The sequence below is a fragment of the Acomys russatus genome, chromosome 23, assembly GCF_903995435.1.
Source record: "Acomys russatus chromosome 23, mAcoRus1.1, whole genome shotgun sequence".
Classification (NCBI taxonomy): Eukaryota; Metazoa; Chordata; class Mammalia; order Rodentia; family Muridae; genus Acomys; species Acomys russatus.
The window spans coordinates 47,140,775-47,268,781 of record NC_067159.1 but is presented as its reverse complement, the minus strand read 5'-3'; the positions used below and the strand labels follow the sequence as shown (position 1 = coordinate 47,268,781).

The window sequence follows — 128,007 nt, the reverse complement described above, 5'->3', positions numbered from 1 at the left end:
AAAGAAGGTATATCTCAAGTATGCTTCACAGCTGGAACCGTCAGTGGGTCTCTCAAGAGCTAGATGACACATATGGAGAGAACTACCATCTAGACAGCCTACAGCGTGTCCTTGAACCAGGCATCTCAGAGACAGTGGAGCTGGAAGCCACAGACTCACAGGAGCTAGGTCAGTACTCTACCTCTGAGCTATACCCAAATCCTGAACCAAACGTCTCCCAATACCTCATTTCTATTTATGACAAGTGCTTTAAGACTGGTGTGCTATAGAATTGTCAGAGGTATAGTCTCCTTGGATGGCAGGAGTCAAAAGCTTTTCTCGCCTTCTCATGGTCAATATGATAACACTGGGTGAATGAGAGCACAGCTCGATGCACTCATGCGTTACTCAGAGGTTGCCATAGTGGGCTTCTGTCCATTTGAAGAGACTCCAAATGCTTTCCAAGTTTAATCCACTTGATATTTTCTGTCTCAGGAACTCCAGTGTGCAGGAAAATGGCCAAAAACCTCTGCTCTGCTCTCGGAGTCTACCCTGTCCTTTGTATTTTCAAAAAAAAAAAAAAAAAAAAAAAAAATGTTTTTAACTAACTGCTACAGTTTGAACCTTAAGTGTTCTCCAAATGTTCATGTGTTAAAGGCATGGTCCCCAGAGTTGTAACCCTGGCAGGAGCTTCTAAGAAGTGGGGCCTACATGTCTTCACATTATTACAGCCATATTCAGAAGTGCCTGTGGTATCTTATCCTCTACCCCCACCTCTCTCTGACTCTTCTCTGCTTTCTCTGTCTTTATCCTCTCTTCAACCCCTCTCTGTCTGTCTGTCTGTCTATCTCTCTGTCTATGTATCTGTCTATCCATCTATCAATCAATCTATCTATCTATCTCTCCCCCTCTCTCGTGCCTCCTGGCCACAAGATGAATAATTTTGCTCTGCAATATGCCCATGGCCATAGGATCAAAATCAATGAGAGAGACCAATCACTTACCTGAGCTCTCAAAGCCATGAACCAGAATCAACCTGTTTTCTGGGGCATTTGTGGAGAGTTGACACAATGATTTGGGGTGAGCTTTTGAAAATACTTTTACTGGCCTGACAAGTGGATAAAAGGAGTAGCAGATCCAGAAGAGAGAATGATGCTGGCTTCCCATAGGAGGCCATGTCGTAATGGATTAAATCAAATACTACTAAACGTGTTAAGGGTAGAAGTAATATTCTTTCTCTACATCACAATCGAACACTGTGGCCACCAGATAGATACAGGGTGAAGAGACATGGTGATTTAGCAACAGTAGTACAGAAAATGACATAAAGGTTCTGGCAGAGAGCTCAACAGGACTAAACAAGATGAGAGGCTGGAGGAAAAAAACATAGAAGTAATCGCAAGAAAATATTCTACTCTCTCCTATGTTGGTCTAAGCATACATTTTATAAGAAATATAGAATACTCAGGGAAAGTGTGGAAAATTTACTAAGAATAACCAGCTCCTAGGATGATAGAAAGAGCAATGGGAGGAGATAAAAATGTTTGATCCAAATATCCTCCTATGGACAAGACATGGACCTTTTAGTGTATAAAAGGCTCATGGGATGGAGTGTCATTTGTTCAACATGTTGCCTAGAGCGAATGGAAAGCTGAAATAAGTCTACTTCAAACAAACTACAAATTGTGTTGTGCAAAGCTGTTGTGACAGTTATGAACTCTAGATGTATCTCTGGCTATTCCCCCAGTCACCCTTCCCACCTCTCTCCACCTAGCACAACCTGGCTTCTACCATTCTTCTTGCTGAATTTCAGACACAGCACATTTCACCACCTCCAAGCCATGCATGCACTTGCTTTTCCAGTTGTCTAAACATTTCCCTCCACATGTGCATTCCTGTGGTGTTGATGTTCTGTAGCCTCTCTCTTCTTTATCCTTATGTTTGCTTTATAAAGTTGAATGCTCTCGGTATCAGGCACATTTGCAGTTATTGTAACTTCTTTTTTTATTTTTATTATTTTTTCTTTTTTTTTTATTAATTTATTCTTGTTACATCTCAATGTTTATCCCATCCCTTGTATCCTCCCATTCCTCCCTCCCTCCCTCCAATTTTCCCATTATTCCCCTCCCCTATGACTGCTCCTGAGGGGGATTACCTCCCCCTATATATTCTCATAGGGTATCAAGTCTCTTCTTGGCTACCTGCTGTCCTTCCTCTGAGCGCCACCAGGTCTTCCCCTCCAGGGGATATGGTCAAATGTGAGGCACCATAGTACGTGAGAAAGTCATATCACACTCTCCACTCAACTGTGGAGAATATTCTGTCCATTGGCTAGATCTGGGAAGGGGTTTAAAGTTTACCTCCTGTATTGTCCTTGGCTGGTGCCTTAGTTTGAGCGGGACCCCTGGGCCCAAATCTGCCTATCATAATGTTCTACTTGTAGATTTCTAGGACCCTCTGGATCCTTTTATTTTGCTATTCTCTCATGTGTCTCTCATTTAGAGTCCCAATAGGATGCCTTCCCCTCTGTCCCAGTTTCCTGGTAAGTGAAGGCTTTCGTGGGACATGCCCCCAACTTCTTGGTGAATGTATCCCTTTGTCATTCTGTGGTGACCTTGTCTGTCTCGTTCTGCAGCTTTGATAACGTCTGTCTCATCGTGTCTGCTGCTGCGCATTTAGTTTCCCTTTTAATAGAGTACCATTTTTAATCCCTTCACGTTCAGTCTGTGTGTCTTCACCCATGAAACGCGATGGCAAACGCCATGGCAAAGGCCTTGGCTTAAGGAAGCATTTCTCTAAATGGCTGAGCCTTAAAGTTGATTTAAGCTAAACGGTCTCCCTCTCTGTCTGCAAACATTCATTCTGTTCTATTTTATTCCTCTTTAAAAGACTCCAAAAAGGCAATCCAGACATGAAAGGGAGATACCCTCTCCCCTAACCAAAACCAGTGGAAGAAGACAAGCTCATCATGTAAGACATTTAAATAAAAAACTCCAGATTTTATGTTCAAATTAAAAATAACCACATTTCTATTTTAAGAACCCAAGCTATGGCAATACGTGCCATAAAACTCAATGGCCAATGGCCAAGTATCTTCGAACCTTTGTGCATAAGCACACTCACCCAGGTGCTGCCTGATCACACTGGAGCAGAAAAGAGATCTGTATTGTAAACAGACATCCCCTGTGACCTACATCATGAGCCTTTATTAGAATTGTGCACTACACAGGCCACTGGCCACCCCTTGATGTAGACAGACTGAGCCTCTGTGAAAGTGATTTCCGATCCATCCTGCCAGCACTTGTGTGAAAACTGTTCTTCCTAATTAATCACTTTCAATGCAGATGTAGCCAGGCCTCTTAGTGAAGGCCTAGACCATCGGCCACTCTGGAGGCTGAGGCAGGAAAAGCATGAGCTCGAAGACTGACCGGGATGCAGGGTGGGTTCTAGGCCAGACTTGGGAGCTTACTGAGACTCTGTCTCAAAATAAAAAACAATAAAAAAGGCTGGATATTTAGCTCAGTGGTAAGAGTGCTCGCCTAACATGTATAAGGCCCTGAGTTCAACTCCCAGTACTGGGAAAATAAATACACACACACACACACACACACACACACACACACACACACACACACACGGGGTGGGGGGGAGTGCTCAGTTTGATATTTTCAGATCCTATTCTTTCCCCTTTTCCTACCACCCTCACTGACACTTTTCTTTAGAAAGTGTTTTCAGAAGCCACACACAGACAAACAATAAAATCTCCTCATCTCTCTGCAGCACTGACCCACGTCCTGTGCCTCGCCAAACGCCCTTCACAGCAGCAGCACAGCTCCCGCCTTAGGCTGTCACGGTAGAGAGCAAGATCGGCTACCTCGAACCCCACGCCCCCTTCCTTGTTAACTGGCTCTTGCTCTCATGCCTTTCCACGCAGCCCTTGGTCCGCTTGTTTCTAGTGCTACTTGATTTGTTGCTGCTGCGGCTTGCCCATGTGTTTTCCAAGCTCTTTGAATGAAAGGTTAAATATATTTGTGTTTCTTGACCCAATTAAAAGTGCAACCTATGAGGTCCCCAATGAATCTGGGAGAGATGCACTGCAACACCCATAATAGTTTTAGAATCACCCAAGCTTGTTTCCAAACTCCACTCCAATGACCTTGGGCAATTACTAGTTGTGCGACCTTGAACAAATTACTTAACCTCTCTATGCCAATTTCCAAATGGAAAAGCAAGCATGCTTGTAAAAGATATGAGGTGATTAAGTAAAACAGTTCAGGGCTTAACATTTTAATATCTTTCCTGTGTCTTCAATTTTTGGCTGCCAGGAAAACAATCAATATGAACTATACTAATTAATCATATTAATGCAGAGGTTTGGGATGCCAATTCTCTGTCTGAGCTGCATTTTACCTACTCAACTGCATGAGAAAATCTGTCTAACAGGTCACCTTACCTAGAATAAAGGCATTGCACATGCTACTTGAATTGTTCTCCCTTTCCATGCTGATGCTGTTTTTCTCAATAAAAAAGTGAAGAAAACTGGGTCAGCTCTACTTTCTCACACTGGGAGAATCAAGTGTAGAAGATTTCAGTTAGGCCATATGTCTTAAATCTTACAAATATCCATAAAAACTATTTTCAAATGCCTTCAGCACACACTCCCCACAGGGCATTGACAACCTGACTAAAGGACAAGGCTGCCAGTGTTTGCAGAGCAAACAGGCATGAGGTCAGGACAGCAAAGGGCGCCTTCGATTCCACACCTGCCACTACCCGGCCACACGCCATTTACTTAAATCCTCAAGTACCTATTTCTTATCTGCAAAATGAAGATAATTAATGGAAAATGATGCATGTAAAGTTTCAAGTGGGGAATCAAGGTGTATGAACTCCTTCCCTTCCGTGGGAAAAGCTAGCTGAATCAACCAGTGTGTTCTGACCGGGTTGCTAAGCTACACCACCTCAGGTTGAGTACAAAGAGGGACTTTGTATCTGGATGGTAGGCAGGCAGGCGATGGTCAACAAATACCTGATAGTTTGCTTTGGCTCTGACAGAAGTACATTGTGTACCCAGCACCAAGCCTAGCATCGTCTTCATAACCTCTGCAGGTAGGGAAGCTCCTGGTCTGCTGGGTCTCCCACATCCTAATCTAATCCCGAGCTCACATCTCACTCAGCATCTTTTTCCTTCACTTCCTGGGGTGCAGGGCTCTCGGCAGAAAGCAAACACTTTGATGCGGCTGGACTTTTGCTAAAGCTTTCATTCCGCCCAGCGCTGACTGTAGGATGATGAGGTGTTTGCAACAGAATTGAAAGAAGAGCAGCACAATGATTGTCTGAAATTGACATCAATGCCCTAACGTATTTATGTGCGATCTAAACATTGATCTGTGTCTCCTTTTTCTGTTTGGAGCAGGAGGTTGGAGTAATCTTTAGAGGCCACTGACTCATGAGGAAGGTGAGAGCTTTGGACTTTGGAGACAGGGCTGGTCTAAGGGGATGGGTCAGCCAAATGCCTGGAGTATGTGTTTGGGGCAGGGTTATAAGTTAGAGCAAATCAAAAAAACATAAAAACAAAAAGCCCATGTGTATTTTTTTTTTTTTTTTTTTTTTTTTTTTTTTTTTTTTTTGGTGTGTGTGTGTGTGTTTTCAAGACAAGGTTTCTCTGTGTAACAGCTCTGGCTTTCCTGGAACTCGCTCTGTAGACCAGGCTGGCCTCGAACTCACAGAGATCCGCCATGGTATTCTTTTTTTTCGCCTTGGTATTCTTTAAAGACTTATTTTTATTTGGGTGTGTGTGTGTGTGTTTGTGTGTGTTTGTGTGTGTGTGTGTGTGTGTGTGTGTGTGTGTGTGAGTGCGTGTATGCATGCATGCATGTATGTGAAGGTTCCCTCAGAGGTCAGAGGACCGCACTAGATCCCCTCGAGCTAGAGTTACAGCTAGGGTGAGTTGCCTAATGTGGGTGCTGGGAACTGATCTCAAGTCCTCTGGAAGAGTAGCATGTGCTTTGAACTTCTAAGCCGTCTTCCCAGTCACCTCAACACTGCTTCTAACACAGCATTAAAGTTATTTTTTAAACTTAGAGTCATTCGTTTCTTTAAAAAAAAAAAAAAAAAAATTTAAAAAGTCACCATAAAAGATCATTGCTCCATCTAAGCAACGGGGAAAATCCAAAGTAACCTGAGCAGGCAGATCAGCAGCTGTGAGAGGAAGTTAAGGGGAGATGAGACAGATGAAAAGCGACGTGAAGCAAGTTATAGAAGATATGTCAAAGTTTGGTTCTTTTTTTTTTTTTTTTTTTTTTTTTTTTTTTTGGTAGTGGTTACAAATACACATACACTTAGAAAATTCATTAAACTATATTCTCAAAATGACAATACTTGGCTGTATATAAATTATACCTCTAAACAGTTACTTTAAAAACTACTTCTCTGTCATCCAAACAAATTTGTGTTCATCCTATCGTGTGTTTTTCTGCACATCTTAGTGTGTTTATACAAAAGATAGAATCATTTTTTTAAATAAATGTAACTTTTCTTGTACTTATTTTTATTTTCTAGTCCCTTATCTGAACTTATATTTTACCACCTGAGCCGGCTGCCCCCACAAAGCTTACTTCATAAAACCCAAGTGGGAAAATTGGTCCAAGGAAGGAGAGAGAGACAGGAAGCTGCTTTGCTTTCACGGCCTCTGGGATCTCATTATTGGCTAGTTAACAACCATTATACACTTAGTGAGTAAGGCCTTGCTATACACAGATTATATTGCGGCATCTGCCATTGCAAATTTAATGGCAACTGATTGCAGAGAAGCCCACCGGAGGCTCCTGCCGGTGCCTGTAGATGCCTCCCACTTGTTTCTGAAAAGATGATTCAATCTATTTTGGTGCCTGGTACACAACTCTCTGCATCTGGACTTTCGACAGATACATTAGAAGAGAGGGCTCAGGTAAGAGTACCACCGCACTACAGCTTCCCAAGGCAAAGCCATCGATTCCCTGGCTTTATAAATCTGAATCCATGAGAACTCTGTCTAGTCTGTAGGAGACCTCAGAACGTATGGAAGGGCTCCATGTACAAAGTCAGGCCAACCTGGTGTTTCCATTGCTGCCAGCCTGGAGCCCTGACTATCCGACATGCATTACCACCTGGCCCTGCCTCTGCCCTCTCGGGTGCTTGAGGCCGTGTAAACAGATGGCTCTGCAGCCCAGGTGGGTAGTGGGGGAAGTAAACAAAACATTTTAACTATGATACAATATGTCTCCAGGATAGCTGGTTCCTGGAGACCAGGAAAGGAGCTCTGGGAACAGCCAATTTTGGTAGAGACGAAATAACTCTGCTCAAATGACAGAGAAACAACAGCACTAGCAAAACACTGAACTTGGTGACTCATTTAGAGGGCGCCCAGTAGCTCAGGACTATCTGTAGATAAGGGTTTTAATCAGCGCTTCCTGGTGACTCAGTTTTACACACGTCTTTGAGGAGGAGGTCTGGGAACCAGGGACCAGCTGATCCATGCTGTATGACTTGCCGGGTTTCCCCCACACCCAAGAAATCAGGCCTTTAGCTACGTCTCAGCCCCATCCTGATCCAGGTGTGCAGGAAGACCTGGTTCTTTTAGGTCAGATCTTGTGGGAGGGGGGGGGAAGGCCCACCTAGCCGGACTGGCTGTCCCTGTATCTTTGTAGCTTGTTGGTGGTTAGAATCACTCATGCCACAGGTACGCACAAAATGAATGTAATGCCGGAGAAACAGAAGTTGGGTCACACTGACAGAGGCAGGATGTGAAAGCAAAGGTCTAAGGCATTGCTTTCTGGTACCATTTAGCTTTGGCCTGCAGCCCTCTGCAGCCCAGACACCTCCGAGGGCACAGCTGGGTTGGACCACTGCACAATGATTGATGCCCAAAATGAGTCATTAAGAAAAGGTCAAATTGTGTTCGGAACATTTTGTTTAAGACAGGCAAAGCACTACATAAAGCATCTTAGAGAAATTACTTTGCAAAATAAAAATTTTAGATTGGCAAGTTTAGGTTGCCTTATGCTGTCGTTTAATATCATCTCGACTTAGAATATGAGATGTATTTCAGGTTACAATACTAAAAATCCCATCCAAAGAGAAATTTTCTCTCTTTATGTTTCTGATGTACAAGTATATACTCAATACATAAATTACACAACACACACACACACACACACACACACACACACACACACTTCTGTGTTGCTTTAAGGATTTGTTTCTTTTTTTAAAGATTTATTTATTATGGATACAATTCTCTATGTGCAGGCCAGAAGAGGGCACCAGAACTCATTACAGATGGTTGTGAGTCACCATGTGGCTGCTGAGAATTGAACTCAGGACCTCTGGAAGAGCAGACAGTGCTCTTAACCTCTGAGCCATCTCTCCCTCTCCCTCTCCCTCTCCCTCTCTCTCTCTCTCTCTCTCTGTGCATGTGTGCGATGTGCATGTGTGTGTGTGTGTGTGTGTGTGTGTGTGTGTGTGTGTGCTTGCACATGCACATCTGTACCTGCATGTATATCTGTGCAGCACATGCATGAGTTGGATCCCCTGAAACTGAAGTTACAGTTGGTTTTGAGCTGTCATGTGGGTGCTGAGAACTGGACCCAGGGCCTCTGTAAGAACATCAAGTACTCTCAACTGATGACTCATCTCTCCAGCCCCAAAGTGTGTGTGTGTGTGTTATGTGCAGCATGTGTGTTTGTCTGGTGTGTGGGGCTTGTATGTATATGGGAGTGTGTGTGGTATGTGTGTCTGTGTGCTTGTATCTGTGTATGTATGTGGTATATATGGTGTGTGTGTTTGTATCTGTGTATGTATGTATAGTGTGTGTATGTATGTATATATATGTGGTTTATGCGTGTGTGTGTGTGTGTGTGTGTGTGTGTGTGTTATGTATGTCTGTGTGTCTATATGTTTTCTGCATTTCAATCAAGTGTCATCACTGGTTATGTTTAATCCCATTTCTTCCAGTCTCTCCCAGGCCATGGTAGAATTATCTCTCCTTCTCTCCTTCAGGGGTCCCTCTGCAATATACCTGTTCTCACCATACAAACAAGCTGCAATCTTTCCCACACTGGAACTACAACCATGCCTAAGTTTCCCAGCACCTCAGAGTTCCCCAGCACTAGCCTATGCCTTGCTTTCCTCCACAGCCACACGCAGGAAGTGCCCTCAGTCTTGTGGCCCCCAACTCCAGGTGCCTTCTCTTGCTATGGGCCAGAGCTTGTGAAAGAGAGCCTTGGTTCTATCTTCTGCTCAGTGCACTGCCCCGCCCCCGCCCTGAGCGCCCCCCCCCTCTTCTCCCCCTCTCTCTCTGTGGTGCCTCTTTGATAGCCTCCTTCCATCCTCTCTATTAGCATCTCCTTTCACATTTTCTTTTCTTTCATCTGATCTTGAGTTGTGTGACTCAGGGTTCCACCCTGGATCTCATCTCACCTGAAAAGCTCTCCCTGAGCAACCCAACCCACCATTGATTGCTTTGGTGGCCACCGTATCTGTACTTCTGACGAAATTCTCACTCCTGTGAGGCTGTGCACAAGACTGCTACAAGGGCACACTGGATTGTGAGCAGCACAGTGAACAGCCCCACCAGGATGGTACTCAAAGTGTGCCACACTTACACCTCGTTCTGACAACCAACCCTGTCGTCCTTTGATTTTTGCTGACTGGGGGAAAATCCACTACATCCAATAGTGTGACTCTGGAGACTTGAAGAACTTCCCATTTTCTTCCTTCTGTTACTTGTACAATCACCACTACCCCTTAGTCCCACCTCCTCTGCACTGCTCTGCATGGCTTTTGGATCAGGAGCATTTCCCCTGCTATCCTCCGTTCCCAGCATCTTGCCTTTTGTATCTGTTCCTTGGTCCCCATTGGGCATTTGGATTCCATAGTCAGGTCCCCCAATCTTATTCCCTGTCACAGCCTGGGACCTCTAGATCTATACAGACTCACATCATATGATGCCCTCCTCATACGATGGCCAAAGGCCACTTTTTACCGCCTCTAATACACAAGGGAGAAATTACTTTCTCCTGGCTGAGGACGCTCAGCCCAGAGTAACTATGATTCCCCTTGACGTTGCTTGTTTCTTTGTTGGCCTCCACTCCGTGCTCTGAAGAGGCTTAAGGTGTCTGTCACTGGCTTTGCTGTCTAGATCATCCTGTGGGGACTGTGTGCTCTGCTCTTGCAGCTGATTCTTGGTCCCATTTGTACCACTTTGCCATATATCCATTAATTTTGTACAGTAGAACATATGGTGACATAAAAATGTCATAAAGAGACTGAACACTGCCTTCCACAAAAGAGGGCTCCCATCCTCTCTGCTAAGGGGCTGGTCATGCCACTTACACAAGACATGGGTATTTGGGGATGAGATTCTGGCTGTACTAAGAACTGCTCTGCTTCTGGTCTCTTCCTGCTCCTGGTCCATGGTCCTTCAGAGATTCTGTCTGTACCCATTGACGTCTCCACTTCTCCTATGCTAAAATGCTTCAAGACACCCAACACTGCCTCTCAGAAGTTCAAGGCCAACCTGGGCCCCCAGCACCCATAGCTTCAGTAACCTGGGGAACGTCTTAGGGAAAGACTGGAGACCAATCTGGATTAAGGTCTATAGAGGCCCTGGCTTCCAAAGCATTCTGAAGCTATGGGAGATTGGCATCAATCCATCTTTTAGGAGCTTTTGACGTACCTCTGTGGCCTCCTAGAATCCAGAGTCAGCAAATGTGGTATGAGGAAATCCTTCTCGTCCATCATAGCATCCCCTTTTAACAGCCAGGAAGTGAACTGGTTTCTCTTTGTCCTGTGAGATTCTTTCTCCAGGAATGCCTTCCAGCTACACTCAACTTGGCAAACTGCCTGATGAGACTGATGTCTGATGTATCAGCTCACCTTGGAGAGGATTCCCTCTTTCTAGGATTCTAGTTTACTTCTTTACTTCAGCAGAAACTCAATGCCCTTGAAACAATTTGTGTTATTTCCTTGGCCTATCTCATTCATCACACTAGAAATTCTATGGGCAACTGCATCTCACCTGGAAGTGGAAGTACTGTTTCCACTTTTAAAGATCCCTGTTAAGGAGCTACAGGGATGATTTCCCAGTTAAGAGAACTTGCTGCTCTTACGGAGGACCCAGGGTTGGGTCCCAGCTCACACATGAATGTTCACACCCGTCTGTACCTTCAGTTCTAGCAGATGCAATACCCTCTTCTGGCCACGGTAAGCACTGCACATACCACATATGGTACACATACATACATACACACAGGCGAACACTCACACACATAAAATAAATACATCTTTTAAAAAAAAAACTTTTTGGGAGCTGGAGAGATGGCTCAGTGGTTAAGAGCACTGCCTGCTCTTCCAAAGGACCTGGGTTCAATTCCCAGCACCCACATGGCAGCTCATAACTGTCTGTAACTCCAAGATCTGACACTTTCACACCAATGCACATAGGTTAAAACTAAATAAAATATTTTAAAACAACTTTTTGTGGTTATCTGAGTATCTTGTACATAGCATAAAATAAAACTGTAGAGAATAAAGAGATCTTTTCTGAATGAGGTGGTAATATTTGACATGAGTTTAAGTTGAAATGAACACAAACTATCTTCAATTAAAAAATATGTGCTATATTCATATGTATTTAATTCTTGCAATGCACCTCCATTGGAGTTCCAGTGACCAGGAAGGAAAAGGCAGCCAAGTGTATCCAAGTATTTACAGGGTGAAGTGTCTTGCTCTGCCCTGGGCACTAGGCATTTACAAAATCACTTCGTGACTATCACCAGCTGGCAGAGAGGCACCTTCCTCTCTTCTACAATGAAATAAAGACTGAGAAAGGGTGAGGGATTGCTCAAGCGCTCATAACTGGCCAGTAGGCAGCCAGGGTTCAGTTGCTGGGTCTCAGCTCTCACCCAGGCTACCTGCATGTCAGCTGTGGTCTGTTCTGATAACAGGTTCCCTGGAACAGCCATCTTTTCCTACGCATAAGTGCTCCTCAGGGATTTTTCCAAGGGTGATGTGGAAACACTCAGAAGCAAGCTGGGGAACTTGACAGACGGAGGCCGTGGCAGCTTCCTCAGATGTCTCCGATCTGAACAGCGATAATTTGTGAGATAAATGGCTACTTAGGATTAGCCAGGTATCTGTGGCAACAGTAAGAAGTAAATCAGAGCATCACACGGATTACATGTATTGCTTTGACTTCATTAGCACTTCATTAGTTGAAACTCTGAGTTAACTGACCAGAGACCTAAGAGCATTCTGCAGCGTTCACAGCCAAACCTGCCCCAGCTGAGCTCCTTAAATCCATTGTTGTTTTTAAATTAAACCACCTACTATTGAGGGTTACATTGTTTGCTGTCATTTAGAAACACACAAAGATTTACTAGGGAAAAAAAAGTCAGACATTTTAGAGCTTTAGTGCTGAACTAGATTTCATTTTCTCTTAAAGTGTTCATGTGATATTTTGACAGCAGGGTCGGAGGCGGGGATGGCCTACCAGGGTGTCCAGTCAGACATATTATTGGATGTGTATTAAAGGGTGGATGTGTATTAAAATTTTATTTGAGGCACAATCTCTATTTTTTTAATGAAAACATGCTTTTGAAATAAATGACATAAATTTCTCTTCATCAAATAAGAATTTTACGAGGCAAAGTTTTTAAAAATCCCTTTAACATTTCTGCCTCAGAGCTATTATTACTCTCAGTGAGAGTGGAACAATTATTCTAAAAGTATAATACTTTGGAAAAGAATTGTCTTCATCTTTGTACCCCCTGTATTATCGGTTTGTGTCTAGGTATATGTATGCACATGTGTTTGCTAAGTAGATATAAATATATCTACGTAGCTATGTGTGACTACACGGTGCATATATGCACTGTGCACGCATAGTCTAGAATGTCTAGCTATTAATGAGCCAAGCTAGATCTCTTGTATAAATTGTTATGTAAATATGTCCTGGCCTGATTTTCAAATCCATTGTGTCTCTTCCTCTTCTTAAGAATATGAAATGCAGAAAGACTCTACTTCCAGAACATTAATGTTTTCTTCAAAAATCAAAGGAGAGCCCAGGTTAGAGTAGGGCCTCTTTTCTCCCGTTTTCACCTAGCTACTCAGGGCCTCCAGACAAGCTCCTTCCAGCTGCTTCGGAGGACATCCTGTCGCCATTTCGGGCTCCTTGAATCGATTCACTCAAACAAAAGGTCATCGCAGACCACAGTCTAGCCTCGCTCATTTCTCTCACTGTACTGACCAGGTTAGAGAAAATGAGCAAATCGGAGTCTTTGTTTCTGTGCCAGGAGAGTGCTACCTGCATCCTGACCTGTGTTGCAACCCAGCCTCCAGACCAGATTTAACACCCTCCACCCCGACCAAAGTGGCGGCGGGGCAGAATGGCAGAAACAACAAAAAGACAGCGAAGGACCCCTTCCTGCGGAAACATGTCTCAATTATACTGACAAAAAAAAAAAAAAAAAAAAAAAAAAAGCTATTTTAAAAAACAGCAACCGTGAGGGAGCAAATGTATCGATTTTTTTTTCTTTCTTTCTTTCTTTTCCCTCGTTGCTAGGATGTAGTCATTATTAAAGACTTGTTGCCTAGGAGAAAAATCTTCCCAGAGTAAAGGAATAGTGCGCCCCCTGCTGACCAAGAAAGACAGGCTGTTGGATTTGATGGCGCTGTTGTTTCTTAGGTTTGTTTTGCCTTCCTCACAGCCTTGTTTAAAACAAAACAAATGAGGCAGTTAGGCACCTTTTATCAGACATCTTAGGTTTCACCTGCAAAATTATATTCCAAGGATATGAGAAATACACGTAAAGGAATCTGGAGAGGTCTTCCCAGGTTCCATAGGAGAAGACATGAAGTAAATCTGTCAGGACCCAGGTCTCCTGCTGCCTGCCGTTCTTTCTTTTCCTCTGGTTTTTAACTTGTGGTGAGCCTGCTGCTTAAGGTGGCTCTTGACTTGTTAACTTTAGTTATTTGGTCATCTGAACTTACAAAAAAAAAAAAAAAAAAAAAAAAAAAAAAAACACACACACACACACACAAAGCAAGAAAGCACATGCATTGCTAAAAAGAGTAACTTTTGCTGATCATTTGTTACTCGTTTTTTAAAAAAGGAAAGAATAAAAATGGTTTCTTTCACACTGAAAGCAACATTAAGGTCAAGATTTAATATTTAGTTCCTAACATTAAACCTAAGGAAGGGCAGAAGTGGTACAGATATACACATAAGCACATCTGGCCATAATCTGGCCATAAACTCTTATCTAACGGAGCGTGGCTCAGGGGCCAGGCTGAAGAATTCCTGATATGGGGGCCTGTATATCAGAGTTGAAATTATGAGCATGGGTTTAATCAGCCAAAGAGAGGATGTGCAAAGTGTAAAGGGCAGCGCAGGAGGGACATTTGGAGAATCCCACTAGCACTGTTTAACAGTGTGTTAATGGGGGGAGGGGTATGGAGTCAGAGTGCCCAAAGACTTAGGAAGACAGCTAGTAGAAATTACCAGAAGACAGGGGGTTTTACAAGAGCAGTGCCAAAGACAAAAGGATGGCAAAAGAGATGAGAACCAGTGACCCCCAAGAGAGCTTCAGTATAGCAGTGAGGCTGAAATCTAACTTTAGTGAGAAATTAAGATTTATTTATCTATTTTGTGCATATGGGTACTTTGCATGTACATCTGCACACCAGAAAACAGCATCTGACAATTGTAAGCTGCCATGTGGGTGCTGGGAATTGAACTTTCAGGACCTTCAAAAGAGCAGTGCGTACTCTTAACCGCTGAGCCATCCCTCCAGCCATTTAGTGGGAATTCATATGATAAACAAGAAAGAAAAGATGAGTGAAAAATAGCACTGCAAAAAAAAAAAATTACAGTGATGTGAAGAAAACAACTGGATCGCACACGGGGAGAGGGGACAGAAGTTAAGTTCCCTCAGATTAACACCCAGGAGACTGAAGAAGAATAAGGAAGAGCCAATGAACAGGGAGTCATGTCCAAGATCAAGAAAATGCGGAGAGAAAGAAGCATGGAGTGATGGAGCAGGCAGGCTGCCGTGTCTTGGAGAAGGGGAAGCATCCATTCCCTTCCAGGACCGCCAGAAACTAGGGAGGAAACACGAGACAGGGCACAGAGCCTTGCCACCGCGTCAAGTCCGAGCAGCGCTTTAAGAAGACAAGGGAAGCACTAGCCCAAAAGGCAAGTCCCACTAAAGTCTTCACTTACTAGGAGATTGGAATAGATGTAAGGACATCCTACTGGGACTCTAGGTAAGAGAAATATAGGAGATGGGGAAATAGAAGGACCCAGAGGGTCCTAGAAACCTACAAGAAGAACATCGTGGATCAGGGCCCAGGGGGGTCTCCTCAAACGATTGCACTAACAAAGGACAGTACAAGCAATAAACACCAAACCCCTACTTTGAGCTAACCAATGGATAGGATATTCTCCACAGTCATGTGAAGAGCAGGGACTACATCTGATATGAACTCTGGTGCCCCATATTTGACCACCTCCCCTTGGTAGCGAGTCCTGGTGGCACTCAAAGAAAGAATAAGCAGGCTACCAAGATGAGACTTGATAGCCTATGACCATATAGTGGGGGAAGAGGTCCCCCTCGGTCATAGACCTAGGGGAGGGGAATAGGGTGAAAGCGGGAGGGATGGAGGAACGGGAGGATACAAGTGATGGGATAGCAATTGAATTGTAATCTGAATAAATTAATTAAATAATAATAATAATAATAATAATAATAATAATAATAATGAAGACAAAGGAAGACAAATTGCCAAAACAATTATAAAAGTCTCTGCAAAGGGTCCTAGCCCATCGTCGTTAGAGGTCTGGACTCCATGAGCAAGGCCCTAGACTGGCAGCACCACAAGAGAAAAACGCAGCTTCTCTAGACCACGTGGAGGGACAGGTTATAAGACTGGAGAAAGGTGGCTAGCTTCTGAGCTTAGTTCAAATGACTGTGAGCATTGTGTTTGTGCTAAACAAACAAGCATGGCTAATTGTAGGGCAGAAGGGAACATTAAAGAACTTTGGGAACAGAAGAGAAGGGTAAATGACAGTTGGACTCAACCTCCTCCTACGCAATGAGAACAAAGTCATACTCAGATCCATGGTCAAAACTCAAAAGATGGCGCCAGGATTCAGTTTATGTTGCAGCGCCTGAGGCCAGGAGTAAAGTGTTTAGAGAAAAAGCAGGAAGTAAGGATATTTCACTAGACTCCCTCTTGGCTGTTTACTTTCTCATAGTAGCATGCTATGAACAAATTAAGCCATAAGATTATTGAAGACTTTCCTTCACACAGGTAATGGATAGACTTCCAGGAGGTGAAGGGTGGGGTCTCCCAAGCTCCCAGCAGTAAGATACTGTCAGCATACTCCTGGACTTTCAGTCTTGAGTAATAATATATTCTGGAAGGATTCTGTAAAGCTCCCTGCAAAGCTAAAAATACACCAAGCCCCTTACCAACAGTATGCATAGCAACAGTCTGCTCGCCAGCTTTTGGAGAAATACTGCTAAACTTTTCCAGGCATTGGTTACAAAAACACGATGCACTCAGTGTGATCACATGTGTTGTCTTCACTGTCATCCTAGAAAACCACCAACAGTGCAAAGTCATTTAAGACTTTTCTGGGAAGTAGGGCTGATGTGAAAGTTGGGTTTATTATGTATGAAAAAGAAAAAAGAAAATAAGGGTTTTCCTCATCCAAAGTTCTTCCTGGTTGAATGCTTGTTAACCTGGGTTAACACTCAAAAGTGGGCTATTCTCTCAGCAAATAAACAAGTGCTAAATATCTTTCTATAGACTTAAGATCTTTATGAAATATCATTTTCTTCTGGAGTAATTAATCACCAAGAAAATTTTTATTTATAAAATAAGATGGAATTTGAGAACAGAAAAGAAAATGTGATTCTAATTAATATTTTCTGTTTGTAAAAAAAAAAAAAAAGATACAGCTGTTTAATGTTGAAAATATTTCCTGCATTGCCCACCATGTTTATTGCATGATGAATCATTATTAATAGGAAAATTAATCATAACAAATATATGTGTGTGTATACACACACACACACACACACACACACACACATATATATATATATATATATATATATATATATATATATATATATCAGTAAAATAAAATGGAAGTAGATCAAGGACAACACCCAACATGACCCTCTGGCCTCCACATGTATACACACAAACACACCATATACATGGAAAAAATAAAAACAAAAACAAAACTCTTGCAAATACATACAGACTCTCTAAGGTGGTGCCTGGCCTTAGTCCCTGTGACTCTGAGGCAGCTACGCTGGTCTTCTTGTTGCTCCAGTAACCCTGGCACCTACTTCTTGCTCATTGTCACTGAACACTTACCACCTCAGGAAGGCCTTCCCTACCATGGTGACCAGCACCGTATAATCAGTTCCCACACTGAAGATTCCCAGGCCCCTTACACTGATTCCTTCCCGTCTCTCTCCTCTCTCCCCTCTCCCCTCCCTCTCCTCTCTTCTCCTCTCCCCTCTCTCTCGTTTCTCCTCTCTCTTCTCTCTCTCTCTCTCCCCCATCCTCACCCCATCTTTAGCATTTTTCACTGTCTGATATAACCTGAATTTTCCTTCCGTATCCATCTTGTATGTCCTTCCACACAAGAAAATAAGCTCCACAAGGATAGATATGCTTCTGTTTTGTGCTCTGAATTCCCTGTTTTTAACCCTAAAAGCATGCTTTGCAATCAGACCACCATGAATCCAAGGTCCTACCTAGACTACAGAGTGAAAACTCATCTCAAAACAAGAAGAACTCCTGATTGAGAAGCATGACAGAGCACACCTAAAATCCCAATACTGTACAGACAGAGGCAGGAAGATAAAGATATGGAAGCCAGGGTGTATAGCAAGATCTTCTCTCAAAAACATATAAACTCAGTATTGTGGTGTACAGTCAGGTCACACAGTGAGTTCAAGACCAGCCTTGGCTAGCTGCAAATGAACAGAGATATTTTTTGAATGAATTAAATGAAACCAATTAGCATTAACTTGATGAACCGAGAATGGGAAGAAGTTGGAAAAAAAATGTAACTTAAACTCATCAGTCTTCATTGCTTGTTGATAGCAGATGCAGTTTCTAGACTTGCTCCTGAGGTCTAATCCACATGCATCTTCATATGTGGCTCTAGGGAGAGGCAGCATTCTCAGAAGTAAACCTAAGCAGAAGTCCTCCCACACATCACAAGTCACCTGCTTTTCAACTATTCTCTTGTTTAAAAAGTAATCTTAAACTGCTAGATACAATATTTAAATGTAATTTCAGAGCTGGCAAGATGGCTTAGCTGATAAAAGTTCCCACTGTCAAGCCTCACACACTGAGTTCAATCCCCAGAACATGCTTAGTGGAAAGAGAATGGAACCCTGGATGTTGTCCTCTGGCCTGCACAGGTGCAGAGTGCTCTGTGCATGCCCACACATCCACAAATAAACACATGCGAAGAATGATTTAACTCTTTCCCTTTATTTTATGTGTTTTGCCTGCATTAATGTCTATGTGCCACCTGGGTACAGCGTCCACAGAGGACAGAAGAGGATGTCAGGTCCCATGGGAATGAAGTTTCAGATGGTTATGAGCTGCCATGTCCCCCAGGAGAGCAGCCAGTGATCCTAACTTCTGTGTTATCTCTCCAGCCCTAAAGTCTAATTTGTTAAATATGAAAGGGAAATATTTTCAAAGACATCACCATAGATATATGACAGTATTCTGCATACAAGGTGGAGAGTGATTTGGTTCAGCTCCATGTACAGCACAGAGGAGTGGGAGAGAAGAGAGCGAGGGTCAGCAGACAGAAAATCACTAAAAGGAAAAAAGAGGGATTCGGATAAATCCTGATTAAGCCAACCTGGCTGCCGGAAGCCAAGGTGACCAGACACCACTTAGGATGTGGAGGATGAGGAAACAGCAACAGTGGTTTAATGATACATGAGGGTTCTTGCAAAATGGCCCCGAGTAGTTTGTTAACCCGGAAGACACACGCAAGTACGAAGATGAGCCTGCACATGCTGACGTGCGACTAAAGTCTGGTCCAGCAGAATCTTTGTCACCCTGCTTGCCAAATCAGTGTTGGCATATGTCTGAATTTGATGAGTAGATTGACTGTAGGTTAATGGCTACCAGCGTCACCTGAACAGGTGCTGCTGTCAAAAGCAAGACTTTTGTTCTTCAGTAGAAAACTCAAGACGCTACAAAATTCCATTGAAACCAGATATAATTGACTGTATCACATGTGGACAAGAAATATGAACTGTGTGCTCTTGACAAAAACAAACATAAGAAAGCAAGGGCTTAGGGCTGGAGAGGTGGCTCAGAGGTTAAGAGCACTGGATGTTCTTCCAAAGGTCCTGAGTTCAATTCCCAGCAACCACATGGTGACTCACAACCATCTGTAATGTGATCTGAACTCTCTTCTGGCCTGCAGGTGTACATGCAGGCAGAACACTGTGTAAATAATACATAAATAAATCTTTAGAAAGAAAGAAAGAAAGCTTGGTGCCTTTTATTTTGACACAAATTTCTAAACTTCAGGGAAGGAAGCATTGAGCACCCTGGTAGCTATTATTGCAATCTACATGGAGCATTCCAGGCTTTGTTTTATATTGCGTCTCTCCGTGACACTGGTGGCCCATGACATGTGACTCATATGCTGGATACTTACTGGAAGACTGTCTACCTCTACATCCCTGCTTGTACCTTTTCACAGGTTGTGATCTTATGTCACTAGTGTGAGAAATGCTAGGACCCATGCTACTCATACGTAATGTTTCAATGTAGCAGCAGGGCTTAGGAGGAAAGGAGGGACTCAGAGGTGAATCACTCGGATGACAGTGATAATGTTCAGAGAAATCATTGAGTCAGAAAGAGCCCAGCTTCTAGGAAGAACACAGCGTATGCTCTGATGCACCACTAAGGCAGCTCACACCACTGTCCATCAGATTCCCCATATGGAGTGTGGACTAGCACCCCAAATTTTTGGTTGCTTAAATAAGCCTTCCCCCTGACTTCCTTCACTAACTGGACTATTGGCATGATTGGAAAAGTGAAGTCTACAGGAGAAACTATGACCACCCCCTTTTTTCTCTAAGGGCTCCGTGTCTGTGTTGATACCCAAATGCAACTAACACATTACTAAATACAACAGCCACCAACATTGCCCTAGAAGGAATAAACAGTATTCTACTGTGCTTGGAAAACTTGTGCTTCCCCTGCCTCTCACTGCCACCAAAACACGTGAGCAAGTCCATGGTTGACAGTAACAACATGCTAAGTTATATGACTGAAGTCATTCCTCTGCAATCCAAGTGGTTTGGCCAGATTAAATTAAACAATATTCATATTTACCCAGCACTTACTAGATAGATGGTGGTAGGGCTCATCCAAATACTTGGTCTTCTATTCTTCAAAAAGTGAGAATGGTGCCCTGCCCCCTAACCGCCCCCCCCCCCCGACTCAAACCAAGCCTGAGAGCTGAATGCTATGTCACAGTTCATGCCAAGAGACTTAACTGACAAACTGAGGCAGAGGAGTTTAACTTATTCCAGACATAACGCTGGTTAGATCTAGATCTTTACTTGCAATTGAGGCGTGTTTTCCCACTGGACCATGGTGTCCTTTCTAGTTGACTAGTTTTAGAAGTGATCTCCTTGGATGAATTCTAAGTGAGTTACAAGAGGGATTAAAAACAAAATCTTCAAGTCTAGCTGACCTGCAAAAGATTTATGTGTTGAACTTACATTCTTATAAAATGAAACCCCATAATTCTTCAGGTAGGACATGAAAGTATTAGGTGAGTAACATGCTGTTTATAGCTCAGTGTATTCTGGCTAAAAGCCTCTCACAGAACTTCTGGTCTTACTCCTGCAGACACAGCACAACTGCTCAGGTCGCTCTGAAGCTGAGGCTCCTGACAAGGACTGTTTTGCTGCCCTCCCTCCTGGGCAGAGCCTGCTGCCACATCTGCATTTGGTATCCTCTTTGATTTTACTCCCAGAGGAAAATGCACCTTAAGGTAAGTAGTTGGGGAAGGAGAGATAGGGAAGAGCGTGGCGGTGGTGACTGATGGCCAAGTCCTCCTACACAACCTCACAGCCTCATCGCTAACTCCCACCTTCTCATTGCTAGCCCAGAAGGGTGAAAAAAAGGGAAGAATAACAAATATGAAAATGCCAAATGGAGCCCAAGCAGAAATGTGCTCGGCACTGCTGTAAGCTATGGGTAGAAGGGTGCCACAGCCACCCTAGGGCCCGGATGTGCTACCAGTCGCCAGCTCAACTGTGGGGTTCAATGACTGCCTGCCTGGCACCCAGGAACTCCTAAAAGATGGGTTCTAATTGACACTGAGGGAAAAAACTAATCAATAAAATGGACTCATGGTCTTTATACATCAGAGTTCTTTTTACCTTATAACTAAAAAAGAAGATGAAAAGAATAGTGAAAAAATCATGCGCTTCCTTTAAGAATAACTTAGCTATTTCTGTACATGGAAAGATGCTGTCCTCTGACACTGGTTTCCCAGTGCATCTTTTCTAAAGGATGCACTTCACCACACTCACCAAGTATATACATATGCAAAATAACTGCTACTATAAGTACATTAGTCGCTTTTAAAAAAATCATGCTCTCATTCATTTGTCCAATTAGCCAATCATAGACAACTGTTCACTGGGCGATAAGTTACCTGCCTACCAGACGGGCCCCAGTGCTGCGAACACAGCAAAGAAGCAGATATAAAAACACCCTGAGCTCACAGAGCTACCTTCTATTTGAAATCTGCCTTTTTTCCAATGGTCAATTGAATATATGTTGAGTAAGTGGTAAATAATCACTGGTCTAACTCATGGGACTCCAATTATATTATAAGGATGGGCTGTCAGGCACGTAAAACATAAGGAAAATGTGCATATGTCACTAATTAAACATGTTGTCTCACCCTCATTTCCCTCCAAGCTCCTTTTTCATATTTGGCCAGCCAAGAAGTGGAGGTAATTCGTAGGAAGTATTTTTTCAAGACATACAGTATAAAGTCGCACGAGAAGTGGGTTTTACACACAAACATGAACCTGCTGCTGATCACCCTCCTTTGTGAACCTCTATACTGACAGCTCAGATTTAAATGGCGAGCACAAAAAGAATGTAAGGGCCTCAGAAGTAGCATCACACACACACACACACACACACAAATAAAAACCAACCAAACAGAAACCAGCAGTAAAATAACCAAGTGAAAACTTACTTCAAGGCGGTCTGGGGACGACCCCCTGCAGCCTGGCCTTGGGGCTTCCATGTTGGCTTACGTTCATCCGAAGCCAGTCCAGCACTGCTAAACTCCAGCCAGGCCTACTTTATCTTCGGAGTGCCCTGGGTGGTGTAGTCAAGAAGGGGTGGACCGGGAAAACCCAGGTGTTTCATAATACAGCCAGGTACAGAGCACGTACTTGCCTCTGGGAAATAAAGTTATGAGGGTGAAAGCCTGTGAGGGAAATCAACTACAGCACAAAGGAATGGTAGCAGAATTGGGAACATAAACATCAAAGCCTAGGTCATTATAAAAGTAGGTCTCTAAAAGAAAGAAAAGGCCGTCAATGGACCTGTGCGCCAATTAGATCAGGAAGGAAGGAAGGGAGGGAGAGAGAGAGGGAGGGAGGGAAGAAAGGAGGGAGAAAGGAAGGAGAGAGGAAAAGGAAGCAAGCAAGGGTGTGTCAGAAAATAAATAAAAGAAGAACACAGTATTTGCAGGAATAACTGTACCTTCCATGTCAGATAGAGTAGAAGTATTAAGAATTAACTAAGCTATCTTCACTTCATGATTAACAAATTAGCTTCTATATGGTTATCAGCTATATTCATATGCAAAGAAAAGACTGAAGCCTAAGAAAAATGTAGCAAATATCAGTGATGAGGTACAGGTTTTTTAAAAGATTGAACAAGAACACAAAGTGGTCTTAGGAAGAGCAGAGAGTGAGTTACCTCCATTCTGAGATTGGCACCAGGAGGCAAATTCACATTCAGATCCCACCAGTAAACATCATCTCAGGCAGCACCTGGAAGGCGGTCAATGTCACTCTGCAGCAATTAGAAGGAACTCCCGGTTTAGTTGGAAGAACCCAAGCAATAAGGAGCCATCACCCCGAGTCATGGCCAGTGAGAACATTAGTGATGCTTGTTACTTTGTAAGGTGAGTCTTCGTGTGCACAGCTGAAATTTTCTGTATCAAAAAGGCTTGGGGAAGGGAAGACAGATGGGAGTGGTTCAGGCATATGAAGACAGAAGGCAACTGACATTTTAGTCTCTTTTTTCTTGTTGACTAAATTTAAACCTTTGCTTTTGAATACTTCCAAAATATTTTAGAGGTGTTTGTCTCTCCCTCACACTCATTTTTCACTGTGGTCTCTGGATTCCTTCACCAGTTGTCCTCTCCGGTGTCTTTTCCTTTTTTTGTGGACTGTGAAGTTCCAAGTTTCTATAGCTGCTGGGGTAAAACACTGACCAAAAACAACTTGGGGAGGAAAGGATTATTTGATTACTGGTCCACATCACAGTCCACCATGGAGGGAAATGGCAGGAATGGAAGCAGAACCACAGAGGAAAGCTGCCTACTGACCTCCTCCCCAAGCCTTACTCAGCCAGCTTTCTTATATAGTCAAAGACCATCCATCTAGGGTGGAACCACCCCCAGTGGGCTGAGACCCCAGCCAATAGCAAGTCAACCATTATTTTTAAAAAATGTCCCCAGCGATATGCCCCACAGGCTAATCCAATGTAGGCTTGTGTCATGTTGACAAAAAAAATTAGTCAACATGCCATACTTCCTAGCCTGGTGCTGACTGGTATGGTGTGTCTCAGGGTGGAGACTCAGGAAAGAAATGTCAGCAAAAAGTCAAACTAAGCAGCATATGAAAGCTCTCTCACATTCGTCTTCTGCACCCCTATACCTCCCACCTTCTGGACTGGTGATAGTCTACAAAAGTAGACAAGAAAATTTGCATTCTAGAAATCGCAAGAAATGCATAGAAAAGATGACTGCTTGAGCCTGGCACAGTGGCTCAGGCTATACTCCTGTCATCCAGGAGGCTGAGCAAGAGAATCACAGCCATGAATTTATCACCAGCATGAACTCTAGTGAGACCTTTTCTTTGAAAAAAAGAAAAGCAAGAAAGAAAAGAGAAAAGTGAGGGAGGAAGGAGTCAAAGAAGGAAGGGAGGGAGGACAAGAAGGAGGGAGGATGAGAGGGAGGAAGGAGACATCACGAAGTGCCAATCCCTTTCAGAGACCCAAAACCCAAGAGCTCCATCAGACTACTAAGAGTCTCCACCCTAAACACTCAGGCAAGAAGTACAGCTTCTGACTAATTGCTCATGTTCAAACACAGTGTAATTATTGCTGGAATTTCTATGACTAAAAAGAACTACGTTACAGCTTATGATGTGACTCCGTTGCTGGGGTTCACCTAGTACAAGCACAGCTCCACACTCAGTCCTCAGCAGCACAGAGATGGACCGTGCTGGCACACGCCTGTAGTACCAGCATCCAGGCTGGGGAGACAAGAGGATAAGATGCTCACGATATCCTCGGCTACTTAGCAGAGGCGAAACCAGCCTGGACTGTGATGAGGCCCTGCCACTACCACAACAAAAATCTACTGTGTGCCAAGGAAAACAACTAACAATAACTATACACTCTCTGTTAATAAAGAACAAAATAAAAAAAACACACAAAACAATTGTAAAAGTAATACATGAGAGCATAGGCAATTTGTGTGTGTGTGTGTGTTTTGTTTTTTGAGTGTGTGTGTTTTGTTATTAAATGGCAGGACACTTTGAAGTGTTCATTTGTTCCTTTCCTTCTTCGTGCCCTTTCATTTTTAGCGTGTTTGCATCCTGTCTCCCAATTCAAGCACATAATTATACATTTATAGCCTATAAGTAGCCTCAAGGCAGGAGGAAGATGCAAAGCAACAGAGGCCCATGAGGTTTGGGATCCTTTTCCTTCCATGGTCATTAAAAAATGCATGGGCATTTTGTAGATAGGGTAAGTTTTGATGCCAAACAGAGGGGCATGTTTGTTGACTATAAAGTACACACACACACACACACACACACACACACACACACAAAAGACTTTCCTAAGTAGAGATTCCATCTGCTCCAACAAGAGACTGAGGAGAGAATAGGCTAACGAGATGTGTCAGTTCTGAGAGCAAAGCGAGCCAGGGTCCTGCCACAACCAGTATAGCTCCAAGTACTAGAGAAAAAAAGGACTGCCTGCTGGGCCTGCTGGGCCTGCTGGGCTCTGGGAAGCAAAGCATTAACTTCAGCAGGTGAAAGTAAGAAAATCAATTCTTCACTCAGGGTCTGAGCTTGGAAAAAAAAAAAAGGTTAGGAATGTACTGGTAGCTCTTGAGGAAGGTCAGGAGTGCAAAGCAACCTGCGAACACCTTCAGAACAGGGACGGCTGTGGCAATGGAGAACCTGCTTACAGGAAGCACAGAAGACGATCTTCCTCCTGCTTGTTGATTGCTGTTGTTCATTGGCTCTATTAAATCCCTATTCCCTCATTTTCTTCGAGTCCCCGCCCACTCTTCTACCTCATCTCCAATTCTCTTCCTTAACTGCACCCATATCCTCATAACATCAAGGGACTTACATTTCCCTGGATACCCTGACCTAATTTACAGTCACCATCTTCCCTCATAACATCTTCTCTTCCTGGAAAGCCCTTCCTTGTTCCTTGTCTACCTGGAGATCAAACTTTCCCAGTCCAAACACTTCCTCTTTGAAGATGACTCCCGAGTGACTCTTCAGCCCTTACATCCTTTCCCCTTCCCCTCCCATCTTATGCCTGGCAAGTCCTCCCTGGTTTGCAATTTACTTTTCTGTGTTGTAATTACTTACATCAATGTTTATCTCCTTACAGATCTTTGAGCTTTGAAGGAAGTTTTTGAATAATGATTGTTAAATAAGTCAATGAACTTTTCCAATAGAAACCAACATCTCACAGTGGACCACATTGCTCAGACTCACGTACACCTCTGCACCGCCCTCCAACACCAACATGGCTCCAGACAGCAGCCCACACCAAGGATATCTGCACAGCCTTTGGTGGTAACATGGGCCTGAACATCACCAAGGCTTCAGCTGGCAGCACAGGCCACTCAGATCAGGCTCTCCTCACCACCCTGGAGTCTCCAGTTCAGCCTCTTTTCAGAGTGTGCATACCATTCCCTTCTCTTTCTTTGTCATCTCTCCACAACACACCTGCTCACTGAAGTGGCAGCCACCAGCAGGCACCACTTGGCTGTCTACCTTCACCACATTGTCTTCTTTCATAAAAGCTGACTGGAGATGTTGTTTTTCAGTGTTCACAAAAGCAAGCGTCGGCCCTCAATGACTAGAGAGAAAGCCAAAGTCACAACCAAGTCTTTAGAATTCAGAGGTCAGTGACATGTTTTATCTTCCTTTCCAATCCCTTAGTTTAACTCAATTACAGGTTATATAGGCCTGAGCAAACTAAAATTGTTATGTGAAAGACAACTTGTAGGGGCTGGAGAGATGTCTGAGTGGTTAAAGAGCTTACAGCTGTATCAGGGTTTGAATCCCAGCACCACCCAATCAGGTGGCTCATAAACAACCTCAGCTCCAGGTGATTGGATGCTACACTTCTGACCTCTGTTTGCACCCATGTGCATGAGTATATGCACGCACAATCAAATCTTTAAAATTTTGCTTTAAAGTGATAAATTGTATTTTAAGTTGTTCGAGAAAAAACATAGGGAATATATGAAGGACAGGAAGACGTGTTTCCTTGGACATGACGGGTGAACGGAATGTGATGACTAAAGGCCTCCAAGATCACAACATGGAAACAAAACTCTGGGTTTGGTGAAACTAAAATCTCCCCACCTAGGCCTCATCCTGTTGTGCTATTCATTTACATCTTAGTTAGAAATGAAGACTTGTTTTTCACTTTCTTCTCTCTTTTCTCACCTCCAATATTTAGAATTTTTGAGTGATAACTGTCCTTGCCTATGTTTGCTGTTTTTAGAATTTCTACCTACACTCCAAAATTGAAAATAACAGATATCAAAGAGCATCAATCATCTACAGAGAACCAATGGATTACTAAGAATCATCAAAGGAAGATGTGTTCCTCCAAACATCCCTTTTCCATCCTTTCTCCCTTCCCCTGCCTTATTCATATCTTTATTATGCATTAATAATTTTACATTTATACACGGGATATATGAAGAGCTCCCTGGAAATGAGTAACATGGTTCTTCCATCCTCAAGCCAATGTGGGAAGCAAAACCAAATTATTCATAAAGACAAGAAATACCTGTAAGAAAGAAATGTAAATCTCTTCTTGCTGGTTTTGGCATGGGGATAGGTGGTAGATTCCCTAATGTGCTCACTGTACTTTCCTGAGAAGGAGAAAAACAAGAATTACAACAAAAGAAAAGTGACCACAATTAGGGTACCAAGGCATTTACAGTTCCCAGAAGAAAACACAGGAGGTCTAGCTTCAGCTGAATTGGTGGCCAAGAAGACATTTAGAGTAAGGGGACCACACAGGAAGTAAGAGGACCACACAGGAAGTAAGGGACCACACAGAAAGTAATGGGACAATACAGGAAATAAGGGGACCACACAGGAAGTAAGGGAACCACACAGGAAGTTGACAAGACAGGAAATAAGGGGACCAGACAGGAAGTAAGGGGACCACACAGGGAGTAAGAGGACCACACAAGAAATAAGGGGACCAGACAGGAAGTAAGGGGACCACACAGGGAGTAAGGGACCACACAGAAGTAAGGGAACCACACAGGAAGTAAGGGACCACACAGAAAATAAGGGGACAATACAGGAAATAAGGGGACCACACAGGAAGGGAACCACACAGGAAGTAGACAACACAGGAAGTAAGGGGACCACACAGGGAGTAAGAGAACCACACAAGAAATAAGGGGACCAGACAGGAAGTAAGGGGACCACTCAGGAAGTAAAGGGACCACACAGGAAGTAAGGGGACCACACAAGGAGTAAGGGAAGCAACATGAAGTAAGGAAATCATATACAAAGTCAGGGGACCACATAGGAAGTAAAGGAGCTACACACGAAGTAAGCAGATCATGTGTGAAGTAAGGAGACCACACATGAAATAAGGGGATCATGCATGAAGGAAGGGGACCACATATGAAGAAAGAGGACATAGTACAAATTGCTAAGGAAGATACCAGAAGAACTTTTTTTCACTTTGGAGAATTGTGCAAGCCTTTGTATGGATTTTTCAATTGCTTGTCTTGGTCAGGATTTCTCTTGGTATGATAAACACCATAACAGAATCAAGCTGGGGAGGAAAGGATTGATTTCACTTTACAGTCCTCAAGCCATTCTCTCAATTCACTGAAGGAAGTCGGAGCACCAACCTACAGACAGGAGGCAGGGACTGAGGCAGAAGCTGTGGAGAAAGACTGGTTACTGGCTGACTCCTCAAGGCTTGCTCAGCCTGCTTTCTTTCTTTCTTTCTTTCTTTCTTTCTTTCTTTCTTTTTCTTTTTTCTTAGAGAGGGTCTCTCTGTGTAGTCTTGGCTATCCTGGACTCGCTTTGTAGACCAGGCTGGCCTCGAACTCACAGCGATCCGCCTGCCTCTGCCTCCCGAGTGCTGGGATTAAAGGCGTGCACCACCACCGCCCAGCTCAGCCTTCTTTCTTAAACTCAGGACCACCTGCTCAGACTTGGCACCACCCACAGTAGACTCTGTGAGGTGTGTCTATGAGAACACTCTCACATCAAACATTAATCAAGAAAGACAACATATAAGCAATCCATATGAAGGCATTTCCTCAATTGATTGTCCCTCTTTGAAAATGACTCTAGCTCATGTCATGTTGACAAAAATTCCCAACCAGGAGGATAGTGACCCATAAGGAACATAGCCAGTCTATATCAGAAAGAAAATAGTGCATCTTCTAGGCTGTGTCTCAGTCTGGAATTGGAGGACAGGGAGGTGATTTGAATTGGGTGTGAGATTTAACTTCACTTGACTATAGTGCTTTGTTTCTTTGCAGTACCTGGGACCAACCCAGAGCCTTGGACATGCTAGGTAAGTGCTGTGCCTGGGAGTTATGTCTCTAGACCTGAGGCTGGACTTTTAATACCCAAAAGTTACCTTAAAGCTTTAACAAGAAGATGAGCTATGTGCAACTGAGCATTCCTTCAACTTTAGTGGGTGAACAAAGACAGACGTAATTGCACACATCTGTAATCCCAGCGCTCCAACAGCAAGATGGGAGATGGAGAAAGGAAAATTGTCCAGAAACACAGGCAAGCCAGCTTGGAGCAACAGCATGGCAGAAACAAGAGAGACACGCCTGCCTTAGCAAAGCAGAAGGAGAGAACTGACCACCAAGTAGTCCACGTGCACAATGTGACACGCTGTGTGTCTCTCCCTCTGCCTTTCTGTCTCTGTCTGTCTCTGTCTCTGTCTCTGTCTCTCTCTTTCTCTCTCTCACACACACACATACACAGTAGACAGGCCTACATTGCCTCTTGACTTCCATGAGGAATCTTCTGGTTATAATAATTGACTGCTGGTGAGAGATATTTGCTGAAATTTTGCTGAGTGTCACATGATGCCCATTTCACTTGTTAATTTCCCACCACCACAGTCTACACGCTGCTCAACTATAGAAGAAGGCAACAGGCCTCTTGAGAAGTAGGACTGCTCAATTTCACACAGCTGGAAAACACGAACAGGGACTAGAACCCACCCTGACTAACTCTGAAACCTGTGTTCTTAAATATAATAATGTGACTCGCGTTACCGTCTCGCCAGCAAGAACGACGCTGCACACACAGGATCCTTCTGCAGTAAAGCTTTAATGCGTCTTAAGAGGGAGAGCATAAGCTTACGACAAGTAAAATGGAGACCCCAAATAGCAGAAACCCATCCCTTATATAGGAAACTGTTCTCCGCTTAGGATGTGTCAGTCCCTGATTGGCTGTTACTCATCAGGCGATATGACGCCACGGGAGAGGCAAAGCACAACAAGTGGAAAGTTTCTTCGCACATGCACAGATTACTTGTTTACCAGTTTGGGACACAGGATGTCAGCGCCATCTTGTAATGGCGAATGTGAGTGCGGCCTCTCACATCTCCCCCTTCTCTTTTAATTAAAGGCCTAACTAAAAGAATAGGTGAAAACTGGCGCCACATCGGGTTCGCAGCTCGCTACAGTTTGTTGTATGGGCAATGAGCTTAGGAAAAGGAAATGGTCCGATCAAGGCTGGAGCATGACTCTGGACCAACCGATCGAGGACCATTTTAGAGGTACCACTCAGTGCCGTCCCGCGTGCAATGGGCAATTTTCCCCGTGGGGTGCAACGGCCACTGGGTGCACGTAGATATAGGGTGCCTTTCGACGTGCAATGGCAACTAGGCCCAGTCGAGTTCAAAGGCCACGCAGAGAGAAGAAAGAGAGAGAGAAAACTCATTGCCCTTATTTAGGACTTAAAGGCTGCCCGCCAAGCCGCCGTCTCCCTCTATTCCTTTATTTAGGAAGCAATAAGACACCCATTAAAGAGAGTGGAGACAGAGGTAAATAGCTTATATTGCCGCAGAGCCATTTTACTGCAATGCCTCACTATGCAACTCTCCAGGGCTGCTGAAACTTACTCACTCCACCTCGTGCAATGAGCTGAGACTCTGAGGGTGCAGGAGCTGAGCAGCCAGCGACTTATTGCTTAAGCATGGATAGCCATATATCAGGGGAGGTCCCACTTTCTACTGCTGCAAGTGCTTGGGCAATAACCACCTTGTCTCTTTTTGTTTGAGCCCTGAGTTTACTGACCAACCATAGGGTCAACACTAACCCACAGCAGATCGCAGCTCCAAATAATCCAACCCCAACCCATTCCTTAAAGAAGGAGAAAGCCGAAGATATCCATGACGAAAGTCCCTCTGTAAGCGACAGATCCAGGCGTGTGGAATTAACTTGAATGATGGCAGTTCTTAATTCTCTTAATGTTTGCTCAAATTCTGTTGTCCAATTCAGCATCGGGAGTGGGAATGTTGACATGCTCCCCCAGCGTTGTTCCCCCTTTGTTATTATCACTTGGGTCATCACCAGGCTGAGTATCAGCATCTTCTGGAACCGTCTGGATTTTTTCTGGTAAGTCTTTCTGGTACCCAAAACGGATTGTCTTCATCCTGTGGAAAAACGCACACAGCTCCCCTGGATCTTATAAGAATAGGATCCGGTCCTTTCCATTTGTTACTCAGAACACCCTTCCATTTGACCATTTCTTTTGGCCTGCTGGGCTCTAAATAGTGTCTTTCTGCCGCAGTATGGCCTTTATCATCTAGATTTAAAAAATTTAGGGTAAAGAGTGCCATGGAAATGGCCACTCTTGGTACTGAGGGAAGAATGCTCTCTATTCCCCTTTTTTGCTTTATTAAATAAGATTTGAGTGTGCGGTGTGCACGTTCTACAATCCCTTGTCCTTGAGGGTTGTAGGGAAGGCCAGTCAGATGAGTCACATTCATCTGATGACAGAACTGTTGAAATTTTTGTGAGGTGTATGCAGGTCCATTATCAGTTTTGAGAATTTTAGGCATTCCCCAAGCACTCCACGCTTCAAGGCAATGCTGTATCACATGTGAGGCCTTTTCACCCATAAGTGGCGTGGCAAATATAATGCCTGAGCATGTATCAATGGAAACATGTAGATACTGAAGTTTACCAAAGGAAGAGACATGCGTGACATCCATTTGCCAGATTTGTAAAGGTCTTACGCCCCGTGGGTTTATCCCTACATGGGGTGTAGGCAAAAATTCACAACAATTTTTACATTGAGTCACAATGTCTCTAGCTTCTTTTCTAGTTATAGCAAAGCAGCGGCGGAGAGTTTCAGCCGTCACATGAAAGTGCTGATGAAAATTTTTTGCTGCATCCGCCTGGGAGGACAGTGCAGTGGCTATAAGCCGAGTGGCCTTATCAGCCAAGTCATTGCCCCGGGACATTGGACCTGGTAGGCCCGAATGTGCCCTGACATGGGTAATATATATGGGTGTTTTTCTATTTTGTAAGGCCAATTGTATTTGCTGAAAAATAGAGGCGACTTTACTAGAGGACTTAATGATTCCCGCGGCCTCCAATAAATTAACAGCATTAACCACATAATAGGAATCTGATACAATATTTAAAGGCTCAGGAAAGATCCTTAAAACCTCTAAAACTACCAAACATTCTACTATTTGAGGTGAGGTTTCTTGGTAATCTTTAGTCATTATCTTATCATTAACCACATAGGCACCAATTCCAGTTTTTGAACCATCTGTATATACTATTATTCCATCTTTAAGTGGGGACTTAACGGTCATTTGTGGAAACACCACAGCTTGATTTAATGCAAATTGTAAGATAGGATGTTTTGGGTAATGATTGTCAGTTCGTCCTGAAAAGGAGGTAATCAAATCAGGAAAGTGAGCAAGCAGGAGGAGGTCTCTGGGGGGCCCTCAGCCCCCAAAGCTGAGAGTAGTCGAAGCACTGGCGGGGGGCTTATGGAAGAGATGAATGCCATGCTGGCCCGGAGAAGGAAAGCCACACAGGCTGGAGAGAAGCCCCCCAAAGACGAGTCTGCCAGTCAGGAGGAGTTAAGGTGCCAGTGACAATTCTATCCAACATTACCAGGGTAAAATTTGCATTAACCCTGTATTTGCGGACAGACTCAGCCAATTCTTTAATTAGGTTATATTCGACGGGGGCATGTACTCGTCCCCCGTTCTCTGTTTCAAAAACAGGAAAAAAATTGTGTAATTTTTTACGAATCTTTTCCGGCCAAAAGGAAAATCCAGACCGCAGTTCGTAGGGTGGAGGAGCAGTGGGTGTTACCCTACAAGAGGAGTTATGGGAGGGTTTTTTATTATTTCCTCGTTCGTCTGGGTAGTATCTCTCCTCCTCATATTTGGCTGCCTCCTCCTCTAACTCTGCTTCTTCCTCTGAATCAAGAGCCTCATTGTCAGAGGCATTGGGGCTAGAGCTTGCAGAACTATCAATATTTAATGCCTCAAGTTCCCTTAATGGGTAAAGTCCTTGTGATGTCCCTTCTGGGGAATCAGGGGACTGCACTCCTTTTACAGGAGGGTTCTTAGCTTCTTTCCTTTTACGGGCATCCCTTTTCTTGCGCGCACCCAACCTCTCACTACGTTCGGTTTCTGACATGCTATCCTGAACTTCCTCTAGGGCGACCTGTCCTTCCTCTACTGCCCTCTTGCAATTGTCATCCTCTAGGCAATTTTTTACAAGTAAAAAAATAAAAAATATCACTCCTAGAATCGGCCCAAGAAATTCAGAAATATGCATACCTCTCCGAACTTACCTATCCCTGCAGTTCTGAATCCTCCTTGAAGTCAAGGGGTCTCCGAAGGTGCTGATGATGGTGTGGTCAATTTCCCGGGTTTCGGCACCAGATGTGACTCGCGTTACCGTCTCGCCAGCAAGAACGACACTGCACACACAGGATTCTTCTGCAGTAAAGCTTTAATGCGTCTTAAGAGGGAGAGCATAAGCTTACGACAAGTGAAATGGAGACCCCAAATAGCAGAAACCCATCCCTTATATAGGAAACTGTTCTCCGCTTAGCATGTGTCAGTCCCTGATTGGCTGTTACTCATCAGGCGATATGACGCCACGGGAGAGGCAGAGCACAACAAGTGGAAAGTTCCTTCGCACATGCGCAGATTACTTGTTTACCAGTTTGGGACACAGGATGTCAGCACCATCTTGTAATGGCAAATGTGAATGCGGCCTCTCACATAATAATGTATTACTTTTTAAACCCCAGGAACTGGTCTTCCTATTACAATCTCTATTGAATGGTGGAGACTCCTCCTGGCTCCTACAGTGCTCTTCTTTTTTGATGCTACTTAATGTCTGGTTGAGATCTGAGCTGCCATGTTTTTGTGTTTGGGTTTTGAATTAGATTTTAAGTTCCTGGCAGAGAGAGACCTTATATTGTCTCATGATCCTGTCTTCCTCACAAGGTTCATGTCTGGTTCTAAATGCTCAGAAGTATTTTTAGGGTGAATGAATGAATACTGAGCTAATCTTTCTCTATAGTTTACATGGATGGAAAAAAATGCTACTCGCTAAGCAGAATTTTATATTTAGGGTGGTGGTAATAGCTGCAGGTCAACGCTGCGGTGCCCACCTAGCATGCTGTAGTGAGCCTGAGAAAACAGGCCACACTCCATCCCCTAAGCCAGAACAAGTCTTGTGACCTGTCTACAACAGATGTTAACTTCACAATGAAGAAAGAACTTTTCATTCACGTTAAATATTTGAAGTAAAGTATGAAATACATCTATTTCATGTACTTTAGCAAGATGTTAAAAATGCTAGGTTGCTTTGTTTTAGTGACGGCTAGAAGATAATTTTCACACAATTCAGATGGTAAACCTGTGCTTATTACTCAGTATTTTACATCCATCTCTGAGTGGCTTGCTTGTCGAATCAGATTCAAGTGTTTGAAAGTTATTTGATTTCCCCAAAAGAAGCTTAACCTGGAGGAAAATACGCAAGTCTCCTGGCTCCTAGCCAATAAATTTTAATATACTACTTCATCTCATGAGATGATAGAGAAAACTATATTCTACTTTGCTATAATTGAGAATATCTAAAATAAGTCTCCAAGGTTTAATTATAGAAATGAGAAATCATACAAAATACATATTTTCTTAATTTTATGAAAACTGTATCAAATTATACTATCTATGCAATAGAAGACATGGGTTGAAATAGCTTAATCAAAGCAGATATGGCCTTCCATTCCATGCTGCAGACTCCACAGCCCTGCCTCCTGGGAATATTAAGAACAGATTTGAGAGTCAAGAAAATAAGCCCCTTGCAAATGTGTGGGACTGTGTCCATCCAGTCATTTCCCATAAGCAAAATGGACCCAAGATTATGCTTATGGTAGTTAAAAGAGATTATGTTGTAAGGTCATGGTTTACAGTTTAATCTGGGCATATTTCCATATCTTCTGGATTTTTCCCACTGGAAAAATGAAAGCACTTTCTTCCTTAAACCTGCCTTATAAGAATTTTATAAGAGTTCAGATGAAACGGTGGAAGCACTTTGACAATTTCTAGCGTTAGATGTTAGCTCTTGGTTCCTTTAAATAGCTGTGTATGTCATTTGCATAGATAATGCTGAGACGATCAGAAGGAGAAGCAGCTCTTCCTAACACAGCCTTTGTTCAGACATTTCCAGCTACGGCAGCAGTTACAGCAAGATAATATTTGTGACTTTTGATTACCTAAAAAAAGAAGAAAAAAAAAGAAGTAAGATGAGTAACCGTGTTCTACTGAAATTTATGCTAGAAATGTGAACTTCACCACAAACTGTTCACCTTCCATCTTGTGTTTCTCATATTGGTGACTTGAATTTTTTATATTCCGGTTTCTATTGAGAACTCCTGCATCTTGACAAGTTTTGATGAAGTCTATTCATGCCCGACAATTTCTGCACACCCAAATTGAATAGCTGATTTTTAAGCTGTGCCCTAAGAGTTCCTAGGACTGCCCTGCTTAAAATTTAAAATATAACTACAAGTAACACATTGAGTCAGTCAGTTAGTCAGAGATCTCAGCTTACTGTGTGCCTACTTCCTGCAGCATATCGCATTAAGTGTTCTGGAGGAGGGTGGGGTGGGTGGGAACAGTCACCCATGAAATGATTTAAGGATTATTATTAAAATCACTATTAAAATATGCCACCAAGTGCAAAGTACTCAGGTAGAAACTGCATATAAAAGTTCAAGGAATGGAGAATTAGGAGGGCCTCTCCCATGTTTGAATGATTTGCTCTGTATATTTAGGAAATGTGCTTTAAAGCTGTGAGTAATATTGCAAGCATACCGTCAAAACAAGTTAAACTATTGGTCTATGAACAGGCAGGCTGGCTTGGTGCAAAGCAATTCTACAAAGTCTTTTGCATGGACAGTAAGGAACTCTTAGTAAGGATCACAAATAAATCTTTTATTTTGGAGTAATTTCAAGTTTACAGAGAAGTTAAAAAACAATGCAGCTAGTTCATGTGTCCACATCCCCACGTTAACATCTTACGTCACCATAGTAATCTTCAGAATCAACAGCCAACACTGGTGCGTTACAGTGCAATACAGTTTGGACTCTACTCACATTCCATCTCTTTTCCACTAATATTTGGGGGGTTTTGTTTGTTTTGTTTTGTTTCAGTTCCAAGACTCAATTCCGGAAGGGAGAGACTTGAATATTCAATCTTGAGATTCAAACAGCATGGGTTTCTGAACAATGAAGCTAATCGACACAAGACATGAATGTGACCAGAAATAATTGAGTCAAGTGTCCAAGAGTCGTCTGGACACACCACACTGTCAGGCTGCTAGCCAAACTAAGCAAGCCTGATTCTGCAGCCAGTCAGCAATCTCTCTTTTATTTACCTAAAGGGGCTGATTATATCCAATTTTACCATAACAGCAAATTATTTTTACAGCAGATACATAATAATATGTTGCTATAAGAGGTCTGACTTAGTCATCTAGATTTTTTGTACATGAAGAAAGACACAGTAGATGGCTGATTTGGATACAGAGGAACAGAACCCTTAGTGACCTGTGTGAGGGCATCATAAGATAAAAACAGATGGACGCTATCAGTTTTCCAATAAGCATACACATCAAAATCTCCTGGAGGGCCTGTTAAAGTGCGCGTGTGTCTCTCCCTGGGGCTCAGCGTGGCCCAGGCACCTATACTTTGCAGAGTACCCAAGTGCTCTGCTGACTGTTCATGCCACTGAGTTCATCTTTGTAGGTAACAGGCCTAGAGGAATGTGCAGACATAGTCATAGGTTCTTAGGTTTATATGTTGCTTACTAGTCAGATAAGGGATTTGCTAATTCTCATTCCAATTCTGTGCAAGGATGAAGTTAGGAATGAAACCAAGCAATATTTTTATCATCTGCTCTCACTTAAAAATAAATAAAACATTGTGTTTTTTTTGTTTTTGTTTACAACAAAATAGTATTTAAGACTAATCATAGCTGTTGGTGTTCTGTTCAAGAAGTTGTCTCCTATGCCAATGAGTTCAAGGCTCTGCCCCACTTTTTCTTCTAACAGATTAGTGTATCTGGTTTTATGTTAAGGTCTTTAATCCACTTGGACTGGAGTTTTGTGCATGGTGATGAATATGGATCTACTTGCACCCTTCTACATGTAGACATGCAGGTAGACCAGCACCATTTGGTGAAGATGCTATCCTTTTTCCATTGTATAGAACTGGCTTCTTTGTAAGAAACCAAGTGCCCACAGGTGGATTTACTTCTGGGTCTTTGATCAACCATCCTATTGCTATGCCAGTACCATGCTATTTCAATTACTGTTGCTCTATAGTACAGCTTGAGATCAGGCATGGCTATTCCTCTGGAGGATCTTTTATTGTACAGGATTGTCTTAGATATTCTAGGGTTTTTTTTCCATATGAAGTTGAAAATTGATCTTTCAAGGTCTTTAAAAATTGTATAGGTATTTTGATAGGGATTGCACTGAATCTGTAAACTGCTTTTGGTAAGATGGCCATTTTTACAATGTTAATTCTCCCAATCCATGAACAATGGAGATCTTTCCATCTTTTGATATCATCAGAGTCTTCACGAGGCTAAGAAGCTTCTGTAAGGCAGAGGACTCTGTCAACAGAACAAAGCGACAGCCTACAGACTGGGAAAAGATCCTCACCAATCCTACATCTGACAAAGGGCTAATATCCAAAATATATAAAGAACTCAAGAAATAAAACACCACCAACAAAATAACCCAATTAAGAAATGGGGTTCAGCAATATGATAGGCAGATTTGGGCCCAGGGGTCCCGCTCAAACTAAGGCATCAGCCAAGGACAATACAGGCGGTAAACTTTAAACCCCTACCCAGATCTAGCCAATGGTCAGAATATTCTCCACAGTTGAGTGGAGAGTGTGATATGACTTTCTCACGTACTCTGGTGCCTCACATTTGACCATGTCCCCTGGAGGGGGAGACCTGGTGGCACTCAGAGGACGGACAACAGGTTGCCAAGAAGAGACTTGATACCCTATGAGAATATACAGGGGGAGGTAATCCCCCTCAGGAACAGTCATAGGGGAGGGCAATAATGGGAAAATGGGGGGGGGGAGGGAGAAATGGAAGGATACAAGGGATGGGATAAACATTGAGATGTAACAAGAATAAATTAATTTAAAAAAAAGAGAAAAAAATCAAATATCCCCCCCCAAAAAAAAGAAAAAAAGAAATGGGGTTCAGAACTAAACAGAGAATTCTTAACAGAGGAATATCAAATGGCTGAGAAAAACTTAAAGAAATGCTCAACGTTCTTAGCCATCAGAGAAATGCAAATCAAAATGACTCTGAGATTCCATCTTACACCCATCAGAATGACTAAGATGAGGAAGTCAAGTGACACCACATGCTGGCAAGGATGTGGAGAAAGGGGACAGTCCTTCATTGCTAGTGGGAGTGCAAACTTGTACAACCACTTTGGAAATCAATCTGGCACTTTCTCAGAAAATTGAGAATAGGGCTACCTCAGGACTCGGCTATTCCACTCCTTGGAATATACCCGAAACATGCTCCACCACACAAAAAGGACATTTGCTCAACTATATTCATAGCAGCCTTATTAGTAATAGCCAGAATCTGGAAACCATCAAAGGATGGATAAAGAACTGTGGTATATTTACACTATGGAATACTACTCAGCTATTAAAAACAAGGAAATTTTGAAATTTGCAGGCAAATGGATGGAACTAGAAATGATCATCCTGAGTGAGTTAACCCACACCCAGAAAGATACACATGGTATATACTTACTTATTACTGGATACTAGCCCAACATGGATGTCTTCTGAGCTTCTTCACTCAGCAGGGGATTGGGACAGATTCTGGGACTCACTACTGGGACTCCAGGTGAGAGTGGTATGGGAGAATGGGGAGATAGAAGAACCCAGAGGGTCCCGGAACCCACGAGAAGACTATCAAGATTGATAGATCTGGACCCAAGGGGCCCTGCACAAACAGCTGTACCAACCAAGGACGATGCATACAGTTATCCCAGACCCCCTATTCAGATCTTGCCAATGAATAGAGCATTCTCCAAAGTTGTGGGAAGAGCAGGGACTGTCTCTGACATGAACTCTGGTGCCCCTTACTTGACCACTTCCCCTTGGTGGGGAGGCCTGGTGGCACTCAGAGGAAGGGGAAGCAGGCTACCCAGGTGAGATTTGATAGGCTGTGATCCATATGGTGGGGGAGGAGGTCCCCTTCTGTCAGAGGTCTATGGGGAGGTGTATAGTGTGGAAGACAGAGGGGGAAGGGGAAGATAAAAGTGAGGGGATAACAATCAGGATGTAATCTGAATAATAAACTTTAATAAACAAAAAAAGAAAAGTGAAACCTGCCCCCCAGAAAAAAAAAAAAAAAAGAAAAGGACTAATCATAGCTAGGTACAGGCCTGGCATCCTAGCCTTTGGGAGATAGAAGCAAAGAGATCATGAGGTTAAGATCGTCCTTAGTTGTCCTAAGGCCAGCTTGGGGCTCCATGAGACTCCATCTCAGCCATGCCCTTCAAAACAAACAAACAAACAAACAAACAAAGCAGCCCACATAAGAAATAAATAAATCTAGTTCAATTTTGAGACTTAAGCTAGACCTCTAATAAATTAATGGGGAAGGGGCTGGGGAGGTGGTTTAGTTGGGAGGTGCTTGTCATGCAAGCATGGAGATCTGAGTTCAGTGTCTGGTAATCATGCAAAAGCCATTCATGCCAGCGTGCATCTATAACCCTTTTACTGGGAGGCCGAGAGAGGCACATCCTCTTGGAGCTTGCCTGTCTAGCTATAGACAGTCACTTCCCTAGGCTGATCCTCCATCACTTTACTGTTCTCTCCCAAAGGCCCCCTTAGCTGTTCGCTGTAAAAAAAAAAAAAAAAAAAAAAAAAAAGTTTACTCGCCTACTTCAATTGTTGTATCAGATTCTACCTAGGCCTAGTCCTAGAAGCTTCTAACCTAGACCTAGAATGTTTTTTGCCTCTGAGATTTACTGTTTAATAAGGTTGCACTTTCTTGTTCTTACTGAGCTCTGGGCTAGCTGGTTCAATTCAGTTGTTCTGGTTCAAACTCCTCTCCCAGCTGACTTACTCAATCTGGCTTCTCTCTTGGCCTCTGAATTGATCTGCTTGGCCTCAAACTAACTCCAGCAATCTTTTCTAATCTTCTGGCTCCTCTCTCATACTCTAGCTTGTTCAGTCTTCACCTGAGTTCTATCACTGCAACTCATGTCTTTATTACTGTCCCGGTAAAACTGCCTCCTCTCTCTGCATTGCTCATTAAATAGCTTCTCTTTCCTCTCTCTTCTTGTGAGAGATGGGCATATCCTGTTCTGTCAGATCTCCTATTCGTCACTTTCTTTTTTTGCCATTCAATTAGATATCACTTTCAAACATGGGTGCTTCCTTCTGGAAACTAACTTTACTTTCATTGTTTCGGAATAAAGGTGTGTGCCACCTGGACCTAAGCTTTTCTTTACCCAAAACTTGCTCTATACCATGTTGTTTTAAATGAAAATCCTAAAAGTTCTATTTTACCAATAAAAACTTAGGATCCAGATACTTGGGTGAAAACCTGCTAGCTCAGAGAGGCAGAGAAAAGCACCCAGCTGACCTTCCTAGTCAGCTATCATCCCAATGGAAAAGGCCCAAAAGGTTCACTAGCTCAGCTGACAGCCCAAGAGGAAAAAGAAAAAGAAAAAAAAAAAAAAAAAAAAAAAAGGAAAACACACACACACACACAAAATCCAAAACAAAAGAAAAACACCAAACTCCAAGGCCAAAGGCTTGCTAGCTCAAAGCTCAAAAAGCCCCAAAAGCCAAAGGACAAGGATCTCAAGAGGTAAATAGCTAAAAGCTAAAAGCCCAAGATCTCCTTTTACTTTTACACACTGTCTTAAACACCCCTCAACTCAAAATCCCTCCTTCTTTTTAATCCCTGTCATCTGGGCTTAATTTTACTAAATCCTGTGTACAGATAAGATAGCTCTTGGGTTAAAGGTGTATGCCAGGGCTCAACCACACTAAACAAAAGACAGGTTTTTACAGTTCACAATCTCAGGGATCACAACAGGATTAAATATCCTGCAACAATATCAGGCTGGCTTGAACTCAACTCTTCTTGCCACACAGACCTAGAAGGTCTTTGGATGTGATCTCTTGCCCGAGCAACCATGTTCTAAATTAAAATTCCTCTACAATTTGTGATGGTAATTACAAAAAAGACTTCATTTTATTTTCCTCCCAAAATGAAGCTTAACTTTCTCTTAATGTTTTGTGAAACCAAGGAAACATTCCAGTATTCTTTATCATTCCTGTTTTAGTGTAAGAGGTAAAAGATTGCAAAACTTTATCTCTAATTCATCCTTTTACAGTAGGGAATGAAAAAGAATTTTCAGAAAAATATGCAGATGTTTATTGATTGCCTGAAGGATAATAATAGAAGCTGTGAGAAAACTTTTCATTTAATGCATCAGGAAAGAAAAAGATGTTAGTTAGAAGCAACACCAGTCTGTTTCTAAGACAGGCTTTTTATAAGAAAAACTGTAACCAGGTAACTTATGAGGTGGGAAGTGGGGGCCAGGGAAACAGCAGCAGTACATCATTTTGATAAGAAGGGTTGACTCTGTTCAGAGCATAATGTACCCAGGTGACTAGACAAAGCACTTAAAGCTGATTGGCTAAGATATTGGCTTGGCACTATTCAGTTCCCCACTGTTCTGGGAGAAAGGAGCATAGCAGGGTATTGTGGTTTTGTTTAAATAGAACATAAATCATTAATTCAAGCAGAATGCTCAACAAGTATTGAATTGTAAGTAAAAGGCTGTTCAAGCTCCCAGGCACGTAGAGTCTATGAACCTGAACTCAATTTCACCTTATGATCAAGATGGAGACTTGGAGGCAAAACGGCTTCTGATGTGCTAAGAGCAATAGATAGGTGGTGTTGGCAGAGGAGCTACAGTTATGCCAGGGACTAAAGTAGTTCTCAACGGAGGGCCTATAGAGTTTAATCAGGTTACAATCACAGCTCTGTGTGTGTGTGTGTGTGTGTGTGTGTGTGTGTAATAATTAAAGAAGATGTTATGAATTTGAGAGGGAATTAGGGGAAATGCGAAGAGTTGAAGGAGGGAGATGGATAAATGGAAATGAAGTAGTGACTTTTCAAAACATAGCTTTAAAAGTTTGGTAAAATGATAGGTGGATAAAAAAGGGAGGTGGGCCTGGGAAAGTTGAAAGGAATGAATATGTGATCAAACCAGGTTGTCTGAAACTCTCATAGAAGTAGTAAAATTTGCTTTAAAGAATTAGCAATTAAAAATAGGATGAAGAGATTAAATTCACAGTAATTTTGGCTTCATTAACTTTGACTCCTTGATCTTCACATTGTGTATATGTGTTCCAGCAAGGTCTGCTGCTTTGTATTTAATTAATTGCTTCCCGCCCCCCCTCCAATTCTGTTTTAGGAGCAAACTCTCACATACACCAAAATGATTCTGTGTAACCTTCCCTTCCAAATTATCCCTGATTGCCCAATGAATGCATACACCTTGTAGAGCAGAGATGAGATAGGTAGAGCTAAGGTTCACAGGGGTATGGGGGGAGAATAGAGGAGGAGAGGAGGGAGGTGACTTGGATCAGGCTATACAGTGATAAAATTAAAAAGGAAAAGAAGAGAGAGAGAGAGACAGAGCAGCAGCAGCAACAGCAGCAGCAGCAGCAGCAAAGAGAGATGGGAAGAGAGAAGGAGGAGGCAGTAATACAGAGAGAGGTTGCAGAGAAAGAACAAGCTTGACACAAGTAAAGATAGAATGAGCCAGAGAATGAGAAGGAGCCAGAAGATTAGAACATACTACCAATGTTAGTGCGAGGTCAAACAGAGCAGTTCAGTCAGAATATGAGAGAAGCCAGAATGTATGAATAAGCTTGGAGAGGATTTTGATCCAGAACAGCTGAGTTGAATTAGCAAGCCAGAATTCAGAAAGAACTAGAAATGGTGGGCTTATTCAGCAGTAAGTATCAGAGGCTAAAAGCATTCTAGACTGTCAAGAGCCATTGAGGAAGTTCAGTGTGATGTACTCTAGAATTGCTTCCAGTCTCTGACACCCCTTATTTTCTCTGCTGCTACATCTCTCAAAAACCTGGCATGATGTGAACCCTCACTTTCTGGGTATATACCCACTTTGATAGAACAAACCTATAGGATCTTTATGAAGACGCACTGCTGTTTAGATGAATTGATGACTTCATAATTCCTAGTAATGATTTTATAGTTTCCCTGATTTGATTCAAACAATTTTAGAAGTTAGATAGATGATAGAAAGTGTATAGCTACAATAAATACCTTTGTGGACCTCCAGCTGCCAAGTATGCACATCTCACTAAGAGACAGGCTTGAGACAGATTTGTGGTTTCAGATAAGCTGTCACTCTAGAGATGGCACCACAAATCCTGCTACGCATCATAAATATAGGCAAGATGGTTTGAACTTCCCATGAACTCAGAAAATAATGGGACTACCAAGAAATGTCTTACAAACCTCAATGTCAAAAAATACAAACTGTTTCACTGTAATTCCTTATACCTTGTCAGTTTATGACATAAAATGCTTTGTATCTTGGAATGTAAGACTAGATAAAGAACTGCTTGGCTTAGTACCAAAACATGTCATCACTAATATCCCTCCCACTGTGGCGGTTTTGTCTGTCTCTGTGATAAATCCTTTTGACTCTGAGGTAATTCTTTCTCTCACATAGAGAGCTTTTGCTCAGGGTATGAGACGTGCAACCAGGACAGGAAAGCTTCTTGGGGCCATTTGCCTCATCTGTTCTCTCTCTTGAGTGTTTGTGTATGTGTGAGTGCGCTCTCTCTCTCTCTCTCTCTCTCTCTCTCTCTCTCTCTCTCTCTCTCTCTCATGTGTGTGTGTGTCTGTGTGTGTGTGTGTCTGTCTGTCTCCCTCTCTCTGTCTCTGTGTGTGTGTATGTGTGTGTGTCTCTCTGTCTGTCTCTGTGTCTCTGTCTGTCTGTCTGTCTGTCTGTCTGTCTGTCTCTCTCTCTCTCTCTCTCTCTCTCTCTCACACACACACACACACACACACACTTCTTATTCCCATGTAGATTCACAATTTACCAGACTCAGGGACCCACATCAGCCCCCTCAGATAAACAGGCAAACTTTAGCCTACCGAGACATCCAAAAGAGGCCATTTCACTCTCCAGCTGATCCCTAGATCACAGGGCCTCATTAAAACCCTGCTACCACTTGGATTTTCAGCTACAAGCCTTTTCTCACAGCTCTGACTGCAGAAAAAAAAGTAGTCAGTAAGTGTTTCTCTCAGTTTCAGTGCAGCTGATCCTGAGTCACTAGGGAAGGAACCCTTGTCACTCGTCCCTCTTCCCTGCTTGCAGTCTCCAAATTTAAAAGGTGTCTGAATTTAGGTATAGAACATGAGAAAGAGAAGTCAGTCATTGTGTGATTGACCCCTACTCTACATCTACCTGCCTCAGTTTCTCCCCTGGCCCCTTCAAAGCTGGATTTTGACACTAGGCCTAGATTAGATAGTACAGAGGCTAGAAGCTTCCAGGACTAGGTCTAGGTTAGCAGACAGAGGCAAATAAAAGATACTTTTACAAGCCCTAATTTACATTTTTGCTTATTTTGGCCGCTATAACCACAAAAACAAAAACTTTGGGAGGTTGTCAATATCTTTTAAGAGTATTCTAAGACAAAACTCCTGAGAATAGATCTAAAGATTATGTTTTATTGTCTTATACTTAAAGTAATTATGTCTCTTGCCTGGCTGATCTGATCACAATGCATGGGTTAAATGTTACAGAAAATACATTCTTAACAATGGATTTCCAACTATCATGGATTATTTAGTAAAGGAGATATATTCTGTGAAATGTTTTTACTAGACAATTTTATCACTGTGCAAACAACAAAGTGTGTATGTGTACTTACATAAATGGTGATGATGGCATATGACAATCATTTGGCATGGTCCATTGATTTAGTCATGAGATATAACACAACATGAAATATATATGAGCTGTTACAGGTGTGACATGGCACACTATTTTACAGAAACAAAACCAGAAATGGGAATATACTCTAAAGGCTAAAAGTGTAGGACAGCAAATACATATACCAGCACCATCACATCTACCAGTAACACAGAACTTGTTAGCATCATTAAGTAATAACTATTGTCATAATTATAATGTTGTAATTTTATCACTGGGTTTACACCAGTATTGCCACAAACATGGATTATGTTCCATTACAACTTAACAACAGCTAAACCAGTAACCCATAGGATTGGGTTTGGCTCCTTGGTAACTAAAGATCTGTAGTTAAGATTTCTCACTGTGATGCAACTGCCTACTTAGTGTCTCCATCAATGCATGGAAAGTGTCTTATGACTTTTGTTTTGTTAATATTAAAAAAAAAAAAAAAAAAAAAAGCAAAAAGCTTTAGGAACTTGTTTCCATGTGGGAAAATGGTATTTGGAGAAACCAAAGCCTATGTTTCCAGGCCACAGCCAATCATATTTGGCTCTAGAATAAACTCTTTTTCTCTTTGAAATGAGAGCTGTATTGTCGTGTGAACAACACTACCTTAGTTCAGTTCAGTATCATTTTTCATTCCACCCACTTCCCCTCAGTTTCTTCTTATACAATTATTATGAGTGCTGAGTTTGGGGTATAAGTCAAGGAGGATATAAATCCAGCTTTGTGAAGATCACTTAGCATCCACAAGGCCCTGAGTTTGGGCTTTAGCACCTCAAAAATAAAACAAAATGCCAGATCACCCCTCCCTACCCCCCATACAAATACGTCAAGAGATCTGCATCTTACACAAAACACAGAATTTTTACAAACCCTCACAGAATTTGTTCACTTAAAGCCCCCTCTTCTCTCCTAATTCTTAGTCTGACTTCTGGTAGCTGTGGTGTTTGAGTAATGGAGTAGTTTGCTGCTGCTGAGGCGCCTTGGACCTAGCCTTTTCCATTGCCTGGGTAACTCTTCCACATTTTCAGCTTCTCGGATTAAAGGCTCTTTGTCATCGGATTAGTAAATACTTAAGCACCTTTACTTTCTTACTTTCTTAAAGTCTTAAAGTCTCAGATCAATGGCAGAAACAGAGTCTGAGAGCCATTTGAAGCTGTGATGCTCCTTTTCTCTCTTTTCATCTTTTATCTCCTTCATTTTTTTCTAATGTCAACAACTACTTTTAAAGCTCACCACACAACTTATTTGTGAACCATTTTATGTTTCATTACAGCAAATTTTAACTAAACACAAGAATTAACACTCAGAACTCTTCGCTGTTCGTATTATTGGGGGCGAAGCCTGAATTTTGGCACTTTCTTAAAGATCTAAATCATAAAGCAACACACTTGCTCAAGACTTTCGTGCCCCCGGAAGTAAAAGCTTGTGACCCGGGTCAAAGGCAGGAAGCACTTCCGTTTCCGTACAGATCCAACAACATGGCGGACGCCAGGGAGAAAAGTACCGGTGGCGGCAAACGAGGCTTGAAGAGGAAAGCCGCCGCTGAAGAACCTCAAGAGGCTGCGGTCGCGAGCGATGGGGCGGCGGAGAGCGGGGTGCAGCCCCCGAAAGCGCCTGCCTTCCCTCCGGGCTTCAGTATCTCGGAGATTAAGAACAAACAGCGACGCCACTTGATGTTCACGCGGTGGAAACAGCAGCAGCGAAAGGTGCGGGCGGGGCTGGGGGCGCGCGCGCGCGGTGTCCTGTCGCGGGATGAGCTTGGCGCGGGGGTCCGGTCCTTGCTTACTCCTTGTGTCGCACCCCTTCGGGAAGCGGACGGCCCTAGAGAAAACGACCCACCCTCTCGCCTCCGAAGGCGGAGGGCTCCGCGCTGGGCTTGCCCAGCGTTGGTTAATGTCCAAGTGTAAATTCCAGATCCCAAACTCGGCTTCTCTGACTCTTTGAGAAGCGGTGGCTGAAGATAGTACTGTGAAATGTCTGTAATAACCACGTTTGCTCTCTGCGGCTTTGCGCTTGTAAACAGAAAAAACCTAGACACACTTGAAAGGCTTGCCCAAGACCATAAGGCTCATTTGTGTCTACATTTCAATTTGGGGGAAAAAAAATCCTTATTACTGCACACCTAGAAACTAACACATGATGTTCTTTTAATTTTCATTTGCGTTTCTATTACTGGAGGGCTTGACTGGATCTTTTTTGTAAGTGCTAGGCCCCTACTGGAGTTCATATGATGGACTTGTTACCTACTTTGGTTTTCAGGTATGAGGGAGGAGTGTCCTAGAAGAGTTTTGGACTGATGGAGTTTGTCAGACATTTTGTCTGGAAGTCAGGGGATACCGTGTATACCAAATGAGAACTAACCATGTTTGCGGCTGCCTATTGATCTAAAAGCTTGCTTTGGTTATAAAATATAAGAATAACTAGTGGATTGATTATCTTATTGGAAACGTCCTGAAAACTCATCTCCAATTTCTGTTTATTATTAGTGTTTTCTAGGAGAATTAATCATTATAACCCTGCTGCTTAGGATGTATCCCCCGGAGCGGGGGGGGGGGGACACCTGTTAATATGTTTTATTAATTAGAGGTATTATAGCAAAAATTAAAGCTACTGAAAGTTCAAATGTTCAGATTTATGTTGATTTGACAAAAGCAAGTTCTGTGTTAAATACATCTGTCTTATCAGCCTGCCGTTTGTGGTTCACTAATTTAGCTATTAAAGAAAAATCTAAGCCAGGCATGGCGGAGCTCGCCTTTAGTCCCAGCACTCAGGCAGGCTGATCGCTGTGAGTTTGAGGCCAGCCTGGTCTACAAAGTGAGTCCAGGACAACCAAGGCTACAAGGAGAAATCCTGTCTCAAAAAACAAAAACAAACAAAAGTCACAATATACCTACCTCTAAATATTCTTGCATGGAAGAAGTTAGTAAGTTGTAATGCAAGTGTCCCCCCCTTACCCCCACCACCGAACCCCCCAAAAGAAAAAATCTATGTCTGGTTGGGATGGTAGTATACACCTCTATTCTAAACACTAAGAAGCTAAGGCTGGAGGATAGTCAGCCAGAAGCAAGCCAGACCTGTAAAAGGCTGTGTGTTTTCTTTAAAGCCAGGTGTCATGAAGCCGGGCGTGGTGGCACACGCCTTAAATCCCAGCACTTAGGCAGAGGCAGGGAGAGCACTGTGAGTTCCAGGCCAGCCTGGTCTACAAAGCAAGTCCAGGACAGCCAAGGCTACACAGAGAGACCCTGTCACAAAACAAAACATTATGATGACTTCTCAGTATGAGTTTGTGAAATAGCTGCTAGTTTCTCAATGTTGTTGTTTTTTAAATCTCGTTAGGAAAAGTTGGCGGCTAAGAAGAAACTTAAAAAAGAAAGAGAGGCTCTTGGTGATAAGGTAAGTAAGGTTTTAGCCATGTGATTTGTCTCATTGAGTGTTTCCTGATACTATGTTGGTTTCTTGTAAAATGTTTCAGATGTATAAAAATAATGTAACAAATCCCTTTCTACTGTTTACTCAATTTAGCAAATATGGTGGAAGCGCATTGCTTAGTCTCTGTTTCTCACATGCAGTTTACATTTCTCCTGTACTATACCTTACTTAGTACAGTGTGCACAAACAGTAAACACAGTAGTGCTGTTGGTGCTCAGGAGGCAGGGAACGCTCTCCTTGCCTTTGAGATGGCCGGCTCCTCCCTTAGGCTTGAGGGTTTAGCTCTTGTGACTTAAAGCTAAAAGAGCTAAATATTCCTGCATTGCTGCACAGCTAAATCTTTTCTTTTGTAAAAAAAATTTAAAGCACATGGTTCTTCTATTTTTATCTGATACAAGTATCAAGTGAGAATAAGGATTCCTGAGAAGGCAAAAATATTCAAACTGTACACAAAGGAAACATAATACTTTTTCCTGCATTGTCTAAATAGTATCAGTCTAAGTCCTGTAAAATCATCAATATTAGATTATTTTGACCTTCAGAATTATAATATATCGTGTAACATTAGTCTCTCTGAGACTCCTATAATCATGTCATTGCAGCAAATCTATTTGCTAGTCAACCGTTAACTTTATCACTGGCCCCGGGTTGGGGCATCACTCAATAGGTTTTCACCTGCTTTGAACACCCAGCCTAACCACAGCAGAAGTCAGCTTTTGGACTGAAAGGCGATTTCCTAGAATTATCTTGAAAGATTACCAGCAAGGCAGCTCAGTAAGGTAAAAGCACTTGGCAAACTGAATTTAGTCCCCGGAACCCACGAGGTGAAAGGACAGAGCCAACTCCCAAAGTTGCAAACCTTCAGCACACACCCAGCATCCTAATAGGGTATCCGCTCATATTTCCTTCATGTCACTGCATAGCATCCATGTGTTTTCGTAGTTCTGCTGTACGCCTTGTTGATCCCGTTTCTTGAGCTAAGCTGCGTGATAACTCTGCAGTACCTAGTCATGTGATTTACAGTGTGCTAGCAATGCCCTGCTGTAGGACATTTACTATATTGATGTTTGTTTCCATTCTGATGACCACCCCCACAGACCATAAATTACCCCGAACAGAATTACTAGGTCAGTGGGTAGACTTTTGTTACATTTCTGAATAGATTTCCGGAAGTATAGAAACAGACACTTGGGTTTGCACCGTAGTGATTTTTCTTCTGTTCATTTCCTTTTTACTGTTAGCTATTATTTTAGAAATGGATAATTTTTATGATTTCTGCTATTTATACTTACTTTTAAGTTGTTTCATTCTGTATTTACCATGTATATGTTTCTTTAGTTTATTTTTGTTTTGTTTCGTTTTTTTAATGATACGCAGAGGTTTATTATAGGAGTATGGGGGGGGGGGGGAGCAGGGAGCACCCCAGAGAGAAAGAGAGACAAAGAGAGATAGAGTCAGCAAGAGAGGAAGAGAAGACTGGGGGGGGGGGGGTTCTTTAGATTTTTAGGAGATAGTGTATTGCTCCATTTTGTCTCTAGGATTTATGTAACAGTAGTTGTGGTTTGAAAGAAGGACAGGTCATTTTGAGGTTATTTGAACTTTTGCTTCCCATCAGTAATGTAAAGTGGTAAATATGAAGTATTTCTAACACTGGTGCTTTCCATCTTACTTAGGCTCCCCCAAAGCCAGTACCCAAGACCATCGACAATCAGCGCGTCTATGATGAAACCACAGTAGACCCCAACGATGAAGAGGTAATGTCAGAAATGAGATCTGAGTGGCCACCCTTGGCGTGCTGCTGTTGAACATCATGGTGGTTGTAAGAGCCGATGCGCCCTTCTCCCCACCGCCTTGTTCCTGTTTCCTCTCACTGGCTTCCTCCCTCCTGGAACATTTGAAATGTCACCAGATAATGCCAGTCTGGGGCCCTGCATATATTACGTCATTTAGATCTTTCTTAAATACTGAAGATATAGTTTAGTAAATTTCGAATCTTTTCCATACTGGTTTTACACGTAAGACTTGTTAGAGTTACTCCTGTGCTGTGGCTTTTCTTTCAGGCACATGCACCTCTGAAGCTTGCTTTCTTTTGTAAAGGCACCGTTGATTTTTGGGGTAGCGGTTCTCCAGCCATAGCTTACCTAAACTGGCTTCTGATAATTTATCTGAATAATGGCTTCGTTTTAAATTTGTAAATGATTATTTCTCCAGTGACAGACTTATCTCTTGCTTTGTGTTTTAACTTTTGGGCTTCCTGGAACTTGCAGTGTAATGTTAAGTAACTAGAAAAGGCAGTGGGGTGTCCTTGCCTTCTTCCTGACTTGCAGAGTATGGCTGACACCGTCTCTGGTGCTTATGTCATCCGGGTAGGTCTTCCTTGTGGTCTAAAGACATCCCACTTACTCTGTTTCATCTTGCTGAGTAAAGAATTCTTTTTCTGAAAGTATTGAGATACTCCGTGTTTGTTCCACCTGTTACCTTTATGCATCTATGGCTTTTCTAATGTTAAAACTATAAGTATCTTGGGGCTGGAGAGATGGCTCAGCAGTTAATAGCACTGGATGTTCTTCCAGAGGTCTTGAGTTCAATTCCCAGCACCCACATAGCAGCTCACAACTGACACACTGCATACATGTAGGCAAAACATCAATGCAAATAAAATAAATTAATTTTAAAAAACAAAATAAAAACCTAAGCATCTTGGTTCCTGGGTACACCTGTCTGGTTATTGTGTTCTAGCAGCCGTTGTTTTGGATTGTTAATACTGGCTTAGAACTGATAGATATTTGAACTCAGGGTGAAGCTATAGTAATGTCTCCTTATGACTCCTAATAGGTGTTCTTTTTTAAAAAATCAAAACTTCATTAGGCAAATAAAACTCATTACGCATTGGGAAGAGCTGGACCCGTAGTCTATTCTAAGAAAACCCATTTGTTGATTCTAACATCTTCTTTTCATTGGGTTTTATCAGACTTGGCTGTTTTATCAGGCTAGTTTGTCATCCATCTCTTCCACTGAAGTTTGTGTAAGAACACGAATACCATACCTCTCACTGTCTGCTTCTTTCATTACTTTGCGTCTTCACTTCCCAGTTTTAGTTCTTTTGTTAGCTGTATGCATTTACAGTTACAGTGTTCTGTGTAGTTACTTGTCTATAAGTATTAATTACATTTTCTTGGTGTACTGATCCTTGACCCCATAGAAAATATCCCTTTGTACTGAGCAGTACCTTCTTGTCTGTGTTATACACATGGAACCCTTAAACGCTCTCAGGGACTCTCCACAGTATGCCTTTCCGTGCTTTGCTTTGAGGTTATTTGCGGACTTGAATGTAATATGTATCACTTGTCAAGAGCCTATGGTTAGATCTTGCTTTTTTGACAAGCCTGAGAAGCTAGATTTTTTTTTTACATCATCTGCCTTTTTCCCACCTCTCTGCATTTCTCTCTGTTCTTCTGTAGCTATGTTTCGAATGTTAATTTTTTAGTATGCGGTTTAAATTCCTCTTGATTTTCAGACCATGGTAGTCTTGTAGTAGTTGCCTCTAGAATTATAAGCTTGGAGCTTAGAGCTCAGCACTGGAAGGAAACAAGCAAAATGCCACATGCATCTTTAGTCATCGTGTGCGCTGTGAAGGAACATAACCCCGCTAACCATGGAGACGTGGTACAACCTTGTGTGCGCATTGGTTGTAGTCCGCTTGTTGTCTGTGTATGACCTAGTGTCGCAGTTACTACTTGACTTCATCTTATGCTGTACAAAGAAAGTGGAGAGTCTGGCCATAGAGTTCAGTCTTTCCTGTATACACAGCTTTCCCGTGTTAGCACCTGTTTCTTAGGTCCTCTGGGCCCGTCTTACCATCTTGTGTCATTGCCTTTCAGTTTGCAGGGTTTCCCTCTTGTTCATTGCAGATCTAACAGCTGCTGATTACCTCAGGGTTGATAACTGGAGAGTGTAAGGTTTTTCCTTGCAGTACATATTCAGAGCATATTTTGCAGCATGTTAATCATTATTATTCTACTCCTCTGTGTCGTCTCTTTAAGCTGGCTTGTGATCGGAGCAGCCTGACTTTACCGTGGTAATTAGGCTTGTCTTTCCTGTCCCTCTGGGGACTTGCTGAGCTTCTGAGGTTGGTGTTGGGGCTTTCATCAAGTTTGTCTTGTTAGCCTTAATTTTTAAATCCTTTTTCTACCTTCCTCTTTTGTCCTTAAGAGACTCCCTTCACACACTGTCAAAATGTTGGACACTAAGCCGCAGTGTCCCTTCTTTGCTGCGTTTCTAGGACAGCTTTCTCTGCTCTCCACACTGGATCATGTTGGCGTCCGTTGCCTTTCAGGTCCCGTGGCAGCCCACTCCGTTATCTGCTGTTTCGCCTCGATTATATGTCATACTTTGTTTTCTATTTACCAACGTTTGGCTGAAACTTAGACATTTTAGACAATACAGTGTTGTAGCTATAGACTGTAAGTTATTTAATTAATTTGTTTTGGATCTTTTTGTTTATTTACTTATTTGACAGGATCTCCTGTAGTTTCAAGCTCATGGCTGTCCCCTGCCTCAGCCTCCCTGGGATACAGGCATGAGCCACTGCGCTGAGCTGTAGTTTAGTTTTGTCTCTGTGGCTTACCTGGACTTCACAGTGTGAGGTCATTCTCTTCTGGATGGCTCGATGTCTGCTCAGTTCCTGTTGTGTTGTCTTTACCCTGCCTTGCTACTGACTGGCCCTGGTTTTATGATAGCCTGTGTCAGGTCTGTAGAGTACCGGGAGTCCCTCGGACGTTTCTCCCTCTGAGCTGTGTGTGTGTTGAGGAACGGCTTCAGAGTTCCACCCGTCCTCGTCTCCCTGCCTGCACAGTCGTGGGTTCTCAGGTCTCCCTCAGCCCCTGTGGGTTAGTGGGGACGCATCTCACGTTTGCCTATAGCTTGTACTTCAGAGCACCCCCTTTGCATCGGCCACCCCATTCCTACCCTAAACTAGGTTTGCAACCCTGGTTTGGCAAACCTGTGTTTTCACCTTCATCTCACCAATTTGGATTCTTGTCCTCTTCTGCTCCAGACTGCTGTTCCCATCCTAGAAGCTGCGACTGCTGCTCCTGCCAGCATGATGAGACCCGGAGTAGCGTTAGTCAGGACTGGTACTCTTGCCTGCAGTAGGCATTTGGCAAGAACACACGCATCTTAGTTTGTGCCCTGAAATTATTCTTGATACCTACCCAGTGTATACTTGTTTTGTGCAGAAGGGGAATTGGCCTCCTCATGTGAGCTCCTCCTGCGCCTGTCAGCTAACTGGCAGTCAAGCAACGCTTTAAAGTTCAGGCTCAGTGAACTGTTTGTTTAATGGAAAATGATCTCTCCTCTCTTCTCAGGTGGCTTATGATGAAGCCACAGACGAGTTTGCGTCTTACTTCAACAGACAGACATCTCCTAAGATTCTCATCACAACATCGGATCGACCTCACGGGGTAAACGCACTGATTGCTGTCATCCCTGAATTCTTTTGTTTTTTGGGTTTTTGCTTCTTTGGTTGGTTGTTTTTTTGTTTTTTGTTTTTGTTGTTGTTTTGTTTGTTTGTTTGTTTGTTTGTTTTTGTTTTGTTTTTTTGTTTTGGTCTTGTTTTGTTTTTCAAGACAGGGTTTCTCTGTGTAGCTTTGACTTTCCTGGACCCACTTTGTAGACCAGGCTGGCCTCAAACTCGCAGAGATCCATGTGCCTCTGCCTCCCGAGTACTGGGACTAAAGGCATGTGCCACCACCGCCTGGCTCGTCCATGAATTCTTATATTTAAAACAACAAAATTGTTCATTGCCTTTGATAGTGACAGTGATTAAGGCAAGCAGAAATAACTGGAGATGATGTAGGGTCACTGAGCACAATTGTTCAGGATAGTTTTGCAACCATAACATCATTGCTGGCTAACTGCTTGTTCTGAAGTGCTGTCCTGTCCTTAAGGCATGGTCAGCAACATCCTCAGCCTCTGTTCACTATAAGCCAGCAGCAACCTCCCAAGCTGTCCCAAGCCACAAATGTCTCCAGGTGTGGTTGGAAAGCTTGCCTCAGGATGACTGGCCTTTGGCACATGAGACGTCGCTTTGCTTTTATTCTTCCCCAGTCTTGCTCACTTTTGGTAACATTATCTTAGAAAGTCATTATTCCTGTCCTTACAAATCTGTCCTTATTCTTGTTATTTTGGGTAATTTTTCTTATCTTCTTACAGAGAACAGTACGACTTTGTGAACAGCTTTCAACTGTCATACCAGATTCACATGTTTATTACAGACGAGGACTGGCTCTGAAAAAAATTATCCCACAGTGCATTGCAAGAGATTTCACAGACCTGATTGTTATTAATGAAGATCGTAAAACACCAAGTATCCTTTGGACTTGTTTTTAAAGAAAATTTCTACTTTCCTTACCTGTTTTAAAACATATTTGAAAAAATAGGCAAAGGCTTCCTATCACTTTGAGAATGGATGGTTTTCCATAACATTGTATCTCTGTCCAAGATCCTGTAAGATTTTTTTACCTGAAAAATTTTATCAGACAAGTGTTACAGGTAAAACATTGCTGTAATGCTTAGTAAAGGATGCAGCTATAGCTACCAGTCAACTTGCCATAGTGACCCATCAGCTAACAGAACACTGTTGCAGGGACACATTGGGGGCGGAACTCAGAGGGAAGCCTGAGCCAGGCCTGGGGTGGGGGGGGGATGATGATTGAGGCAGAGGAAGAGTCATGTGTTCAGGAGGAACTGTGAGAGCGCTGGCCAGCTGACACCACATACCTCGCCTCAGGCTATCAGGGAGAGTGTCACTGCCTTGTTCTGAGATAGGAATCACGCCTGATTATGTGATGGGTGGAGTTTGGGTGCTGGTAACAGTGAAACTTTTTCTGAATCTCACATCTGAGGTCAATGTCATTGACCCCCAGGCTTTTCTGTTGAGATGAGAGGATATGAAATACATGTGGATATCTTCCTGTAGTTGCTGTTATTTCTTGAATGGCACCTAGTTTCAGTATCTAGGAGATGGCCAACTGGGTGGGTCAGATTAGTAAACAATTTATAAAAAACAGCAATAGGACGACGTTCTGTTCTGCCAGAGGACAAGACATTCTTTTTCTATCAGTGAACACTTGTTTTAATACACTATTTTTTAATCCATTTTTACAGTTTTCATTGTTTTTAATATAACGTAACTGTATTAGTTTTTCAGAAACCAAAATAAATAAAAACTAGCTTTTTAATGTGGCATTTGTTGACTAGGTTATAATATGGTTTAACTAGATTATTATAATTTTTTGTATGCCTCATTATTCCAGAAAAGAACTATTTTTAAAGTGATTGCTGCCTTTATAACTGCTTTCCCAAATGGCAAAGTCTGTTTTGATGATTTTAAGTTGTCATCGTCATAAAGCTGCCAATACTGCTGTAAGAAACAAGCATTCCCCAATTTAACAGTGTTTTCTCTTTAATATTTCCTATAAGCACACAGATGACATCATTTCTAGCTTTTGGAAAGCCTGTGTTGTCAAGACAAGTCTTTTTATCCTAAGCATTTATCATTCTGTTTTACCAAATGATCACACTGTGGGAGCAGCTTTCAGCCTCTTTATTACTGAAACAGGCACGCTGTTTGCAATGATTTTTGTTAGTTTAACAATACAATTTATGTAAAACCCCACCCACCCACCCAAAAAGTAAACAATTTATTTGGGAACCTGTGAATTCGGAATCTGTACTTTGCTTTTGACACAAGCCATGATTTAGTAGGAATTTTCTAGATAGAATTCAAGCTTTTACAGAGACTGGAGTAAAGTATTTTAGATCTATTGGTCTTCTTAATTTTCCTGGTTTTGAGAATGTCCATGCAGTAAGGAAGAGAATTACTTGGCTGTACTTGATGAAGTTGAACCTGTTGTGAGCCTGTAACTAGAAGAGCTCAGTGTTTGCTGTTAGCTTGTTTAGTAGACACTAATACCTGTTTAAAACCACATAGAACAACAAAACCACTTCCAGTACTGGGGTTAACAGAAGTTGGGGGGTGGCATTTTCATGACTCAAAACTGCTATTTAAGTGGTGAGCACTATGATAAGTTAGTTCTGACTACATGAAAAGGTGGGATTGGAAGCAGTCCTCAATGGAGAAGTAAAATACTGCAAGGGTTTGAGATAACTGGGGCAAAGATAGCTTTATTATATGTAGTATATAAGACTGTCTGAGGGCCTTCAGGTCTGGAAGCATTTGGGAAAACTGGGTATAAGAAACAATAGTTTGCACCTCCATTACTGTGTCAGACTAATGTCTTTATTCTGAACATGAGTCAACAATAACCAAATGGTAGGAAATTAGCTACTGCTATTGAAACTGTGGTATGTAGTTTTCCATTTGTCATTAGAAATATGGGGCACCCAGCTTAAATCCTATATAGCTAATTACTTAGAGAACCAAGGGCCAAATCCAGGCTTGATTCCCATCTGTTTGAGAAAGTGTACTCGGAAGTAGAGACTGCCAGCTGTAACCTTACTTTAATGGTTCAGGTAGAAAATGTCAACCAAAAAAGCCAGGAGACATTGTTGTATTGGTGGAAATGTTAAGTGAGAACAGTAACACCAGGTGGATGAGTGACAAGTTGAGAACTAATGGTGGCTGTATTGTTTTGTAAATCTTATGTTGTGTGCACATAGGTGTGAAATGGTTTTGATTAGGGCATAGTCTTAATTTTCTATTAGTATACCAGGACACCCTGACCAACTTAAAAGAAAGCATTCAATTAGAAAGCTTACAGAGAGTGGGCCCGTGACTGTCACTGCAGGAAACATGGCAGCTGGCAGGCAGGCCATGGCACTAGAGTGTCAGCTGACAGCTTACATCTTATCCACAAATTGGAGACAGCAGGGAGAGAGGGCAGTGAGGAGAGAGAGAGATGGGGTGGGGGCTATCTGGTGAGGCCTTTTGAAACCTCAAAGCCCACCCTAGTGGGCTTCCGTCCTTCAAGGCCACACCTCCAAATCCTTCCTAAACAGTCCACCAACTGCAAACTAAACATTCAAATGTATGAGCCTATGGAGACCACTGCATTCCAAGGTTGTCTTGAAGGCAGTAGATAAGAACTAAGGCCACATACTTAAGGGAGATGGTTTTTTAAGGGGTCTACTGTAGCTCCTCCTCCTGCCTTCAGGGCCTTGGGGGTTGAATGCACTGTTCACAGGGGTTGCCCAAGACCATCGGGAAACAGGTGTTTACATTACGGTTCATAACAGCACAATTACAGTTGTGAAGTAACAATGAAAGTAACTTCATGGTGGGGAGTCACCTCGACATGAGGAACTATATTAAAGGGTCACAGCATTAGGAAGATTGCGAGCCACTGCTTTAGTCAGTAAAGACAACAGCCAAAAATTCAAAATCCAGGCTGCATCCTTTTAAGTACCTTTTAATTTTGAAATTGGGTTGAAGGTGCCCAGGCACAGGCCTTGATCCTCTTGATTCAGTCTCTAGGTAGCTGGACTGCTCTGGGTCATCAGTGTCATCACCCCCCTCTCCCTAACTGAAAGCCCTTGTCAGCCACTGTCTTCAGTTCTGCTTGCTTATGATGTAACTGGGCACCAGCCATAACTTACTCATGGGAAAGTAAAGACATTATAGTACGTTGTGCCACAAGACTGTGAATGTCACTTTATTGCAGCTAGGACTGAGGCTTTTTGGCCGCTGTCCTTGCTGATAGGTCTTGTGTATTTAATTTGTAGTTTATAGCATCTAGCATAATCCTGTTCATTCTGGATTATGATTATATGCTAGTGGATTCTTGATCTTAATTCCTCATTAATCCTGAGAGCTTCTCTCTTAAACAACAGTAGCTTAACAGGAATTTGTGGTTCTGTTGGATGATACTACGTCTTACAAAGCATACAGGTGGAGGTAAACATACATATTAGTTGCATTTTGAATCCCATCCATTTTCCTTCTTGAGTAGTGGCCATTGGGTAGGTTTTGTTTTGTTCTTTCACTTTGAAAGCCCAGGATGTCCTGTTAAGAGTGATGCTATTTAATTGTAAAAACAAAAAAGCAAGACTATTCTAGATTAGTACATATTTCCTTGAAAGATTAGATGTGGTTTGACTTTGGTTTGGAAGGAAAAGTTGCATAACCCCGAAGAACAAATACATCCATCCACAAATTTATAACTTTTAGGTGCCCTCAAATGTACAGAAAGCAACTTGTTTATTCAATCTAATTAGGACTTAAGTTCCAGTGCAGTGTTTCTTAACTTTATGAACAGATGGACTTATTTTGAGTCACCTGCCAAATGGTCCAACTGCTCACTTTAAAATGAGTAGTGTTCGTCTTCGTAAAGAAATTAAGGTGAGCCTTATACATTCCTTAATCGACATTGATCTCAGGTTATCAGATTCTTAAAGATCTATTTGATTTTAGTTAATCAGTCTTCTGATGACGGGTTGTCTACTGAGATATTTTGTGAGACCATAAAGAATTCTTAGAATAGCAGTAGTCCTCATTACCATGAAATGTATTTACTTTGGGGTGTGTTCAATGCATATTAAAAATTAAATATATCTTTGTGGTTTTGATAAGCCACCTGTTACATATTTGTCATTTTAAAAAGTTTTTTTAAAGCCAGGATTGGTGAGTCTCTAACTGTAGTCCCAGAACATGGGGGCTGAAGCAGGCTCACTGAGTTTTAGGGAAGCCTGAAAGAAGAAATTGCAAGCCAGTCTGAGCTATGTGGAACCCTGTTCAGGCAGATAGATGGGTGGATGGATGGATGGACGGACGGACAGTCAGACAGAGATGGATGGATAGACAGTAGATGATAAGTAGGTATCTAACTTCTGAACCCAAAATATATTGTATGATTTTTCTAATTATCTTGGTATTGTATATTTTAATTCTTTCAGAGACGAGGCAAAGACCCCACAGAACATGTACCCGAGATAATTCTGAATAACTTTACAACACGGCTAGGTCATTCTATTGGCCGTATGTTTGCTTCTCTCTTTCCTCATAATCCTCAGTTCATTGGACGGCAAGTTGCCACGTTCCACAATCAGCGGGATTACATCTTCTTCAGGTTTCACAGGTGAGGGGCAGTCATGTAGTATATTCACTAGGAACCTGTATTCTGTATAACAAGTTCTTTAAGCTTTGCCATCGAAAATGGAATGAACCCAAGTGCTGTTTAACTTTTGTCTCTGAAGATACATATTCAAGAGTGAAAAGAAAGTGGGAATTCAGGAACTTGGACCACGTTTTACCTTAAAATTACGATCTCTTCAGAAGGGAACCTTTGATTCTAAATACGGAGAGTATGAATGGGTCCATAAGGTATGTGATTAGTTTACAAAGCCCATTTTAACAGTCTTTACTTACACAGTAAAATGTGTGATTTATTCTATGAGCTAGAAAGTACCAATGTGATATGGTATCTTGGCCTGCCAACTAACCTGGATTTGCTCAAGTAGCCCAAAGAACAGTGGTGTTTAATCAGGACCACTAATATCAGCCTGTGAATGGAAAACTCTAGGCCCAGACCCACTGTACTGATTAGCTTCTGGAGGCCTGCTCGTGCTGCTGCCGCAGTGTTTGACAACAGCACCATCTGACATTAGGAAAGCATCTTAAGCAAGAATGTCTGGAGACACCCTTCTCCCTAGTCAGCAGCAGTCCATCCTTCCTATTCTTACTTTAACTCTACATGCAGGCGTGAGCAGACCCCCAGCACATTTACATTAGACATGAGACTGACTGTCCAATCAGCACCGTCACTCATGAGCATCCAGGAAAGCCAGTCTTTACTGTCTTCATTGTCTTTTCTCCCCTTTAATTTTCAGCCACGGGAAATGGACACAAGTCGAAGAAAATTCCATTTATAAAGTACTAGGGAGTAGTACTGAATTTTACTGGACAAGCCTGATTTGAAAACTTCGTAATTTAACAAAACACCCTTTTCAAAATGGGATTTTTTTGTTTTGTAAATCTTGTATTTCAACAAATCGCCAAGTGCTGTGAATTTCTACCCCATATAGTAAATATAAATCAGTGTAATTTTGGTTGCTGTCATTTCGGATTAGTTGTGATTTCACTGGAATGAGGATTTAAACTAACTTTCAAAGAACTTGTAGGTTAGAAAAAATACTATGTTTAAGCATGATGTAATACAGCGGTCTTGGAGGCCAGGTTACCAGGATTTGGATCAAGGTTACAGTCACTGACATTAATTGATCGTTCCTGTTTACTTGCTCCTTTCTACCTAATTGCCCTGCACTGCCATACTTCATGCAGGCTTTGTCTCAAGTTCTCAGCTCTTCTTAGGGAACTCACTTCACCTTCTAGGCACAGCTGACTACACTACATAGGTTTTGTCTGGAATCGTTTGTTGCCAGTGTGAACCCAGAGGACAATGTCAAGTGCCCTGTGTCCCTTTCTGCCTTATTTAGTAATCAGGGTCTTTCATGGAGCTCATCATTTTAACCCACGCTGGTGGCCAGCAAAGTGGTCCTCCCAGGTGCTGGGGTTATAGGTGTGCACAGCATGCCCAGCCTCTGCATAGGTGGTCTTACCCACTACTCTATCTCCTTGCCAGTATTGGGCTATTTTAGAGCAATTCCTGTAAGTAACAGGATAGAAACTGGAAGTCTTCCCATCTTTGTTGTTTTTAAGACAGGGTTTATCTGTATATCCCTGGCTAGCCTGGACTCACTTTGTAGACCAGGCTGGCCTTGAACTCAACAGTGATCCGCCTGCCTCGTGAGTGCTGGGATTAAAGGTGTGTGCCACTGCACCCAACTAGTCTTCCAATCTTTAAAGATTTGCAAGTGTTCTGCATGTTCCTTGAAGCTTTGGCAATTTAAGGCACTGAATTTTAAGAGTTAGTGTTAAAAAGATTATCTTTTTTTTTTTTTTTGGTTTTTCAAGACAGGGTTTCTCTGTGTGGCCTTGGCCGTCCTGGACTCACTTTGTAGACCAGGCTGGCCTCGAACTCACAGCGATCCGCCTGCCTCTGCCTCCCGAGTGCTGGGATTAAAGGCGTGCGCCACCACGCCCGGCTAAAAAGATTATCTTTTTAAATATTTATTTACTATGTATGCAATGTTGTACCTGCATGCATGCCTGCACACAAGAAGAGGGCACCAGATCTCATTATAGATGGTTGTGAGCCATGTGGTTGCTGGGAATTGAAGTCAGGACCTCTGGAAGAGCAGATAGTGTTCTTAACCTCTGAGCCATCTCTCCAGCACCCCCCACCCCGCCCAAATAATGGAGCCAAAAATTTGTATGCTGTTTTATTATATGCTACAGCCAGTGTATATAAAATAGTTAAACCTTGTGAAACAGAAATTCATGAAAATTCAGAGAGGTAGATGTTAAGGACTGACAAGTAGAAGATTGTATGTCATGGCACGTGTTATAGAGACGCTTTGTACAGACTTCAAACTTAGTTCTCTTGAATGTTCACTGCTTCATGAAAAGTGGCTTGAGAAACCTGACAGGAGGAGGAAAGTTAAAGTATGAGTTAACTTTTTAAAAAACATTTTTTATCACCAATACTAAAGCACAATTTTTTAATGGCTTATGCTTTTTAATAACACATTTATTATACTTTAAATCATGAACTTTTTAGGCTATCTGAGCATATTCAGTAATGACCAGCCCACTCCCAAGCCCCAGTGTGAGACTGTTCAGGGCTGTGATGTATTTCAGTCACGTTAACCCTCTCTCTCCTAGGCAGCTCACTTGAATGTCAGTTTTTTAAATTAAGTTGAGCCTAAGCCTGCTTATCTGTTCACTTTTGAAGACACATGATTGGGTTTTAAAGAGTAAAAAAGAATACACTCTACAGTATAAAAGGCACTAAAGTTCAACTTTCCCTTAATTTTCACAACTGGCAGAGTTATCTATCCTGTTTTATAAAGTTAACAGATTAACTCACCAAGATTACTACTAAAATATACTTTAACTTAATAACAACAGTCTGAAGATCCTTTGAAAAAATGGTAATACAATCACTTGCATTCACCTACGTACAAAACATGCCAAGGACAGGGAGCATACCGCTGTCAGCCGCATACAAGCAAAACCACTCAATGCAGCCCATTAGAGTGGATACACAACAGGGTACTACTTAGCATCTTAAACAATCAGGAAGGAGGAACACACACCTCTAAATTGGAGCATTATCTTGAACTTTATAAAATACAGAGAAAAAAACACAGGCAAACAACTTCAGTAAATTATTTTTATGGAAATCAGTAAAGGTGTAACCTGTTTTAAATTGAACTGAACTTGAAATGGTAGATAACTAATTCACCTTTCTACTTATTTGAAAATGCTGAGTACTTCACAATAAACACTGAGGGAGTTTAAAACAACACCGTGGGGGTGGGGTAAGCAAAAACCATTTAACTTCACTTAATAACAGAGTATGGTCTATTTAATAAGAGTTGAGATTAAAAAAAACAAAACAAAACCAAAAAACCTGCCTTCGTGGGCAGTAATAATCAACTATTACTAACATTTCCACATTTCCAAGCCAATGCTGGGTAGTTTTACCTCCCCCCCCCCCCCCTGGGTACCAAAATTCTTTATTTGAAGAAATGGTACAAATTAAAGAATTTAAGCAGATGTTTTGGTGCAACTTATAGAAAAGATAAAGGCAGACCGACATGCGTGCACTGCCTCAGTGACCAGGGAAGTCACGTGGCTTTGGGGAAGTCATCTTAGCTTTAAAATACATATAGCCACAAACTTGGAAACTGATAGTAAGTGAAGCTCAGTTGTTGAAAGCCCTGTGTACACAGAAGACTTACTAAGTTAGAGATCCTCTTAGAGGAAACACAAACAATGGTCATTTCCTCTTATATTAACTTGCTTTTTAAAAGCTGACTCCAGTGATTTTTTTTTTTTTAAATCTGTGTCTTTAATATACACTAGATCATCACAGCTAACAAAAGAAACCCAGGTCCTAGAGCCTCACCTTAGACCTATTGGGTTAGGATATGTACCAGGAAGTGATTTGTAAATCCCTCACGGTTTTAAGCAGCAGCTCTTTTATGTCTAAATACCCTTTCCTTACCCTAAATTGCTTCAAATCATAATATCCAACATTTTCTTTTATTGCTGGGAATTCTTGGCCATAAATTTACTTTGAAATCTGGGTTATCTCAGTCACTTAAAATTTAAACACTTAAGTGTGGACTCTTAAAAAAACAAAAAGGCAGCAGGGTGTAGTGGCGCACGCCTTTAATCCCAGCACTCGGAAGGCAGAGGCAGGAAGATTGCTGTGAGTTCGAGGCCAGCCTGGTCTACAAAACGAGTCTAAAAAAGCCAAGGCTACACGGAAAAACCCTGTCTCAAAAAACAACAACAACAACAAAAAAAGAAACCCAAAAACATCAAAAAAGTAAATTAGTCTATAATATATAGAAACTGAGCCTAAAACACAATCTTTAGTAAAATCATTGCCAGTGAATATTGCCAAATGCCAGAAAATATTAACACTGTTAAATACAAAGATAGTAGCTAGACTGTAACCAGTATTTCTTTATGGAGAACCTGTTGCCTAAGCAGCTCTATTCCCCTTCTCCTTGGTGTTTCAAAAAACTTAGTCATCTTAACCAACCATTTTATTTACTGGAACAGAATTTACACTTCCTGAACACTCCCAAATCTACAAAGCCTATGTAACAAGGTATTTTAGGAAGCAGCTTCCTGGTCCTTTTCAAGTCAGAATGTTAGTATAAGGGCGTGTGCCAGACACAGTTTTTTGTTTCTTTTTTTTTTTTTTTAAACACTGTTGAAGTTTGCTTCCTAATTCAATACTACTAATGTACCAATGATTACAAATGACAGTATCCTTTAATTACATTTTAAATTAGCCGAAACAGTTTTGGTCACATCTTTGGATGAGCAGGTTTTTTCACATGATATTTAATCTAGGACATGATTCTAAACTCTGACATACATAGAGTAAACAGCAGTGATTTATTGTCTTGAGCCTCAAACCCAGTTCGCTGCCAACACAAATGTAAATCTCTTCTCATGTTTTATCTTTGCTCAACAAATGAAAAAAAAAAAAAAAAAAAGGAGGCAAGACACATTCCTTATTCCAGATGCCTGTGCTATACTGCTTATTCAGGTACCCCAACTTTATTCTCCCCAGTTCTCTGCTATGCTACTCATACCTTGGCTCCTTCACCAGTGACAACCGAGCTTATCCAAATCCAGAGTACCTAGAGTCATTCCTCTAAGTCCTGTTCATTTATAAAGATCTCCAAATATACAAGCTTTAAAGGCCAATACTGTACAAAGGCGCGGCTGTGGTAACAGTGGAGTTTTGTGGCCCCCCAGCCTCTTTCAGAGTTGCTGCATCTACTCAGCGCTCTATGATGAAATAGACCCCGTTAGCCTTCTTACCACTAACCAGGTTTCCACTAGCCTTCAAAAACACGATGACAGGGGCGGAGCTTGTCAGTGCCACAGCTAAAAGGCCAGAGACTTACCTCGAGAAACATGACTACAAGAAGGAGCAGACTTTCTGGGGTCTGAAGGGATTTGTACTTGAAGACACCCCAGTCAGCAGAGGGTCATGTTGAGCATTCTGCAGACAGAACTGTTTCAAGTCTGCAGCTGCCTGGGAAACCTATAACAACAATGTCTGTTAGTTAACACCTGGAATAAACACACTTCAAAATAATTTACAGCCAACTATTCTATACTGGCTCATACTTGAGACAGTAAATGGAACTTGTTTATAAGACTTTTTCTACTCTTAAGCATCAAATGATTGAATACGAAGTACAATCCCATTTACCCATGAAGCATAATATGTTTTTATATGATAGGCTGTCAACAAGCCCTAATAGCTAGGTTTGGGGGAACAGAATGTTTTGTCTTGTAGCCTCTGCTGGACTCACCTGTTATGTAGCAAACGGCCTTGAATATGTGAGCATCCTGCCTCCACCATCTGATTGCTGGCATTAAAAGCCTGCCCCATCAAGCCAGGTTTTTGCAGTGTTGGGATCCAACTCTGCAAGTTCAGTGTTATAGACAAACACTCTAACAACTGAGTCACATCCCCAGCCCCAATATCTTTGTTTTTTTTTTTTTTTTATTAAAAGTAATATGAAGAATTAGTAGTTCAACAAAAAGATTTAATATTATAGGGAAACTGTCTTGAAAGCAAACTGAGGAAATGCCAGTGAATGAACCTGAGGTAACTAGCACACAATTCAGTCAACCAAACACTATTCAAATAGAACATTCTTCAAATTTATGCCCATCCATATACATCTTGCACTTAAGAATGATATGCATTCATTCATTCAAGTACCTACCGTTATATATATTCTGGCTAGGAAATACAGCATCTAATAAACAATACTGAAACCTTATTTGAGTTGCATTGTATACCTGTATCAACACTGCCAAATACATGTGAGGCAAATACAGTTTCCTAAAGACAGAGGACTCAGAGGGGTTGTTAGACTGGGCCTGAGTTTGATGTCCAGAACCCACATAAAGGTGGAAGAGAACCAACTCCACAAGGCTGTTCTCTTACTACCTCCCATGTGCACCATGGCATGCATGCCCACTTGTACAATACATATGCTGTTTTGTTCTGTCTTAATTAAAGCTGTTAAACAAAAGTACACCATTAGCTTTTCTTTTTTTTTTTTTTTTTTTTTTTTTTTTTACCATTAGCTTTTCAAGTCACATGAAAAGGGCAGAGGGTCTTCAGTGTAAGGTTTTATAGTCACAACAGTTGAGTTTGAAGCCAGCCTGGCTACTTGGCAAAACCCTCTCAAACTAGATGACTGAACACAAATACCAGCACAACAAACGGAATGGCTATGTAGACCATGAATGACTAAAAATGCACCAAACCCATCTAATTCCTTTATTTACTTTATTCTCAATTTCAGTTATCTCTAAGGTGACAACAAATGTCTATTATCCTGGTGTTGTAGCCCTAAGAGTTAATAACACAGATATTCTACAATAAAAGCCCCTCCGATAACAGCTATATTGTGACCAAGATCAATTACCCTGGGATAAGTTTAAACTCACCTTGAATCTATCTGTTTGGTTTATAAAACAATTCAGTCCGATGTTATTAGTCTCTGACTATAGGAGGTTCCTGCAGTTTTTAAATACTTATACAGATAGCCACACTCTGCTTTGCCCCTTAAAAGTGGCTACCGTATGGAGGGTAGTACCAAGTTTCCACAATCAGCAGCAAGTATAAAGTGCCTGTTAGTTCCTTTCCCACATTTTTTTTCAAGTACCATTATGTATGGACTGCACTTCTAGGTACTGAGAACATTTAAAAAAAAAAAGGGGGGGGGGGAAACACCTAATGCTATGTGACCGATAGTTCAGTGATGACAGGGAGGGTGGTGGTGATGGTGGTGGAGTGCTCCTTTAATCCCAACAGGCAGAGGCAGGCAGATCTCTGAGTTAGAGGGCAGCCCAGTCTACAGGGCTACGCAGAGAAACCCTGTCTCAGGGGGGGGAAAAACCATACTTCTAAACAAGAACCCTGAGACTCAAAATGCTAGTACCTAAGGCATAGTAACAGTTACTCCACTACCTAGGAGGTTGATACTACAAAACTATTCGTCTTTGAAATGAGTTTGGTAGAGCACTTTTAGTTACCAACCAAGTTTATGCTAGCTTTAAAATGTCACACACAAAAAAGGTAGGTAATATAGGGATGGCATGGATGATGTGAAACGTACCTAACTTTATTTTGGAAGCTAGAAAGAACTTGTTTAAAATTCCCAAGTGGGAATGGAAAACTCCAAAGATCTGTTTATTTGTGGTGATTTAAATATCCCAATCAGAAGCATTCAGAAGAATTAAAATACACAAAGGAAGATCAAGCTAGGATGTAGCCACCCACAACCCACAGAAGAGGGCTTTCAAAGAAAAGGCAGGCCTGTCTAGTCTGAGAGCGCCTTTCTTGGGCCACAAGGACTAAGTACCAATACTGTAAGTACGCATTTACCTGCCTTAAAAAAAAAAAAAAGTATTTCCTTCTCCAACCCATTTTTTCCCTTCCTGGCCGACTTTACGGCAGTTAATCTATATATGAATAATGATCATCAATAGGTCGCCTCAAATTCAGAGCCCTATCTGGGCCAAGACTAAGTCATTTGGATGAGGTGAGAATTTTATTAGAGTCCAAGCCAAGACTGCTAGGCGTCTCCCTACCCTCCTAAGGTTACCTGTACAAGGAAGTTAAGCAGTCCCTGACATTTCTACTTGAAGCTAAATAGACGTCATCTCCACAAAGCATATTAGAAATAAAGATGAGCCTGCTGAATATAAAATCAAATCACCTTGGAAACTGGCAACTTATAGCTGGGTCACTTATATTCTTGTTTCTTTTTATAATCACGAGAGTGTTTCAGGATGCAGGACCTACTGCATCAGAAAAGCCAACCTGCTTAGGGTTTAAAAAAAAAAAAAAAATAAGCAAATGGCCCTCAGAGTAGCGTTTGAATACCTGGTTGTCTATCCCCAAAAGTCAAAGCAATCTTAATCTGATCGCAAGGTAAGACCTACGCGCCCAGCGCTAGTCAGTTTTCTCGGGCAAGTGAACCGGTAAACAGACACCCGAGCAAGGTCAGATCCGAGCAAACGGTGCCTGGTGTGTCGAAACACCTCTTTGTTCGAGGCTGTCCTGAGCTAGGGTGGCGTCCTTAGCCTCCGGGGCATTCCCAAACAAACTTGCTCATTACGCGGTGGTTGGAAGTTACCCGAGCAGACTTGTTTGTGCTCAGGACAAGTACAGGGAGTAAGTCTGGGCAAGATCTTCTGTGAAAAGTGTGAATCGAAAGTCGGTGGCGAGACTGGGTCCCGAGCGGAGACCCGCGGGGGGCAGGGGAAGAGGCGGCGGAAGGGCGGGCTCACTCCGCCCGCGGCCCACAACCCGCCGCCGCCCGGGCCCGAGGCGCCGCGTGTCCGCCCGCCCACGCCCGCTCACCTTCACGCGGTTGAGCCCGGCCTCCAGCCGAAGCTGCTGAACCACCTTCTTCATGGCGGCGACGCTTGAAGAACCCGACATGGCGCTCGGGACAGCCGTGCCGACTCTTCAGTCCGAGTGAGGAGCGGCTGGTCGCGGGACGGCGGGGGCGGGGGCGGGGCTCCGAAGTTCGTCTAAGTTTCCGGTGCTGTGCGCGCCGCGCATGCGCCTCGCCCCCCCCCGCCCCCACCCCGCGGGCGCGAGCGGAGGAGAAGGGGCGGAGCGACCGGTGGGCGCGGCGGCGACGGGGGCGGTGCGGCCCGACGCCCGGCCGGCGCCTTCCGCGTCAGGAGGGGCTGGTTAGGGCGAGGTGAGGGGGACGCGGGGCGCAGACGCGGGAGAGCCTCGAGGAGGCCGTCGCGGGTGGGACGGGGTTCCTAAAAGCCGGGTGAGGGGCGGCAGACCCCGGTTCTCCTCACGGCGGCGGCGGCGGGGAGGGAGATGGCGGCGCAGGCTGACACATCCCGAGTGCTGTCTGCCCAGCCCGGGTCCCTCGCCCACCCCCTGTCCCGCGGGCGGTGCGGGCGCAGCGCGCAGTCCCGGGGATGGAGGGCGCAGGGCGCCGTTACCTACCCCAGCCGCCCCGCACAGCCTCCTGCTACCGGTTTCTTTCAGGAATTAGTTAGTCCCTGAGCTTTTAAAAATAAAGCTTTTACGTTTAGGGAACGTTTGCTCTTTTGATGCCCCTGTAATTGATTACTACTTGCTTGTAACTAAACTCCAGAGGGGTTTTCAAGAGAAAAGACTTAAAAGTTAAATATTTAAGATGAAAATTAGTTCAATCTCTAATGTCCCGGGTTTGAGACCGAACTATAAACATGAGTTTTGTCGTTAAGTGCTGTCTGTATGTAAGAAGAAGGGCATAATTTGCTTTGGGCCGACAAATCGCATTACTAACCAGTTAATATCAGCTCACAAAAATATGCACTGGAAGTTTGGTTATTTCACCCAATCCTTACAGTGAGTGTGTAGGGAACTTGTTTGGTTCTAGTGCTTGCCCTGGTATGCTTTGGCAAGCCAGTTAAACTGCGGAAGTTAGAAAGGAGCTCCCGAGAGTGAACGAAATGAAATGTGTAAGAAATGAAATGTGTAAAGAATACGAAAGGCGTGGGCGGAGAGGCCCCGTAGAGGACTGGGGACCTGAGTTCAGTTCCTAGCACCCATGCCAGGCAACTAACTCCCAAGTGCCAAGCTCCACGGGTACTGATGCCCTCTTCCAGATTCTGGGGACATCTGTGTTCATGCACTCACAGACCCACATTCATACATAATTTTAAAAAGATTATTGTTGGTTTGAGACAGGGTCTCACTTTGTAGCTCTGACTGGCCTGAAACTATGTAGAGCAGGCTAGCCACAGACTCAGAGGTCTGTCTGCTGCTGCCTTCCAAGTACCGTGATTTAAGATTTGCACCACGGGGGTGGGGGTTGGGGGGGGGAGAAAGAATGAATTTGAAAGGCAACTCAAATATTGTGAGCACTCTGGAGTTTTGAGGTTACATTATTCTTAATAATAGTTAAGGAAATTGAAGTGTGAACAGAATGAGAGACTTTTTTTTAAAAAAAAGTACATCTAAGGTTTCCCAATTTTTATCCTATTGTATACATACAGTGATACGATGCATTTCTTTGTACACATGCTGCTATAAAAGTTTTCATAATTGAATATGGATCTTATAAGGAAATTTAATTAAAAGAATGTTTGCAAGAGGGTTTAAGAAAGCTGGTACTAGCTGGGTGTGGTGGCCCACGCCTTTAATCACAGCACTCAGGAGGCAGAGGCAGGCACATTGCTGTGAGGTCAAGGCCAGCCTGGTCTACACAGCCAGTCCAGGACAGCCAAGGCTACACAGAGAAATCCTGTCTCGAAAAACCAAAAAAAAAAAAAAAAAAAAAAGCAAGCAGGTACTAGCTGGGCATGTTGGCCCGTGCCTTTAATCCTCAGGAAGCAGAGGCCAGCCTGGTCTACAAAGCAGCCCAGGTCAGCCAGGGCTATTACACAAAGAAACCCTGTCTCAAGACAAACACACACACACACACACACACACACACACACACACACACACACACACACACTAGAGAGCATCAGTACTATGTTGGATCATAAGATGTGTTTTTAGCTCAATATCTATGCATCTTATCACCTATTTTCAGGGAATGGGATGTTAAATATTCTTACTCTGAAATGCTACATTTCTTACATGCTAGCACTCACCTTATGTTGTGGTACGTCTTAATACACTCCAAAGGCCTCGTGTTAAAGCTTGCTTGCCTGCCTGCAGTGCTGTTGGAAGGCTGGGCCTTGAGGAAGTGAGGCCTAGTGGACGGACAGTAAGTGTACTGTTGATAGGGATATTAGAACACTGGCCTTTCCATTTCATATCACGAAGTGAGCAGCTCCTCCGTCATGTGTCCCAGCCATGATGGACTGTGCTGCCACAGGCCCAAAGCAACAGGTTAAGACTTCATTATAAATAAGCTTTATTCTTCAATTAGTACTACAAGTCTTAAATATATCCTAGCTATGTAGGCTCCAGGGTGTCCTCAAGCTCTTTATTTATTTAGCTAACACAAGTTACCTTGTAGGAGGGTTAGAATTTTATTAGGTCTCCCATGAACTAGGCAGGACAAAATTCGCAGAACAGAAACAGACTCTGAATGTACCCTGATCAAAGAGACCTGTGTCAAAGAAGTATTCGCATCACATGGCCGACAGTATTCTGACTTCTCTTACTTCCCGAATAGAGGTGCTGTTACTTTCCAAGTGAATTTAAGAACTGGAAAGGGTCTTAATGAGTCTAAGTCACTTTCTGGTCAAGTGTAAGACACTGAGACGTAGACCACAATGAACGGTCATCCGCAGTGTGGAGGACTAGAGCCTGCTTTTCTAGTGCTCAGTCCATTTGATGGCTTTGTGTGTGCTTCTGCTGTATTTAAATATAGCCATGTCAGACTCCCAGTGTTAGCATTGAGGTTTAGGATTTCTAGTCCACTGAGTATCTCTTTGTATATGCTAGTATCAAGCAATAACTAAAAATTACTCAAATCCTTCATTTCTTTGTAGAACACCGGAAATTCTTAAAATTTGATTTTAGCTCTGGAACTGAGTCTCAAAATTATTTTTTATAATCTCTGTAGTCCTTTTCTGCTCAGGACACTTTCCAATAACTTTATTTGATTAACAGATGGTTCTGGGGTCTCAAGCCTAAGGGCAGTGCACAGACTATGCAAGTGATCCTCAATGCACTGTGCCCAGAGACTAAACAACGTGCTGTTAGTCACCTCAGTAACTGTTGATCAGAATTAGTATACAGAATGAGATGGAGTTTCCATTCTTGATGGGAAGGATGGAAGACAAAATATTGTAGTATATGGGAGGTTATATTAGAACTCTATCGTCATCTTCTCGTTGCTCATTAGATCTCTTTTTGTTGGTGTTACTTTGTCATTAGCTAATCAGTTTGAAAATCCCAGGTGTTATGTCAGGCTTTAGTATGTGAAGTGATTCGGTTAGGATTAGCTCCAAATTTTAATCATGCCTATGTTTTAATCTAAACACTTTTTAAAAAGATGTATTTATTACATGCACAGTGTTTTGCGTACATGTATGCCTGCACACCAGAAGAGGGCACCGATCTCATTATGAATGTGAGCTACCATGAAGTTTCTGGGAATTAAACTCAGGACCTATGGAAGAGCAGACAGTGCTCTTAACTGTTAAGCCTCTCTCCAGCCCTAATTTAAAAATTATTATTGATTTAATAACAGACATATTTAATTTAGCCACACATTGGGGTTATTGTTGTAAACATAATATAGACAAGATAATATAAACATTGATTCTGTATGAAAACCCCAAAACTAGAACTATCCCACAGACAAGCCAAACTGGAGGAAAATCCAAGGCTGAGAATCTTGGCAGCAAAAACTCTGGCCTTTGTAGCTTATAACTAGTCTCAGTTTGCCTGTTACTGTTCATTTGCTTAGCCTATTTGTTTTAAAATTCTATTTATAACCTCGGTAATTACAGCTTTCTCATAGTGTGAGCATGTCTAGTAGCTAAGATAACTGCTTCATGACTTCTATCCCTATATTCTGTTTCAGCACACTACCAAATAATATTTGGAATCGAGTTCTTTTCCAAAATCTTTTTCCTAATGGGCTTATCATCTTAACAGGCCCTTTTATTTGTTTTTAGCTACCCAAGACATGGCTAAGTTATTGCTGCTGCTCTATTATTGGAAATATATGAATATGTATCCATATATTTATGGAGGACTAGAACCCTGCTTTTCTAGTGCTCAATGCATTACATATATGGATGCTCTGAAAGAAGTGTGTATGAGAAAAAGCTTCTATCAGTCAACGGCCACTGGTATCAGTTCAGTATTTCCCCTTGTAAAAGTATATTTCTACAGTATGTATGTAGTTAACCCAAATTTTGACCCACACAAAAAAGAATTGTTTAGTAAATAGTAAATACATGAGTCTGTCATAATGTAATTACCAGTTTACTTTATTATTCTTGACTGGCATGCGACTCCATTGTAAGTTGAAAATAAAATGTGTTTACTACAACTAACCTACTGATTATTATTGCTTAACAAGAGTACTCATATTTGATCCTGTAATTGACAGAGCTGTGGCTCACTGTTACTGCCCAGCATTCCAGGAAAATATCAAGATAACTCCTGCCAGCTTAGAAGAGACAACAGTTCTTCTGGGACAGTATCACGTGCACGCCATCATAAGTTGAGAAGGCTGTCTATATAGAACGTACTTTTTCTTAGAACCATCGACCTACTTAGTGTATAATGCCTTTTTAAATGAGAATCATAAGACTGTACATATTTCTAAGCTTATATTTTAGTTTTGTATTTAAAGCTTTTACATTTTTCTTTTTACTCTCTGAACACACCAGAGACCAGAAATAGCTGGAATGCTATCTTAAACCAAAAATCTATGTAAATAATTATTTAATGCTGCTTAAATGAAGAAATATATATAAACCATCCAAAACTCCACCTCACAACTATCCCATTGAGATACTGGTTAATATGACGCTCAATCCAAGTCGACCCTCTTCATCAGAGGTAAGAAAACATGCCTATCATTGATTTGGAAACAAAAGACTATGTGACAAAATGTTAGATGCCGATTCTACCATGATCCTAACTTTCTGTGTCCCATTATCAGATTATAGGATCTTGCTTCTTGCATCTCTAACTTTCTCTAATCTCCTTTATTACAGTCAGCAATGAAATGATCTTATCACCCTTTTTACTGTTTCTCAGCTGTGAAGTCCTCCACACCTAGCTTAAATTCTGTAGGGCACAGGATTACTCTGGCCCATATTTTTGACCACTTGTCATCTCTTGCTTTGTTGTACTCTGTTAAACAACAGCCCTAATAATACATTTCCGCCCAATCTATCCTGAAGATCTGAGGAAGAACGTGCAAGAATAAGGACCACTTTCACTTTACATTCATGACCATGAGTCTCATGAGAATGTGTTCTGGAAGACATTCATGATATGTGTCACTCATTGACTTACGTTTAAATTTATTATTATTATTATTTTAGTTTTTCGAGACAAGGTTTCTCTGTATCGCCTTGACTGTCCTAGACTCTCTTTGTAGACCAGGCTGGCCTCGAACTCACAGGATCCGCCTGCCTCTGCCTCCTGAGTGCTAGGATTAAAGGTGTGTGCCACCACGCCCAGCCTTGACTTACTTTTTTTGTGCAATTATTTTGTGCTGCCTTAAACTACCAACAACATCCTGTTCTTAATTTTAATATACCCCAGTCATACTTTCGCTTTTCACAAACCCATTTTGTTAATTTCACCTCTTCATCATAAAATTTATTAATTTTCCTAAACATACTTGATCTGATCGAATACAACAACTGATACCATTAATCCCTCTCTTCCTTGATAAAATCCCTCCATGTTACATCTTACAATAGCTTGGATTTTTTTCTTTCAATATCTTCTCATGTTAGCTTGGATTTTTTTCTTTCATTATCTTACGTTAGCTTGGATTTTTTTTCTGACTGTGGTTGTTCATTCTCAGTCATCTTTGATAGATCACCTCACCTGTTCTCTGTATTCGTTTTTAATATATTTTATTAATTTATTCATATTACATCTCAAGTGTTATCCCATCCCTTGTATCCTCCCATTCCTCCTTCCCTCCCTCCCATTTTCCCCTTACTCCCCTCCCCTATGTCTGTGAATGAGGGGGACCTCCTCCCCCTGAATATGATGCTAGGGTATCAAGTCTCTTCTTGGTAGCCTGCTATCCTTCCTCTGAGTGCCACCAGGCTTCCCCATCCAGAAGATGTGGTCAAATATGGGGCACCAGAGTTCATGTGAAAGTCAGTCCCCGCTCTCCACTCAACTGTGGAGAATGTTCTGTCCATTGGCTAAATCTGGGTAGGGGTTCAAAGTTTACTGCACGTATTGTCCTTGGCTGGTGCCATAGTTTGAGCAGGACCCCTGGGCCCAGATCCGCCTGTAATAATGTTCTTCTTGTAGGTTTCTAGGACCCTCTGGATTCTTCTATTTCCCCATTCTCCCATGCTTGTCTTACCTAGAGTCCCAATAGGATGTCCTCCCCTCTGTCCCACTTTCCTGGTAAGTGAAGACTTTCATGGAACATGCCCCTTGGGCTAGTGTCCAGATATAAGTATTCTTATTCTGTGGTGGTCTCATCTAGCCTAGAGATTTGCTTTTGTTCTATAGCAGCCTTATTCAGCCTATAGATTTTAATACCCTCTTTATAAGGGCTTCAATTTTTTCTTCATTTAAGTCCTCCTTTTCAAATCTCATACCTTATATACATATATTCAATGACTATTTGACGTCTCTGTTTGGATGATCAATAAATGTCTGACTTAAAGTATCTGAAGCTGGTTTTTAACCCTCACCCAGAAACTTGTTCTGCTTCTCCTTTTCTAGGATAATGGCAAATGTTTTTTTCTTCTGATGCAAATTCTTTTAGCTAATACTTGATTATTCTTGCACACGTGACTATCCCTGACTTCCTAAATACTGAGATTACATGTGTGCCCCACCATATGTAGCTTCTAATATGTGAATCTTGATTGAATTCTAGGCTGAAAAGAATTGAGGAAAATTTAACAATAAACTATGAATATAGATCAGATGCTAGTTGATATTATTAATAAACAACTAAATGTTTTATGTAAAGATAGAAATGTAAGAGAAATTCTTATTAAAGATAATAGATACTAAAATGTTTAGGGATACTTGATATAAAATCATGGTATCAGATTTACTTTGTTCTGTCAAGAAAGAGAAAGAGAAAGAGAGAGTGCCAGACATGGTAGTGCATACTGGTAATCCCACTAGGGAGACAAAGGCAAGAGTATCAAGAGCTAAAATCTATCACCTGTACAGTGAATTCGTGGCTAGCATAGGCTATAGAAGATAGACAGACAAAAAGAAAGGATAGACATGGCAAATGTTAACTTTTAATGTAAATTGTAGATACTTAAGCATCTATAATTTACATATATGTGTGTGTGGCGTGTGTGTGTGTGTATATATATATATATACACACACATACATATATATACATAATATATATATTATGTGAAATGTTCCATGTCTTGTAGTGCTTCTATTAAAACATGCATTCCCTTCCTCCCTGAAGGCTCTACTTTCTTTACTACTTTCTTATCTCCTGTTTGCTCATTCCCCCTCAAGTTTGTTTCGACTTTGAGGCCTTTCCCTTAGCTCTTCCCAGAACTCATTCTATCTGTAATGTTGACATGACTGGTTCATTCTTTCCTTCAAGTCTTTATTCAGACATCAGAACATTTCTGCAACACTAACTCTTGTATTTAAAACTCACAGTTTCTTCATACCTTTATCTTCCCATTTCCCCTTACCCTGATATCATTGCATTTTCTAGTAATTACTCCTTTCAAAGAAAATCTATAATCTGTTTTATGCTTCTTAGCCAAGAATCTCTCACAAGACCAAAGTTAGTTGGAGACAAATTAAGTATTTAGTCTGGGTACAGAATTTAACGAAACACAAGAATGAAGGAACAAACAAAACAAAACAAAAAACAGTAAATCAAGGTCAATAAGTTTAATACAAAATTTAAAAATTATAGTTATTTTAAAAATTCATAGTGAATAATTTATAAAAGCTTAAAATAGCGATAAGATCTGATGCTGTCATGTTATTAGCTATTTTGAAACCTAAAGTAGAAGGGAAAAAATATGAGACCTATATACATATTCTTTTAATGTGTTCTTACATGGTTAATGGATTTAATGAAGATATTATTGATGAGTTATTTGCTCTAAAGCCAGGAGTGTAATATTAGATTAAGGTGGTGTTTTCTAAAAACAAAATATTTAACATATCTTAAAATATTTAAAATGTTCAAACTTTCAACCATGTTATACTTATAGAAAAATATTACATGCATTCCTTTTAAACATGAATATAGGCATTTAATTTAGGAAATATGTATTTGTTAAAGATAATGTTATAATTAACTTCATATTCTAACTAGGGAATAAACTTTTAAATGTTATATTGTTGAAATGCAGCATAGTCACTGGTAATATTTTATCATCAAACTATAGGAGTGACTTAATTTGGTTTATAAAACAGCTTAAGCAAATCCTTCAGTTCAAGAACCATCTAATCTCATATAAAAAACTATTGATTTAATAACAAGGGTTACTCAAACATTTTAAAAAGATTTATCGTGTGTGTGTGTGTGTGTGTGTGTGTGTGTGTGTGTGTGTGTGTTTGTGTATACCATGAGCTCTCAGAGATAAGAGGATAGTGTTGGGTCACCTGAAGGAGAAGTTACAGGCAATGTGGGTGCTGGGAACTAAACTTGGACCCTTACCAAGAGTAGCAAGTGCTCTTAACTGCTGAGCTATCTCTCTAGACCCTTATTCAAAATTTTAAATTTCTCAGATATGTACTGTTATATTTAAGAATATAATTATTTAAGTTTCTTTGAACTTTAACGTTTAGTGGATATCAACCTTTTCTAGAAGGAAGAACATAAGACCCTGCTAAAATGATTGTTTTTGTTGTAGCAATCTAAATATTTTAAATGGGGGTACTAATTAGAGATATAAATATATGTCATTTATTTAATTTTAAGCAGATTGGTACAAGCACCAACAGGCTAAGCTAATAGTCAAGCCCCACATCAGGAATAGATTCTTCCTAGATCTCTAGGGAACAGGGACCACAGTATTAGCTTTTGGATTGCCACTGTGAGGGAACAATCCCCAAGCCTCTAAGAGGTAGACAATATACAAAGGACAAGGATTCCAAGAGGTCACTTTAACAAAATTGAGAATGTAGAATGGAGGTGAGGGATAAAAGCTAGCTATAAAAAACCCACCCTCTCCGTTTCCACCTTATGATAAGGGTCTCAAGAAGATGCTGCAAAGGGGTCAAAAAGAAGCCCATGACACAGCTCAAGATATAGGCCAAGGACATAGATGAGGAAGACAAAGCCTTCAAATGGAATCAGGAAGAGGAGCAGCAGAAGAAATCCAAGGAGCTAAAAACCAAGGCTGCTGGGAAGGACCTTCTGGCCACAGATGAAATTCGGAAGTCTGGCAAAAATAAGCTGCCCTTGTAGCCAAGATAGTGATGAATTCCCTGTCATTGCTATTTAAACATGTGGATTCCTTGCTATAACATCTTCTTGCCACCTAAAGCTAGAGTAAAGTGCTATGCTGGAGCCTGTTGTACATTGTAGTAAACTTTTATTTAGGAAGAACAGAAAGAAAAAGAAAAGGAGGGAGGGGAAGGGAGGGGAGGGAAGAGGAGAGAGACAGACAGACCATCTAATATTCTTATTGGATGCTACAAGTAGAATGTTGTGTTTCAAAGATGTCGAATAAACTGTGAACCAACAGTTGAGTGCATACATTCTATATTTCAATTGTGTTTATATAATTTAAAATTACATAGGAAATAAATTGATTCTTTTTCTATTTTAGAAAAAAAATTAACTTATGTTTTTCTTATTCAGTTGGTGGAACTTCATGTGTTTTATGTCCCTGAAGGATCGTGGAACTATAAATTAAATACTATTTCAATAGAAGTTATTAACAAGTTTATTTCTGCTGGATTTATAAGGCAAGTATTTTGTGGTCATAAAATAATCTATTTAAAACAGAGAAATGTATTATGTGGAAATTAAATATCTTCTAGGTGAAAAGTACCTTATCCATATGATAGATCCATTTCTAGTTCTGTAAATGCTGTTAATAACCAGTATTTTGTAAGGCTGGAGATATGGACCAAGGGTAGAGTGATCAATAAGATCCCAGATGTAATGATCAGTACTACAATAAATATATAAGCCTTGTATCTTAAACATTGCTATAGGAACAGATGTTAGCTGGCCATAAAACTACTACTGCCCAGAAAACCGTGTATAGCCTGTTTATTGCAAAGATTATACACAATTATAATTAACAGAAATTATCTGAAATTCAAAGCCAGTTGAAATGTGAACAGTAGTTAAAGCAATCTATTGACAGTGGTCCTTATAAATATTTAAAAGAATAAAAATGTAGTTATGTGTATATATAGGCATATTTTCACATTCAGACAGACATGACAGTGGGTGATCTGGCTGTCTGGTTTTCCCTTGAGTGTATCACTCCTAAAATTTCCCAACACTCTCCCCAGTCATACTAATTTCCTTTCTGTTCTAGAACACATAAATAGTCACTATATCGCAGTCCTGAGCTGCCGAGATTGCTTAACAACTAAAAGTACTTACCACCCAGCCCCAGCCCACAGAGCTGTCCTCTGATACCTATGCACACCCATCACAGTAATATTCTTTGGAACAAGTATATTAATTCCACATCAAAGCTTTGTTTTAATCACAAAACTTGGATGTGGATTAGCAGAACAAACATTTTCCAGTACAAAATGGATTTATTTATACAAATTTAAAGGACAGATTTTTAATCTTTTGTTTTGAAAAGTGCTTACTGGAAACTTTCAGACTTCCAGGCTGTATAGAAACATAATATCTTAAGTTATATTTGATACATCAAATTAGTATTTACCTTTAAGTTGCTGACTAAACTTGTTAATTCATTAATATGCTCAAATTTTATTTAAAACAATGTCATGGTATTTCAGAGTATCTCCTCAACTTACTTTACAAGCTCTGAGGGAGCGCCTTGGTGAGTTTCTTGGTGTAGATGCTGTTGCAGAAAAATTTTTATTTCTGAAATGCATTGGAAATAATTTAGCTGTGGTAAGTTTTCTTGCTTTTTTTTCCTTCTAAGTAAAGTCTGCATTTTCAAATTACATTCCTAAAATGCTTATCAAGTCAGTTCCTTCGCCCACTATGAGATAATTGAGGACAAATTCTAAAATGTTTGCAATACTTTTTTCAACAAATATTTGTTAACCTTTTACTGAATATAGAGATAAATATGGAATCTGTCCTTAAAGTGGTGTAATGGTGAAGGTAAATTATATACTATGAGTAAATCGAATGTCATATTTTATATGATGAGGAAAAAGGTTTCCGAGTAGAAGAGGGTAGGTAGGGGATGTTGAGGAAAACATGGTACTCAGGTGTGGATCTCTAAAGATAATATTTGATCTCAAAAAGAATGAAGGGTCAGAAAAGATTTCTGAGCCAAGAAACAGAATGATTAGAGGAGAAAAAGAAATCATGCAGCCAAGAAAGAACGAGCGATTGTCTTGTTATATTAACTGCATCAAACAGTGGGGAGGGAAGAGGAAAATCAATTATAAAGTACATTTTTTAAGGTCTTGAATGCCAGATGAGTGCTTAATGATTTTTTCTGAATCCTTGGAGTTTTTGAGCAAAACAGTAGCAAGATTAGATCCTTTAATAAAAATTAGTTGACCTTCCTTGACAAATGACAGCTATTATGGGCACAAATTCCAGTTAGTTATACCATCTGAGACAGTCACTTCATCCTTTATGCCGCCACATACTGTCTATGAGTTACAGATGATGTTCCTATCCATCTAATGATATTGAGATTAGCTGAGCTCACTTAGGTACTGCACACACAACAGTGCCAGACACACGCTGATGCCTGTGCAAATGATCATCATAACCACTAATAGAAGACATAGAACTTTGCTTATGTTGGTTCTGTGAATAAAACTAGGATTAGAGCATGCATTCTCTGTGATCTAGCCAAGTTACTTTTTTCTTTATATGCTGTATGTCTTCCATGGAAACGCACAGAAAAATAATTGACAAATGTTATCAAAGATTTAATTTTTTCTTATGTATTCAAATCTAGGTGAAGGAAAAGCAAGAATCAGAACTGAAACTCAAATCATTTGCTCCTCCATATGTATGTACTATGATCTTAAAATTATACCAATTTTAAAACTTAAAAGTGGATTTTGTTGGTTTTGACCTTTAAAAAATTTCCTATGTTTTAGGCTCTTCAACCAGAATTATATTTGCTTCCTGTAATAGATCACTTAGGAAATGTTTATTCAGCATCAACAGTTACTTTAGATGAACAGCAGAGTAATAATGATACTACGGAGATTAATGGAACAATCCATAGACCAGATAGTGTAACTTTGTCAAAGGATGAACCTGGAGATCCAAGTTTGTCGGAAAATACTTGGAAAGACTATACAAATCAGGAAGAAGGTGATTTCAATTACAATGGGAGAGACAAAGAATTTCTTATATATAGTAAATTTGAGCAGTCACACCTATATTCAAATTTTGGGCAAATTTTACCTTACAATAGAGGCAAGATACAAAGAAAACTATAGTTCAACTGGGGCTTTAAAATGGACAAGTGGCCGGGCATGGTGGTACATGCCTTTAATCCCAGCACTCGGGAGGCAGAGGCAGGCAATCGCAATGAGTTCGAGGCCAGCCTGGTCTACAAAACGAGTCTGGGACAGCCAAGGCTACACAGAGAAACCTTGTCTCAAAAAAAAAAAAAAATGGACAAGTGGGAAACAAAAACAATAAAATACTCTGTTAAAAATGAATTGAGGGCTAGGGAGGCAGCTCAGGATGTAATATGCTAGACTTGCAAATATAAGGTGCCACATTCAGTCCCCAGATCCTGTGTAAAACAAACCAAAGAAAGTTAGACAGATGGTATGCATTTGGGTCCCAGCTTTGAGGAGGCAGGGACAGGTAGATCCTTGGGATTTTTAAGCCTGCCTAGACTGGCCTACTTGGTGAGCTCCAAGCCAAGGAGAGATCATATGTCAAAAACACAACAGAGTGATCTGGAGAGATGACTGACTCAGAGGTTAACTGCATTTACTGTTCTTGCAGAGGATCTGAGTTTGGTTTCTTCCATCCATGTCAGGCTGATCATAGCTACTCATATCTCCAGACCAAGACATCTGGTACCCTCTTCTGCTACCCATAGGCACCTGCACTCATGTACATACCCACACAGGCATACATAATTAAAAACAAACTAGGTCTTTAACAGCACACATAGGAACATATGGTACTTGAAGAAGGACACCTAATATTGACTTCTGGTTTCCATGTGTACATGTGCACACACACCCATTATAGTCACCAGATTGTGATTGTTGTCTCAGAGGCTTACTGCTGAATACTCTCACCCTTTTTAGTTCTTTCTGAAATCTGCCTGGCTGGTTCAGCTCAGCTGTTCTTGCTCAAAACTCCTCTCCAAGGTGACTGATTCAAACTGGCTTCTCTTGCCTTCTCACTGAAACGCTTTGCTTGGGAAAACTGCCTCTGAATTTCGTGAACTGAACTCCACTGCACTCACTGCTAACTGTCTGTACAACTCATCTCCACTGCACTGCTGTGATCTGAACTACCAGGAACTGCACTGCAATGACTCCCCACTGACTAACTTCAACTGCCTCTCAAATCACTTCTCCTGTGCTGTTCTCATGAGAGTTGGGCATATCCTGTCTCTGAATAAGTCTGTCAGATCTTTCTCTGATTTGCCACTTTGTGTTCTCCTCAATTAGATGCCACTTTGAAACACGACTGCTTCCTTCTATAAATTAATATTACTTTCAATTTTTTGGGATTAAAGATGTCTACTAAGGGCATGTCTGCATTCCAGCTGAATCACATAGACCTAGAAAGTCTTTGGATGTGATCCCTTGCCAGAGCAGCCATGTTATGGATTAAATTTCCTCTACACATATACACTGTTGTACCTACATACACACACATGCACACAAAATGGCAGATAAAGAAAATGCCTTAATTAAAACTAATGTTACATAAACAAAGCTGCTTATAAAAATGTCACTTGAACAGTTTTATTATATTTCATGGGCAAATAAGTTGTACAAGGAAAAAACAGGTATACTACATGTAAGTGAAGTGCATCTCTCCCAAACTAATGAAAACATCCATTACAGCTGCGGTATATTGCTTTGTAACTATATTGCTTGTCGCCTCAATTTATTCTACACCAGATATTTCAGACATCAATTCCTTTAATATTTGCTACATTGATTTATACTATTTGTTTATGTGAGATAGATATTCAGTTAGAATCTTTATCTTGGCATGTCTCTGCTTTTCACTTATGGAAATCACCTAAAACCTAAGGGGAGAAATTAAAAACATTCACAGGAAAATCCAAAAATTTTAAATAGTTCAAGGTACCTAGTGAAGGTACAACTGTTCTCCGTACATTTTTGCGTTGTGTCAGATTTCACAATCTACATGAATTACGATAACTGCACATAACTTTTTAAAACTTCTTAGGAATGTTAAATCCCACACATTCCTCATAAATGTAGTTATTTTACATTTTTTTGAATGTCTCTCTGTGTGAAGGTCAGAGAACAACGTGCAGGAGTGGGTTCTCTCCTACCACCCTGGTTCCAGGAGTTTAAACTCAAGTCTTCCATCCTGCCAGCCCAAGATGTGGCTCTCAAATTGGATTGATTTTTGGTTCTCTTCTAAAAACAAAACAGAACTTCATACAATTCAAATGAGATGTTAATGCCTGTTCTTTAAAGTTCCAGAAACTGTAGCATGTGTCAAGCAAGAGTAAAGATTAATAATGATTCTACTACTCAGAAGGAACTTGTCAAAGTTTTTATATGTATGTGTTCCAAACCTTGCTGAAATTATGGCTTGAGTGTAAAATGTTTCTGTAAGGATCATATATTTGAATATTTTGTCCCCAGCTGTTGGTGCTATTTTAGGGAGCTTGTTGAACCTTAAGGCCATTAACCTATAGGGGTGGGAGGAGGGATGTCCTCCACAGCTACATGTGTGAGCACCTGGTCCTCAGCTTGTGGCACTGTTTAGAACGCTGTGGAAGCTTGGCTGTGAGCCCTGATCCACAGACATAAGGACAGAGGTGCATCAGGGCTTGATGTTTGTAGGTCAGCTCACTTCTACCACAAGCTCTTGGCTTCTTGGCCACTTCCGTGTAACCGGCAACTACCATATACTCCTGCCACAAGAGCCACAGCCTCCTCTGTAACCATGAGCACTACCAGGTCTTCCTATCCATGAACTGTGCATCTTTCTGTTTCTTCGTTTGGACATTTTTGTTAATAATATGGGTTTGGGTAATAGCCATCCACACGTTTGTGCTTAGTCAAATATGTTTTTGAAACTTTTCAAGCTGCATATTTTGACTCACTCATTTTATTTGGATGAGTCATTGTAATGTTGCTATGTATTGGCATAGAAATTTTCACTTGCATTTCTTTTCATCCTACAAGAAGAAATTTATAGTAAATGAAGTATTACTTTGTTTAGTAAACAAAGATATTTCTTGAAAATATTCTATGAGTCTATTTTGTATAGAAGTAAAGTTCTGAAATCATTTCTTATCTTCTGATCACCCTGTTCAGTTTCCTTCTGAATATGAACTATCCTTATTGGAAAAGCATGGCTGGTGAGAACACGCAAAATGTATGTTTGACCGGTGTATTAAAAAGGAAGAAAGGAGCCGAGCGTGGTGGCGCACGCCTTTAATTCCAGCATTCAGGAGGCAGAGGCAGGGGGATCCCTGTGAGTTTGAGGCCAGTCTGGTCTACAAAGGGAGACCAGGACAGCCAACCCCTGTCTCAAAAACAAAACAACAACAAAGAAGAAGAAGGAGGAAGAGGAGGAGGAGGAAGAAGAGGAAGAAGAAGAGAAACAGAACATCCCTAATCTGAAATTTGAAGTCCAGTGCTCCAAAATCCAAATACCCCAAATTCTGAAACTTTTAAAATGCCGACATGAATACTTTCAGAATGCTCCCTTCATACAATGCTGATATGGATGGAATTTTCAGGATTTAGTTAGTGGGAATTTATTAAAACATTTTACCCTCATATCATGAAGAGAGAGGACGAACATGTACATGAACTTGTATTTCTGGAGAGATGTATAAGGATTTAAGAACTCTGTGTCCAAGCTAAGGAGTTCAGTGGACAGTGGAAGCCACTGGAGTGTGAAACAAGAGTGTCGTGATTGATGTCAGTCCTAGAGACAAAATTTAGATAACAACAACAAGAACAGACTTGGGCACTACAGGCCTAATCTAGGAAAATGACAGTTGGGATTGAAATCAGATCTTGAAGTCACGGCCTTGTAAGGTGTAGAGCGTGTGCTCACCACTGTGCCACTTTAAAGAGGAGGAAATGGTGAGATCATACCTGCTCTGGCAGTGCCAGGACTTGAACTGTGTTCTATTAAAGCCAGTGCTTACAGTACTAAACTAGAGGCATACTGAATTTTCACCATTGACTGAAAGTGTTACATACATTATTAGCACACTGCGCCTTCACATGACATTTCTATGCTTACATTTCTCTTTGTCACATACAACTCAGTACACATCTTAGTTTCACAGTAATCCCCTCTTCTGTGAGTCTGTTAATTTTCACAAAACATTTTATTGTTTTACAAGAGTAAATATGGAAATAGACCTTTTGTTATGAAGTTGTGTAGATAGTTCATGTTGCCACAGATCATGCTGTGTATTGTTGGTAGGAATGACAACTGTGTGTGCATCTTATAGTCCTGCCAGAATGGACCCACAGATCTACTAGGTTTGGCATAGTCATTCCTGGGGTGTGTGGCAGTAGGTGAGCACAGTGGTGTTTTACTGTTACTTTTAAGCACTTGTTATATCCAGTTTTGATTCACTTAACATTAATTAGATCATCTTGAAAACTCCTGTTTTCTTGACTTTGCCAGTGTCAACTGGGAAATGAGTGGTAGCTAAATTAAAAGTAAAGTGATACAGTTTCAAGTTTTAAAAAAGTTTTTTTTATTGTTTATATGTATTGGTGTTTCACCTGCACGTTTGTGTACCACATTCATGCAGTGTCCAAGGAGGCCAGACTAGGGCATTGGATCCCCTGACATAAGAATTAACAGATGGTTGTGAGCCGCCACCATCTCTCCACCTCTCAGAATTCCTATTTTTAAAAGGGAGATTTTATAAATAGAAATGTACATGAAATAAAAGTTTTCTTGTGTTTTTCATACCAGCATTTTCTTTTCTTTTTAGTTTTTTTATGGTTGTTGTTATTGTTGTTGTTGTTTTGAGACAAGATTTCTCTGTGTAGCCTTGACTGTCCTGGACTAGCTTTGTAGACAGCCTCGAACTCACAGAAATCTGCCTGCTTCTCTCTCTGCCTCCCAAGTCCTGGGATTAAAGGCATGCGCCACCACTGCCCAACCACCAGCATTTTCTTAAGTAGATTCCTCAGAACATTATTTCAAGAGCATCTTTAGACAAAAGGTTTTATTACGGCTAAGCTTAATAAAACCTAACTTATTTCCTTTCTTAGATTCATGTTGCACACAAAGAAATATTGCAGTACCATGTGTGCACATGTGTGTGTTTGTGGTGTTATTGTTGAAGGTGGGTGATCTTTTATTCATATAAACTAATATTTTTAAAAACTCATTCTGGAAAATGTGGATTTGTATTTGCAAAGTTTGTGAGATTAGGTTATATGTGTTTAATACACAACATATATAGGTATATATAATATATATAATATATACCTATATATGTTATAATATATATCTATGTATGAAAACAATGCTTATTTTACTATTTTTCTAATGTTTGAATTTTATTTGTCATTGCATGAACATAAACATCAGGTGAGGAAAACCAGACTACACCAAATCACTTTGGAAATTCCAAGTTGCCAGGATCATTGGAAGAGTCAAGTGGGTATTTGGGGAAACTAAAAAGGTAATTAGTAGAAATGGTGATTACACATATCCTAATCTGGGGTATAAAGAAAATAATGTATTTATACAATAATTTAGATTACAGTCTATTTGAATTAAACAACAATTGTATGAACAAAATTATATTCACTAAAGAATTATGTTTCTATAATTTTTAATCATTTTTAATTTTACCATAGATCATAGTGATGTCTTTACTATTCATATTAAACGTAGTTTGAAAGAACATATATGGCTCAGCATGATTCAGGTTTTTTGTTTTTGTTTGTTTTTTTAAACAAAAAACAGGGTTTCACTATGATGCCCAAGCTAGTCCTAAAGCCCTGGGCTGAAGCAGTCTTCTGCTTCAACCAGGGAAAAACTTAAGACTATCTATGAAAGCCACCCACCCATCTTGCTTTAAGGTTAACTTTAAATGGTTTTTGAGACAGGGTTTCTCTGTGTAGGTCTGGCTGTCCTGGGCTTGCTTTGTAGACCAGGCTGGCCTCAAGTTCACAGCGATCTGCCTGCCTCTGCCTCTTCAGTGCTGGGATTAAAGGCGTGCACTGCAACACTTGGCTAACTTAAAATATTTTTAAACTTCTATTTGTGTTTATATAATATGAACGTGTGGATAGTAATACTCATAGAATCAGGTTTTAATATGACTTTCAAATCTCTTGTTCTCTTTTAAGTCCCTTTCTTTGGAAAGACGCTAATAATGAGGAGGAGGAAGAAGAGGAAGAGGCAGATGGTGATACAGCCATCAATAGAATGCAGGCCAAACTGGTGTGATATTACAATTTTTACTTAAATATATCACTGCAACATAATATAGAGAACTTAAAACAGCTACAGATTAAATACGTTTTCATTTATAATGCCATAAAGATGTTCTGATAGCACCAGTATGCTCACTGGCCACTCAGTTTCTGTTTCTGCTTTTTGTGAAGAGATAATATGCCCGAACGAGTGGGGTAAAAATGTTATCTACAACAGCCTTTTAGGTCACTTTCTTAAATGTTTTTACTTGTTTTAAAGGTACTCTAACCTTTGTCAGTTTATTAGGTAATTTGTAATTTATAATGCTGTTAAATGTATTTCATTAACTCAGCTCTTTAGAACAAATTTCTTGAGACTGCTGTCAGGGAATATAATATTGGTTGATTGATGTCCCCACTTCTCAGTGTCTAGCCCTGTGGGTTTGGATGTGCTGTTTGATGTGGTCAACAACAGCCTAGAGGAGCTGGTGCACACTGTTTACATCACCAGTTCATTCTGAAGAACTAAGAAGAAATGGAGAAGATTTTGTAAATATCTGCAGCATGAATTTAGGACATTATTAAGATGCTAGAAATACTATAATAGCTAGCTATGGATATTTATGCCAGCCACTATTCTAGGCATCTACACATATTGATGCATTTAATTCCCATTTCCTCTACAAACAACAACAAATCTTATGAGGTAGATATGATTATAAATCCTGGTTGTTAACTTAATTGGACTGCAATATGCCTCGGAATTAGCAAGCACATTTCTAGATGTGTCTATGAGGGTGTTTCCAGAGAGATAAGTGGGGAAGATCCAACTTAAATGAAAACCCCATGCTCCAGCATGCTGGAGCCATACAGAACACAAGGGGAGGAAGGAGGAAGTGTACTCAGTAGATATTCTTGTTCTAGTGTCTGGCCACTATGAAGTAAATACTTTGCTGGGCCACAGTCATGCTGCCATGTTGTCTGCCCCGTTCCAGGCACACTAATCACGGAGAAAGACAGCTATGGATTCAGATCTCTAAAAGTAGTGCTGAAATAAATCTTTCCTTCCTGCAGAGATTATCAAATACAGGCGATTTCAGTGGCTGAGCAGTTCTTTTCTACTAACTTAATTCAGTGGAATGCTCATCTTGGCTATTAGCCCTCAAGAAATCCCTCTTTTTCAAATCACATTGCTCACTCTTTCAGAAACTGTACCTGGGCATGATAACCACCTCCAGTCCCCTGTACTTTTCGTTCCTTGCTTTTGGACCCTCTCATCCAAATCTTCTTCCTCCTGGTGGAGCGCTCCCCTTCTAGGATGGAGCAGAGCTGATGCGGCTAGGCTATGGGAGTTTAGTGTTATCTAATAGAAAGTGTGAGTCTGACTCTACTCAAACTTGAGCTCCTGGCCACACTGAGGGCTACATTTGCAGGCAAACTGCAGGATTCTGTGATCTTATGCTGTACATGTAAGTTATCTGGGTTGTTCGGTTTGTTTGTTTGTTTGTTTGTTTTTGGGGGGAAGGCTATATAGAGAAATTCTAATTTCCATTATAGAAACAAAACAAAATGTAAGACTTGTTTGATTTCAAAGTAGTAACTGGTAAATTAGAGAATTAAAACCTAGCAGAATTGAAAACAATTCAGGATCTATAAAAGTAATGAGAGAAACATCAACATGGCAAGGCTTAATTAACAAGAACAGGTAAATATATGAAAATTAAGAAAATTGGTGCAAGAGCTAGCAAGATGGCTCAGCAGGTTAAGGCGCTTTCCATCAAGCCTGGTGCCACTAGGATTCACTTGATGGAAGAACTGAGTCCTGCAAATTGCTATCTGACCTCCACAGGCATATACCACACAGAACACAAGTATATAGATGCCAGCAGGAAAAGGAAGGAAAGAGAAGGAAGAAGAGGAGGAGGAAGTAAGTTGAGAGAATATAAACACAAAAGAGGTAGGGTATATAAGAATAAGATACAAAACAATATGCCAACAGTTTGAAAATGCAGTACATTCACCAATTGTCTTAGCAAGTATAAATTTCTCAAAATTGTCTTGGTTAAAATAAAAAAATCAATAGCCATCTTAAAAACTTCAAGAAGTTACAAAGTGAGTCCAGGACAGCCAAGGCTACACAGAGAGACCCTGTCTCGGAAAAACCAACCAACCAAACAAACAAAAAAACCCCAAAACTTTAAGAAGCTATTATATAGAACCACTAAGACTAGAACTCTTGAAAAGTAATCACACTTGAAAAAAAGATGATGGATTTTTAAAGCTTTTGTTATACTGTCTTCAAAAAATGTCCAAATAATAGTGAAATGGAGAGATAAGACATAAGACAGAATCTATAGCTGTCAATAGAGAATTAGGGCATTGCTGGTATGCATTAGCAAACCTGTGCAGACAAAATAAAAGGCTGCTTCCTGCTCTCAGCTTGTTCATTCTCATGCCTGCTGCAGGTGGGTGAGAAGGAGCACATGACCCTACCAGACCTTATTGATTTTCCTGCATTTCCTTCTCCACGAGTCTCAAGATTAACTGATACCTCTTTATTAAAAATTGAGAGTAAGTATTTGTGACATCGTGAGTGTAGATATTTCTGTGTGAGGCAAAGTAAACTATGTTAACAAGGAATTATTGTGTAATGGCAAAAAAGCTTCAATTTATGAGTGTTTTTTAAACCTATGGAGATGGCTGGAGGGAATGGTTATACAACATCGTAGTAACTTGTGCTACCTAATTGCACACTGAAAGTAGTTAAATGGTAAAATCTGTTAGGTAGTTTACCATAACAAAAATATAAATTATATTAATGTTATGCTGGTTACATTGTATAGTTAGTCACTAATATCATTTCATTCTCCAATATGCATTTCCATGTAAGATAATAAGTACAATAACTTTGGGCCCCAAGTAAATTGACCAAAAAATAAGAAACTAAAAAATGAAAGAATGACTTAAACCTGACTACCTACTTTTACACATATATGTAAATGCAGAAGAACTATGCTATTTTACAAATCCATGCAAATCAAAATGTTTCCTTCATACTTTTTATAGTGGTAAGAGCAGAAAGAAAAACACACATTTTAAAATAAATTTTATTCTTGTTGTTTACATGCTTTCAGGTTTTTAACTGTCTTTTGGGATATGAACCATCTTTTAGCTTTTCAGAATTGATGAGTATGGGTTATAATCTTCCTAGGAGAGAAGATTATTGAACAAATGAAACAAGTAAAAGAAGAAAGAAAATATCTGGAAAATATTAGAGAAGAACTAATTAAGAAGGTTGAAAGCCTATTTGAACAAAATAAATCGAAACGATATCATGGTAAAGTTTATTACCCAGATTTTATAACTAAAGAAAACTAATCCTAAGTTCTACTAAATTGATACTTTCAGTATAAATATACCATAGAAAACACAGTCATTATTCAATTTTTATATGATAAATGCTTTGCATAATATGGCTTTGTAAATTAAAACTCAAATATTTTTGCCACTAGAACTTATTTTTAATTCTTCAATAAGTATTTATATGCTTAGCAGATTTAGACACTGTTGTAAGGGCTGAGGAGATAGTTATAGGCGTACACAGTCACTTCCCTACCATTGTAAGTCTTAAGGTCCAATGGGCAAATGATAACCAAGTTAGGAATATATGTACATCTTGCTAGTGCTGATGTAAAGAAACTGCACAATTGATTGGATAGGAATTTGAAGGAAGAACACTTAAATTGGGTGGAAAAAGTAAAAAAAGCTTTGCATAGAGAGTTAGATACACTAGGATCCAGTGTGCTTCTTGACTCCGTGCCTTCTGCCATGCATTTCCCTAGGCATCAACCATCTTTTTCCTTCTTTGTCCTCCTGAGCAGTTCTACTCCGCTCACTAGGTTGCTTCCCACAGGTCATTCAAGATCACATACCCCGTCCTCTAGGAGCCATCTTTGAGTCTTTGAACTGCCCTGGGTTTTGGGGATATATGTGCCTCTCTGCTGATATGAATGCATGAAGGAACTTAAGAGGAAAAAAGTCATTTTCTTGTGATAAAATCAGAAGCAGTATGGCTAGGGCTAGTAGAAATGAATGAAATATGAGCAAGAGTGAAGAAAGTGTAAGATCACAGTTTGGGAAATGTTAAATGATTTGAGAGTTAAATGATTTGGGGTTGCATTTGAGGATTGAAAAGTCATATATGGAATTAATTTATAGAAAAATACCAAAATAGCGCTAAAAGTGACTGAAGGCCACAGACCATTTCATAAACTCTGACCACTGTGTTTAAGAATACTGAATTGGAGGCTGGAAAGATGGCTCAGCAGTTAAGAGCACTGGCTGCTCTACCAGAGGTCCTGAGTTCAATCCCCAGCTACCATATGGTGGTTCACAACCATCTATAATGTGATCTGGTACCCTCTTCTGGCATGCAGGTGTACATGCAGATAGAGCACACTACGTTAAAAAAAAAGTATTGAATTGTTACCTTAGAAGCAGCAGCAGTGACTCAGCCTTCATCAATGCTGAGATAGTCAAATGAACACTGGCCTACAAGTCACAGGGACTAGATTCCAACACTGGATCAGTCTGTTACTTGGGCAAGTTTTTTCCATTTTCTTGGACTTCTTACTTTTTCCATATCTAAAATGGAAATTATGAGTCACTTTTTACTTAAAAGTAACATACACAGACACACACTCACACTCACATTCACACACTCAGATATTTAGTGATCCTGCTATGTGCCAAGTATTGTTTTAATGACTAAGAATGCAGCAATGAACAGAATAGACCTGCTCCTGGCCCTGCTGAGGAACAGGCTCCCAGACAGTAGGAGTCTGAAAATAAACACGACAATATCAGCTAGTGATGCATATTTTAAAATGCACAGTTGGGGCTGGAGCAATGGCTTAGTGGTAAGAGAACCAGATGCTTGCTCTTCCAGAGGATCCAGGCTCAATTCTCAACAGCCATACAGTAGCTAGCAATCACCTGTAACTCCAGCTCCAGGGGATTCTGGCCTCTGTGGGCAATGCATACACATGGTGCCCAGACATACATGCAGGCAAAAAACCACTTTGAAGAAAAAAAAAAAAGCACAGTTAAGAGTAACACATCAAGCGACTTTATCTAGGACTCCTAGGAAGGCACTTCTGAACAGATAACTAAATCAGATTAACGAGACAGGCAAGTAAAGAAAGAACAGTCTGGATAAGAACACCAGTACACATCCAGGTGAAGAGACAAGGATGGGCTGTGGTATTCAGGCCTGAAACAAGACCATTGTAGCTAGAGCATGCTAAATAAAGTGGAATTCAGAAAACAAATAACAAAACCCAGAAAACCCAAGTCAAAGACATTGGATTTTATTCTAAGTAAGGTTAGAAGTCATTGGGGGATTTTAAGCTAGGTATTTACATAGTCTTAAAAACATTTTAGCACCAAGTGTGGTGGTACATACCTTTAATCCCAGCACTTAGAAGGCAGAGACAGGCAGATCTCTGAGTTTATAGCCAATCTGGTCTACACAAGTTTCAAAACATCCAGGACTACAAAGAGAGAGACCTGGTCTCAAAAAATAGGACCTTGTAGTAAAACTGTCATGTTTAAGCCCCAAAATTATAAAAAAGAAAATTTTAAAATGAAAGTGATATATTCACTGTTGTGTGGAGTAAAGTTTACAGGGTCAGAGGGACAGCTCGGGAGATAGTGCCTATTTCAAAAGGAGGGCAGTACTGACTACAGCTGTAGTGCCACACGTAGCAGCGGACACATGGAGAGTGGTCCTGTGCTGGCAGTGACACTAGTAGAAGCTGCTGAGATTGGATAGAAGGGCTTGGAGAAACATCCAAGATCTGAGCTGAAGTTCTATGCAGCTGTGGGGCTCACCAAACTACCTAAAATGTAGAATTTTTCATTAAGTTTTCATTTTCAGTTCTATGATAATCTCAAAGAAATAAACACAGGGGTATTTTGGTGGCACCCCACTATGCTGACTGTTTATATTTACACTTTCCTTAGTACTGAAATAATTTAATTTTCTCAGCAAAGAGCCTTGGGCTGAGAAGTTGCCTGTGGTAATTACTTTTCTCATCATTGTGACAAAATACCGGAGAGAAGCAACTGGAAAGGGAAGCAGGGTTCTCGCCTCATCTTGAAGGGGTAAATTCCAACCCAGTGCAGACAGCATGTGGAGGGGCAGTGTGTCGGGCTAGGCAGGAAGCACAGAGGGGAATGGTAGGGTCCTGTTGGCTTTTTGTCCTCCTTTCTTTTTATTCATTTGGGGATCCCAAGCCATCACTCACATTCAGGATAGATAGGCCTGCCATTCTCAGGTCATCCTCTCTGGACACATCAATGACACACGTGGAGTCACGCCATCAGTGATTCCAGGTCCAGCCAAGCTGATGATGAAGATTAACTACCACACTACACGACAGAGCATGAGGGAGATGCTTAGAGTAACTAATAAATGATGACTGTGAGTCAGCTGCTTCCACAAAACAAATCCATATGGTGGCTGAACCAATGAAATAGCCTTAGCATTTATCATATCTTTCAGAAATAATAAAAATAAATATACATTGGTATGTATGGTATTTAAATTTTTTTTAAAGTTTTATCTTTATGTGAATATATATGGGCACCTACAGAGACCAGGTGACATCACATTCCCTAGAGTTAGAGTTATAGGTAGTTATGAATTTCCTGATGTGGGTGCTGGGAACTGAATTCAGGTCCTCTGGAAGAGTAGCACATCCTCTTAACAGCTTAGCTTTCTCTACAGCCTCAATAAAGACACTTCCGAAAGTCTGCTTAAAGAAAAACCTGGTTATGGTTCATAGATGTATCGTTACTTTAGTGTATTTCTGAGTGTTTTGGTTACTTATATATTGTGTAAAGAGACAACATGACCAAGGCAACTTACAAAATAAAGCATTTTTAAAAAGACAATAAATTACATGCATGCAGAATACTGTATATGCAACAAATAAATATTAATAAAAATGATAAAGAATTTAATTAGGGGCTTGCTTACAGTTTCAAAGGGTTAGGTCATCATCATCAAGTTAGGAAATATTGGTGCAGGCAAGCAGACATGGTGCTGGAGCAGTAACTTACATTACTGCTTACAAATGTAAGCAGTAGCTTACATTTGATCCACATGCAGGAGAGAAAGAGAAAAAGAGAATGAGCTCAGGCTCATGGACCTTTGAAACCTCAAAGCCAACCTCCAGTAACCTTTCTCCTCCAACAAAGCCACACCTCCTAATCTTTCTCAAAGTTCTACCAACTTCAGACCAGGTATTCAAATATATGAACCTTAGGGGCTGTTCTCATTCAAACTGCCACATTCCACTCCCTAACCTCTAATAGGCTTGTAGCCATATCATAATATTAAATGAACTTAATTAAACTTCAAAATTCTTTGTAATCTTTCAGAGGCTCCATACTATTTAAAAGTCCAGTCTCTTCTGAGAATCAAGGCAATCTACTAAGTTATCTGTAAAAAAGCAAATTACATACTTCTAACCAACAATAGCACAGAATATATGGGGGATGGGTAGTATTGTGGGGCTTTCTTGGATCCCACTTGAGGTTTAATTAAGACATGGAGCCATCTATGCAGCTTAAAGCTGTTGGCCTTTTGCTGGGGCAGACTCTCGGCTAGCTTCTAGCTTGGCCTGGCTCCTCTGCTGTCGCATTTCTCCACGCGGTTCTCCCCACCGCCTGGAGGTAGCTTGCTTTTTAACATGATAACCTCAGGGAATCACCTTTTGGGCAGGTGAGGAAGGACAAGCATGTGCATATAGAAAGCTGATGATGGGCCCTAGAGAGGACAATACCAAATGTTCTGCACTTAGCTCTGCAGGCACAGGATTTAATAATTGAAAATACTGGGACACACCTTCATACCATGTGGTGGAAGGTCATCCCAAGAGGCAGGGGAGGGGTAGGGCTTGATGATCAGAGACACTGGGTCACAGCCTTTCAGAAACTGACCTCATGTTTGCTTTCCTTACACATTTAAACATAGTACTGGTATGATCTAAACAAGGGATGCCACAAAGTCCTGCCATGCAATAGCTCTCACGTGGGGGTTACTGGGGAGGAGGTATAGAAAGGCTGCCTCTGGGCAAGGGTAGAGGAAAAGAGGGGAGAGAGTTGGCACTGGCTCTTAATAAGGGGATATAGTGTGTGTGCATAGGGAGGATATGTGCTACTCATGGAGTACCCTGCTGTGGCTAGGACCCTAGGGCAGGCAGTGGAGAGGCAAGGTTGCTAACATTTACAATAAGAACCAGTTCTATTGGCTGATAAACAGAACTTAGGGCTAGGACCTAGAGAAAGGATCTGCAATAAACATAAGGATAGATTCTATTGGTAGAGGACTTAAAATACATGGTGCCTTTTTCAAAGGGAAGTATTCTATTTATTTATTACAGAGCTTCAGCATAAACAATGCTCAGGATTTGGGGGCAGGGGCAGGGTCCAGGTAGATGTTGGCTCCTAGTAGAACAGCAAAAACTCAGCAGGTTGACTTACCACCTTTAATTCTGGCATACAGGTGACTAGGTGCCTTTCATTTCCTTCTGTTGAATAGGCCCATGTGATTGACAGTCCTGGTTTCTCCAATGCTTATTTTAAGCTGTACTTCCTACACCCATTACCGTCCCTAAAGGAAGGAAAGGGAGCAAAGGAGAAAATACTGGACCAAAGCAGGCCAGTCAACGAATCCTTAACTCTATGTGTGATGTCAAAAGGCTGAGATGGCTCTTTGGATGGCAACTCCTTCCAGCCGTGCTGACTGCAGTACACTTCTCTCCCTCGGGCTGTTCCACCCCTTGTTTGCAGCTCTCAGCAGACATCCAGCATCTTGGCATCCAGTGCAATCTATGCTTCACTTGTGCTTTTTCTTCTCTCTGTGTTTGCTTTGGCAATCCTGGACTCGCTTTGTAGACCAGGCGGGCCTTGAACTCACTGTGATCCGCCTGCCATTGTCTTCCAAGTGCTGGGATTAAAGGTGTGTGCCACCACGCCCGACACCACTTTCACAGCTTCACGTATGGCCTCTCTGGGCCTCCATGCAGTGAGTGCCCTGCCACACACCTCACCTTGGCAGCTCTCCCTAACCATGGAGGAAGGTTCCACAGCCACTTTACTCCTGTGTCTTTGAGTCTAAAACCAGAACCATGTGGATGAAGCTGCCACGTTCTTGCTTGGGTCAGAAGCTGGTCCCCTTCTTAATTCCATCTGCATAAACTTTCCTTTGTAGTTGCTTTTTAGTCTGAGGAAATCCCTTGGGCCTTTGCCTTTCCCCTTTATTAGTCCATTTATTGTCCATTCAGCACCAGGCCTTTCTTTAAGCTTCTCATTTCTTTGGCTCTAGCATTACATTCCTTGAGCTCCTTTTCTCCTGAAACTTAAATGTTGTTTTTCTTTTTGCCTCCATTGTGCTTTTTTATTGCAGCTCTCTATGAGTGATCGGTAATGACCATGTGTCCGTCTAGACTAGGTCATCTTGACATTTCTGCTGTCAGGTCACACTAGTCCAAAACTCTTTAACCTCAGAGAGATTCTTAGGAGATAGGCAAAAAGCAGCCACTTTCTTTGCCAAAAAAATTACAATAATTGTCTCTAGCCCAGTTGCTATTATTGTACCCCTCTGAAAACCCTTGAGCTGAGCCTCTATAGTCCACATTGCTCTCAGCACTACTGTCTTCCAGGTGCTTCCTAGGATGGCCCATTAAATCTTGCTTATAGCATTCGATCACTTTCCTAATCCAAAGTCCAAAAGTCAGTGTATCTCCAACAAGCAACATGCTAAGGTCTGTCACAGCACTACCCTAATCCCTAGTGCCAACTTCTGTCTTCGTTACTTTTACATTGCTGTGAAGAGATACCATGGCCAAGGCAACTTATAACAAAAAGCATTTAACTGATAGCTTGCTTACAATTTCAGAGAGTCCATGATCATCATGGAGGGAAACACGGCAGCAGGAAGGGAGTCATGGCACTGGAGAAGTAGCTGGGAGCTTACATTTGGTGCACTAGCAGGAGGTAGAGGGACTGAGGCTGGTGTGGGCTTTTGAAGCTCTCTACCCACTTCCCCTAAAGATACATCTCCCAACAAGGCCACGCCTTCTGACCCTTTTCACAGACGTCTACTAGCCTCAGACTGATCATTCTCATTCTCATTCCAACAACACACTAAGTATATTATTCACTAGTAAACATTTCTCTCAGCTAAGGTATTAATTCATCCATAAGAGATGGGACAGAAACCAGTGTGGTGGTGCACACCTTTGATCCCAGCACTCGGGAGGCAGAGGCAGGTGGTTCTCTGTGAGTTTGGGGCCAGCCTGGTCTACAAAGAGAGTTCCAGGACAGCCAGGGATATACAGAGAAACTCTGTCTTGGAAAACCAGAAAAAAGGGGAGGAGGGAGACAGAAATACTTTGTTTTTTAAACTCTAGGGTTGTAGGTTCTTTCTAAAAAGTTTCATCCTTTATCAGTAACAACCTATAACTTTTATTGCTGGTGCTTTGTTTGTAGCCTGTGATAGCTGGAAGAAAAAATACCTTGACACCAAGAAAGTCACAGCATCACTGGAGGAAGTTTTAACAAAACTTCGAGAAGATTTGGAACTTTACTATAAAAAACTGCTCATGCAGCTTGAAGCCAGGGAGATCAAGATGCGACCAAGGAATCTGGCAAACATCTCAGATTCTAAGGTACTGTGCCCCTGTCACTAGAAAAGTCCAGTGTAGGAAGTGTGCTTTATATTTGTATTACTGTGTTTAGGATTCTTTGGGTTACTTGTAGCAAAGCTTGCTTGGACAGTTAAAAACAAAATCCGTGGCCTGGTATCCAGGAGAGGCACTGAGGAGGCAACAGTCAGAGATAGTGTCGTTTAGGGCCTTGCTGCTTTTGGTATTTCCTCCCATTCTTATTGACGGCTTCATTATAGAAAAGCTTTTTCCTAATAGCAGTGGAGTTGCCAATGGCCAATAGGATCGTATTTTTTAAGATAGGAGAGAAACCTGGTCCAGAGTAATAGAATATAAAATTCTCTCCTTTAGCCTGGTGGAGGTCAACCAGGCAGGAACAGTTGCCAAGGAGCACTCTGGCTGCTCTTGGCAAATTAGCATTACACAGAGATAGCTGCCTGATAAACCAGAGCTCAGTGCCAACTGACACTACTGTAGGCCTGTGGGAGAGGGCTTTACAGCACCCATAGGACTCAGAATTAGATATTCCAAAGAAGTTTTACATTATATGAAATTTTGATCAATTCATTTTTTTGAGGTAGTCTTGCATCTAACATCACAGACAATATTATCCTTTTTTGTATAATTCTACCACATAATTAAATACGCAGAAATAAACAAACTCAGGAGATATTTAACAGTTTGCTCTTTTGTTAGAGTGATCTCACATATCCAAAAGACTTAAAATATGTTAATTATTATAATGACTTCACTTTAGAATAATAAAATAGTAAATGTTTACTGTTTTAGACAAATTTAATATAAAAAACCCAGATCAGCTAAAATGATTACTTACCATATTAGTTGATATCATTTTAATATAGTCAATACTTTTATCTTACAGTTTTATTGGTTCAACATGAGAGTCTATTTCACAAAGGAAGTCTAAAAATTTTTGTTTTGTTTTTCAAGACAGAGTTTCTCTGTGTAGCCTCAGCTGTCCTGGAACTTGCTCTGTAGACCAGGCTAGTCTTGAACTCAGAGATCTGCCTGCCTCTGCCTCCCAAGTGCTGGGATTAAAGGCATGCACCACCACAGCCCTGCATGGAAGTTTAAAATTCTTAAATAACTTTAGAAAAGAGTATTGTACTGCATAAGGTTTTCTGGAAAAAAAGTAGATTTTCTTATATAAAACAGTTTAATTATTAAATATTTTGAAATAATCCCAATCTGATTCAATTAATAAAATACTATGCTGATGTTTAAGTGTTTGCTAATATAATTTGCAAGTTAATAGTGTTAATGATGTTAAATTGATGGTCAGTTTTCCAAAAGCAATTTTGTTTTCTGAGACAGGATCTTACTATGTACCCAGCCTGGCCTCACACTTTAGATCCTCCTGCCTCAGCCTCCTAAATACTGAGATTATAAGTATGTGCCATGATGTCAGGATCATTTCTTAAAAATAATAAATGACTCATACAGAGCAGCAGTGAAAGTCATCTGTACTGTGCAAGAACTCAACATGAAGACAGACATGACCACCTCATAGCTTATGTTCATAAGGCCATTTATGCTAAATACACAAATAAACTAAATAAATAATTTTATGTATCACACAGAATTATCTTATAATCCAGATTACTGAAGTACAGCATGCAATTGACCAACTTAAGAGAAAATTGGATACTGATAAGATGAAACTCATATTAGAAGTTAAGGTAATGTATTTCTCCTTATCAGATGATAATATTCATCTTGAAATAAAATAGTTTGGTTTTTTAAACTCGAATGTCAATGTTGTAAGGGTAGCAAGGACTGACTTTTAAAATTGGTACTTTAACATGAACTAGAACAGGAATGAACAAAATGCAGGAAGAAAACTAAATATTATAAAAAGATGCATGTTATAACAGGCCAAGGTAACATTTTATTAAAAGTAATTAAAACTTAAAGGGCCATGTGAGACAATACAGTATGAAAAGAAAAATAGTTTTCCTACACTTGTGTAGCCTGCACAAGGTCCTGTATTTCAGACATTCTTAAATCAACAAACCTCTGGCTAAGCCCCTAACTCCCACTTAATTTGTTCCTTTTCTTGGGTGACCATTTTCTTGTTGCTACTTCATACATATGAGGCATGGCTTTTCTATTAGATACTAAGTGCCCCAAATGCTGCTAAGGGTCTTAAATGCTTGACCTCCCTCATTTCTTTCTTTCTTTTTGTTTTTGTTTTTGTTTTTTCAAGATAGGGTTTCTCTGTGTAGCCTTGGTTATTCTAGACTCACTTTGTAGACAGGCTGGGCTCGAACTCACAGAGATCTGCCTGCCTCTGCCTCCCAAGTGCTGGAATTTAAGGCGTGCACCACCACGCCCGGCTCTTTCATTTCTTAAGGAAAATTGAGGCCAACCAAAAGGCTAAGTGCTTTGCTCTGAGTGTAATGTACAAGGTTGGAGCAGCTACCACTGTTCCACGAACTGGGTATGTATGGACCAAGAGCAGCAGCACCTATAGATTTGTGAAGAGTAAAGAATCTCAGGCTTCCCTGGGCTTGCGGAGTCAAATGTTGCATTTTAAAACAAATTCTCCTGTTAAGATAGACCATTAAACCTTTAGAAGAACTACTTATGCCCTACTACCTTGAATAAATACAACAGGCTAAGGCTTCATTTTCCGCTCCTTATTTCTGAAAATAGCATTGTGGGAATCTTTGGTAGTTCACTCAGAAATCAATAAACACTCAGTATTGATTATAAGTCCTTTAGACACTCTTGTTAAATATGGGATTTTTTTTCTCTAGTCCATAAGCTGAAAACTTTCTTTTCTTCTGGTCTTTAAAACTAAATTACTATTAGGTTCAAGTCATATTTGTAAAGTTAAAATCTACACAAAAGGTAGAATCTAATTGCACACTTTCTAGAAGAAAGTGGATAAAAGTCCTAACTGAAGGTTTGGGGAGGCACTCTGCTACATCCCCACTAACCAGATACACACTGGTGTCTCTACCCTGGCTCCCTGTCCACATATTGAACACATGCTGTTTTCCTTCACTGGACAAATTAGTTCTGTTCTTTCCTCTTAAGTCTTAAGAATCCTAATGCTGAGCCAGCCTTGAGGAAAGTGAACTGCATCTACAACTACACTGGTGTAGTAGAAAGTGGTAAATTTAAGTTAGCAAAAGGTAAATAAAATTCAAAATGCTTAGTTACACAAGCTACATTTGAAGTATGTAATATCCTTAGGTGGTAGTGGCAACCATATTCAACAGTGACGTATACAACATCTCTCTTCTAGAAAGCTCTACTAGTCAGTGCTAATTCTAGAAAGTGGTAATTATTCTGTGCCATGAAACTATTCTGGAAAAAGAGTGAATGGAAAATTTCCGCAGTTTTCCTGTTCTATGTATATATGCTTGTTTTGTTCTTAAAGATAGGGGTTCTCTGTGTAGCCTTGGCTGGCTGACCTGGACTCATTTTGAAGACCAAGGTGGCTTTGAACTCAGAGATCTGCCTGCCTCTGCCTCCTGAATGCTGGGGTTACAGGTGTATGGCACTATGCCCATCTTATGTATATATGCTTTAATGAAAGAATGTAGTCTTTCATTTTCTGATCAACAAGAGTTTTGTTCTGTTTTGTTTTTATAAATGCAGGGATTGGGTTGTAGCTCAGTGGAGAAGTGCTTGTCTGTCATACACAATGAACTGAGAAACCCCTAGCATGTACGTGCATATAAAACTTCAGCAAAGGCCTCCATACTTCAGAGATTATTCCTATGACACCATACATAACTTTATCCAAACAGTTAAGACTGTTCCAAATCATCTACTCAACTCCTGGGACAGAGAAGCTCTCCTGGGAAACAGAGCTCACACAGGCAGCCTCTGCTCTGAAGGAAGCCTGTGTGCAGGGTCCTGTTGGTGTGTGTTTTACTTGTTCCACACTGAGATTTTGAGGCATGTCAACACAAAGGGCATTATCTCATGCACATGTCGTTAGCTAAGAATGCCTACTAAGTGGGATGTGTAACAGGATTTATTGTAGTACTGTAGAGAGAATGAAGGCATGAGAGGCAGTGAGGGCAGTGCCAACCGTGATGTGCTTTTAGAAGGGCAAGATGAAGGTCATTTAAAAATTACCTCTCTCTACAGACGAGAAAACAAGCAGTTTCAAATTTACAGACACTAAAAGCTGAACTGACACAGAAGAAAATGGGCGCTTCTTTCCGATCGCCATCATGTATGTTCATTTAACTTTTCTCTTAACATTTAAAATATTTATTTGAACAAAATAAGCCACTATGTTCCCTGGTAATATTCACATAAATAATGAAGTTGATGTATCAGTTAAAGAATAAGTTTAAAAATAAAATTTAAATTTTGCTATTTGTGTGGGTATTGCAAATTATAGCATAAATAGTGGCTGTTTATTTTGAAGATCTTGAGTATATTACTTATTTTGCAGTATTATATTTCATAACTGATTTTTTGTTTTTGTTTCTTTGTTGTTTATCTTTGGTTTTTCAATACAGGGTTTCTCTGTATAGCTTTGGCTGTTCTAAACTCCCTTTGTAGACCAGGCTGGCCTCAAACTTACAGCATTCCACCTGCCTCAGAAGGAGTGCTGGGATTAAAGGTGTGCACCACCAAGCCCACCTGTAATTGATTACTTTTAATAAACAAGTTTAAAGGCCAGTATGACTGCAAGATTAATGACTAGCAAAACATACAATGTTTTAGTAAGTACCAGTGTATTTGCCTGGAAATAGAATCTTGTTATCCAGTTTTGATTAAAAACAGTTGTATCTACTCATACAACAAGTCTGTGTCTAATAATTTAATTTGTATTGATTTTAGAAATGTAAAGAGATTTTTAGAAATATAAAGTTATTCAACATATGCCATGGAAGAAAATAATTTTACTGTCATAAGCAACTGTGGAAATAGAAAAACACAATACTGTCATAACAGATAGTTGATAAACCAAATTATTCCAGTTTGGAAGGGGACCATATGTAAAGAAGATAGGGTTTATGTAAATGGAGGTCAAAGGACACAAACAATTAGTCTGTTCTTTCAGGAAGTAATGTAAATACAATGTAATGATTTATTTTATTTTTATTTAATGTTATATGTATGGACATATGTCTGTCTGTGTACCATGTGTGTGCCAGAAGACTGCATCAGATCCCCTGGAGCTGGAGTTGTGAGCAGCCTAAGATGCTAGGAATTGAACCAGTGCTCTGGAGGAGCAGCCAGCACGCCCTGTTACTTTATTGATAGTTTGAGAAAGAACAAGGACTGCTTTATCTTTAGAAATTTATTTTTACAAAATTAATCATTTAGAGAAAGAAACTAGTTTAGAGAATAATGTTCTTTCTTAGATAGCTTAAAAGCAAGCTGCAAATGTAGAATGAAAAGCAAAGTAGGCGAGAAATGAGTGTTAACAAGTAAAGGACCATGAGTGACGAGAATTTTAAACAGTGAATAGAATCAAGTCCAGTACCAGCTTATTCTTATTACAAGGGTTCACATAAACCCCACTATTCTCTCTGGTCCACTAGTTACAAACATTTCTAAAATACGCATTATTTTTACAGTATATCTTAATACCAGGAGGGAAAACTCAGCATGAAATTTTGAAAGCAAGATTTCTAATTAATTATAATACTGAAATATACAGAAATGTTTAATAGAGTCAGCTGACCTGTTTCTTTTATATTCATGGATAATTAAGATATGTGTTTTTCGAGTGCTAATGAAGAATTTATTTCTTACCTGTGTATATAGTATACCAATAAGTAAATTATAGCAACATGACAAAAATATATTCATTTTTATCTCTTCAAAAAGTTAGATCTACTTATACAGCTCAGTCCTGAAAAATCTAATATTCTGACAAAAGATGCTCCTCTCCATCACAGCTCTGGCTTTAAGGCTTCCCACATTTCTTCCGTTTGCTCTCTGGCTACAGGATCATCTGAGTAGTCAAGAGAGTTTGCATTCCACATGCCAATGCCGCGCAAGCCGTAGTTTTTGACAAATGCCGCCTTTAGTGAAACGCTCTGGGGGTTATCATACCACACTTGATGAAAATAGCCAGAAGGATCCTATACAAAAACAATTAAATTGGAAATTTGGAGTATTTAATACAATAAGGGGGAAATACTGAAACACAAGGATTGAAGATGCATGCAATGAAATAAAGACAATTTTATAGCACATGGCTTTCCTGCTGTGTTACTTCATGGTTATATGCATATTTCTAAATATTATCTTGTAGTTTAGCAATAATAAATAGTACACAATTTAATCTCCTATTTAAGAAGTATTCTTTATTTGATCTGTTCCAATTACTATCAACTAAGATGTACTCTTGACTCATTGTACACCATAGAACTTTTCAATGTGCAGACTCCAATAGAGCCTGGTGATGAGCACCTGGTGATGAGCACCTGGTGATGAACACCTGGTGATGAGCACCTGGTGACGAATTCATAAGGCTGAGGCAAGCCCAGTGAGACCTATCTAGAAAAACACAAGACAAAGTAACAGTTCACATTCATATATTGTCACTCTATATAATACATGTTGAATCAAATTCTTGTAAGGCAGGTGCTGGGATCCATATCAGTTTATTTTATGTTTCAATATTCCACTGGGTGTAACCTAAGTTAAAGAGAGCAACTGCTACTGTATATTAAAACCAACTTGTTTGTTTGTTTGTTTGTTTCTATTCCTTACAGTTTCTGGAAGTATGCCAATCTAGGCATTCAACAGATGAATACGGTTTGTGATAAATGAGCCAGGTGAACAGGTAATCGCAGTGCAGCAGGAAAGTGCTGCCTTGCTAGGTCTTAATAACTGACTCTTAAAGGCTGTTGGAGGTGACTACCTTGATGACTTCACACAGAACTAAGAACAATGAATTAGTCTCTGTTCGTATATTTACCTTCTACCCTGTACCACTGTCTCTCAAGAAACACATGGGTTATTAGAAAATAAATACAAGTAAAGGACCAGATGCAGACAAAAGAACAAATGGCGAAAAATGTATTGAAAGAAAAATCCAGAAATATAAAGAATAATAATTTACTGTTTTTATATGCATTAAGAAACTGCTTAAACGCAATTCTAGTATTTTTGTCTGTGGTAGCACTCTTGGAATTATTTTCTTGATTAGTCTACTTTGGAGAACAAGAGTAACTTAGTAGCCAGGCACTGGTGGCACCTTTAGCATAATTACCAACTATTAAGGAAGTTCTCTTTGTGGTATGCATATCTTATAGAACTTTCCAAAGAGAATTGACAAAGCATAATAATTTCATTGGTAATGTAACTCAATTGTTCCCCCAGCTCCCTCAGGGAACTAAATTTCCTGATTATACATAATCAGATTTATGCACAAAAGCAGAAAAACTGGTAACTAGTTACTGTCAAATATCTAACCACAAAATATAGAGTTATGGAAACTAAGAGGATAAATGTTCATAATTAGTGAAAATTTACCTTGTAGTTATAATAAGGAGCTTTCTGGTCTTTACTCCATTGGCTTCCAGAAACAGAACTATTTACTTGTTTCATGATCACTTTGTAGGGCACCTGATGTCCTGCAGCATCGCTACAAGGAGCGCCCCTAAAAGGGACCTTTGCAATGGTGCAAACATCATCCTGGAAATTAAAAAATGTCCATTTTTTATTAAGCAAATGTTAACAGACAAATGAAAAAATAATAAAAAACTATTAGAAATAAAAGATATGCTATAAAGAACCTGACTATACAAGAATAATCATGAAATTAATAATAAAATGAAATGCACAGTTTTCAGAAACTTTCATATTTAAAGAATTAAAAAGAAAGTCTAGCCTCAAAATGTATTTCAAAAATTATTCAAACCAGCCATTGGGCAAAATGTCCTCGTTTCTGCCACAGACAGAATTCTGCCTAAAAATAGGCAAGCTTCAACACAGGCAGAGTCGATGGCCAAACTCTGCCAAGACAGGGTAAGCAAGTCCTCTATAGTTGCTGCCTTGCAAATATCTCTGTCAGATATATTGGGCCAGAAGGCTGAAGATGATGCTCCAGCGTTATAGAGAGTTTTTGGGTGGCTGTTCAGGCAGCAAACTGTCTCTGTTTTTTCATTTGGAAGCTGCTAACCTGCACTTCCTGTTTACTCAGGTAATTAATTTTATTCCTTCTCAAGTCTCAGATGGGGTTGAAGACCAGGTAGTTTAGTCTTATAATTAAGCTTAGTTGTTTAGGGGTTAAGATGTTTTTAGGTCTAGATACATGTTTTAAGTTGATAATGATGAGATATGATAGATACTGATTTACATTCAGAATTTTAGACTCATCAAGATAGGAAATATGTTTTCTTCAAGGTTGCCAAATACAAACAGCCAAACACTATGAATGTACATTAATATAATTCCTGATTGTTTAGTGGTTCTTCTTGCTCTGTGTGGTTTATTTTACGTGTAATTATATAAATGTATATGTAAAAAATTAAAAAATATTAATAAAAATTATTTAAATAAAGCTTCATCCATCCAGAGCAGAAGAAAATATATAATGGGGTAATATCACATAACAGACAAATTGTTCTTACCTCTGAGAGATTCAGGCAGGTGTAATCATAGCCGTACCAAGCAATGCCCATCACGAGTTTCTTAGGGCTAATGCCCATGTTGATGTAGTCACTATATCCTAGTTATATGGAAAGAGAAAAAAATCACTCTTTCATTTATATATGTTAATATGTAGATACAAACCAGGCAACCACACTGCCTTAAGTTTGTAAAAACGCTTTATCTGTGCATATAAAAGATGGGTTTTCTTCTCTGGTGTCATAAAAGTTATCCCTTAAGAACTAGAGATGCTGTGTCTTGCTTTCTAAGCTATTTCTTTTTTAACAGAGATGATCTCCAATGAAGATGGTATGGAAACAAAATAAATAAAACATATTAAGAGAGATAAAATTTTCAAGAAATCATATTAATTTTATGTGTTAGCTGCTAATATATATTTGACATTTGGGGTTCTGAAGCTTCAAAAAAAGTTCTATAAAACTTAAACTTCGTGACAGTGATATTCAGAATTTCTTATAAAAACTCAAGTGTTCCATGTTTCCTAATGACAGCTGGAGACAAGAAATGTCCTTGCTCTTATATGTAGCAACCTGTAGTTTAGGACACAAAGAATATGAGCAAACTCTCCAACCACTCCTGAGAGTGCTGACTGGCTGGATCTTGTGCCAAGCTCGTGCCAGCAGCTGGAGCTGCTGTAAACTCACACGTGTATAGTCCTTCATAACCAGAAGACACTTTTGCTATGGGCCTCACCAACTCTGGTTCCTACAGGCTTTCTGTCTACCCCACAATAGTTCCTCCACGCCCCCCCCCCTCGTGTGTGTGTGTGTGTGTGTGTGTGTGTGTGTGTGTGTGTGCGCCCAAAAGTTTCCATTTATGGTTGAGTGTATATAGTTGAGTTCATATATAGTTACTGTCTGCACTCTTGACTAGTTGTGAATTTCTGCAATAACTTACATAATATTAAACAAAATATCTTGGCATACGACTAGAGTGTTAGACTTGAAGTAAAAATACCATTTACGCCCCATCTCATCTATAACATGGGATCAATGATAATATAGCTATCCCTTGGGCTGGACAAATGGCTCAGTGGTTAAGAGCACCAGCTGCTCTTCCAAAGGTCCTGAGTTCAATTCCCAGCCACCACATGGTGGCTCACAACCATCTATAATAAGGTCTGGTGCCCTCTTCTGGTGTACATGCAGGCAAAACACTGTATACATAATAAATAAATAAATCTTTGATGGTATAGCTATCCCATAAGGCTATGATAAGTAAATTAAATGTTTAAACTTTTAAAAATAATAAAGCTCTCCAATTTATTTTTATTCTTTGTATTTTATTATATATTTTATTATTGTACCTTATTTGTAAAGCATGCCTTATATATAAAGTATATAAATAATTTAAAAATACTAAAAGTACCTTAGTGTCTGAGGTTTTGGAATAAACGTCACTAATTTAGTGCTCATCTCTTGTGTTCTTACCAGTTACTGTCTGATTGTAGGGAGCATTGGCTGCTGCAATACATTCTGACCAGATCTGACTCTGCTCATCATAAGACATCACGAAGAGAAAGTCACAGGCATCTGCAATCCCAGTATAATTATAGCATCTTTTGTCTATGTTCTTTGGTGACCAAGCTACATCAAAGGTTACCTGTGAAAAAACTACATAGTGTTTTATATAACGTGATAGAGTATATTATATCAGATGTTTATCATACTTTTTCTTGCCTCATTCTACTCAAGAACAGAGAACTGCTTATAATGTATGCAATATGGGGTCTGACACATGTAGAAGAGGTCTAATAAATATATTTTGTTACTACATTGGACTGGCGTGCATCTGTATCTGGACACATAAGGACCAGGAGCAGAGCACTGTAAAGAAAAAGAATGTCAAGTTTGAATATTCTCAAAGGCTGGGCTGGCAACTCATTGATGGAGAGAAGCAAGTTCAGTAATAGCACATGATGTGGGCCTGGGTGAATGGAGAGTGACGCCACATGGAAGGAAATCAAATACAGAAGACTTTAAAGTACTGCACAGGCTTCGTAGGTCAGCTGTTGGTACTGCCTGATGGTTATCTGGAGTCACAATCATGGTGACCATGGTGGCGTGGGCCCAGTATGACACAGTCAGAGAATTGGGTCCTATTCATTAACTCAGATGCTTAACACAACACTTAAATCATCTTAGTGTCTGGAAACAGCCAAATGAAGCAGGTGAAAGTTATGCTTTACTTTGAATAGTGATCAACAAGGATGAGTCTCTTAAAATATGTTTTTTACCTTAACTATTTATAATTTTAATGTGTAGAAACATTCTAATGTTCCCTCAACTGTCTCCCTTAATGTGATAACAATTATAAAATAAATCTTTATGCAAAGCTTTGTTTTGTCTAATTTATATGACCAAACTTTCAGACTTTCTCAGAGTTTTCCCTATGCTTCACTGATATTAACAGTTCTACAACAAATGGCTATGAAGTAAAATTTGTACAATTTGGACCTGTTTTGTAACTGCCTCTTACTACAAAATGGGAGCTGTCTTGCGGTCATAGAGAAAGTAAGTACCTCCTAGCCAATGGCTCCCAACCTTCCTAATGCTGTGCCCTTTAATACAACTCCTCCTGGTGTGCTGACCCCAACCGTAAAATTATTTTTGCTGCTACTTTATAATTGTAATTTTGCTACTGTTGTGAATTGTAATGTAAGTATTTTGGAATGGAGGTTACAACCCAAAGGTTGAGAGTTAAAGTTCCAATCTGTTGTGTTACTATTTGTATATCTTGAATACTAAGAGTATTTCCCCTTGAATGGCCTGTCACTTCTGAGAGGGTAGTGGTTAGAGCCCCTTGTCTTTGCATTAGATCTTATGGCTTGTCCCCTGCTAAGCCAGTCACACAAGGCAGTGAATCTACATTGGGAAGGAGGCTGCAGAACAGACTCTGCCCAGGCACTGGCAGCTCTTGAGCTCTGTGACCACAGTCCTGCGCCGCCACTTTCCCACCCCAGCCTCTCTATCAGGGACAGTCTTGTTTTCTGACACCAACTTAAGAAGTTCTAAGCCATGCCTGAATGACTCCTTTTTGAGTGGTCTATCATTTGTTCTCTTCCTTTCTTTTTTTTATAAAAATGTTTCCAAGTATTATTTGAAGATTAACTCTGTATAAGTGATATGTAACTTTTAAAATCTTTAAGTTAACTTATTCAGGGCAGGCAAGATGGCTCAGGGTAAAGGATCTCACCACCAAGCCTGCAAACCTGAGTTTGTTCTCTGGAACTTATGGAAGGACACGTGCACGTGTACACGTGCATGCACATGCATGCACACACACACATACACACTAACTCATAAAAACTAAATAAGCAAATTAAAAAAATTAATTCAACAAGTATTTATCAAACAATTCCTGAGAGTGAGTGACTTCATCATCCTGTCTAAGCTAGAGCTCTCTCCTTCTAGATTGCTACCACTTATGAATCTTCATTTCTCCTCTCTGTTTACATATTATTACAGGATAATTTCCTATGGTCACTTATTACATACTGAATAAAATGCATTTTTCTATCCTGATATTCTGAATCTTTCACAATCTGGCCTTTGCATCTTTACTCTCATAAATATGAACTTCATGTAACATATTCCCCTAATATAAACTTGACCCCTCAAGAACAAAAAAGACAATTTTGGGATTTGGTTTTGCTAGTCCTTTTGACCTTGCCCTTTCACCATAGGTGAGTCAGGACTGGCAAACATTGTCTACATGCCAAGTCTAACCCTCTACTAACAGAACGAAGACAGATTTTCTAAGACCAAAACTTGAGAGGCCTATAGTACCCTGAATAGAAGGTATTCACTATTTGTAATCTATGCTGAAAACTGGTAAACATTTCTTGAACATTTCCTGAGTGTAAGGTCTATGCTGTCATCCCAGTGTAAACCATACATCTCCTTCCCACTAGGTATGTCTGTCCTTGTGTCATTTAATTTACCGGTGTGTCTCAAGCTCATGACAACCAGCTGTTGGGGGTTGGTCTGGTGCTATCTCTATATATATGCTGAACTATGGGCTCCCAGATCTGGCTGCCGTCCGGATGAGTGCATTGTCACATACGCTGATCAATGTTGTGTAAACTTTGTTCCCCAATTACTTCTGATTGGTTAATAGTAAGCTGGGCAAAGAGAGGTAGGTGGAACTTTTCATTCCTGGGCTTGGGGTCTCAGGTATGGACCACGAGGCAGAAGAGAAGGAGGAAGAAGAGAGAGAAGATGTGGCCATGAGGAATTGGCCTGATGGAGAGAAAAAGCCCAAGTAGGACAAATATGGCAAGCAACTTGGGGCACATGGCCAGAAGAAGCCAGACTAGCTTAGGGGATTAGTGTAAATGCTTATCCGGCCAGTTACTGAGCTTAAAGCTTAGTCATAAATATAATAAGTCTCTGAGTCATTGATTTGGGAGCTAGAGCAGGTGATTAGAAAAAGTCCCCTGAAAAATAGGAAATATCTACTACAACCAGCTCTAAAGCACATGGTAAAAATGCAATTCCCCAAGCTCTGTCCCACACTCAATGAATTAATGTCAGGGGATTTAAAATGTCTGGGGTCAAGTTCCAGAATCGCTGGTTTATAGTACTTATGATGTTCTACCTTGGACGAATATTACATGTATATATAATAGATGCTCAGAATATATACATTATACATATTTATACAAGGGTGATTTCTGCATCCATAAATTCTACAAAGTACAAGTAAAAAAATGTTTGCTAATTTTCTATACTAAACATGTATGGATTTTTTAACTAATATCCTCAACAACCAATGTAATAGCTATTGTAAAGATGATTTAAAGTATATGGGCAGTTTGTATAAGTTATATCAAATACTTTTCCATTTTATGTGTATGACTTTAGTATCTACAGATTTTGATATCCATTGAGAATAAACTTCCATGGATACCAAGGACAATGTGTGTGAGTCTACTTAAATATTTTGGCTTTTTTGAAATAGCATCTCACTATGTCACCCAGGCTAGCCTTGAACTCCCATTCTCTCTGCCTCCAACTACTAAGCATTAGGATTAAAGACATGTACCATCACATCTGCAGGATTTTAAATGTTTAAAGACAGAGATAATTTGCTCAGAAATTTTTTTTTTTTCAGTGCTGGAGGTTATACCAGGGGCCTCGTGCATATTTCTGGAAGTAACTCTCCAGTATGGATATGTATATATACTCGGGTTTTTAGGTTTTTATTATTTTTTATGACCCTGAGTTTTGTTAATGTATAGCCATGCTAACAGTCCTGATGTGGAGGCACACTGCACTTTGCTACTTACACAGTGTCTGGCAAGAAGCTTCGTGCTGAGATCTGCTCTAATTATGCTGCTGGCCTACTGTCACAGTTCGGACTGGCTGTGTTTGAGCTTTCATGGGCCCCGAGTGCTCTGCAAATAATACAGAGACTACAGAGAGCAGGGCACTTCTCCACACCTCCCCTCTTCTTTAGTCCTTGTTTTTTCTGCTCTGCACTAGTGAAAATCAGGTTAGGCCTGACTACTTGTCCTGCTGCCCCACAGCCCGTAGCGTGGCAGGCAAGGGGTAGAGCAATGCCAATTGAGCTTTTTGATATAAGTAAAAATTTAGAACCTTGAATAATAGTAACACTCCAGAAAAGGAACTCTGTCACCACTGCTATAAAACAAAGCATCCATTAGCCACACATTTGTGAATATATTTTCATTAATAACCAACAATGAAATGAACATTTACCTGTGATCCCTCAATCTCCCGGTGGAAATGCTCGGTAGTTTCTTTAACCAAAGCTGTCAGTGCTTCATATTCAGGTGATGAGCAATTAACTTCTTGTTCTATGTCTAAATTAATTCCATCCATATATTGTGTTTTGGCCAAATCAACTTTTTGAGCTACCCATGCTGCTCTGACCGTAGGATCAATGATGTCCTTCAGGGACACATCACCTGTGGAAGAAACATGGAGATGTCTGTCATAGTTAAAGCCATTTTCTCCACAAAGCCACTCCCAAAGAGATCAAAATATCTTTGAAACACATCACAAATTTTGGAATATTAAGCCTAATTCGCTTTTCAAATGGAGAAATAGTATGCTAAATAACAGCCACTGCTTACTAATCTTCAAAATGGTAATTATGAGTAAAACCATACTCAATTAGAAGCAAAACATGTAGACCTTATTAAAGGTCAGCATGCTACAATTAGGCAAGCACATTTGCTCAAAAACAAGAAGTGGTTTTATTCAGTTCTTTTTTTTTAAGGATCTGTATTTGTAGATTTAATGGTATCTACAAGTAACTAGGTTTTGAGAAACAGAGGCATAAAAAAAGGACTCTAACAATACACATTTTTTTTCTATTGGCGAGACACGTGTGTTTGCTAAAAAAAAAAAAAAAAAAAAAAAAAAAAAAAAAACATACCTTTTAGCACTACTCTGGCTCCTTTTGAATGAGCATAGCACATAAGTTCTGGGTCATATTTTCCAAAAACTGCCACAGTTGTAATCTGTGACCAGTCATAAGATTTCCAGGTTTTCTGTCCAACATCAAAACACAAAGACCTGCCAGGAAAACAGGGGTAGGCACCAGCCCTTAAATGGAGATCATCACACTGACATCCAGAGCTAGGAACCACCCCCATGTGTCGGACCCTGGAAGGGACACTGGGCACCGAGAGTGCAGGACGAAAACATCACGACGTGACCAATATAGCTGCTGGGTGCATGGACCTGGGGGGAAGTACTGGCTAGTGTTGAGGCCTGAAGACAAAAAGAGCAGGGTGACCATAAATGTTTAGTAGAATTTAGGCAAAGTACAGGAAAGAACCAGAGAACGGTTAATGCCAGGTAAATCATGAAAGGCTATGTCAGTTAGTGAGCCCTGTTCCAAAGCTGGTATCCTGAGGAAAATGAAGAGAACAAAAGCATTTTTGTTTAGTAACCAACTTATTGCAATTGGACTCACCATAAAAACATCACTCGTCCAGACTGAGGTAGCCACTCAAACACAAACTGCATCTCAGCGAACTTCTATACAGACTGATGCTGAAACCATGAAGCTTTACTTAAGGTTTTGTACTTTTACCTTACATTACATTTTTTTATACATTTATCCAACACACACACACACACACACACACACACACACACACACACCACCACCACCACCACCACTGCCACCACCAAGAACAACAACAACAACAAAAAAAAAACTGTGTCAGAGTTGAAATAAGAAAAACCATCTCTTTACATAGTTATGGTTATTTGTTCTTTCACCTGCACTACTCGTCACCTAATGTTAAGACAAAAGTAGTTTTTGAAAGAAAAAGGAATGCATTCTAGAAAATTCCCTTCTGCTGAAGTGAGACATAGATTAAAAGGCAGACATTTCCTTTTCACATCCACCCCTTTACCTTTCAGAATTAATGATGCATAGTTGATTATTTTTTTTCTGCCAAAGAACTATCCAATAAAGTAACTACCCACAATGTGAAACTTAATGGCCCAGTGTTTTAAGTCTCATGTATAAAACAACAACAATAACAACAACTAGGGCCTGTGACATAATAGCAACCACTCTGGACCTCAAAACTACACAGGAAGAGGGTGGTACATCTGGCATGGTGGAGAACAGGATCTCATTTAGGGATACTATTGCTGTGATGTGACATCATGTGACCAAAGCAAGTCCATGGAAGAGCGCTCCTTGCTAGCTTGGTACCCTAACTTGCTCAGTCTGTTCTCTGATAGAACCAGGGACTTGACCAGGTATGTAACCATCCATCGTGGGCTGGGCCCTCCCTTAGTAATTGCTAATTGAGAAAATGTCCTATAAGCTTGTCTGAGCAGGACCTCATGGAGGGTTTTCTCAGTTGAGGCTCCCACCTCTCTGATGACTCTAGCTTGTGTCAAGTTGACATAAAAACTACCCAATACAAATGGTGTTCACCCTCAAAGCACAATCCAGTCCCCAGTATTCTCACAGACATATACGCAGTGTGGAGGGAGCATCAGATAATCTAGTCAGAAGCCAACGAAAGAGTATAATTCTGTTTCTTTGTGTGTAACTCAAAATTCTCACAAATAATGTGTCGCCCACGAAGTATTGGGTGCTACAATAAATCAGATTTTTATTAGGCCACTTAATTGTGGGGAGGGGCTTTAGGCTAAAACAGCTGAGTGAGTACCTTGGATTCCTACTTAGCTAATTAGAACCAGCCAACTAACTAATCTCTAGCTAGGTCTTAGGGTTTCTGTTGCTGTGAAGAGACACCATGACCACAGCAAATCTTATAAAGGAAAACACTTATTCGAGGCTGGCCTACAGTAAAGAAGTTTAGTTCATTATCATCATGGCAGGAAGCATGGCAGTGGGCAGGCCGACATGGTCTGGAGAAGAGCTGAGAGTGCTACATCTTGATTCACAGGCAGCAGGGGAGAGAGGGAGCCACACTAGGCCTAGCTTGAGTGTATAAAACCTCAAAGCCTGTCCCACAGTGACACACATCCTCCAACAAGGCCACACCTCCTAACAGTGCCATTCCTTATAGACCAAACATTCAAACACAGGAGTCCATGGAGGCCCTTCCTATTCAAAGCACCAAAGTACAGAAGTCCCACTAGACCATAAATAAAAGGTAAACAGCTATCCATTGCCAACTAGATAACTAAGTCTTCCCTAGATTTTAACTTCCAAGCTTTTGATGATTTGAGTGGTGCCAATGACCATTGCTCAAACAAATTTTAGTGGACCTAATTATTTCTTTTTAAATAATGTTGTTTCCACAGTAGGCAGAGCCGACAAAAATACTGTCACTATTTTTTCTAAACAACGTATGTAAACAAGCATTTAAATGTATCTCAAAACCAAATACAAGATTAAGAGTCATGATTTGTTCCTTCTTTGTACAATTTTTTTTTAGACTCGACCCTTCCTCCAGGTCCAGCAACTGTCATCAACTCCAGTCATATGGTGTGAAAGCCATAAGCTTTATAAACCATTAGGTTGGGTTAGAGAAAAACTGGCTTAAATACTTGTTTTCACCACTTTCCTGGGTGGGTGAGCGTCCATAAACTAAAAAAACCTAATCTTTATGAAGAGCAAAGGTCAGGAGAACATTCTGCCTTCTGTTGTACTTTTGGAGGTTGAGACCCTTTCGCACTAGGTACGCACTGCCTTGGAAATGGTGAGCTGGTTCTCTCACACTCGGTGCAGGAGACAAGCTGGCCTAGGGGCTGCGATGGGGCAGGAGCATTAGCCGGCTCAAGCAGGCGCTCACAGTCAGAGGAATGGGAAGTTGCCCAACCTCTGCGCCCAGGATTCCTGTCCACACTGAAGTAAATCTGAAAAGAGGAAGGTTCCGGGGTGGTTAAGGCTGCTGTGGGCGCCACAACTTCTCGTAAAGCCTCCAGTACCAGACGCATGGGCAAAAGGAGTGCTGACCTCCAAGTCGCGGTGATGGCGGATCGGTAGGCAGAGCGCAGCCTCGGAGCATGGGCAGTCAGCAGCCAACAGCCACGCTGGTGGCAGTAGCAGCAGCAGCAGCAGGGAGAGTCCCCGGACCCCTGGCTGCGCCATGCCTGGGTGGAGTCTGAGAGGAAGATACCTCCTGAGGGGCGGGCCCTGATGACGGGGGTTGGAGGAGGCCGGGGCGGGGCCTGCTTGCTGAGGGGGCGGGGCATGTCGCAAAACACAAGCGTAGCCCGACCTGCTGCCGGGTAGGTGGGTCCTGGAGGGCGGGCCATGAGGTGGACATTGAGACTGGCCTTCCCTGGCTGGGAGTAGTACTTAAGAGTAAAGGTTAGTTTGAGCAGACACCCCTGGGCCCCAATCCACCCATCACGATGTTCTTCTTGTAGGTTTCTAGGACCCTCTGGGTCCTTCTATTTCCCTATCTCCTAGAGTCTCAGTAGGATGTCCTAACATCTATCCTAATCTCCTGGTAAGTGAAGGCTTTGGTGGGACGTTCCTTTTGGGCTAGTGCTCAATTATAAGTGAGTATATACCATGTGAGTCTTTCTGCTTCTGGGTTAACTCACTCATCGTGGTCATTTCTAGTCCCATCCATTTGTCCACAAATTTCAGGATTTCCTTGTTTTTAATAGCTGAGTAGTATTCCATAGTGTAAATGTACCATAATCTCTTTATCCATTCTTCAACTGAGGGACATTTAGGCTGTTTCCAGGTTCTGGCTATTATGAATAAGACTGCTATGAACATGGTTGAGCATATGTCCTTGTTGTGTGGTGGAGCATTTTCAAGGGCAATACAATAGTAAACATCGAACTCCTACTCTGATCTACCCAGTGGACAGGACATTCTCCACAGTTATGTAGAGAGCAGGGACTGACTCTGACATGAACTCTGGTGCTCCATATTTGACCACCTCCCCTTGGTGAGGAGGCCTGATGGCACTCAAAGAAAGAATAAGCAGGCTACCAAGATGAGACTTGATAGCCTATGACCATATAGTGGGGGAGGGGAGGGGAATAGGGTGAAAGTGGGAGGGAGGGAGGAATGGGAGGATACAAGTGATGGGATAATAATTTAGTTGTAATCTGAATAAATTAATAAAAATTTTTAAAAAAGAGTAAAGGTTAGAAGGGGTGGGGGCCCCTACACTCCTATGCTTGGAAGGGCCAGGGAAACAGTCTTAGGTAACTTCCAGCTCCACCAGTTTTATTCTCTCCATCACTCTTTGGCTCCACACCATGCCATGGCTGTGTGGTCTGAAGGCTTTCTGCTCATCCATCCTCCAATTGTTTTAGAACCACTTGCTTAGTATTGCTTCCCCACAACCACCCCTGCCCAAAGCTCAGCTCACTGGTTGGCCTGTAGTAAATACTTAAAAGCTCACCGCAGAACTCCAAGAGCACCTGTTTTCTTTTTAAAACTCAAATTTGATAGGTTTGACACCCCTGTGGACACTCTTTTCTAAGTCTCTATACAGGATGTTGAATTGTAAAATGGATGGAGTGATACTGTCATATTATCAGATGTTTGGTTAAGTGTGTATTGTGATTTCCTGCATAAAATAAGGCGAATTTAAAGATAAACTGTGCAGTGACCTTGTATGAGTTACCATTTCATGAAAAGCCTTTCCTTGCTCTAAGAACAGGACAGGGGAGTTCTGGCCTGCTCATCAGGCCCTGGCGTGGGACCTAAGTTACTCTGCTCAGTGAGGGCAGTGAATGCTAGGAGAACGCATTTGAAAATTACTGTGTTTCTTTGGGGATTTTCCTGGTTAAGTATCAACAAGAATAAACATTCTGTTTATGGCTATAAAGGAAACTGTCATTAAACTCTTAACAACTAAACACCAATTACAGCATATGAGTTTAAACTTATTGCAAACCCCCTAAACACCAATACAAATTTAAATGATGTAAATTCTTTTCCCAGAACCAAAATATTATCAAAATAAGGACCTCTCTGAGCTCTTACAGAAGATAACTAAAAACAGAATAAATTAATATATTTCTAATCTTTGCAGATTGGGAAGGCTAGAACCCAGATTTGCTTACTTCTCTTAGTTTCTCTGCCTGTTGCTGTAATTAAAAAGTAACTAGGACAGGTTTTTTTTGTTTTGTTTTGTTTTGTTTCTTATTTTCTGGCTCACGGTTAGGGGTACAGTTCTATAGCAGTGAGGTCAAGTCAACAGGATCTTGAAGCAGCTGGTCACAATCAGAAAGCAGGATGAATGCAAGCAGGTGCCAAGCTGGCCTCAGGGTGAGTGCATGCAGGTGTTGAGCTGGTCTCCCCTTTGCAATGCAGTCTAGGAGCTGTGCATCCCACAGTGGCAGAAGTCTCCCCAGCACAACTGACTTGCCCATAGGCATGTCCAGAGGGAGTACGCCTGGAGGCTTGTCTCTTCGGTATCCCAGAGCCGGTCATCATTTGCAGTCTTCTTGAGGAATGCAGGAGCGGTGTTCTTCAGTCTTCAGCTCTGCTCCTGCTGCTTCTCCTCTCGCTGCTAATATGCATTTGAATTGTTACTCTTGCATCAGAGTAGGAGCCATGGAAACAAGGCGTGGGGTTCAGCTGTATTGTAGGATGAAGCTAAATCATAGGTGGATGCTTCAAGGAACTGATGTAACTAAAAGTGAAGCAGGGATTTGACCTGAGCACGCCATAGTAGGTACTCTTGGTTTGCAGTAGTTTTCCATCTAGAACTTGATTTGTGCCTCCGGGGTTGACTGTTGTTGATGATAAGGCACAGAGCTAGCATGTCAGCACAGACAATGATGCACCAAGTCAGTGATCCTAGTGATGATGTCAGCATGGACAATGATACTCCAAGTCAGTGATCCTAGCGATGATGTAATCTTAGCAATGATGCCAATTAGTGTTCCTTTTCCCATACTCCAGCTGCCCGAGCCTCCCCTTATCTGGCCTTTGAGCAAGTAACCTGTCTGCTCAGGTAGAGTTGCGTGGCATCCCAGGCACGGGCCCTCTATTTCTAGTGCTAATTGCCACTTGTTAGGGAAGTGCACACTCGGTTTTCCTGAGACAGATGAAACAGTCAGCATTGTGGTGATGATTTAAGACTGAAAGAAAGGCTGCAGCATAGGTCACAACAGCTTCTAGAATCCCCATGGCCATTTGCCTCCTATCTTTGAACAGAATCTCCTGAAGTCCTGCCTTAAACCCATCTTTCCCTTTCTAAGCAGTAGGTTTCAAAGTTGGAATTGTGCTGCATGTCATTAAGACCAGCGCTCAGGAAACAAACGCAAACAGACTGCTATTGAATTAGTTCGAGAACAACCTGGTCCACTGAGTGAGACCTGTCAAAAAAAAAAGGAAAGAAGGAAGAAATAAAAAGGAATAGGTTTTACCTTTTACTTGGTCTTCCAAAATACACTTACCATCCCTACTAAGCAACTCAGCCTTTTAAAGAAAACTAGTAACTGCAGATAGTTTCTTAACCTTGGGCTGGAAACTGTCTTATTACTCCTGGCCCTTTATCTTGGGAAGTTCCTGGAAACAGTGATCTCTCTTCTGTAAGGTAGTCTTCACATCTTTCTCCTAGCTTAATAAATCAACTTCTGTCACTAGACCCTGGCCTAACGAGTTTTCTGATTTGTCATCCACTTGAAGCTGTCTTTGAGGAGCTCTTCAAACAGGGCGAGTGGCACTTTCAGCAGCACATGAGCAGGTCTAGGCATCATACAGCATAACTTTCTTTTAGGAGCAGATGCACCTTTGTGCCTGTCATATGCCTGTGGGCTCATAATAAATTTGCAAACAGTAAATCCTCTGCCCACGTTGCTTTGGTAGGAAAACATGACACCCACTCATTCCCCTTTTACTGACGCAGCAAACTTGCTCACAGTCATCCTGTAACTGCATCTTACTGAGCCAGCCTGTCCTGGATGCCAAGATTGAGGCCTGTCCCTTCTGTGTGCTTCAAGTTCAGAGGCTTGGGAAACAATCTGCAAACATAATATTGTCAGTGTCTTTTATTGGCTGACAACTATTATTGAAAGGAAAGCCATTTTCCACCTGCCGCATGATAGAAAGCAAAAAGGCTGAGGCTGTCCTGCTGGACAGGCCTGTCCATCAGTATTCCAAGGCTGACTGCACCAAAAAGCACATGGAAGCTGCCTTTTTAAAATTTAATATTTTATTTACTTTTTAATTTTATATGCATTAGTGTGAAGGTGTTAAATCCCTTTGAACTGGGGTTAGAGACAGGTGTGAGCTGCCATGTGGGTGCTGGGAATTGAACCCAGGTCTTTTGGAAGAACAGAGGGTGCTCTTAATCACTGAGCCATCTCTCCAGCCCAGGAAGCTGCCTTTTTATATCTCATTTTTAGCACTATTTTCCCCACAGTCCACACACTTGGAGATGGCCACAATATTGTCTGTATTAGTGTACTGAGGCTGCAATAACTAAGTGTCCTAGGCTAGAAGAATGGAACAATTACTTTATTGTTCTATAATCCTAATTGTGTAAATACAAGATCTATTGGCGGTTGAGTACTTTCCAAAGGCTGTGACAGAAATCTGTTCAAGCCTTGCTTTTTGGCTTAGTCATCTTCATGTCCACATATTTTCTCTTTATATGTGTATGTTCACATTTTCCCTTGCTTCTATATACACCCGTCATTGCAATAGAGCCTGCACTGATGCTTTCCTTTTAACTAGAGGGAGATCCTCATTGCTGAGACATTAGGGGTGAGGAATTCAACATGTGTTTGGGGGGATTTTGTAATTCTAGTTAAAATATATAAATTTTCCTTGATTTTCATATAAACTATGATGATGATGTTAATGATAATGGCATTGTAAGCCAGGTGGTGGTGGTCCATTCCTTTAATCCTAGCACTCAGGGGGCAGAGGCAGGCAGATCTCTGTGAGTTCAAGGTCAGCCTGGTCTACAGAGTGATTCCAGGACATCCAGGGCTACAAAGAAACCCTGTCTCCAAAAAGTAATACAAAAAATAAAATAATGATAATAATAATGATGATGATGATGGTGGTGGTGGCCATAGTGTATATAAAGACACAGTGGTGATAATTTTATTAAGAACTATATTCTAGTACTGTGAACAAACAGTATAGTAGTGACCCCGAAGAACTGTTGGGCTCCGTTGGGCGCCTCCTAAGTCCACAGCCACAAACATGTCCTTGCAAGTCAGGGGTCAGACCAACTGTCCAGACCTTAGAGGAAGCTGATGTGGCCTGCTAGCAATACTAAGGTTCTTAGTGTACTGATCCTGCCCGTCACAGTGACCCATGGTTCTCAGTATGATTTGTACAGTACTTGTTACTTCAGACACGGGGCCTGTAACCCTAGAGATTCACCTGTAATTCAGAGGAGGAGAGATGGGAGTTGAGAATGAGGCTCGTGCACTCAGTTCTGCATAGCTGGATGCATCAGCCCTTCTGTGGCTGTCAACATCGGGCATAATTTCTTAGAAAGAGAAGGAAATGAGGTTCCCAGAGCAAGTCCCACCAAGATGAGCCAGTGACAGTCCCTCGTCTCCTCAGTGGTTAAACTGAGCCAGCTACATAACACACTTACTGTGATGGCCAATACTGCCAACTCGACATGTCCTTGAATCAGAGAACCTCTGAGCATGTCTATGGGGGGCGTTTCTGCGGGTTCTCCAGGGTTGGGAGACCCACTCTAACTGTGGGTGACATCGCTCCATAGGCAGAGGTCCCAGACTGTATGAGGACGACGTGAGCACTTCCTGTGTTTCTGCTTCCTGGCTATGGATGCTGCCAGCTGGGCCCCTGCTCCCGCCACACGCCGACCCTGCAGTGCCTGCCTATATCCTCAATGTGAGGCCAGACAGACCATTGCTGGGTTGCTCTGGTCAGGTGTTTTGTCACAGAAATGAGTAGAGTTGCTGACCTGTTTACTTTCTGAAAATCTGCCCTTAACTGCAGAGAACTGCAGATCTCATTGGGCAGATGCTTAAGGAGAAAGCGCTCTGCCCCACAGCATATATACAGGGCAAACTCAGCCAGAGTTAGGACGCAAGGCCGTCAGGACTTCTCTTGTTTTTCTGCCATCAGCACTATGCACTGAGGACCTTATTGGAGACACTCCCTCCTCCCCAGGTCAGACAGCAATGGGTCAGGCAGACTGCCTTCTCAAGAGCTGGGGAAGAGGAGAGGTTAGGAGGAAGGTGTTGCTGTCTCTCAAAACTCCCTGAGAATAATTTCTGTGACTCTGAAGCTGAGGTGAAGTTAACCTGTAAGTTGAGAGTTATCCAGTTCAGAAACAACCCTAATACCAGCAGCCCCTTGAGAGCCTTCAGCCTAGAAGCATGCCAGGCCCAGTAGGTTGCAATCACCATCCTACCTACCTCATTAGTGGTGAGGTCCAGGCACCTAGAGGGCTATTGGAGAGGGTTGTCTCTTAACAATCTTGGTTCCCAGTTTCTCCGCTAGGCCAATTTTCTCTAAGCCATGTCTGTGTGCAGGACACTCATTTTTGTGCAGGACACACATTTATGTGCTAGCAATTAGACCATACCATTCCTTTTAAAAACAGCTAATGAAATACAACTATGTGGGAGCAAGAACAGGGATAAATCGGAGCTAATATAACATTGGTAAAATTCACCCATAAGTATTAACATGATAATGTAATTAATTTCCTGCCCCAAAGATATAGGGGGGAACTACTGACAGGTTGTATTGTATACATTTCCTCCAAGATTGAAACAGTTTATCCTACAGGGAAAGCTCAAGCAGGTAGGTTAAAACAACTCAAAGGAGCTTCAGGAAGTTCCTGAAACTGAACAGACTCACTAGGCCCCTCCCTGCCAGAGTAAGCAATAAAAGCTGAGAGTCCTCCTCAATTCAGCTAAGCTAGAAAGAACGACCACCCCCCCCCCCCAAATCAAACAAACAAAAAACAGGAAAAAATGCTACAAAGACGACTCTGAGACCAGACAGACCAGCTGCCTGGAAGAGGTTTTTGAGACATTTCTATAACAATATTCTTCAACCTGCTGAGCTGCCTGCAGGCTGGGCAGTGTACTCCAATTCCCAGGTGAGCTGGGCTGGGCTTTGATGATGCAGCCATCTTTGAGTCATTTCTGTTCCTGTAAGTAACCTCTCACCCATAAGTAACCCCAATAAACTCACTGGGTCACCAAGTGACTTTGGGGGTGCCCATACTTTATCACAGGCTCCCTATGTGGCATAAGTGGACATATATATGTATGTTATATCTTCCCAAGGAAAGGTTTTGTCACACAACAGGTTCACAGGACCAGGTTTCTGCTGGTCTCGGGGCTATAGTCTGCTGTGCTCACCCCTGCAGATCTTGCTCTTAAACCTCCTTTGCTCTATTTCTGTCTTGCTTTGTTTAATACAATGGTGTTTGTTTTTTGGTTTTGTTTTGTTTTTTGTTTTTTGTTTTTTTTTTTTTTGAGACAAGGTCTCTCTGTGTAGCGTTGGCTGTCCTGGACTCACTTTGTAGACCAGGCTGGCCTCGAACTCACAGTGATCCACCAGCCTCTGCCTCCCAAGAGCAGGGATTAAAGGCGTGCACCACCACGCCCGGCTACAATGCTGTTTTTATAGTGCCAATTCATCTTTTCTGTATCTGACTTCCAATTGGGTTTCTGTCAGTTACAAAGAGAATCAAATCTGCGTTTCCTGTGGTAGGACCAGCCCTGATGACCATGTACCTGAAAGAACAATACAGCCAGAGAAGCGATGACTCCATGCCTGGTCAGACACAGTGTGTGCCTCAGATGAAGACTCTGCAAATAGGCACATGCGATTGTATTTTAGTGACCGTACCTAGTACTGCACTAACACAGTTCTTCTCACTCTCCCAAGGTACTCTGACAGCATCCGTGCTAGATGACAAGTGCTCGCATAATTACAGTGGAGCCCAGATGCTACCACAAACGTGTAATCCATGGCTTATACAGCGGGACAGAAGAGGTATCTCCGTGGTTAAGAGTACTCTGCTTTCACAAGGGACCAGAGTTCATTTACCAGCTGTACGATGGGCAGCTCACAAGCCCGTGTAACCACAGTTCCACGGAGTCCAATACCCTCGTTTGGCCTAGGTGCACACCAATGCAGGGCCCCCCACAAACAAAATAGTGATTTGAATAAATTGGCCACTTCATGCATGTTGAATGGTTAAGAAATACAAGCCCACAAGTGTAATGCTCACAGTCTTGACAAAGACTGAGCATTGCATTAGTAGGTTATGACTTGTGAGTGGTGACACGCTGGAGAGGAATATAAGACCTGAGGGTAAATGGTACTATTAGGTGTGATGTGGTGTGGTGCGGCTTAGAATGCACTGTAACACGGAGCACTAGGAAAGTACGTGAGATGGCTTTATGCAGCTTAGTTCACCTTGCACAGCTGTCTGATTCACCTAGTGTTTTTTCAGCATCACACAATGCAGAAACAGAGGCAAGGTTTGGATTATACTTAAATTATCCCCTTATATTTTAGTTGAATAGGTATATATTTCTGAGATTTTGTTGTTTTTTTTCACCAACAATTCCTGTCCCTATCAAAACTTTTCCAAAGTTTGGGGCAACCCGTAGCCATCGGACAGCACTGTAACAAGGGAATGCTATGGAGTACCTTAGAGTCTGCAAAGCAACGCTACCATCCAGAGGGAGAGTCTTGAATCCATAGCAATGCCATGCAGGGATGGCAAACAGAAGCCACTGTGTTGGGGAAGTTCCCCTTGTCTCTGGTCCTTACTGCCAAGTCTGGAGTTTACCTCAGACTTCCTGTGTCAAGAGCTTTCCACTTGACAAAAATGAGCGAGTGCTGTAGGAAGGCAAGGTCCATGCTGGCCTGTTAAAACTCCAGCAGACTGTCAAGCTCAGGAAAAAGCCGTGCACCCTGGCAGGCTGCAGCTGAAAGGGAACCTTTCAGTTCTGGACCCGGAGAAGACCATCCTGAGTCTGCTCTTTCTGATTTGATGATGCTAGGGCCACATGTTCTCTTTGACTGAGCTGCAGGTGGGGCTGCTGAGCCTCAGAGTCCCAGGACCTGGAGCCTTTTATATTACGCCGTGTGACTTTGATTACGTGTAGTGTGATCTTCTCTACCTAAAACTGCAGAGTCAAGCAACGACACATGGACAGCAGAACCCACCGTCACACAAGGCAGAGCTTTAGTGTCACCCACTGCCCCTTCCAATAAAGAAATGTGCTGCGTAAGTAAACCCATCAATATTTACAACTTCCCACAGATCTTATGCCTGTTGTTTGTTAAATGGTACATTTGATAGTCCAAAATTGAACCAGGTGAGCGCTGATGACTAAGTCTGTATGTGCCACTGGCATAAGAGCTATTTCCTGGTCCCTTTGAAATGCATTATTTCTAAGGATTCACAAAAATAAAACTTTAAACTAGTTAACTGGTGGTTTTACATCAAATCATTTAATTAACAGTCCATTCCATTCTAATTTACATTCAGCCCACCAGGAGGAAAAAAAAAAATCACTCAATTTAGGAAAAGAGAGAGAAAAAAAAACTGCAATCACCTTTTACTTTTATCCATTTCCCCACTGTGGGGAGAAAATCGTATCTACTCTGCATATCACTTTTTGTGAAAAAAACCAACCCACAAACCAACAGGAAGCACCGGGGGTCTTCCAGGAGAGCCAGTGGACCTGGAACAGCCCAAAGGTGACTAACATAGCGGCACTGGCTTGTGCTAACAGGTTTTCCAGCTGGCATTCAGCGCAAGGGTTCTCGATGCGGGGGCAGCATGTCCACCCTCTGCTCTTCTGGGACTGACATGACAAACCCCGACGGGACAGCAGGCACTGAGTGGAAGAGCAAAGATAGGGCAACCCTAGGAGGGTCTAGCTAACTCACTTCAGGCCTGGGGTCCCAAGGCCTTTCAGATGGCCCCACCATTTGGGGCTGTGTGGGGATGGGGTAAACTGGATTTCAGGCACTGTCCTCATCAAGCACCGGAGGACTCCCAGCCTTCGGGCAACCCTGCTTAGCTAGGACAGGAACCACAGAATTATTCCAAACAGGACTCTGCATTTCATTTATACAATGAGGCGAATAACTTGCTGTGGCGAGTCCTGTGAACCTAAGTAATTTAATATATTGCTTCTGTAAGAAAATACTCCTGTATTAAATCTTGGCCATGTTTTCCCTCTATCACTGTTTTTTCTATTGAGCTTCTAGTCATTGTGAATAAGTTAAAAGTAGGAAACTATCTTAAGACTTTATCGCTATTTTTAAGCTTTGAAAATTCAAAATCGGCACGTTAAGTATATAAAGACCAATTTGAGGCATAGTTTCCCATTTCCATATGGATAAGCAGGAAAGCACGTAGTTTAGCAGGCTGCATTTGAGGCAGGAGGAGATGCTGGCACTGACTGCGTCAGGAAGACCAGCACGGCTGAGTTGGTTGTGCACTGGAAATGTCTGTAGAAGAAGAGACGCGAAATCCCACGAGTTTCCTGTGGACTCAGTATTCCTGCCTCTGGGGAAGTCTGGGCGAGTGGGAACCCTTTAGAACGGGAATGGGCAGCACAAGACAGCAGGAAGACGCACTGCACCGCTTCTGGCAGATCTGGGCACATCCCTAAAGGGGCTGGATCCCATCTGTGGTTCCTTGGAGAACTCAGCCCACACTGAGATGCAAACACAGCAAAACAGGAGGTGCTTCTTCCCTCCTCATAGGACACAGCACAGTGGTCATGGGCACCAAGTCTGTCACAGAGACAGACCCTGTGGGGATGTGGGGCAGATGATCAGTAACTACCTCACAACTCTGACCACCAGCAAGGAAGTAATACCCCAGCTGGCTTCTCCTCTGAACTGCAGCAGCATCTCTGAAATGTAAGGAAGTGGTCCTGCACCAGGCTGAAGGTAGCAACGCACTCAAGAGCTACCTCCTGGAACTATGAACGTGGTTGCTTCCAAGAGGACACTTACTCGGGAGCAATGCCTCATCAGGCCGTGCTGTCTCAACTGCCTCAGACAAGTAGCTGCTGCTACATACCCCACAGTCACAGAGTGAAGGGACAACACAGTTTCCTCTTTTGGTACCATGATGGATTTAATGCAACAGCCACAGCAAGGGCAGGGAGGGAGAAAGGCAGACGGGACTAACCTGCATCATCAAGCAAGGACTTGAGTAGGCTTCTATGTGCAGACAAGCAGGGTGAGGCACTTAAAAGCTTTGGGATGAGACCCCATCCCGGAGAAGCCTGGGCCTAGGTCTACATTGATTATGAACTTCATTGCTCTCAATAGTAACATACTTCTCACAAAGAACCATGCAGCAGAAACAACAGACACAAAAGATTGTTCTGAAAATGAAATGACACAAGTGTGTCCAGAGCATCATACCTCCAATTATAAAAGTCAGTGTCTTTACATTGTCTCATTTCTTTTGTTGTAGTACGTAGTTGAAAATTTTTTAATTACAAAATTATTGGCAATGATATAAAGCCCTGGCTTGTACAGATATTACTGTACTGGCGCCCATTTGGTGAGGAAAATATCACCATCCAGCT

At 41.2% G+C, this 128,007-nt stretch overlaps 5 protein-coding genes across 5 annotated transcripts; 2 read left to right on the top strand and 3 right to left on the bottom strand.

Annotated features, from left to right (window-relative positions):
* Positions 1-46,688: 46,688 nt before the first annotated feature.
* Positions 46,689-60,842, top strand: Rpf1 (ribosome production factor 1 homolog). Its single transcript, XM_051165649.1, has 9 exons — positions 46,689-46,930; positions 48,561-48,617; positions 50,327-50,407; positions 54,020-54,115; positions 54,867-55,020; positions 58,931-59,013; positions 59,568-59,749; positions 59,868-59,994; positions 60,501-60,842. Exons 1-9 carry the CDS (start codon positions 46,703-46,705, stop codon positions 60,540-60,542), a joined length of 1,050 nt encoding a protein of 349 aa, XP_051021606.1. The 5' UTR covers positions 46,689-46,702; the 3' UTR covers positions 60,543-60,842.
* Positions 60,843-61,939: 1,097 nt separating this feature from the next.
* Positions 61,940-68,824, bottom strand: Gng5 (G protein subunit gamma 5). Its single transcript, XM_051165675.1, has 3 exons — positions 68,657-68,824; positions 65,169-65,308; positions 61,940-62,152 (listed from the first exon to the last, which is right to left on the bottom strand). Exons 1-2 carry the CDS (start codon positions 68,735-68,737, stop codon positions 65,183-65,185), a joined length of 207 nt encoding a protein of 68 aa, XP_051021632.1. The 5' UTR covers positions 68,738-68,824; the 3' UTR covers positions 61,940-62,152; positions 65,169-65,182.
* A 107-nt stretch (positions 68,825-68,931) lies between these two features.
* Positions 68,932-105,895, top strand: Spata1 (spermatogenesis associated 1). Its single transcript, XM_051166065.1, has 15 exons — positions 68,932-69,005; positions 73,615-73,786; positions 78,745-78,851; positions 79,875-79,992; positions 81,026-81,079; positions 81,171-81,390; positions 86,836-86,929; positions 87,603-87,696; positions 90,134-90,239; positions 90,880-91,005; positions 98,229-98,407; positions 100,006-100,104; positions 102,533-102,620; positions 102,913-103,016; positions 105,127-105,895. The coding sequence occupies exons 2-15, from the start codon at positions 73,751-73,753 to the stop codon at positions 105,175-105,177; spliced, it is 1,476 nt and encodes a 491-aa protein (XP_051022022.1). The 5' UTR covers positions 68,932-69,005; positions 73,615-73,750; the 3' UTR covers positions 105,178-105,895.
* On the bottom strand, positions 104,046-108,794 carry LOC127206701 (di-N-acetylchitobiase). Its single transcript, XM_051166064.1, has 4 exons — positions 108,460-108,794; positions 106,990-107,087; positions 105,890-106,051; positions 104,046-104,490 (listed from the first exon to the last, which is right to left on the bottom strand). Exons 1-4 carry the CDS (start codon positions 108,536-108,538, stop codon positions 104,299-104,301), a joined length of 531 nt encoding a protein of 176 aa, XP_051022021.1. The 5' UTR covers positions 108,539-108,794; the 3' UTR covers positions 104,046-104,298.
* Positions 108,795-112,707: 3,913 nt separating this feature from the next.
* LOC127206448 (di-N-acetylchitobiase-like) lies at positions 112,708-113,654 on the bottom strand. The gene is made up of 2 exons (XM_051165730.1): positions 113,435-113,654; positions 112,708-112,961 (listed from the first exon to the last, which is right to left on the bottom strand). Exons 1-2 carry the CDS (start codon positions 113,652-113,654, stop codon positions 112,723-112,725), a joined length of 459 nt encoding a protein of 152 aa, XP_051021687.1. The 3' UTR covers positions 112,708-112,722.
* Positions 113,655-128,007: the final 14,353 nt, after the last annotated feature.

What these genes read in the sequence shown, in the direction of transcription:
- Rpf1 (XM_051165649.1), top strand. Translation starts at nt 46,703, where the DNA reads ATGGCGGACGCCAGGGAGAAAAGTACCGGTGGCGGCAAACGAGGCTTG. An exon ending in CATCGGATCGACCTCACGGG is followed by an intron (nt 54,116 to 54,866) that starts GTAAACGCACTG and finishes ATCTTCTTACAG; the next exon opens with AGAACAGTACGACTTTGTGA. An exon ending in ATCTTCTTCAGGTTTCACAG is followed by an intron (nt 59,750 to 59,867) that starts GTGAGGGGCAGT and finishes TTGTCTCTGAAG; the next exon opens with ATACATATTCAAGAGTGAAA.
- Gng5 (XM_051165675.1), bottom strand. Translation starts at nt 68,737, where the DNA reads ATGTCGGGTTCTTCAAGCGTCGCCGCCATGAAGAAGGTGGTTCAGCAG. An exon ending in CCGGGCTCAACCGCGTGAAG is followed by an intron (nt 65,309 to 68,656) that starts GTGAGCGGGCGT and finishes TTGTTGTTATAG; the next exon opens with GTTTCCCAGGCAGCTGCAGA.
- Spata1 (XM_051166065.1), top strand. Translation starts at nt 73,751, where the DNA reads ATGACGCTCAATCCAAGTCGACCCTCTTCATCAGAG. An exon ending in CTATACAAATCAGGAAGAAG is followed by an intron (nt 81,391 to 86,835) that starts GTGATTTCAATT and finishes CATAAACATCAG; the next exon opens with GTGAGGAAAACCAGACTACA. An exon ending in CTCTTTATTAAAAATTGAGA is followed by an intron (nt 90,240 to 90,879) that starts GTAAGTATTTGT and finishes TAATCTTCCTAG; the next exon opens with GAGAGAAGATTATTGAACAA.
- LOC127206701 (XM_051166064.1), bottom strand. Translation starts at nt 108,538, where the DNA reads ATGTCTTATGATGAGCAGAGTCAGATCTGGTCAGAATGTATTGCAGCA. An exon ending in CTACAATCAGACAGTAACTG is followed by an intron (nt 107,088 to 108,459) that starts GTAAGAACACAA and finishes CCATATAACTAG; the next exon opens with GATATAGTGACTACATCAAC. An exon ending in CTCCTTATTATAACTACAAG is followed by an intron (nt 104,491 to 105,889) that starts GTAAATTTTCAC and finishes GTTTTTGTATAG; the next exon opens with GATCCTTCTGGCTATTTTCA.
- LOC127206448 (XM_051165730.1), bottom strand. Translation starts at nt 113,654, where the DNA reads ATGGGGGTGGTTCCTAGCTCTGGATGTCAGTGTGATGATCTCCATTTA. An exon ending in AGCCAGAGTAGTGCTAAAAG is followed by an intron (nt 112,962 to 113,434) that starts GTATGTTTTTTT and finishes TTTCTTCCACAG; the next exon opens with GTGATGTGTCCCTGAAGGAC.